The 144,179-nt window shown below is 37.6% G+C and overlaps 8 protein-coding genes across 17 annotated transcripts in view; 4 read left to right on the plus strand and 4 right to left on the minus strand.

Moving 5' to 3' along the window:
- The first annotated feature begins 205 nt into the window (after positions 1-205).
- sacs (sacsin molecular chaperone) lies at positions 206-27,671 on the plus strand. Of its 3 annotated transcripts, none has more exons than XM_084127514.1 (10): positions 206-395; positions 1,624-1,774; positions 7,708-7,798; positions 8,913-8,998; positions 9,878-9,989; positions 10,133-10,279; positions 10,821-12,303; positions 12,845-12,936; positions 14,007-14,033; positions 14,858-27,671. In XM_084127514.1, the coding sequence occupies exons 1-10, from the start codon at positions 373-375 to the stop codon at positions 26,410-26,412; spliced, it is 13,767 nt and encodes a 4,588-aa protein (XP_083983640.1). In that variant the 5' UTR covers positions 206-372; the 3' UTR covers positions 26,413-27,671. The 3 variants fall into 3 exon arrangements, with proteins under 3 accessions (XP_083983640.1, XP_083983641.1, XP_083983642.1); XM_084127516.1 differs by lacking the exon at positions 206-395 and adding an exon at positions 7,483-7,551 and having other exon boundaries at positions 1,741-1,774; XM_084127515.1 differs by lacking the exon at positions 14,007-14,033.
- Positions 27,672-27,902: 231 nt separating this feature from the next.
- sgcg (sarcoglycan, gamma) lies at positions 27,903-37,872 on the minus strand. 4 transcript variants are annotated; one of them, XR_014608119.1, is made up of 9 exons: positions 36,430-37,535; positions 34,047-34,241; positions 33,775-33,876; positions 33,433-33,520; positions 32,944-33,063; positions 31,973-32,045; positions 31,380-31,503; positions 29,629-30,634; positions 27,903-29,394 (listed from the first exon to the last, which is right to left on the minus strand). XR_014608119.1 is itself a non-coding variant. In XM_084127520.1 (9 exons), exons 2-9 carry the CDS (start codon positions 34,239-34,241, stop codon positions 29,330-29,332), a joined length of 876 nt encoding a protein of 291 aa, XP_083983646.1. In that variant the 5' UTR covers positions 36,430-37,872; the 3' UTR covers positions 27,903-29,329. The 4 variants fall into 4 exon arrangements, 3 of the variants coding, with proteins under 3 accessions (XP_083983646.1, XP_083983647.1, XP_083983645.1); XM_084127520.1 differs by having other exon boundaries at positions 27,903-29,388; positions 30,520-30,634; positions 36,430-37,872; XM_084127521.1 differs by having other exon boundaries at positions 27,903-29,405; positions 30,520-30,634; positions 36,430-37,863.
- Positions 37,873-41,009: 3,137 nt separating this feature from the next.
- On the plus strand, positions 41,010-43,663 carry trappc4 (trafficking protein particle complex subunit 4). Its single transcript, XM_084125719.1, has 5 exons — positions 41,010-41,207; positions 41,313-41,487; positions 41,833-41,936; positions 42,797-42,923; positions 43,052-43,663. Exons 1-5 carry the CDS (start codon positions 41,033-41,035, stop codon positions 43,128-43,130), a joined length of 660 nt encoding a protein of 219 aa, XP_083981845.1. The 5' UTR covers positions 41,010-41,032; the 3' UTR covers positions 43,131-43,663.
- On the minus strand, positions 43,587-57,966 carry slc37a4a (solute carrier family 37 member 4a). Of its 3 annotated transcripts, XM_084125718.1 has the most exons (10): positions 57,730-57,926; positions 55,575-55,665; positions 55,332-55,490; positions 52,892-53,124; positions 49,464-49,707; positions 48,913-49,071; positions 46,965-47,050; positions 46,547-46,660; positions 46,178-46,316; positions 43,587-45,395 (listed from the first exon to the last, which is right to left on the minus strand). In XM_084125718.1, exons 3-10 carry the CDS (start codon positions 55,477-55,479, stop codon positions 45,229-45,231), a joined length of 1,290 nt encoding a protein of 429 aa, XP_083981844.1. In that variant the 5' UTR covers positions 55,480-55,490; positions 55,575-55,665; positions 57,730-57,926; the 3' UTR covers positions 43,587-45,228. The 3 variants fall into 3 exon arrangements, with proteins under 3 accessions (XP_083981844.1, XP_083981843.1, XP_083981842.1); XM_084125717.1 differs by lacking the exon at positions 55,575-55,665 and having other exon boundaries at positions 57,734-57,966; XM_084125716.1 differs by lacking the exon at positions 55,575-55,665.
- A 1,590-nt stretch (positions 57,967-59,556) lies between these two features.
- On the plus strand, positions 59,557-62,162 carry LOC311090324 (potassium channel subfamily K member 13; the record flags this gene model as incomplete). The annotated part of the gene is made up of 3 exons (XM_084125586.1): positions 59,557-59,578; positions 59,699-59,914; positions 61,354-62,162. The coding sequence occupies 3 exons, from the start codon at positions 59,557-59,559 to the stop codon at positions 62,160-62,162; spliced, it is 1,047 nt and encodes a 348-aa protein (XP_083981712.1).
- Positions 62,163-66,902: 4,740 nt separating this feature from the next.
- Positions 66,903-82,621, plus strand: calm3a (calmodulin 3a (phosphorylase kinase, delta); the record flags this gene model as incomplete). Of its 3 annotated transcripts, none has more annotated exons than XM_084126692.1 (6): positions 66,903-67,112; positions 73,397-73,427; positions 76,449-76,592; positions 77,944-78,050; positions 79,841-79,976; positions 81,072-82,621. In XM_084126692.1, 6 exons carry the CDS (start codon positions 67,110-67,112, stop codon positions 81,098-81,100), a joined length of 450 nt encoding a protein of 149 aa, XP_083982818.1. In that variant the 3' UTR covers positions 81,101-82,621. The 3 variants fall into 3 exon arrangements, with proteins under 3 accessions (XP_083982818.1, XP_083982819.1, XP_083982817.1); XM_084126693.1 differs by having other exon boundaries at positions 66,949-67,112; positions 73,397-73,969; positions 75,796-76,592; XM_084126691.1 differs by lacking the exon at positions 66,903-67,112 and having other exon boundaries at positions 73,391-73,427.
- A 10,641-nt stretch (positions 82,622-93,262) lies between these two features.
- ptgir (prostaglandin I2 receptor) lies at positions 93,263-129,954 on the minus strand. Its single transcript, XM_084125431.1, has 3 exons — positions 129,573-129,954; positions 127,453-128,379; positions 93,263-95,085 (listed from the first exon to the last, which is right to left on the minus strand). Exons 2-3 carry the CDS (start codon positions 128,275-128,277, stop codon positions 94,807-94,809), a joined length of 1,104 nt encoding a protein of 367 aa, XP_083981557.1. The 5' UTR covers positions 128,278-128,379; positions 129,573-129,954; the 3' UTR covers positions 93,263-94,806.
- A 7,894-nt stretch (positions 129,955-137,848) lies between these two features.
- Positions 137,849-144,179, minus strand: part of LOC311091140 (amino acid transporter heavy chain SLC3A2) — a 13,274-nt gene continuing 6,943 nt past the window's right edge. Inside the window, exons 7-9 of the mRNA XM_084126926.1 lie at positions 141,485-141,680; positions 139,065-139,172; positions 137,849-138,937 (exon numbers count right to left, since the gene is read on the minus strand). Of these exons, the coding sequence (XP_083983052.1) occupies positions 138,563-138,937; positions 139,065-139,172; positions 141,485-141,680 (679 nt within the window). The 3' untranslated portion in view covers positions 137,849-138,562. The remainder of the gene's footprint in view (positions 138,938-139,064; positions 139,173-141,484; positions 141,681-144,179) is intronic.

The following is a 144,179-nucleotide window of genomic DNA, read 5'->3' on the forward strand; positions in this document are numbered from 1 at the left end:
AAATTAATAAAAAATTACTGGTAAAAAAACACATTTGGATTGATATTTTTATGTGAGGATCGATCCTTTTCGATACCACGTCAGTATCGAAGTATCAATACTTCAGGATCGATCCGCACATCACTACCTCTCAGGACGAGGAGGAGGAGGAGAAGGCGGGTCCAAGCGCAAAACACGGCCAAACTGAGCTTATAACGCACAGGATGGGATGATTCTTTGAGACTGAGACCAAAAGGGTCGGAGTAAATCAATGAATTCCCAATGCGGAGGATTTTCTCCAGAAGATAACAGTACAGCATTAGCGTAATGCTCCATGCGGAGTGATCGATGAATGTCTGCGCACGCGAATAACGGCAGTTTGGCTGAAAAGCAATGGCAACCATTCACGACCCGTGGTAAGTTAAGAATAATTAGTTTAGTGTCCGGTTTGTTGTTGTTTATGACTTGAATGAGACCGTTAACTATTCAAAACTACACTATATCACAATCTATTGTTATTAATAACAAATTCAACACGATAATTAACCCCTACATATGTTATTCCTATCTACATTAAATTGGTAGCATGTGAATTGTCACTAGATAGTGTGCATTGTACATTATGCCCCACCCTAGCACACAAATACATGATACAGTCATTGGCCCACTGGGACTTACAATGGTTGTCTGACAACAGGTCAAGATCTAAAACTAGATACAGTAACGTTATGTCACTCACTTGTGTTCTTGTACTTTAGGAAAATGTCATAATCTGTCAGCTGGGCAAAATACAAATCCCTTCAAGTTCTGCCTGTTAGAAGTGCATCTGGATACAGCTCAAACTTGATAGCCCCTAATAGGTGTAATTTGATTTTTAACTGCAGAGGTGACGTGGCAGGATCCAGGCATTTCTATTAGGGTTTGTTGTTGTGCATGAAAGTATCATCAGTCTAGGCCATAAAAAAAGTTCCCAGGAAGACAAAGCCTTGCTTCTCCTTTGGAAGAACAAAAATAAAGAGATCTTTGTAACTGTGTGTTGTTTGTCAGACCCACTTTGTCTTAAGACAGAAACTCTTGACCCCACATTGAGAATTTGGAAAGACAAAAAATATAGAAAATGTATTTTTTTCTTTAGTATTATTATCATGATGCCCAGATGGATCTCTATGGATGTCCAGTTCGAATTTCATTTTAAAAATCAAGGATCATTCAAATATTTGCTTTGTAACATTTACTTTATACTTCTAATGAGATTTTTATTATTTTAATATAATTTATAGTTATTTACTGTATAAGATAAAAAATACAGTCATAGTCACAATGTACATGAACTATGTATAATAACATGATATATAAATGATTTATACTTGAAATAGTTTTTTCCCCACATTGCAATAATGACAAAATTGTTATTTGTTATTTTATTTATTTTTTCCCATTATTTTAATGAGAATTTGGGGGAAATGCACTTTATTTTTATAAAGACAACACCACAATGCACCATAAAAATAACATTTATTTTCTTAACAAAAAAACAAACAAAAAAACTTTGATTTTGAGGTGAAATATGACCTGAACATGAAAGGTTTTGTGAGATTCAAGACTGAATAGTTATGAGTTACAATATTTCCTTTATGATTTTAGGTTGCCATCGGTGATAGTCTGTCATGACTATCTAGGCAAGAGGGTCTTCCAGGTTCCCCCGTCTACAGTGATCAGGTACATCAAGACCCTGATCTATCAAGAAACAGACTATCCTGTGTCTCAGCAGCAGCTGTTTCACAATGGAAAACTGGTGAGTTGGAAACTTTTGTAAAATTATTATCTCATGTGATCACAATCAACCCCACGAAATACGCAGGTTTATAATTCACCCAAAGAAACTGATTTAGAGACGGGCCAGAGGCCAGATTGTTTAAATGTGCTCCATTGTGCTGTAATCTGTGTGCAGCCCAGGGTAAGAGCTCATGATAGTTTCCAGTGTTTTGCATTGTATACACAGCCAAATCCACAGCGATGTTTGTGCCTTTCCACTGCACGGATCACAATACAACTGCACATATAAGTAAAATCTATTTGGATTTACTTTTATGTTGTGGTTTCTACTTTTGCATTCAGGAACAGGAACTGTGGAAGATGCCTTATGTCCGAGATGTCTTATGATGGAGGAGGAGGGAGAGGTGGATTTTAATATCAGCCGATAAACTTTATTAATAAACAAAACATAGGAGAATAGTCCAAAATACAGGAATTGTAGGAGTACAAAACGTAACAACTTTGGCTTAAACTCAAAGAAAATACAGGACAATGGACAGAACTAAACTCAGGGATTAAGGGCATGTTTACACGTCAACAATGTACTAAAAACGGAAAAAAAATTTCCTTTGCTTTTTTTGCGTACAGATGACAACATTGTCAAAATGATCCCTGTTCACACGGATACGTGAAAATGACTAAAAATGCTGTATTGTGCAGCCAGACCAGTAGTTGGCGCCTATAGACTGAACACGTAATCTACGTATGTGTATGACGTCACCGTTTTCACAAATTCACATTTTTGTCGTTTACATGGAGAAATGAATGGTAATAGTTTTCAAAAACTTGCACAACTTGCAAACGTTACCCCCAAAACGGTGTTGTTGTGTAAATGAACATGCATAAAAAGTTTTACGTTTTTAGTTGAGAACTGTTGTGTAAACGGCTCCTTAATACACAAGATAATGACAGACTTAACCAGAACCAGTTGTGCAACATAATTAGTAACCATGACAACCAATGAATAGTGGGAACATGGGGGACACAGGAAACAGCAGCAGAACACAGGAAAACAAGGTGATACAAACTAAAAGCCAATAAAACAGAACATAAACCTGCAATACAGTATCAAAGTATCTGTATCAAAGTCACATGAGGTTTTCTGATGTAGATCTTGGTATGTATTCAGTAAATTAATCTAAAAATGTTTTTATGGATATTTTTGAAATATTCTTTCAAATCTTGTTATCTATGAAATCCCAAAGTTCCCATAAAACATGTGTTTGTGAACCCAGCTATGACTTAGTGTAAGTGGTGCAACTATTTAGTGAAATTGCCCCTTGGATTCCAAATATTTAGTCAAATATTAATCAGAAAATATGGTGAAAATCACATAAGATGAAATGTATTCTCTGGTAAATGGAATCAGAAGCTTTATGCACAAGCCAAAGTTTTTCTTTTACTTTTCCTATGACCAGGTCAGGCCTCAGAGCCTTTTCTCTTAGCTCGAAGCGGGAAGCGTCCCTGAATGATGGGAGCAGGTGGGAGATTATTCATCTACTCTAAGTATGTCAGACTCAGAAAATAGCCTGGAGAAAGCCAGCTCTCAGAACTCAGCTAACATTCACACTACCCCAGAGGACCGGACCGGACCATACAGCCTGGTCCACATTTATTTAGTGAAAATATTCCTGTGCCAGTGTTATGGGTTAGTTGAGATGTATCTACCTATAGTCTGATTTTGTGTGATCATAAACTGTGATCGCTAATCTTGGCATCAGTCCAGCGTCTCTAATAAGTTTGGGAATTTTTAGCTTTTGGTCATTCTTCCTGGATGTGCCATGACAAGTTGGTTTCTTCCAAATGTCCTAAAGAATTAAAAAAAATTCCCCACAAATCATCCTAGGAAGATGAACTGCATGAAAATATGATGCATTTGATTTTATTAATTGCTCTTATAGTTGGTTAAGGGGTTAATTGCCCATTATGTTTTCACAAAGTATCTTTAAGACAGCATGTCATTGAGTGTGTGTTTACAACAGAAATCTGATCATTTCTTTACATGAGATTTTGATTATATAACATTCACACAATTAATGACCTCTACTCCCTGTCTGAATTCATTGACTGACAGAACTTTACAATACTACAATATTGCTTATCAGGGGCTGTTTACACGACACCACTTTCAATTAAAAACAGAGAACTTTTTATGCATGCATAATACAGCGTTTCAGTCGTTTTCACGGCTCTGTGTGAACAGGGATCTTTTTGACAATTAATGTTGTTGGAAAAACTTTTCCGTGTTTAGTACATCATTGTCGTGTAAATGTACCCTCAATGTTTTAACATTCACAAAACATCAGTGAATGGCTTTTAAATAGTATATCAATTATATGTGACTGAAATGGTCAACATAAACATATTAAGCCTGTGCTTAGCAAGCTCGCCAGTTAGCCCTGCACACAACATGCAGAAAAGAAATAGACATTGTGGCCACGAATTAAGAATTAAATCCCATGACTTAATAATTTGTGGCTGCGTTTTATTAATTCGATCCCTCATTTAGTTGAATCGTTGACCACAATTTGTTTCCCTTTTTTTTTTTTTTTTTTTTAATCAAATTAGCACAATGTGGCCACGATTTACGTAAAATGAGGGAACAAATTAACAATATGGGGGAACAAATTCTTAGTTAATGGCATTAACAATGCATTTTTTTTCCTGCATGTAATGTGCGGGGCTCTGTACTAAAAAACCTTTTGATTGATTTAAAGGGATAGTTCACCGAAAAATGATAATTCTGTCAGTAATTACTCACCCTCATGTTGTTCCAACCCCGTAAGACTTTCGTTCATCTTCGGAACACAAATTAAGATATTTTTGATGAAATCTGAGAGCTGTCTCACTCCGTCATAGGCTGCTTGGTAATCAATATGCCATCCCAGAAAGTTAGTAAAGACATCGTTAAAATAGTCCAAGTCACTACAGTGGCTCAACCTTAAGTTTATCAAGCGACGAGAATACTTTTTGCGCGCAAAAAAAACAAAAATAACGACTTTATTCCACTATTCATTTTAAATTGGTACATTGGCACAGAAAAAAATGAATAGTGGAAATAAGTCGTTATTTTTGTTTGTTTTTGCGCACAAAAAGTATTCTCGTCGCTTGATAAACTTAAGGTTGAGCCACTGTAGTCACTTGGACTATTTTAACGATGTCTTTACTAGGGATGTCCCGATCAGGTTTTTTTGCCCTCGAGTCCGAGTCCGAGTCATTTGATTTTAAGTATCTGCCGATACCGAGTCCCGATCCGATACTTCTATAATGCAAAAAAAAAAAAAAAAGAATAAAGAAGAGCGAAAAAAACAGATCCAGGATGTTCCTTATTTTTTATTTAATTCACCTTATTTTAACATTCAACAACTCTGTTAACAAACAGAGCACTTCTGTGAGGTAGCTTGAACAATCAAGTAATAAATAAATTCTTCACTTTTGGACTTTAGTGCAACAGTAAATATTAAAAAAAGTCTAATATATAAACAAATAGCACCTCAACTTAAAATATCCGGTAGGCATGTAAACAAATAAAAAATAAAAGTGCCACAGTGTTTGCAAAGCCAGTAATGTGCTTTTAGGAACTGCACTCCTAACTCTTACGCCGGTTTCACACTGCACTGTTAGCAGAGCGTGCAGCGCGTATTTTTTTCGCCGCCCATGTTAACAGATTAAACCAGGCTTTAGAGCATTCACACCGCACGCAGAGGCGGCGCGGCAGTGCGTAGAGCAGAGCAGGAGTGCCGTGATCGTTTCGGCGCCGAGTCTATTTTTGCTGCGCCGCTTTTGCTGAATTAAAGTGACAATACATTGATCATGGCCAAAATACACCGCAGTTTTATCCAAAAAGTGCATTGATGATATCTATTGTGTTTTAAACAGTCAATCAAATGACCAACAGCAATTTAAAAAGAAAACAAATGTCCAAAAACAAACTTGTTGCCAGAACAATAAAAACAAAGATGAACCAAAAGTTATATAAATGAAATTATTAATAAAATAAGCTTCTTGACAAGTCTTTTCTCTTAAATGTATTTGAAAACGAAAAAAAGCAATGCCAACTTATCCATTATAGACTCTGTCTGACAAACGCTGCCAGTATGAAAGCAAAACGCGCGTGTCCTGCTCCTGCTCACCATATGCACTGCTCCTGCGCTGCTTACACTCTAATAACGCGTGCAGTGTGAAACCGCCGTAACTCTGTGTCACCGCATAATAGAGGTGTTAAAAAATAATGAGAATATAAATACATATATATCCGAGTCCTGATCGGGAGGTAACGTCCGATTCCGATCGAGTCTGAAAACACGCGATCGGGCCCGATTTCCGATCACGTGATCGGATCGGGACATCCCTAGTCTTTACTAACTTTTCTGGGATGGCATATCGATTACCAAGCAGCCTATGACGGAGTGATCAGCTCTCAGATTTCATCAAAAATATCTTAATTTGTGTTCCGAAGATGAACGAAAGTCGTACGGGGTTGGAACAACATGAGGGTGAGTAATTACTGACAGAATTTTCATTTTTCGGTGAACTATCCCTTTAACAAAATCAGTCTTTTGTTTAATTAATGTGATTCTGGTTACAATCTAATTTAAAGTGTCTTTATTACAGTGTAATTATACTTTTTTTTTGGTTTGGTTTAAAGATTAGTTGCATCATGTAATTATTGTTATACAGTAAGTACAATGTGTTGATTCTGGTTACAATCTATTTTAAAGTGTCTTTATTACAGTGTAATTATACTTTTTTTTTGGTTTGGTTTAAAGATTAGTTGCATCATTTAATTATTGTTATACAGTAAGTACAGAAGCTCAGGGCTCTGAATTTGCCGGGTAGTCTTTTCTTCTGGTCTCTGCATGCACCTGATCACTGTGTGTTAGCAGAAGTGCTGATCAGTGTGTGTTTGCAAAAGCTGATTCCACCATGATTAGCTGAAGACAGCATTCTCTGTCTGAACTGGCACGATCTCAGCCTTGAATAATCAATCTCTTAATAAACTAAAAACGGTGGTATATCTCAGAGAATTATGGGTAGGCTATGTGGACACCTCACTGCAGTTTACAGAGGTGCATTGCGGGCTAAGAGTTTGATAGATGGATGGTGAAAAGCTTGAGAAAGGAATAATCCATATCCTTTCTGATGTAATTGTTGCTCCTGGCTTCATGCTTCTGCACAGCTCTTCACCTCAGAGAGCTGAAATGTTGCTCAAAAAAAGTTCATTTAATCTAGTTCATATGTGCCTATATCACTTATTTCTTTGCCTATATCACCTATTGCTTATTAGCACGCTTAGAGATTAAGGGGCCCTTTTATATGACACCATTTTTAACTAAAAACATGTTTCTTTTTATGCGTTTTAGCCGGTTATTTACTCGATAACAGGGTTTTGGGGGTCAGAAAATGCTAACTTTTGAAACCAGGTTTCAAAGTGCAAGTTTTTGACATGGATCCTTGTAAACGGGGATTGGTTTAACAACGTTGTCTGAATGTAAAAAACGCGAAAGAAAATCTTTTCAGTTTTTAGGACATCGTTGTCCTGTTAATGTACCCTAAGACAAACCACTAACCATATTAAACTAATGTGCATAACTCACATGAATGATGCCTCAAATATTGCGGATTGTTTAGGAAAGTTGTTCTTTTAATACTCAAGAGTGGTCGGACTTACAATGTTTTGCCTAACAGATAACAAAAGGACTTCCCGGTATTCCAGGAGGGGACCAGACCATAGAGACCAGATTATCATAGAGATCGGTGGGCTATTTTAGTTTGGGGCAGTAAGCAACTACCCAGAACACCCTAGCATTTGTGGAAGTGACTTTTGGATGCATCATTCCCATTTTCTTCATAAAATGCCCCAAGAATGATTAACTAGATTTTACATAAAATGTGTTTTTCCTTCTTGTATAGGTTCAGGATTTGGTTGAGATTAGAAGCTTGGTGCCACACGGGAGCCATGAAATAATCATGACGTTGCATGGACGAGGCCTGAGAGGAGGAGGTGAGACAGTTTAGGTGCAGGGACACTTTATTTATCAAGAATGTCTCCTGCTCCAGTTTTTTTGACATTCTCTCACACGAAAATCTGCAGGATGACATTTAAAAACACAATATGGACTAAAGCATTTGGAGACCCATTTTAGTTAATGAGTTTGGCTATTTCAGCTACAGCACCCATTGCTAGAAGAGACATAACATCAATCCTGTTCAGAAAGCCTGTGGCCAGTTGCATGCAAGAACTAGTCTGACCAACTAGTAGTTTATCAATGGGTAATCAGTCTTACTTTTCAGATTCAAATTAGACCAATCTACTTTTTATTTAACAGACATTATGAACAGTCTGAACAAAAATAATTATACAGTATAACTAATGTGTAATACTAGTCTAAGCAGTTTATGGAACAGGCCACAGGTCTATAAAGAAATTGTTTATTGGGTCTGGTGTGGAAGAACTTAACTGGTCTGCACAGCTGAGCCCCACTGAACACCTGAGCAAGATCCCATCACCCAACATTAGTGAACTCACTAATGCAGATCCCTACAGATGCTCCCCAACATTTAGAGGAAAGATTTTCAAGAAGAGTAGAAGTTGTTATTCACTAAAAATCTTGACATCTGCCCCAGTTCCCCCTGGCAGGCTCATTAGAGAAGCAGAGAGGTCTAATTTGTGAATGAATCATTAGTCAGATGTTTTCAACAAACCAGTCAATCTAGTTCACTAAAGTACAAATGATTTGTTCACAAATTGGAATTTATCTAGTCCTCAAGTTCAACTCACTGAGTGATCCAGTCAAAGCGGGTAACGGCTCATTGGATTAGAAGATTATCAGTGAATAATGACATAAATTTAGAAAGCTTGTAAACTTAAGTCCCCATTCATTGAACTGTAAAAAAGTTAATTATTCCAGATTTGTCCAGGTTTGGAACGATATAATAAATTATAGGATGAAGGATTATTGTTGAAATATTATTAGAGGGGTGAAATGTCCCTTTAACAAGCATTCATTGGAATGGTGTTCACGTATCCACATGACTTTGGCCGTGTAGTTTTATAGTCTTGCATTAGTGTGTGAAAGTTACTTATGCTGAATTTCTCATCATTTGCTCTTTTGCAGGGAGGTTTGGCCAGACTACACCACCGTTGGTTGATTTTTTGAAAGATATTTTGAGAAGATATCCAGAGGGTGGACAAATTCTGAAAGTAAGAATATATGAAATTTAAAAATGTATGTAAATGGTCACCGTAAATGATCAAGTTTTGGCATTTGTCATTATATCCAGCCTCAAAAGTTTCCTGCTCCTCTTATCATGGTTACTTTAGAAAGTACCCAGGAGAAATCAGGCTTTTGCATATTTTGCACCTTGATCATGGAATAATCTTCAGAACATGTTACAGCTTAATCATTTTGTTACCATGTGAGAGTTTAAAGCTCTGCTAAAAACTGTGCAACTGAAGAGTGTAACCTACAAAGCGGAGCCCTAGGGCAGGGGTCTCCAACACGTCGCTCGCGTGCTACCAATAGCTCGTGGCTTGATATGAGCTAGCTCGCCAGAGGCTGTTCACATATCGCGTCTTTTGCGCGCTCAAGTTTGTTCAAATGTAGGCGCGTGGCAAGCGCGCTCATAATTGAAGCGACGCGCTAATTTTTTTACCAGGCGCAACGAGATGAAAAAAATCTAAACTTTTCAGAATGCCGCAAACGCACCACAGGTCATGTGACAGGAACCAACCAATCACCCCTTTCCATAACAACATTGAAAGCTCAGTCAACATGAAGGATGGGGGTGCACCCAAACACTACTAATAAATATAAGCTAATGTGTAAATGTCAGTAATTTATCTTTTTTGACTCATTCTTTTTATAAAAAATTATTTAAAGGCTGAAATATGAGGTTTATCTTTGTATAAAACCTTTTTTGTCAAAACTTTATTTGAACTTTTACATGTTAGTAGATAACATGTTGCGAGAAACTCTTTTAAAATCTGGCCATCATTTTTAATGGTATTTTAATGTTTATGTAAACAAAAAGTGCATATAGAATTTATGTGAACAGCTGTATGATGTGTCTGTCTATACAGGAGCTGATTCAGAATGCAGAGGATGCTGGGGCCACTGAGGTCAAGTTCTTGTATGATGAGACGGAGTATGGAGTGGAATCACTGTGGTCACCTGATATGGCTCAGTATCAAGGTAATGCAAATATGCTGATCGATTGCAACGTCCCTTCACATGTTCAATATTATTTCTGACAATATGCAATAAACAGAATGAGTAGTTAAAACAGGTTAATAATCTTGAAATACAGTGTTACATTGATTTTTTTTCTTCTACAGGAGCATCATTGTATGTCTATAATGATGCTGTCTTCACCACTGAAGACTGGAATGGTATTCAGGAGATTGCACGGAGTAGAAAAAGAGAGGACCCTCTTAAAGTGGGAAGATTTGGTATTGGGTTTAACTCTGTCTACCACATAACAGGTGAGAAAATTATGTTATTATGATAGCTGATGCATAGCATCAACATTTATATTAATGTACAATAGAAAATGTATATTTTAGGTGCCTAATGACGTTTTTCATCTTTTATAATCACTTTCTTGCTCTCGCTTGATCTTTTTTTTTTTTGGTGTGGTGTGACACATGAATGTTTAAAAATACAAATGTTCCATGTAGTCTATCAATAAATATCAGTTCATGAAATCTGCATGCATAATAATCATAAATTAATTTGCAAAATGTGATTTGAAATCTTTTTAGATGTCATTTTATGGAAGTTTAATACTCCAAAGGTCAATTTAAAACCTAAATTAGGTCACCTAATTAAATTATTTTTTCTAATTTGTGATATGCAGTTCAGCAGGGTAAGCAAAAATCAAGGACCTAATGGAAAGTAGGGCCACCCTATATCCATAATTTTGTGTACCCATATATCTTTATATATGTGCATATGCTTATAAAGTTCATTATATAATTAAAACTTAATGTTTTACTATTCTACAAATGTTCCATCTTTTTGTAGATGTTCCTAGTATATTCAGTGGGGATCAAATTGCGATGCTGGACCCTCATCAGATGTTGTTCGGAGTCCATGAGTCTGGCCAGTGCTGGAATTTGAAGTCTGATATAAAGGAAATAACCGAGCTTAACGATCAGTTTGCCCCTTATTTTGGCTTGCTCGGTAGCTCAGAGAAAACCATTAGAGATGGCAACTTTCCAGGGACACTCTTTCGTTTTCCACTCCGAATGAAACCCTCACAATTAAGTAACAACATCTACAATAAAGAGAAGGTTCTGGAGCTCTTTGAATCCTTCAAAGTTGATGCAGACACCGTGCTGCTCTTTCTAAAGAGCGTGCAGAAGGTGTCTCTGCATGTACGAGAATCAGATGGAACAGAGCGGATGCTTTTCCAGGTCACAGCAAGCGATATCCAAGAAGATGATTTGGAGAGGCCCAACTCTCTGAAAACCCTGGGACAGGCTATAGATAGCTACAGTAATGGTGTCCTGAGCAGTTCGGTCACCTGCGCTACCTACCAACACTCCATTGAAGTGCGGGATGAAACTGCCAAAGAGACTCAGAAAACCACCTGGTTGGTGTGTAATGGTGTGGGAGGGCGAGGCATGTGCGGTGAACTGGATTCTCTTGCTGATGATCTGAAGTTCATCCCAACTATTGGTATTGCCTTGCCCCTCACCCTAATTGATGAGGACAAGGGGGCAACTTCTAGTTTCTCAGGACGTGCTTTCTGTTTCCTCCCACTGCCCCTTGGAGAAGAAAGTACGACAGGATTGCCAGTCCATGTTAGTGGTTTCTTCGGCCTCACGGACAACCGCAGGAGCATCAAATGGCGGGAGGTGGACCAGTGGAGGGACCCGGCAGCTCTTTGGAACGAGCTTCTCATAGTCACGGTCATCCCAAGGGCTTACTTCACACTCATAATGGAGACCTTCAGACGAATCCAAACAAAGAAGGACCAAGATTTTCCCCTTTCCCCGAGAGGTATTTACGGAGCCTGGCCTGATCCAAACAGAATTCGACCTCGCTGGAAACCTATTCTTGAACCCCTCTTCAATGACTTGCTTCAACAGCCGGTCATCTACTCGCTCAGTGAAAGCTGGATCCAGGTGGATGAAACGGTGTTCTCAGACCTGGACTCCAGCATGGACACCACAGAGACCGTCATCAAATACCTCCAGAGCTCAGGGATGATGCTGGCTCAGGTTCCAGCCTACATTGATGCAGTACTGACAATGTTTGTCTCCAAGCCAGGTAGCCTAAGGAGAGTGACCCCTTCTTTTGTGCGTCAGACTCTGAGAAAATGTCGCCATAGAGGGCCCTCCAACGAGAAGCTGCTCCTGCTAGAGTTTATCCTAAGCGATGCTTGCTACAATGACCTCATTGGACTGGAACTTCTGCCTTTGCAGGATGAGACATTTGCTGTGTTCTCATCTTCTGTGAATGACAAAGATGCTGTCTACATTGCCTCACAGGAGTATCCAAGGTATGGGGAAACATTTGTATTGACGTACTTGGAATTGGTAATGTTCATTTGTAGCATTATTTCATTGCTATCTAAATGCTATCACATCAAAACAGGATTCAGCAAAATTTGGAATTTGGAGTTGGAATTTAAATTGAGTTGGCCACACACCACAGAATGTAGAATTTAAATTTGAATGACAAATGGAATTCTCTGAATTCCAACTCAGACACAACAATACTCCAATAATTAATTTTCCCTAATCATGCCCATTTTCTTCTTTAATAATATAGTATTTTGATAGAATTTTTAATCAGATTTTAATTTTGCCATACAGCTTCAAAAACGTCAAATACGTTGTCTTACACAACAATAAATACTAAAACTTAAACTAAACATTTAAATGTAAAATATGAAATTAATTTAATTTCCTTAATTTCTCAAATTCACGAAAATTGATTCAATTCTGGATAACATTTATTTCTGAATCCTGACCAAAACTTGTAAATAAGAGTACATTATGTGATAAACATATTATTATGAGCTTGATTTTTCTTTGCAGGTCCCTTTATCCAGGACTGGAGGGAAGATTTGTTTTAGAAAGCATTGCCCCACATGTCATGACAAGCCTGAAAGAAGCAGCCAAAAGCAGAGGTAGACACCTGCTCATAATGCCACTCTCATACTCTTATCCAGGGTATATAGAGCATCTGCTCACAATTCCATTCTTCTGTTGTAAAATGTAATCTTGTTAATGCTTAGTTTGCTGCAGGGAGTAACATCTTTGGGCTTCATTGCTTGCTATTACGGGTGTCAGAATTTTGAGTTACATTTTTTCATGCTTAACCTAGTACATGCCGAAAAAAGATGAAACGCTGTCCATAAAATAAGCAGAACCTATGAGTTCTGCCCTTAGGCATCCTTTTTAGCTTGACTTAGTGTATTTAGTCATTTGACAATAGTGAAGAGTACATTTTTTCTTCTCTATTTTTAAGGATAAAAAATCTTTGTCTTTACATTTTTGTACGGCTTATGCTACAATTGGCCATAGGACATGTCGTTAACAAGGACATTAAAATGACTGTTGACGGGAAGCAGCTTTCTTCCTCTCTTTGCATGACATTACAAGATTAGGTAATTTACACAGGATGCATTCTTGCATTTGGTTGTGTCATGTCTCACATTTTTTTCAGCATCTCTGGCCTTGTGTTGCATTTTTAAAGGGATAGTTCACCCAAAAATTCTATGTTGTTTCACACACAGACCCAAGTTTCTTCTGCACATCATAAAAGGACACTCTTTGTTCATGCTGCTTTTTCGCCACACACTGATATATTCTGTGTTTAAGCCCATGTAGATGCATCCTGTAACAATATTAAAAATATTATTATATATATAATCATATATAGTAGGCTAATTAATATTACATAAACATTATTGTTGTGTATAATATTTGAAGGTGCTACTCCCTCAGATATATGTGTATTTTTTAACTAGGACTACCTTAAATAATTTGTATAAAGAGTGTCTGCCTCATTGTAGCCATACATATTACTTTACAATACAGAGGTGGTATCTTAAAAACGTATCTTATTTGATCAGTATCAGCAAAATGCATTGCGATGTATGCTTTTATAGAATATGTCATTATTTGCTTTATCATTTTTATTTTCTCTATTTTTTTTCCCTTCACATTTATCCTTATTTTTGCATTTTAATTCCAGTTCAACAATATCTTTGGGGTTGTTCTGGTAAGTGCACAATGTGTTGTCTAATGCCTGTAGAGCTGTAGTTGCCATGGCTTTTCTGGATACACTACTTATTCACTAACATCTGTGTATTTGAATAACCCATTAACCATATATCAAAACAAAACATACAGTACTAATGCATTTAATAATGTGAAATGCTTATATTATAAACTTTTAAAGTGTTAAAATGTTTTTGTTTTATAGATGCAGTTTGTTTTGAAATTTATAAAGAAATACAACTTAAATGCACCAATTCAATCAATCAATTACAAGTGGTAAACTGATAAATGTTCACAAGAACTAACATGACAACAGACATGCACATGCATGCGAACATCAAGAATTTTCCATTACTTGAAGCCCTTTTTCCATATATTTCTGCAACCTTAACAGCAAACAATTGAATATATCAACTTCTAATTAGAATATTTTAAAACTTTTTCTAGCATGTGAGCCATTGTAACGAGTTTTTCTGATTTGTATATTGATTGTAAATGTTTTTGAATATTTTGATTATTCCTAATTTCCTAATGTGTCTCAGTAGTGTTCTTTGAAGCTTTAAGTGTCTTATAGAATATATAGTTGCTAGAAAAAGTATTTGAAACCTTGGATTTACCTGCATTTCTGCATAAATTGTTAATAGAACAGAAGACAAACAGCCACAGTTGTTTAAGCAGACTGTGTTGATCTATTTATGTAATCAAACTTTATGAAAAATCTAGGTAAATCCAAGAATCCATAGTGTATTTTCTGAAGCTATATATACAGTCTGATATTTTGTCTAAAACCAAGTGCAGCTTACATCATGTTTTTTGTGCTTTCAGGGAGGCCTTGCACTCAGGTTCAAGTGCTAACCCCAGAGAGATCAGCACGGCTAATTAAAGAAGTCCTTACCACAGCATGGCCTTCTAGAGATTTTGCAGTTCAGTGGAACCTTGGTGATCAAGAGAAGAATCACCCCTCTGCATCTTGGCTCAGAATGATTTGGAAGCATCTGTACATTAACTTTTCAGATGACCTTAGTGTCTTTGAAGATTTGCCTTTGATTCCAAATGTGCCACTGACTGACACCTTGGATTCTCTAGAGCTACTGCGCTTGAAAATTCCATCACCCATTTTTCTTGTAAATGAGGAAGAGGGCCCTCCTTCGGAAGACTTACTTGAAGTCATGAAGAAGCTTGGCTGTGTTATCCTGAAGCAGCTTGATCCTTGCTTACAGCATCCACTCCTGAAAAATTACATTCACCAGTTATCACCAAGCACCCTACTGCAAATTATGGACAGATTTTCTTCATCCCAGAGATTAGCAAGCCAAGTTGCATCTCTCTCTGCAAAGCAGAAGATTGCATTGAGAGGTTTTTTAGCCAGTCTTACTGATGTCACAGAAAAAGAGAAACGCATAATCCAAGAGCTTCCCATCTTTGACAAAGTTGGACAGAAGTCCAAAACAGACCCTTCACCTTTTACCTTGTTGAAAGGAGCCAGAGTATTACATCATACCGCCAAGCATCCATTAGATGTGAAATTGTCCATAAATGTAGTTGACTGCAGTGATGAGGCAACCATCCGTCTAATACGGCTGTTGAACTTTGAGCAGGTGAAAAGCACTGAATGCCTGAAGGTGATAATTCAAGACATTGAGAAAGGATTCTACACAAAAGAGGAAGTCACAAAAATCATGCTCTGGGCTCTCACTCATTTGTCTTTTCTGAAGAATGAAAACAAGGCAGTAATTAGTTGGCTTTCTTCACTGAAGTTTATTTATACCTCTTCAGAAAAACCTCATTCACCAACAGACTTTTTTGATCCAGAGTTGGAGATTTTGCAGAACCTTTTCTTCATGGAAGAAAAGATAAGGTTTCCCCCAGATGAGTATACATCATCTCCTGATGTCCTTCATTCACTGAGGCAACTGGGGCTGAAAAATGAGGTTCAGCTGAGTGAAAAGGATGTGCTTCAGGTTGCCAGAAAAATTGAGGAGTTGCAAGGAAACAGCAAACCAGAATGGGATCCCATTTTAATGAAGGCAAAAACACTCCTTACTATCCTAAACAAACAGACAAAGTTGGTGAAGTCCTCTGAGGTTCAGACAAACCTGCAAAAATTGAAATGGGTACCTGTTTGTAAAGACAGACCTCTGAATTACCCAAAGTCACTTGCTTGGAGAGGTGATTCTTGCAGTATTTCCTCTCTTTCAGAAATGTGTGATATTTCTCATGCTGTGCTTGTTGGTTCTTCGGTTTCCCTGGTGGAACGTACCTCTGCGGGCATGAAAAAAGCCCTGAAGTTGTCATTAGAGCCTCAAGTAGAGCAAGTGCTCCAGCATTTGAAAGCAGTAAATGACTGGCACAGATCTCAAGCGTTTACCACTGAGGACTGGTATCAGTTTCAGCAGATCTTGTTTGAGATATATGAATTCATGCAAGCCCATTTGGAGGACGCAAGGGAAGCTGTCAAGTCTCTGCCTTTTGACTGGGTTTGGACAGGGAAGACCTTTGTTTCCCCTGGACACACAGTTTTAAAGCCCATATCAGATTTGGACCTCCAGCCTTACCTGTACTCACTACCAAAGACTATTGCAAAATTCAACAAGCTTTTTAAGTTCTGTGGCTCTATTGAAGAAGTTGTTCCCAGCCATGTGTTTGAAGTTATCAAAACGATCAGGCAAAGGAGTGAGCATGAGATGACAAAAGAAGAGAGCAAACGCAATGTCCTACTTCTAATAAATATTTTACGGTGGCTATACAGCAGTCAAATATCAGTAGATACTGACATGCATGTACCCATTCTTTACCACAAAGATCCAAGCAAACTGGTTATGAGACCTATCCACGAATGCACATACTGTGACATCAAAGTAGAGGATTTGAATGACTTACTAGATGACGTTTCAGAGCCCATCATCCTTGTCCATGATGACATTCCAATGAAAACTGCTGAATGGTTAAGAGTTCCATGTTTGAGCACAAGATTAATTAACCCAGAGAATCTTGGGTTTGAACAGTCAGGCCAAAGAGAGCCTCTAACTGTGAGAATAAAGAACATTCTAGAGGAGTATCCGTCAGTGGCAGATATCTTCAAAGAGCTTTTGCAGAATGCTGACGATGCAAATGCCACTGAATGTAGTTTCCTGATTGACATGCGAAAGAATCTTGAAATCCGAGAGAATCTGCTCGACCCTGGCATGATTGTTTGTCATGGCCCAGCTTTGTGGTCCTTCAACAATTCTGTTTTCTCTGATACAGACTTCCTTAATATAACCAGGCTGGGTGGGTCCATGAAAAGATGTGAAGCTGACAAAGTGGGCAAATTTGGCCTAGGGTTCAACTCTGTTTATCATGTGACTGACATACCCATTATCATGAGTAGAGAATTCATGATCATGTTTGATCCCAACATCAATCACATCAGCAAACACATTAGAGACAAGTCAAATCCAGGCATCAAAATCAACTGGAGCAAACAGCAGAAACGGCTACGGAAGTTTCCCAATCAGTTCAAATCTTTCATCAATGTATTTAACTGTCAGCTTCCACTGTCACTAGAGTGCCCTTACAAGTATGATGGGACGCTCTTCAGACTTCCTTTCAGAACTGAGCAGGAGGCATCTGTAAGTGAAATCAGCAGTATTTACTACAATACCACTGACATCTACTCTCTTGTAGATGAATTTAGTATCTGTGGTCACCGGCTCATTCTCTTCACACAGCATGTTGGAACAATGGTCTTGAAATATTTGAAATGTGAGGAGCCAAACCCTGCTGCTGCGCAGGATGTTGTCACGATAAACAAGAGTGTGTGGTCTTCCAAAGCAGCTTATGGTCCACTAAGTGTTCTGAAATCTGCTGCCAAAGTCATGAAAAAAGTTGCAGCCACCAGCAGAGTCCCAGCAGAGGTCCCCAAGTCTGGTTGCATCATCAGAATTGTTGTGGAGGAGTTCCACAATGTCTTCCGACGCATTGTTGACCTTCAGTCCCCACTGTTCAGAGGTTCTGAAGAGGATCCATCGTCCTACTTTGAGATGGCAGCTAAAGGCACACAAACTAAGAGACTTTCAGATGACATGCCACAAAAGGGAGTGGAAAATACAAACTGGCTTATCTGTTCATGCATGGATGTTACAGAAGCTCTGAAGTTCTCCTTGAGTGATAGTGGAAAACGCCTTGGTCTGGTTCCATGTGGAGGCGTAGCAGTGCTGCTCTCTGAAGAAGAGAATAGAAAATGGACTGTAAAGACAAGTGCAACACCAATTGGGGAAGTTTTCTGCTACTTACCCCTTAGAATCAAAACTGGCTTACCTGTGCACATAAATGGTTGCTTTGCTGTCACATCAAATCGCAAAGAGATCTGGAAAACAGATACAAAAGGACAATGGAACTCCATTTTTATGAGACATGTGATTGTCCAAGCGTACTTGGCTGCACTTAATATGCTGAGGTCAATGTCAGAAAATGGGGAATTATTGGACTACAGCTATTATGCTGCCTGGCCTGACCCTGGAGTTGTCCATGATGATTTCAGTCTGATTTGTCAAGGGGTTTATCAAGAAATAGCAAAAGGTGTTGGTGATGACTGTGCAAAAGTCTTTTCTGATGGGAAAACCTGGGTGTCAATCAAGGATGTCCGGTTTTTGGATGACACTTTGCTTTGCAGACCAGACATTGGGTCTTCTGCTTTCAAGATATTCTTAAAATACCTCAGAAAGTGTGGTGCCCAAGATCTCTGTGCTGTTGAGCTGCCAGACTGGGTCAAGGAAGGCTTTGATGATGCTGGCTGTAAAGGAAAATTGATGGAGAACACCCTTACAGAGACACAGTTTTTCTCAGAAGTGTTCTTCCCCCATATCCAAGACATAGATAAGGAACTACGCGACCCTCTGATGTATTATGTACTCAATGAAAAACATGAGGAGTTTGCATCCATACTGAGGGAAACCCCATGCATTCCATGTTCAGGACCATCACAGAAGCTTGTTTTGCCATCTCAACTCATACATCCAGAGGGCAGAGTAGCCAAACTGTACAACAGTGGAGATGGAAGGTTCCCTGAAGGAAGTTTAAGAGACTATACCAATCCAGTATGCTTGGTGAAGTTAGTGCAGCTGGGTATGGTCAAGGATGACCTTTCTTGGGAAGACTTGATTGAACGGGCTGAGTCTGTATTGGCTCTAAATGAAAATGACCACACGATTGCATGCCACAGGAGCAGTGTAATCCTTAGTCTCATTGATGAAAAACTAAAAATGAGAGATCCAGCAGCAAATCAGTATCTTGCCAAATTACAAAATATCAAGTTCCTTCCATTCTTGACAAAGCCAGCTGGATTTTCACTTCCATGGCATGGAAACAATTTCTCCCAATCTACCATGTTCTCGGCAAAAGAGCTTTTTACAACAGACCATCAGGACACTGTGTGTTTAATGAAGCCTATTCTGAATGAAAATTCTCCTTCCTTTAAAGGATGTGGTCCTATTTCACTGGCTGTGAAAGACTTTCTTGGATTGATAAAAAAGCCAATGGTTTCATTAGTCATCAGCCAGCTGAAAGAGCTCTCAAAATCCTTTGATGGTGTGACTCTGTATCAAGAGAACATAACCAATGCTTGCTACAAATATCTCTATGAAGAGTTGCTACAGTCAGGTTCTGCGAAAGAGGAAATCACGGAGGAGCTAAAAACATTCTCCTCAATTCTAGTCGAGAACACATACGTGGAACCATCAAAAGTAGCATTTCACTTAAACTTTGATGCTGCTCCATATCTTTATCAGCTTCCCAACAAGTACAGAAATAGTTGTCGGGAACTTTTTGAAAATGTTGGAGTTCACCCAAGCTTCACTGTTGAAACATTCTCAGCAGTTTTACAGCTGATAAAGAATGAATGTGGGAGAAAACCTCTTACTGAAGAAAACTTTCAGCTGTCTCGTAGAATAATTAGTGAGGGAATATGGAGCTTGATCCGAGACAAAAATCAAGAATTCTGCCTAAGCAACTATGGGGAGATTCTTCTTCCTGATGGCAATTTCACACTACAGCCATCAAAATCACTTTGTTATAATGACTGTCCTTGGATTAAAGTCAGGGACACAACTGTTAAATACTGCCATGGTGATATTCCAAGAGAGGTGGCAGTAAAGTTGGGGACCGTTCCAAAACGTCACAAAGCCTTAGAAAGATACGCCTCAAACATCTGCTTCACTACCCTTGGAAGTGAGTTTGGGCAGAAGGAAAAGCTTACCAGCAGAATAAAAAGTATCCTCAATGCTTATCCATCAGAAAAGGAGATGTTGAAAGAGCTCCTACAGAATGCAGATGATGCAAAAGCCACAGAAATATACTTTGTCTTTGATCCCAGGACCCACCCAACTGACAGAGTCTTTGATGACAAATGGGTTCCCATGCAAGGCCCATCACTCTGTGTGTACAACAATCAACCATTTACAGAGGATGATATTAGGGGGATCCAGAATCTTGGAAGGGGCACCAAAGAGGCAAACCCTGGAAAAACGGGGCAATATGGCATTGGATTTAACTCAGTTTATCACATTACTGACTGTCCGTCTTTTATCTCAAATAATGACATTCTCTGCATCTTCGATCCACATGCCCGTTTTGCACCTGGAGCAACATCTGTTAGTCCAGGAAGAATGTTTAGAGATTTGGATTCAGACTTCAGATCCCAGTTTTCTGATGTACTCAACTTATACCTTGGAAATCACTTCAAGTTGGAACGCAGCACAATGTTCAGATTTCCCATACGAAATGTCGAAATGGCCAAAATTTCAGAGATCAGCTCAGCACCTGCTTCAGACAGAATGGTTCAAAATTTCCTTGATAAAATACGAACAGATGGTGCAGAACTTCTCATGTTTTTGAATCACATGGAGAAAATTTCCATATGTGAAATTGAGAATGGGACTGGGGATTTAAAAACTATTTATTCTGTGACAGCGAAAATCTCAGATGGTGATCGACTAAAACGCAAACAATTTCACGCCTCAGTTCTGGACAGTGTCTCCAAGAAAAAACAGCTGGCTCAAATTCCAGTGCAACAGATTACCTACACAATGGACATAGAAGACACAGATGGTAATTCTACGACTTGGCTGATATGCAACAGATCTGGATTTTCTGATATGGAGAAGGTATCTAAGAGTGTAATTTCAGCTCACAAAAATGAGGACATAACACTCTTTCCACGTGGTGGTGTTGCAGCATGCACCAGCCACAACTACAAAAAAACACACAGAGCCTTCTGTTTTCTTCCTCTTTCTCTGGAGACTGGCCTGCCTTTCCATGTGAATGGCCATTTTGCTTTAGACTCTGCCAGAAGAAATCTGTGGAGGGATGACAATGGAGTTGGTGTGAGGAGCGACTGGAACAACAATCTAATGAAAGTGCTAATCGCGCCTGCATGTGTAGAACTGCTTATTCAGCTGAAACGTCGACTGTTTCCAGGCCCTGACCCCACTATGACAATATTTCAAGGAACTCCAATGCATGTTGTCAGGGATATTTTGAGAAAATTTTTGTCTATCTTTCCTGTAAACAGACTGGACATTCAACCAGATTGGTATTGTTTGGTAAAGGCAATCTACCTTTGCATTCATGTAGACTTGAAAAGACTACTCCCTGTTGTTAGAGCACCCCACGTTGATAACGCTGATATGCACTCTGCAGTATACATCTCCTGGGTGAACACATCCACCTCAACCAAAGGCCAAGCTTTCTTTGACAACTTACTTCAGGATGAGTTGCAGCATCTTAAAAACACAGAGTATAACATAACCACAAGAAAATCTGTGGCAGAAAATGTTTACAGAATGAAGGCCATGCTCCTGGATGTTGGCTTCAACTTAATCTACAGCTGTGATGAGACAGCCAGTCTGTACTTCTGCCTTGAAGATGCTGGGATTTCAGTCAACTATGTGACACCAGAGGATGTTCGCAGCTTCCTGCTGACATTCTCATCTCCAGACACATCTTGCCAAGTTGGAAAGCTACCATGTCGACTGCAACAGTCCAATTTCAAGCTGTTCCATGGTCTGAAACTGCTGGTTGACTACTGCTTCAAAGATGTGGAGGAAAATGACATAAACATAGAGGGGCTGCCACTACTGATGACAATGGACAACGTTCTGCAAGTGTTTGACTCCAGACATCCAAAGTTTCTGAGCAATCATCATGAGCTTATTGCATCAAGGAAGGAACTTTTCATGCACACACTGTACATAAGGTACAGTAACATCCTTCTAAAGGCAGGTGTGGCTAAGAGTTTTGACATAAGCAGTTTTGGAGATCTTCTGGGATCTGCACTTCCCCGAGAGTGCAGAACAAGGAGCTCAGTAAAATGGAAGGAGAACTTTCCTACAGAATCTTGGCTTAAAAGTGCATGGCACTTTATCAGTGAACAACTTGCAACCAAGGATGACCAGACAGAGATCAACCCTAAATTTGAGGCCATTCTGGACATCTTGAAGGATTGGGCACTTCTTCCAGGAATCAAATTTATGGTGTCAGGAAACAAATTGGTTGTGCCAGATCATGACGTTTTGTTACCCCTGAGCTTAATCTTTGCAGCCATCTTTCCAAATGGACAAAATGACAAAGTCTTTCATACCCTGATGAAGGGAGGATGCTTTCAATTGGCTGTGAATAAAATATGTGCCAAAGAGAGTCCTGTCTTGCCTCTGTTGGCCCAGCATACAGCAAATATAGACAATCCTTCCAGCATACTTCGAGCACTTGAGTACATGATCCAGATATCAGCGTTCAAAACAGCAAGTTTGACAGACAAAGACTTTGAAGCACTGTTGTTGTACTTCAACTGCAATTTGACTAATCTGACCCAGGATGATGTACAATGTCTGAAACTGTTGCCATGTTACAAATCTGTCAGTGGGCGGTACATCTGCATCGCAAACTTCGGAGCATGCTATGTTCTAACAAAGACTGTTCCCTCTGCCGACATTGAAAAGTGGGCACACAATACATCCTCAGCTTTTCTCACTGACAGTCCACAGCTGAAAGAACTCTACAGCTTTCTTGGGGTCACACCAATTGATGACCTTGAGGTATACCTGAATCATATCTTTCCAAAATTTGACATTTTATCACATGATGCCAAAATCCAACATGTAATCTATCTAAAGGAAAGGTTATTGGCAATGGAGGAGCCATCCAGCATCAAGGATCAACTCTTTGAAAAACTTGAAGCTCTGTCCTTCATTCATGACTCCACCAGTAGACTAAAACCTGCCAAAGCCTTCTTCGATCAAACAGTTAAAGTGTTTGAAGTAATGCTTTCACAAAAAGCCTTTATTCCCAATGATTTCTTCAGAAAAATTGAGCAGGTGTCAAAGCCAAAAAGTGGAACATCCTTTTTACCCTCATGGATAGCATTCCTTCGTAACATTGGCTTGAAATATGTAGTATCCCAACAGCAAGTTCTACAGTTTGCGAAAGAGATCAGCATCAAAGCTCATACAGAGAACTGGTCAAAGGAAAAAGTTCAGACCATTGTAGATGTACTCCTAACTCACATTTTCAATGAGAGAACAGATCTGTTTGATGGGGCATTCCTCAAAGAACTCTCTATGATACCATTCCTATGCCCAGAGCGTGCACCAGCCGAGCTTGTTCGTCTTCACGTTCAGTACCAAGAAATGAATGGCACCGTCCCTCTAATTCGCTTCAATGGATCACAAGTCAATCCAAAGTTCAAACAAACTGATATCATGCAGTTGTTGTGGACATCTTGTCCTATACTACCAGAAAGGGCCACCCCAGCAAGCATAAAAGACCAAGAAGGAAACACACTTACCAGCCAAGAGCAACTTGATCTTATTTTGACCATGTTAAATGTTAATGTGGACCCACCATTGGAAAAAGTCATTAGCAATTGCAAAAATATATGTAGCATTACAAACTTGGATGATGACTCAGTGAAAACACGAAGCAAGGTCTTGAGAAGCATTTATGAATTTCTGAATGCAGATAAACATGAATTCCGCTTTCAGTTACGAGGAGTAGCCTTTGTCATGGTTGAGGAGGGTTGGAAACTCCTTAAACCAGAAGAGGTTGTCATTAATTTGGACAATGAATCTGACTTCAAACCCTACTTGTACAAACTTCCCCTTGAGCTTGGTACATTTCACCAACTTTTCAAACTGTTGGGAACTGAGGACATTGTTTCAACAAAACAGTATGTTGAAGTTTTGTGTCGGATTTATAGAATTTCAGAAGGCAAGCAGCTTGACCCAAATGAAATGAGAACAGTGAAAAGAACTGTCTCAGGGCTATTCAAAAGTCTCCAGAATGACCCAGTACAGATTCGTAAAGACCTTGAGAATCTCAGAGATTTGACATTTTACCTTCCAAGTCATGATGGACGATTGGCCAAATCAAACACATTGGTCTTTGACGATGCACCACACTTCAAGAGCCGAATTCAGGGTAATGTTGGTGTTCAGATGCTAGTTGACATGAGCCAGTGTTACCTAGGCAAAGACCATGCCTTTCACACAAAGCTGATCATGTTGCTTCCGCAAAAACTGAGGCCCAGGCTTCTGAGTAGTGTCTTGGAGGAACAACTTGATGAAGACTCACCAAGAATGTGCCAATTTGGTGCCCTTTGCTCCCTGCAGGGACGGCTTCAATTGCTTCTGTCTTCAGAGCAGTTTATCACTGGATTAATTCGGATCATGAAACATGAGAATGAGAATGCATACATGGTGAATGAGGAGAAAGCAATACGGTTATGCAAAGCACTGTGTGAGGGCTTAAAGGTGTCTTGCTTTGAGAAACTACAGACTACATTGCGAGTGAAAGGCTGCAGCCCAATTCTCCACAGCCGTAGTGAAACTCTTGCCTTTCTTAAAAGATATGGAACAGCTGTTATCCACCTCTACATTCAGCATTCTGACAGCAAAGACATTAATTTTCTTCTTGCCTTGGCAATGACCCTCAAGTCAGCTACAGACAACCTGATTTCTGACACCTCCTATCTTATTGCTATGTTGGGTTGCAATGACATCTATAGAATAACAGAGAAGCTAGACAACCTTGGTGTCAAGTATGACACAACTGAACCCTCAAAGCTGGAGCTTCCACTACCTGGTACACCCATACCTGCTGAGATTCATCATTTACTGCTCATGGACCCCATGAATGTCTTTTATCCTGGAGAGTATGTTGGTTACCTGGTAGATTCAGAGGGAGGTGATATTTTAGGCACTTACCAGCCAACTTACACATACGCTATCATCGTTCAAGAAGTGGAACGAGAAGAGGAGGAAAGTCCAAGTGTCCTCGGCAAGTGCTTTCAAATTGACATTGGGTACAGTGAGTACAAAATTGTGAGCTCTCTTGATCTGTATAAATTTTCTAGACAGGATGATAGCACCAATATTCGAGATGGCACACCAACTCCAACAAGCCCCTCGGAGGGTCATTCCCCTCGTTCCAGAATGGTCCCACCAATATTTCCTGGAAAGGAAAATCACAGGGCTCCTCCAACAAAGGCGTCCCCCAAAAAGATAAAACTCAATGCATTACCAGAAATTCTAAAAGAAGTTACTTCAGTAATAGAACAAGCTTGGAAACTTTCTGAAACTGAACGCAAGAAGATTATCCGGCGCTTATACTTGAAGTGGCACCCTGACAAAAATGCAGAGAATCTTGACATCGCTACAGAAGTCTTCAAACACCTACAGAGTGAGATCAGCAGGATGGAGAAGCAAACACAAGCAGAGCAGACGACTGATAGAGGATCAAGGAGACCTTACTCTTCATCTTCCACACGATTCCAGTCAGAGAAATTCTCATTTCAACGATTTTACACATCATGGAACCAAGAAGCAACAAGCCATAAATCAGAAAAACACCATTTCCGAGGACAGTTTACTAGCTATTCAGGCACATCACACTCAAATCGCTTCTTTGTACCACCATCGTTCAAGTCTGTTGGTAACCCTGTGGAGGCACGGCGGTGGTTAAGGCAAGCAAGAGCCAACTTTTCTGCTGCAAGAAATGACCTTCATAAAAATGCCAATGAGTGGGTATGTTTCAAATGCTACCTGGCAACAAAGCTTGCATTAATTGCAGCAGATTATGCAGTCAGAGGAAAATCAGACAAAGATGTGAAGCCCACAGCACTTGCCCAGAAGGTAGAGGAATACAACTCCCAGCTGACAGGGTTGGCCAAGGATGTAAACATCCTGGAAGGTTATGGCGTGGACAGCCTGAGAACTCGCTACCCTGACCTATTGCCCTTCCCTCAGATTCCCAATGACAGGTATACTTCAGAAGTAGCAATGAGAGTAATGGAATGTACAGCTCGGATAATCATCAAACTTGAGACATTTGTCCAGCAAAAAATCTGAATGTCAGCATCAGACAATGCAAAACACTAACAGATAAATCAACAAAGCGGTGGTTGTGCAATATAGACCAGTAAATATTATAATAGTTATAACAGACTTTTTAAAAATAAAATGATATATCTAGCTGGCATTTTTATTTTAACAGTGCCACCTCTGATGCTGTGACCCATGCTTATTATCGCGTACATTTGCTCCATTTCTCTGAAAGGTTGCCTGAGCCTAAAAAAAGTGTACGCTATTTAACATGCAGCAGTGTACATAATGTTCAAAAGCATAGAAATACCTTTTATTATTTTAACTACATTTATTGATTATTGTTGTTCCTTTGTACATAATGAATACCGATGCTGCTTTTTTATCTTTTCTAGAAATGTATTTTCCTGCCATAGTCATTAAGTTGATGGTATTGTGATTTATTAGCATGAGTTGCACTGCACTTTTATGTAAATAGCACTTGAGTGATTGTAGGAATTTGAATGAATGGCACCTGAAAAGTTATCATGTGCAATCAAGCAATGACAGGTCAGTCAGCTCACGGTTCCTTTATGGGATCTTTATCAGTGCCAGTAATTCATATATTGTGCATACAACTTTTTCTCAGCTGGTAATTGACATTCAATATATGCATACATTTCAATCTAAGTGTGATATTGATATCAGTGCATAACCTAGACATCATAAGATACAATATGACTGTAGGTTCATAAGCGTTTACCGGTGGAATTGTCTTGTTGCAAGATTTATAGAATGCAAGAATGAAATTTATTCCATAATTTCACAATCACCTTTATCTCAACTCAACTGAACTAAACATATATGCATACATTGTTGGCTAGGGGAGCAACGGAACACTTTTTTATTTCCCATACGAGGATATTGGTGGGTTTAGTTTCAGCACATATTACTATTTAAAAAAAATAGACACACAAAGAGACACTCAAAATGACATTTTCTCTTGAAACTTGACATTTCAGTTAACTGCTGTGGCTGTACACATACATCATCCGTATTTCCTCAGAATCGTGTTGATTAAATATGTATTTTCTATTATTTACAATGGGAACCTCTTGTCCTCTACTGATGAGAATTTTTTGCATGAAGTTCTCTGAAATTTGTGTAAGAGGAACATACTGTAGTGTAGATGCTCATATGGTGCTCAATGTCAATGATGTTTTTCATCCATTTCCTTTGTTTAACTGTGAGAATGACTGAAATGAAACACTGGCTACTATGTTTTGACAAATACATTTTGTCATTTGTCTCAGTCTCATTATTTCATATTACATCTTTGTAAGTCTGAGACCCTCTAACAGTGGGAATATTGGTTTGTGCATATTTAACATGTTCAATAATCAAGTTATATTACTTGCTAATATCTCATAAATTATGCACGAATACTTATTTAAAAAACTCCTGCATTAAATAAATCTACTGTTCATATAAGTCATAGTATCAGGTAATAATGATCTATTTTCACAATACAACATATAGCTTTTTTATATATTTATTGGACATAAAACATTCTAAGTTTAATGATTTCTTTGGTTAGTTTGAATGAAATTACATTTCAAACATTGAAACATTTCATGTGGACAGCAAATTTACATGTTCATGCATGTTTGATAGTAAACCATAACAATTCAACAATCAGTATGGCAATAATTCACTTGAAATATGTAAATCTCAAAATTAAAGTTTACCTGTTTGAAAAAAATACATCAATCAAAGTATAATATACAACTGATGTATAAATCTGAAGATCCCCTGCCAATATATATATATATATACAAATTATCACTCTCACCATTTTCAAACAGTACATACACAAAACAGTTCTGGAAAAAAGAAACGCAAATCCCAATGTTTCAAGCTGCCATAGGGATTATTTAGCATTCTTTATAACTAAATAAACGGAGATGCCAAATTTGATATCAAACCATTGCATATAAAATTCAAAATCCAAGAGCACTTCATATCTTACAACAACACACACCAGAGAATTAAATTTGATAATATTACAATGCTTCATCGAAGTGGGATTTGGTGCTTCAATGCTTTGGGATTGTGGGTAGTGTAGTTCTTGAGTGGGAATTCTTGAAATCAAACTGACTACAGAAGCATACAGTATATTATCACCCTCAGAGGAGCTCAAGGCACAACCATATCAATGTTTTTATGTTATCAATTTACCTATTAACGAGTGCATCTTTAAACAATAACTAGCTGATATTCAACACACAGAATTTGGTTATTTATTGCACCTCAAAATTATATTGCATAGGATGTCAGCTGTTGACCAGCCCCTTTATTGCCCAGCCTAATTTTGAAAATTTTTACATAACAGAAAAAAAGACAATCATTTTGTTTCATTTACAGTATAAACTACAGCATATACCAACCCAATCTCATGAGAAAATGTAACTATTTTATGAGGTGGTGATTTTGCATGAATTCCTACAACGTGATTTGTACGGAACCATGTTTTATTTTATTTATTTTACGAAGGACCACCCTTAAGGCCTATTTATACTTCTGCGTCGAACTGCCGTACCCTGACGTGCACCTCTCCAAAAATGTAACAACGCGTCAATTCTACGCGGCCGCAAGCGCTGTGATTGGTGTGCCAGAACCCCTCCCTCGGGGTTTCACATGCTCCCTAGGTGCGCGTCAATGCGGACAACGACGCAGAAGTATAAATTAAAACCAACACGTTGCCTACAGCGTATAGGCTCCGGCGTAGGTCCGACGCAGAAGTATAATGAGGCCTTTAAACCTACCAGTCAGGGGGGCGAAAGCAGATCGTACGGAAACATACAAATGAGATCATATGGATTCATACGAATTAACCACCAAACGTAAAACAGTTATGAATTGCTATGAGAGTGTGTTGTTTATACTACACATTTCATTTTCCCTATCATGATGAAACCCCAACCAAACAGATAAACGTACCCTCTAGGCCAGGCTTGGGCAACTCTGGCCCTAGAGATCCACTGTCCTGCAGAGTTTTGCTCCAACCCTAATCAAACACAACTGAACTAGCTAATCAACGTCTTCAGGTCCTACTAGAAAGTTGTAAGCAAAGTGGATCTATAACTTTCTAGTAGGACTTGAATACCTCGATTAGCTTGTTCAGTTGTATTTGATTAGGGTTGGAGCAAAACTCTGCAGGACAGTGGATCTCTAGGGCCAGAGTTGCCCATTTCTGCTCCAGGCTAATATTCAGTAACAGTGGTTCCCAACCCTGTTCCTGAAGTGTCCTCAACACTGCACGCAAGTAAAGACTCAAGTTACATGCATCCTGTCACCATTTAAACTGCCCTGTCAGTCATCTTGTCACAGATAAAATCCTCCATATTCAATTTCCTACTGTATCAGTGAGAAATGTATTAGCATCTGATCTGCCAGTTGTGGGTCTTTCATGCGGAGAACTCTCCTCATGTTTGCATAACAATGCATTTAAAAAGATAATGACCAAACGTATCTTCAAAGTTCAGATGAAATATAATGTGGATAACACTGAATAAATATCTTTTTGTCAGGTTACATACTGAATATTAATCATTCAAACCCCATATCTAAACCTCTCTACTTAACAAATCCGCCATGTTTGTAGTTTTTTTACTTTTTATTTGTGTTTGTCTAACTGAATCCTCGTCCAACATGCAATGGGTTGTGGGAAATATTAGCCGTTAAGAGTTTGCACGGATCTGCACTTCGGATTCTAACCGGAAAAAGTAGACCATCCTTGGAATCCTCATTTCAACATACTACGATTTGCGACAAATTCATTCTAATTTCAAAAACTATTTAGGACGGATAGTATGCGCATTTGTACGCAGAATAAGACCTCAGATGTGTGTTTCAGATCAGAGCGACAAAAATGTGCAGTGTTGGTGGTAATCCAGGACTAGGGTTGGGAACAACTGTTCAGTAACATATAATACATTTTGTAACTAAATTTTACCTTGCTCAGAGACAAGTACCTGTACTTGTTTCTATGGGAGATTTGTTACTACTGTTTGTGTGACAGACAGAAGCTCATTCAGCAGTCCTGGTGCTCGCTGCAGGTCGAGGAGACGCCAGCTTTGGAGAGGAACAGCTTACCGCTGGGACAGACACACACCTCAAACATGTTGTACATTCCCTGAGAATCACCTGAAGTTCGGGCTTCTCCCACAGGTAATGTCGGCAGACGAACAGATTCAGCATCTAAGATCAGCTGAAACATACAGAAACCCCAACAATGAGGCATTCAATGAAATAAGGATGAACACTTTATATTCACTTTTGGTTTAAATACAATTCATTTAAAGGGTTCATGACATGAGAAATCAAATTAGCCTTGATCTTTTGACATATCCTGGAAGTTTCATTGTTACTAATATTGTAGATACAGAAACACTATTATACACTAAATATTACAATATTTTACCTGTGGTGAACTCATTTGTGAGTACAATTATTTATTCTATATTTAAATTTCACCCTTTAAATTTTTTTACAGATACTGTTTGTGTATAAAATTTACATTTGTGTCCTATCTCAAGCTGTCAGCTCAAGCTTTTGTCAAATCTGTCATGTGTCCACAACATCGAATCTAGCCCCGTTTGAAAAGTTTGAGGGTTACATTTTAAAATTAAAATAATACTGCTATCATTAACAACCATTTAAAAAGAAAATAAGGAAGAATAAACAAGAGACTTTTGCTAAAGTCTACTGTTTATCCTAAGAAGAAGACACAAGTAGTCTCACGTGTTCAAACTAGACATGTTAATGTGCCAGACTGTGCTCAGATTTGCTAAAACACCAATGTTGCTAAATAACAACAATAAAAAGTCCTCGAATTCTTTCAAAACCAAATTATATGAGTTATGCTAGATCAGGGAATGGTGAGTAGCTCCATCCATGAAAAATCTATCAAAAGTCTTCAGGATTCCTTGAAAATCACAGACAGGTGTGCTTACCAGTCCTGCAGTTGAGTGTAGCTGAATGTCAAAATGTGCCGTCACGTCAACATTTCCAGCCAAGGCTTTGACGTGAACGCCTTTTGGGGCATCCATGCTGAGAGAGCGCGTTGGAGACTCCAGTCTTAAATGACAGGGGAATGCATTGAGTAGTTACTGTGCTGAACAATACATCGTTTGAACACAAGATGGCCACAAAATACTCTCAAATTCATACATGGAAATCGGAAGGAAACTGCATTGTATTTAGGCCTGTTTGAGAAAGTTATTTTTGGAGAAGAAAAACAAAAATAAGCTTTTGTTGACAACCAGATGCCTTCGTGACTCAGGTCTTAGACATCAAAGATCACAGCTGGTTAATGCCCTGTTGGAAACTTCTATAAAAGTTATTTAGGGAATATACTCAGTACCATTACTTTTAATGGGCTGACATTTTTAAGCAATAATGTTTTTTAGGGGGCGGGGAGGAAAAGTAAGCTAGTTAGTTTTAGTTTATAAGTAAATAAGTTTAACAACCAAAATCCTTTATTTTTACAGTAATGGCAATCAGTATGGGAAGAGATGATGTTATGAATTATGTAGTGTATGCTTACTTTAGCTCTTTGTTGAGGACTGCTTTGACCAGAGGAGTCTTAACAGAATGCTCAAAGAAAGCACCTTCTGGACCTGTCCAAACACAAGAACACTTACAATCATACAAAGAAAGTGTAAAAATCATTCAGTATCAGATGTGACATTTCATTAGAGCGAATAATCACATCATTGTAATTATTTAACAGAATACAGATTATGACATTGGACAAATACTGGTGTAATGAAAACATGTCCAGGTCATTATTTCAGCCTAAAATCTAAAGAGAAATTATCTCTCTCTCTCTCTCTCTCTCTCTCTCTCTCTCATATATATTGTATCATTACTTTTATTTTCAATACAATTCAATACAATTATTTAAGAGCATTTAAGATGTGGAACAAATACTACATTCATGCGTAAGCAATGTACAATTTAAATAATAACAAGTAATTTTTTTCACATCACAGTAATGAGACTTGACTTGGAAATTTGCAAAATTTTGCATTAAAAATTTTCAATAATAGAAAATAACATAAAGGTCCAAAAACAGCGTTCATTCTTAAAGTAAAATATAATTTCTTCTTTTGACTCTGGGGTGAAATATGATTTATAGAATGGTCTTGGCAAGATTCATGAAATTCACCTAAGCATAACAAAAATCAAAATCGCTTTAGGCTAGTTTGGATGAAGTATTAATATTTAATCTAGTGTGTAAACCCACGGTGAATCATGAAATAGCAGATATGTGTTGTTAAAGCCAGAGCTGTTGTTTGCGAAATCTCAGTTTTAACCACTGTGTTAAAGCGACTGTTTCATATGTTAAATACTAACTTGGCTCTTCATACATTTTAATGAATATTTGCAGTAACACAATAAAGTGCAACAGTACTTTTTTAACCATTATAACAATACTATTAATACACACACAGCAGATAATCTGTTTTTTTTCTTTTTTTATTGTACATTATATATGTCTAGTTTTAGGCTCACCTGTTACACGGAGCTTTCCTTTTCCCACAACAGCTCCATTTCCATCTGCATAAAATAATTTTTCATCATGGTTTGAACTGATGTTGAAGTGTTGGCCGAAACCCTCAGCCTGACTGGGACCTGCGAACAGAATAAAGGAGAGAATGTAGACAAACATCACACTTTTTACCAAAAGACATACATTTAGTTTCATTAAATGTCAAGTTTCACTCTGAAATATGTCACATTATGAAAGTAAAACGGGTTGTGAATGCTATTTTGTGTTGCGGCTGTGCTATTAGACATGAGGCATGTTCTGTGCGACCCACTTCATTAAGCAAAATCCCGGTAAATATACATTATGCATCTACCCAGACAGCAACATAGTGTTGGCCCAGATCTGGCCCACATCAGGACCGTGTGGAATCAACGTGTACCGGATATGGGCCAACACTATGTTGCTGTCTGGGTATAATATATAACCAATAATACATTTTGTATGTATCATACCTATGGACACACTTCCTGTTACGTCACCATTGGCATTGCGGGCATTGAGCGTCACATTCTCAGAGGAGTGCACCAGAAGAGCTGAATCCTGTTATGAAGAGAGGAAAGAGCAAAATGGGTGACTAAATCTATCTATCTATCTATCTATCTATCTATCTATCTATCTATCTATCTATCTATCTATCTATCTATCTATCTATCTATCTATCTATCTATCTATCTATCCATCCATCCATCTATCTATCCATCCATCCATCCATCCATCCATCCATCCATCCGTCTGTCTGTTTATTTATCTGTCTGTCTGTCGGTCTGTCTATCTATCTTTCTATTTACTCTTACTTCTCTGGAGTCGATTTCCTCGGCATAAAGAGGGAACAGAAAGTCTGATTCTCCCTCCAGTCTCAGCCCATCTGCATTGACTTGCAGGTATCCCATGCCTTCCTGAAACAGTCAATAACACAGAGAGCTCTCAACATTCGTGTGACTTCATGCAACATCACAACTGAAAATGCTCATCTAAATATGTAGGAATCCAAATATGGATTCATATTATTTTTATTAAAAATCAATCAAAAGTGTGATCTAAAGAGCTTTGAGTAAAGTCATCTTACTGTATTGAACCACATAACTCGCAGGATCCAAATCGTAAGGGCAAAGTTCACCACCAGGATGATCAGGAGAAGCAGAACAAACAGATAGAGGCAGCGTTTCCTCCAGCCGTAGATGCCGATCATGTAGATGTACTCCGAGACTGAAGCCAGGGTCCCAGAGTCATCTGTGGTGGTGAGGTACTGCTCACGCACCATCTGACAATCAACATCAGTGCTTAACTCATTAGTCAAGAATCATTCTGATTGAATAATACGTCATGCAACTCTATCAAAATGTAAAACTACAATTCATGAAAGTACGCGTGAAATTTTTACAACCTGAACTAACATACTTTGTTATTAAAAAGTCTTATTAAGAAACTTAGGTTACACTTTATTTTAAGGTGTCATTGTTACAGTGTGATTATATATTTAAGTACTGAGTAATACTACATGTCCTTACTATAGGGTTAGGGTAGGATTAGGATTTGGTTGAGGGTTAGTTGCATGTAATTATGCATAATTTACTGTTATTGCTATGGTAAGTACATGTAACATATGTAACAAGGACACGGTGAAATAAAGTGTTACCGAAACTTAGTAACCTTGACACGACGCCATGATTTTTGTTCTGTATGTAGTTCACATCATATGACTTTGGTAAACAAAAGTTTTTCAAATATTAATAAGCATTGAGGCAGTTTTGTTACAAAACTCTTTCATTCTCTTAATACCAGGTGTAAATGAGGCCTTTGAGTGCGCTAAGTATGCTTGAAAAGACTTTTGATATACTAAGAAAGTATACACTCATAATACTTATGAAAGGGGAAAAAAATGCAATCTTCAACATGGTAAAATAAGTGCGCCTTCTAAATAAAAGAAAACTTTCAGCATAAATACTCCACGTTACTCTAATATGCTGATTTGCTGCAAGAAACGTATTATTACTATCAATGTTAAAAACAGTTGTGCTGATTAATGTTTTTGTGGAAACTGTGATATTATATCAGATATAAAATATAAATATTTTGTAACATTATAAATGTCTTTACTGCTATTCTTATTCTTAAAACCACATTGGCAAATGTTTAACATACTTGTAACCAGCATAGCATCAGCCTCACATTTATTTGATAAAATGTAAATCTCGTTATTATATATGCTGTTTTCTGTCAAAACAGTGATCTTTGAGATTTTGTCTGAAGGAAGTGTAGCACAGCATTTACTTTGAATCAAATGCTACTGTCAGATGAAGGAAAAACTGACACAGCCTTCATGTCTCCCCATGGCAATTCATCCAAACATTCCTTGGGTTTGGACTTGCATGATCCAATTTCTTTCTACTCCCATTTAAAACATAATTACCAGCCAGAAATTAAACATTTATATGATATCAGTGGCTGCAGAGGATCATTAAAGTCCTACAAGAAAGTAAACATCTTGACTCCACAAGTTGCTCACAGACAGCCTCTCTCTTTCTCTCTCGGTCTCTCCCTCAGGACTTTTTTCCATTAACCCACCCTACCGATGCTCTTTCACTGTTTCCAGCCTCATCTAAGCTGCCAAGAGAAGAAATTACAGCAGAACACTGCCTTTCCAAACCACCGGAGTCTGACTTTGTTTTAAACAGAGATTCCAAGATCCTCGTGGTGTCAAAGCCGGACCTGATCAAATATCGAGCGAACCCAAGAAGATTGAGCTGGCGTGATATTGCGCTGTTTCTGTGGAGTTGTGCTGGAGGATAAACAGTTATAAGGTGGGAAAACCAGTTCTCTGAGGAGCCCAGATAAGAGCTTGTGGAGAGAGGCTGTGGGCAAACATAACAAGCTGTGTGAAGTTCTCCCCACTCAGTCTAATCTTGCAGTCTGCATAACTCCAGCGCGCCGTAATGCCTCGGCCCTCTAAAAATAGGTCCCAGGACTGTGCTCTCATTTTAAAGGGGAAAAACAGCCAAAGTGTTGGAAATAATGATCAGAGCGCAAACATTATGACTGAGAATCTATTTTTTCAACCTCTGAATATTTCTTAATTTCATAGGCTGATGTTATGATTTTGACAACATGAAAAAACTGATAAAAATACAATGCTGTGCAAAAGTAAGTGCACCCCATTAAAAAGTTGTTAAACATGAGTGGCCATTTTGATACATACATGGATAACATTAATGAATAAAGATTGTATAATTTAACACAACAATGGTCATTGTTTAGACAAAATACTGTTATATTGTGATCATAAACAGCTTTAATTTGCCTTTCATTCATTCCTTTAACAATTCCACATATTCTGGCCATTCAAACATTATTAGTAATGAGAAACAAGAAATATGTTTTAAAAGATCAAGTCATGAGTCAAACTTGACTGAAAAAAAAGAAAAAAGAGTTGAACTTAAAGTGTGACTTACCCTTGCTGTTTTAGTGTGATCGGACACACTCCTCTGCAGGCTCAAATCTGCGTGTGTTGCGCAGCAGTGCTGGAGTCCTCCGATCCGTCTGTCTGTCAAACCCTCAACAGCTGCCTTCCATAAATCTGATCCTGGATCAGTCTCAGTGCGGACACCCTCCCCAAACCTCCCTTCAGGATCTCACATATCCTTCAGAGGTCTCTACACCTCGCGTTAAGCACATGCAAGACTTTACTGAACACTTGATAATGGATTCATTAGCGAGACTCAAACACCAGTAGCTGGTTATGTTGTTTCTCAGGGAGAGAGGGAGGGAGGAAGCGTAGAGCGTGCGGGAAGAAGGAAAAAATTACTGTCAAGAGAGCATTTTCTGCACTTGTTTGACTTTTCTGCATGTGAGTCACTTTGTAAGCACGAGCTCTGGAGAGGAAACTAAAGTTAGCGGCTTCGCTCATTGAGGATCAGCTTGTCTGTTGGTCTTGCTCTATAAAGGAGTATTAATAGATGCGTCTCTCTGCCAGCTGCAGCTTCAGGCTTGTTATGCACTGAGTTTTATGTTGTATCTCTAACATAGTTTGCAAAGATTAAGAGTCAGAATGGTCCTTATGAAAACTGGTATAAAACAAACCCCAAAATTAGTTAATCCAGAGATGGAAATAGGAGCTCCACGCTGTTATAACAGGGTCCCACCACCGCAGGTCCTTAAAAATTAAATTCAGTTGTATCAAAATTGAGGTCTTAAAAAGCCTTAAATGGTAGAAAGAAAAGAACATTTGAAGAGGTCTTAAATTTGAGGACAGATAAACAGGAATTGCGATATGGCTTAAAGTTTTTGGGCTTTTAGTATGAATATGTTAGCCTTACTGTTATCTATAAGCTATTGAGCTCCAAAACAATGACCGAATTCGCATTTAATAGATATAAGCATTCAAAACTTACAGTCTCTCTCACTTCCACCAATATGGATCAATGATTTTGATGACATCACTCTGCACTTCAGCCTCTCATTCGATTTTCTGTCCAATCAAATGCTCTCTAGAATCTTAGGCGTCACGCCCCCTGCATTATAAATAGACACTGGAACTGCAGCTAAAACCGTTCACTCTTCACACATTTACGAATTTCTACATGGCATATATGAATGGCATATAGTGCACTATATAGGGGATAGGGAACGATTCATGTAAAATATGCTTTCCACTGGGGAGAATGAAGTCTGGTTTCATGAACCGCCGCTGCATGCACAGTCTGCTCAGATAACAGATAGCGATTAGGAGGAAACTGCGGCTTTACCGAGCTTTGATATAAACTAAACGCTATTGCCTATTTAAAAAAAGGGAAGGAGCTCTGCGATATGTCCCACCCTGTCTTCCTGTTTCAGCGGAAATTACGTCAACACATTGAATCACGCTGCACATTTCAAGGCACTTCAGTGGGCTGTTAATGTGATTATTAAACCTCAAACGGTGAAGATTTAATTGTGAGCGACTGCATGTTTGAAAGTAAAAACGTGGAGCTGTTGCACGTTCTACAGGCTCGCGGTATCAGAGCACAATCAATGAACACCGCAGATTTCTGCCAAGTGATTGCTTTGATCTACTGTTGATGAATTACGACAATGCTTATGGTACTGTTTATATCATATGCAAACTCATCGCATTTCTAAAAAGTGCAGCTATAGGCCTACAAGAGTTACCAGGGTAACTGCTATAGCCTATTTCTGCTATTCCATAAGCTCCACCTACTGGCAGAGAGTGAAATTGCATTTTTTTAAAAAAATAATAATCTAAATATTTTGAAAGAATGCTCATTAATAGCATTCTTAATCAATCTAAATGCTGATTTGCTGCTCAAAAATATTTATTATTATTATCAATGTTGAAAACGGTTGTACTGCTGCATTTTTGTGGAAACCAAACATTTTGTGAAAATGCTACTTTTTTCAGGACGATGAATATAAAAAAGAACAGCATTTATTTGAAATAGAAAACTTTTGTTACATTCTAAAAGTTTTTTTATTGTCAATTTTGATCAATTTAATGCATCTACGCTAAATAAAAGTATTAAGCATCCTGAATGGATAAAATAAAAGCATCTTAAAAGGACGCTGATGGGCAGAATGAGAAACTGTAGCGCTGTCAAAGCTTATGCTGGATCGTGCACATCCTGTGGCTCTTTCTGTATTCAGGGTGGAGGCAGAAGAAGGCAAACAGCTGACCACATCCATCAATAACTGACCCCTGACTTCCCTCAGCCAGCAAAGACAATGACGGGTTTCATCTCGCTTTTATTTACCATTCAAAGCTGTCTGTAGCAAACAGAATGTATAATAAAGACCTGACTAAGCCCAGTGTTGGAAATGCTCTGTAGAAGGGAAATATCTGTATAGACTAAAGGGAAAATACTGTTTCTCGTAAATGTGTAAACAAGTAGAAAATTAGCAGAGAGCAAATGAAAATATAAGACAGAAAAAAATTAGTATCCACATAATTCCACACCTGAACATCTAAAGCTCAAGCTAAACTCTTTTTGAGTTGAAAGTATACCAAGAGCACAGCCCTGACATTTTAAAGTGTGAAAACAAATGTCTATGTTCAATAAGACACTGACAACAGCTTATATCCTCATATTGCAAGCTTCACTGTGCATAAAATGTGCAAATTGTAACATAATTAGACCTTAAACCAAATTGTATTCTATAAAATAGGATGAATTCAGGTTATTTAGGACACTTTTTACCATCATCTCAATGGCAAAAAGTGTCACAATCGACCTGAATTTACCCTAAGTGTAGTACCTAACCTGATATGGGTCATTAAAAGCAGGGAAGGCAGTTATCAGAGAGGCTAGCAATAGCGAGCTAGCTTTGAAAGCATAAGATCCCACCCTCCCTTCAGAGTGTCTTCAAAACCAGGCCTCTTTCCAAACACATGAACGCGTACAGCAGGGAGAAAACAAAAACATCACGAGAGACTGCGGTAAACTACCTCATATCTCAAAGCACATAACATTACAATAATAATGAACATAAACAACTTAAAGAGCACTGACCTGTATCACCTGCAGATTCATTTCGCCGTTGATAGTGTTGCCATTGAAACGCATAAATTTGAGTCACGAACCGCTCCGAGTATAACGTCATCGGTTTCCATCTCTTACAAATTACAGTAGTTATGGTGTGAACGCAGCATAAGCTTGTTGTTTTGGTTCAGGAGGAAGAACTGTAAAAGGTGGCTGCTGTTTCAGTTGCGGTGCTCGGTAACTGACGTCTGTCTAACTCTGTATATCATGAAACACGCTTATGACGTATAAAGTCTGCAAGAGCAGAGCAGGTGCGCCAGAGATATGGAAAAACATATGTTGACAGGCAGGTAGGACATTCGGACCGAATGCAATGATTGGACGAACATTTTATGATCCTACAGATTTTCAATCAGGCAGCAACATGAAAAAAAAATGTTTCTGTAACAAATCACATACCGTGCCTTTAATGGCAATGGAGATTAGTCTGATATAAAGCATTTTATTAATAATCTTGTTAAAAGTTAAAATATATATTATTATTTTAAATGATAAGTAATAAGTAAACTAATGTAAAATGTAATTGTCACAGGTTCTTCTGGGTTTGTATTTGCAGTAGGCCTACCTGAAAAGTAACTTACCTGTTCGTTAAGTTTTTTTCATAATTTGCTCTTTTATCTCTGCTCAGAGAACACGATTCAGGGCATGAAGAACAGGAGGTCATCGGATGAGTGTCTTGTCGTCTTTCTTCGTGTAGACATGGTCTTTTGCTTTATAAACAAGACCATTCAAAATCTTTATATAGCCTTCTGAACTTACATTGAATGTTCAGCATTACTATAGCTAAGTATTATATAACTATTCATAACTGAGATTATTTACATATTTCACTTAGATAGTTAAGTTATCTGTTAGGAATGTTCTGATAGTTCGTCACTATTCCCACGAAAGTTTACATTGCCTCCAGAGGGCGCGTGGGAGCTCAGAAACACGAATCTCAATTCAAACTGCATGTATATTGTGTTAAGTCTTTAACATGTGAACATTAAAACGTTAAAAAAAAATAACGAATTAAAGATTGGCCACTGAATCGAAATTTAAATGGGCACAAAATATATATTTTAAATTAAATCTTTATTATGACTCATCAGAAACCACCGTGATTAGTCCATCCTGAAAGCGCGGAGGAAAGTAACGGGTACCATGTGACAGCGCTTTCTCCTTAATCTTCTTCACTAGCGGTTTGGATAATAATTTACACCGTAATAAGAATGATACTGGAATTTAATGATAAATGAAATACGTTAAAATAAGATAATTATTACAGGAAAGATGCTGGAAATAAAATATAAGCCTTGGCCAATCAGTGCGCTCGGTGGGCAGGGTTTTATGGGAAATGTAGTTTCCAAAATCAAACTATAAACACATTAATTAAACCCTTTACAAAAAATACTGCACGATAATACTATTGTTATATTTAAAATAAAATGTATGTATGCGGTCTTGCATTGTCTGCCTGTTTACTCTTTTTTAAATGTTTCACGCCACAAAGTCACATGACTGCCCCATTGACAGGAAGAAAATGGCGATCTTCAGTGTATATGTTGTCAATAAGGCTGGTGGACTCATCTACCAATACGATAATTATGTACCTCGAACTGAAGTGGAAAAAACGTTCAGCTTTCCTCTTGATTTAGTTTTAAAGATTCACGATGAGAAGGTAGTTGTGTCATTCGGACAGCGGGACGGGATCAGAGGTGCGTGTTTATGTGTCTGCAAACCATCCCATGTATTAATACACATTTGTAGGTCAGTTCACCTTCTTTTCTTGTGAATTATATGAATTGTTTTCTTTTGTGCAGTCGGTCACGCGCTTCTTTCCATTAACGGAGTGGATGTGAATGGCAAGTACACGGCTGAAGGGAAGGAGATACAGGAATATCTGAAAGATCCTGCTAACTATCCAGTGTCCATCAAATTCGGCCGACAGAGACTCTCGTCCAATGAGAAACTCATGCTGGCCTCAATGTTTCACTCGTGAGTAGATTTCCTTAAATAGAGATTTCACTTTTATTGTATGTTGTTTCAAACCTGTATGACTTACTTTCTTCATTGAAACACAAAAGGCATCCGCATAATATCAGAGATATTTTTATTGTTCTTATTATTGTTAAGAACAGCATTTATTTTAAAATAGAAGTGCTTTGCAACGTTATAATTTTTAAAAGAAACTGACTGACTTTTAATTTGTGAACAGTAGTACGATATATAGATAAAACATAATCAGAAGCATAGCAACCATAAACTTTTCATCAAAATGCTGTTATGTATATTGAAACTGACTTGTTTTTATTAGATGTGTCTTTTCCTGTCTTTTCTAAGGCTGTTTGCCATTGGATCACAGTTGTCGCCTGAAGTTGGCAGCTCTGGTATTGAAATGCTGGAGACGGATATGTTTAAACTGCACTGCTTTCAAACACTCACAGGTCTATTTTCTCTCTTGTTGAAATGACAAAATTATATGAAAGGTGCAGTAAGCGATTTCTGAGAAACACTGTTGATATTTGAAATCAACCCAAACAAACACACCCCTCCCTTCATTGCTCCGCCCCCAAAATTCAAGAACACGCAATGCAAGAGTGGATGTCTCTTTATCATAGCTGAAGCGAAGCAAAATAATGCTTCGCGAAAATGATGAACGAATGACAAGGAAGGACAAAAAAATGAACATACAGCACACAAGAGTACAAGCAAGAGTTGGTTGTTAGTCGTCAGCAGCTCCAGACAAATGACCCTCAAAACTGTCCTGTAACTACAGCTAACATTACAACAACAGCATATCTTGTTTCTGTGAAACCGCAAAACCAATGTTACTCACGTATGGAGCACAAACAACACAACCTCTGCATCCGTTTTCAGGCCTTCCCGCTTCAGTCTCTCCAGCGCTGGAAAGCTTTTCTAATATTAACGCGTGTCCTAAAGCTCTTGTCTGATCATAATTCTTCTTTTGCCAATGATATTCCTCTGAGCTTTTCTCTTTTGTAATGTCTCTCAGCCATCTCTCTTATAACAGGCTTTCTTTAAATCTCCCTCTCTCTCTCCTCCCCATCATGAGTGGACACGCCCCTTACTGCTGATTGGCTCACTCTCTCTCCTCCCCATCATGAGTGGACACGCCCCTTACTGCTGATTGGCTGCAAGTGTGTTGTGCTGCTCGGTCCGATCCAGTTTCAACAGCGTTTCTCAGAAATCGCTTACTGCACCTTTAAGTCATAGAATGGTGTGTTAATTTGGTGCCAAACAAAACCAGTGAGACTGACAGAACTTTTTGTTTGTATTTTTGCAGGTATAAAGTTCATTGTATTGGCAGACCCTCGGCAGTCTGGCATCGATGCCCTCCTAAGAAAGATTTATGAAATCTACTCAGACTTTGCGCTGAAGAATCCTTTCTACTCTTTAGAGATGCCTATCAGGTGTTTTTTTTTATTATTACAAACATTATAGATTTTATGAGCTTTGCATGCAGTTCAATTTGATGCTAGTATTTGATGCAACAAGGGTTGTGTATAACAAAAAAATAATAATGTATGATTTCTTTCAGATGTGAGCTTTTTGACCAAAACCTAAAGATGGCTCTGGAAATAGCAGAGAAAGCTGGGACATTTGGACCCGGATCCTGAACTGGACTTGCATTGAGCGTGTTCATCCACCTGACAGGATCTCCAGAAGTTCTGCAGTCAAACCTGTCCAGAGAAATGAATGCGTTGCTGGCATAAGGATTTCCACCCTTTCCAGGCTTTTTTCTCAAGCTTAAATGATTTAACTCAGTTTAAGACCACTGTAACTGGCTCTTTTTTGAAATTAAGTCCCACATTTACAGTGAGACATAACCTTTGTAAATAATGTACATGTTTACAGTTTAAGTTTGTAATGTGATCTTGCGCAGAACTTCTAAACAAGATGGAGGGACTCAACATGCTCAATACGTTTCATAGTTTTTTTTTTTATTGGTGTCTGTCCAAATGAAATTAAATTTACTTGTAATTTGCGTTCTGTCAACAGAATATAAAAAAAGTCTACTGTATCTCGGATCCTTTCAGTCCAAAAGTTTAAAAGAAGGTCAAACAATAATATCATGAATATGTAAATCTTTTATTTATATAAACTCATTTCATTGTGCTTTCATTGTGCATTAAACAGTCACATGATACAACTTATGGTTAGGTCACGAATTTCATCACACACATTACATGATTGTGTAATACTACAGATACAGAGGTAGGACCAGTTAAAGCTCTGAAACGGATGAAAAGTACAAGAAATAAATGTTATTCTAACTGATTTAATGGCAGTCATTTAAAACCACTAAAGAAATGGCTTAAACATGCCTTATTAAACAATTCATTATTGAGTTCTGGAATGCAAGTAAAATGAACAATGTAAAATACTGTTATCCGTTTTTAAAAATGAACAGAATAAATAACAATAGCCGCGTTTCCACTGTCGGGCCAGTGCGAGCCAGGGCTTTAAACGGGCCGTGCCGGGCTAATAGCACCGGGCCTGCGTTTCCACTGTCGGGCCAGAAGCTCCACAGCGCTTCATTATAAAACACGCCCGTAACATGCCTCTCTGGAACAACGTCACACTAACCCATCATTTCACCAACAAATGTAAGTTTTATCAGAAAACTAATCAGAAATCACTGGAAACAGCGTTGAAAACAAACATGATAAAAGCGGCCGTTTGCTGCCATTTTTGTTGTTTACTTGAATATTTAAAACCCAAGCATCGATGTTTTACCTCAGGTTTACAATAAAACGTGATACATTGATCATAATGAATTAATTTATGTCAAAACTGCACATTAGTCACTCAGAAATAAATTACCGTTAGGTCTATTTCACAAAAGAAAGAGGACACACTTACTTCTTCAGTCGCGTCTGTTTCTGTTTATTTGGTTACAGGACATAATACATCACATTTAGAGAGAATGATAATTTCTACAAATATATGGCACCAAAAATACGACCTGAGGAGCTTTAGCACTCTCTCGACTCCCATACAGATATTTTCAGTCAGAGAAACAGAGGAAGCTCCCGAAAAAAAAAGTTGCTTTATTTTATGATAGTCCGGTATAAAGAGACGAGACGTAGGCTACTGACAGATAAAATAAAAACATGATAGCCTTTATGATTGGTCTGATTTCTTCAAGCGTTCACTGTTTTTTTTACTATGCGTATCTTCAAGCGTTTACTATGTTTACTATGGTAATGTTAGCGCGCATAGTCTTTTGCATCACAAACAGAAGACATTCAAACATGAACGCGAGTTAAATTATTTTAAAAGTCTTTAATGCTGACAGAATCATCCGGCGCTGCCGTCTCCAGACTCAGGTAAACTCCGCCTCTGTTCGTAACCACTCCTCTAACCCGAGCTGGCCCGCTTTGGCCCAAGGTATTCGACAGGCCAGAAATCCTGGCCGTTGGCCCTGAGGAAGCCCCGATCAAGCCCCGGAAGTGACAGTGGAAACGCGACTGGCCCTGGCCCGACAGTGGAAACGCGGCTAATGTGCTTCTGAAAGTGACACAACATGGTATCCTATTTTGTACATTGGTAAAAAATATAATGTAATATCTTGGGAATAGATATTCACATTGAATTCATCCATTTTTCATAAACACAAAAGGTAAATCCTAGACATTTTCAGCAATTTTGCATTGTGCCCTTTATACCGTATCTTAAAAACAAGTGAAAAGACATTTAGCCTAAATACTCTGTTTAGTCATCTTTCTTGGGTACGCTTCCCATCTTTGTGCGTATATTTCGGAGCAGGAAGTATCCGACTGTGGTGACGGCACAGGCTACTTCTGCTACCCAGAATGCTGTGTTCCAGCCGTAGTGTTTAGCAATGGTGCCAAATGGCAACCCTGACAGGAAACCGCCAACTGCGGGTAAAACAAACACAAGCACATTAGTATTCTTTGAAATAGGCAACTGGCTATGTAAATGTAACCACTTTTGGAACGCTAATTTGGGTTGGGAATCGGATACTAATTCGATTCATCTTATTGATTCCTCTAACATGACTTTAAACCATTCAAGCGCAAGAAGACCCGCACACTGTTTTCTGTGCTGCACACATTCAAAGCGTGCTCACAGAAAGCCGCCTCTTATACTGACTCTTCGGGGTTTTTTGCACTTGAACGGACAAATACACACAAAGTTAAGTCAAAATATCCTCGTAAACACAGCGTCTTAAGTCTATGTAAACAACTGGAAAAAAAACACACATGTGTAACAGTATATTGGATCCATGCAGCTCTTAAAGTGACAGCAGCCTAAAATTGTGCGATTGCTGATTTGTTTATTTGTTTACTTGTCTTTAATAATGCTTGACATTTATATTTGTTAGGCGAGTTGTTTTTGCTATGGTAATTTTAAACCATAGGCAAAAGTTCCTTATACAGCAGCTACACTGAAATGGTTTGTTTTTTTTGGAATCGAAATTAGGAATCATAATCAATAAGCAGAATCGGAATTGTTAAAATTCAAACGATACCCAATCCTAATGCTAATAGAATACATACTCTAGAAAACGCAGAATAAAAGTCCTAACACTGATGTTATTACTGCTTATTGTATTCTTTAAGTAGCTGACAGATAAAAACATACTTTTTTACGCAGCAAAAGCAAAAGGACTATGAAATAAAATGGAGAAAATGGTCACCGTTTGCCATCAGGGCAGCAATGGCATGAGAGGTTCCACAGTAGTTCGATGGAGCGCTTTCATTCGCAAGAACTCCAAACAAGGCAATCGGTCCATAAGAGGAAAAGCCAAAAGCAGCACCCAACAAAAGAACCCAGACCTGTGTATAAAATTATAATGAAACCAGTACCAGAAACCAGTTTGGGCAGGTTTGTCATTTTTTATTTGTTTGTTTGTCACAACATAATTTGCTAATTGCTAGTCATTGGAAGGTGGTACTAGGAGGAGGGACATTCTCTACTAGAAGCATTTGATTGGACAAAAATATGTGTAGTACAGGATGAGTCATCAATATTATCTGTCAGATTTGTGTAAAGATACTGAACTTACATTTGAGCTGTGTGCTGTGACAGTAGTGCGGAAGAGGTACATGGAGACACACATCCCCGCCATCATGGAGAGCAAGAGCCCATGGCGAGGGTTTCCATACAGACGCAATCCATGCTGCAAATGCAAGAGAGAGAAAAATCCACCACTTTAGATACACTACTGTTCAAAAGTTTGAGGTCAGTAAGAATTTAGTACTTTTATTCAGCAAGGACACATTAAATTGATCAATAGTGACAGTAAATACTTTTACAATGTTACAAAAGATTTTATTTTCAAATAAATGCTGTTCTTTTGAACTCTATTCATCAAAAAATCATGGGAAAAAATATATATATTGTGGTCATACTTTATGGCTCATTGTTTGTCATGCATGGTATTTGGATTTCATTTAAATAGATATTGGTAGAATATTGGTCACCTTTGAAACGGCCCTGTCTGACAGGAATCCTGCGGCTAAGCTACCCAGCAGTCCTCCCATCTCCAGGGCACTCATAAAGGAACTGCCTGTGAAAATCAGCAGCAATACACATTTTTGTCCATAACCCAAAAGTCTCATCACACACTTAGCAGGCTATTTCTTAAAGAGGACATGTCAAGAGAAATATAAAATAAAATTGTATTATGAAAGTATCTATCAAAACATACTTTAACTTTTAGAACTGAAAATGTCTTCATAGTACAAAAAGCTGCACCTATCTTGGAAGCTTGTTTTGGCAACAGAATAAAAAAATTAAAAAGGTTTATATCTCACAATTCTGACTTTTTTTAACCTCATAAATCTGTTTACATCTCACAATTCTGACTTTTTTAACCTCATAAATCTGTTTACATCTCACAATTCTGACTTTTTTCCTCAAAAATCTGTTTATATCTCACAATTCAAATTTGTTCCCTCATAAATCTGTTTACATCTCACAATTCTGACTTTTTTCCTCAAAAATCTGTTTACATCTCACAATTCAAACGTTTTTCCTCATAATTCTGAGTTTACATCTTGCAATTCTGACTTTTTTCCCCTCATAAATCTGTTTACATCTCACAATTCAAATGTTTTTTCCTCATAATTCTGAGTTCATATCTCACAATTCTGACATTTTTTCTTTCATAAATCTGTTTACATCTCACAATTCAAACATTTTTCCTCATAATTCGGAGTTTACATCTCGTAATTCAAACTTTTTCCTCATAGTTCTGAGTTTACATCTCGTAATTCTAACTTTCTCCTCATAATTCTGAGTTTACATCTCGTAATTCAAAAGTTTTTCCTCATAATTCTGAGTTTACATCTCGTAATTCTAACTTTCTCCTCATAATTCTGAGTTTACATCTCGTAATTCAAAAGTTTTTCCTCATAATTCTGAGTTTACATCTCGTAATTCTAACTTTCTCCTCATAATTCTGAGTTCATATCTCACAATTCTGACATTTTTTCTTTCATAAATCTGTTTACATCTCACAATTCAAACATTTTTCCTCATAATTCAGAGTTTACATCTCGTAATTCAAACTTTCTCCTCATAATTCTGAGTTTACATCTCGTAATTCTAACTTTCTCCTCATAATTCTGAGTTTACATCTCGTAATTCAAAAGTTTTTCCTCATAATTCTGAGTTTACATCTCGTAATTCTAACTTTCTCCTCATAATTCTGAGTTTACATCTCGTAATTCAAAAGTTTTTCCTCATAATTCTGAGTTTACATCTCGTAATTCAAACTTTTTCCTCATAATTCTGAGTTTACATCTCGTAATTCTGACTTTTTCCTCATAATTCTGAGTTTACATCTCATAATTCTGACTTTTTCCCTCATAAATCTGTTTACATCTTGCAATTCAAACGTTTTTCCTCATAATTCTGAGTTTATATCTCGCAATTCTGACTTTTTTTCTTTCATAAATCTGTTTACATCTCACAATTCAAAGGTTTTTCCTCATAATTCTGAGTTTACATCTCGTAATTCTGACTTTTTCCTCATAATTCTGAGTTTACATCTCACAATTGAGACTTTTTCTCTCATAAATCTGTTTGCATCTAGCAATTCTGACTTTCTCGGAATTCAAAGTGTACTTCTTGCAAATCTGCTTTTTTTTTTTTTTTTTTTTTTACCACAAAATAAAAAAATAAAAAAGGTAATTGCGACTTTTTCATCTCACAATTATGTTAAGTTTTTTCTTGCAATTTTCTTATAGAATTGTGAGTTTACATCTTGCAATTGTGCGATATAAACTCAGAATTGCATGATAAAAAGTCTCAATTACCTTTATTAGTTTTTTATTCCATTGAGGAAACAAGCTACCACACCTTTAAGACCCTCATCAGGTCACATTTGAAGCCTAAAAACCAAATACTTTGGACCACACACAGTACCCATTAGTGCTGACTGGCCCTTGTCCTGGATGAGGAAAAGTTGTCCCCAGTCAGTGTAAGCAGTCTTCACCCCAAACACCACCAGATAGCCCAACGATAACACCCACAGATAGGGAGAAAAGATGAACTCTTTGAAGGTGCTTTCATTTTTGCTGGAACCTGAAATCAAAGGTAGAGACCAGATGGATCAAATCTACAACTGTCATTGAAGGAGAGACAGAAAAGTCCATTGGTTCAACGTAAGTGACCTTCGACAGAAAAAACATGAATTAACACACAGACACAGTAAAACACCCCTTTGTACTCTGTTTTGGTCCAATAGTTCATTCGTCAAAGAACTAGTGAGTGAAACCTTTGATCTAATGCAGACTTCCACAACGTCATAGAACAGCAATGACCTATATAAGCAAAACCAGTCAGAGCAAAGACAACTGAGTATGGGGAATTAATACAACATGAAGCAGCATTCCCATCTCGTTTTAATTCCTTAATGTAACCTATTTCCTACTGATATAAAATGCACATGCATGAGGATTGTGAAGTCTTCATACCTCCTTTGCCTTTCTTTGCACCAGCTTCAATATTAGGCAGGCCGACTTCACTGGGCTCATTTCGGATAATGAGCAGGCAGAAGAAGGACATGACCACACAGGTCAGGCCGGAGATGGACAGCGTGGACCTCCAGCTGTAGCTTTGGGCCATCAGTGTGGCAATTATGGGCCCCAGACCCCCAGCCAAATTCATACTACAGGACAGCACTGCCCACCAGGTCCCAAACTGAGATGGCTCAAACCACTATTGAAACAAATCAATTCAATTTTATATGTAGTACTGAATCTGAAATACATAGGTATTATATAAACTACACTGTGACAATAAACTAAACTACAAAAGTGACAATATGTGAAATTTATAATATTACAAAAAATTCTGTTTCGGTAATACTTTACCATAAGTTTTCATTTGTTAAAGGGATAGTTACGGGGTTTTTTTTCAATTTGCTGTTAATTTACTTTAGGCCATCCATGATGTAGGTGTCATTATGCGACTGCCATGAACACGCTCAGGACTGTTTGCAGAGGCTGTGGATTACAGCCAGGTAACAACATTATAAATGTATCTGGTCCTACTCGACCCGCTCAGAGCGGGATCAGAACCAGGGTCTCCGCAGTGGGAGGCAGAGTGCTAACAAGGACGCTAAAGACCGCAGCCTCTAGTGCCGGTCGCTAGCGCACCTCTTGAGACCAGGGGAGTGAGGTTTACACACACAGCTCTTACTGGCCTATGTTACACTCACCCCCCCTTAACTTTACTCCCATCCGGGTCACGGAACCAAATATAACCGACCCTACCCAACCCGAGCGGGATTCGAACCAGGGTCTCCAGCGTGTGAGGTGGGCACGCTAACAAGGATGCTAAAGACCGCAGCTGACAGCATCAGTCGCTAGTGCGCTTCTTGAGGCCATGGGAGTGAGGTTTAAATAAATTTAAACCGTTAAATAAATAATGTTCAGTTTCTTGCAAAAACTGATCGTTTCGCTCTATGAGACCTCAATGTATCGCCAGGAGTCACGGGTATTCATTTTGTTTTGCCTGTATGTGTTTTTTTACTTTCTGAGTTATTGCATTATATGAATCACCAAGGACCACGGTTTCAGCTAAAAATCTTCTTTACTGTTTTACTGAAGAAAAAAAGACACCTTCATCTTGGGTGTTTGGGTGAACTATCCCTTTAACATTAGTTAACATGAACTAACAATAAAAAATACTTCTAAAGCATGAATCAATCTTAAATGTTAATTTCAACATTTACTAATACATTAAAATCAAAAGTTTTAGCTGTTAATATTATTTAATGGACCTGAGCTAACAATGAACAGTTTTTGCAATTTTTTTGCGAATTAACCTCATTGTAATGAGTTACCTCTATTTCAAATAAATCCTGCTCTTTTGAACACTCTATCTTTCATCAAAGAAGTCTAAAAACAAATTATCACTCTTTCAAAAAAATATGAAGCAGTACAACGTTTTCAGCATTGATAATAATAAGAAGAAATGTTTCTTGAGCAGCAAATCAGCATATTAGAATGATTTTTGAATGATCATGTGACACTGAATGATGTTGAAAATGAACAGCTTTGCCATCACAGAAATAAAGCATATTATAATATATTTGACAATATTACTTTTTTTACTGTTTTATCAATTAAATGCAGCCTTGATGAGAAAAAGAGACTTCATTCAAAAGCAAAACTTTTTTGTTCTCCAAAGAACCTTTCAGCTAACAGTTAATGGCTCGTTTCCACTGAGCAGTACAGTACGGTACGGTACAGTACGGTACGGTTCGGGTCTGTTAACCATGATCTGGCTAGCGTTTCCACTGCCAACAGTACCCTTACTTGATAGGCGTGGTGTTTCGATCGACGTAATTTTCGCGCGAAGAAGAACATAGTAAACTACAATGGATGACATACAGCAGATCTTGTTCTTGCTCCTCGACATGTTTGTCACAAGAAGACAAGCGCCGACATTAGGCTTTTCTCAATATTAAGTACGCAAAGTTTGTACTTGCCATGTGCGACTCACTCCTACATGCACATGGTACAGCGCGTTCTTAAAAGCGTCACTCAGCTCGCTCTGCTACTCCGGTTATCTCTGTTACTCTGTATGTACAAATTTAAGCAACAATAAAACGAAATATGTTATAAAACACTACTCTGCCTCTTTTCGTTTTCATTTAAATAAATTAAACATTATAGGGACACAAATGTGGTTCATGCGCAACGCATATTGATTATTCACTGCACGTTATACGTTATTCTATTTATAACAAAACGATTTAAAACACAACCCTAACGTTACCTCTTTTCGTTTAAATAATAAAAAAAATTACACATTACAGGCAATATATGCATTTGTACAAATGTTGCAATAAACATCAGTGATAATCTTGTAATAAGAAAATGACAAGAAACCATATTTCTTTTTGTAAAATTTCAGTTTTATAAATAATAGCCAATATAAAAGTTTAAGTAAAAGGTACAAGAAGCTATACAATAAGAAATAAAGCAAACAATTCAGTCAAATGTCCAAATGCTGCGCTAGTCTAACATTACAACAGTAAAGTTAAATACAAATAGCCTATAATATGAAACTAAACTTAGCCCTCAGTCAAAACGATTGACAGGGAATGAATTATATATTCACGAGACCAAAGATCGCCCGTTAGGTCTGCACAAGACGAATTATATCTCATGTTTAACCACTACCGTCGGAGTCATCGGCGAACGTCAGAAGAACTAACTTAGCCGAGGAAAGGCTCATCCAGCCGGGAAACATGAGCGCCGAGCGCCCGCTGATCGCATGGATCTCACAACCGGGGAAAAACAAATCATCTTTATAAATAAACCACAGATTAGAGCTTTAAACAACTACATTCTCGCCTGAAAAACTCTTAAAATTACATTTCGTGACACAGTAACAGTATATTATATTAAACTGTATATAAAAAAATGGCGCTTCTTATGTTGTCATTCCCCTCGTAGCACGCGCAAGTGACGATTCTCTGTCAACCAATCAACGTCCTGCAGTGAGTCTAGCTCCACCTTTTAGTACCGTACCACTGTGCTAGGTACCCCAACGGAAGGGTACCCAAAAAGTGGTACGGTACGGTTCGGCTTTTTGGTACCATTCTCAACTTTTGGCAGTGGAAACGCAAATAAAAGGGTACCGACCCGTACCGTACCGTACCGTACCGCTCGGTGGAAACGCGCCATAAAAGAACCATTTTTTTTCTTAGTGTGAAGAACATTTTAATAATCTGAAGAACCTTTTTCCTCTATAAAGAACTTTTTATGCAATGGAAAGGTTCCATGGATGTTAAAGGATCTGCATGGAACCATCGATGCCAATAAAGAACCTGTGAATGTGTATATCTATGTACAATGCACGTCCATAGACTACAGGAATGGACCCATACCTTGCGTAGTACTTTTGCACATGGTGGCCATCCCAGACCTTGACCCAGTCCATTCAGAAACCACAGGCCTGAGAACACCACCACCGAGGAGGACTGAGAAAAAACCACGTTGATGCCGCCAACCAGAAACAGCCCAATAGAGAAAAGCCATCGCGCGCTCATCTGATCGGACAGCACACCGCTAATGAACTTGCTAATGGCGTAGGCCAGCGACTGACTGCTAGTGATAAGACCTGCAGTGCACAAATAAATAAACATTGATTAGACTTCAGAAGAAAGTGATTACAATTCAGAATCACTCAAAAACATATGGGTTTGCAAAGATTGGACAAAAGAGAAATTCTTTATGTGTTATCACTCTTCATTGGCTTATGATAAGAGCAATTCAATCACTGTGCTGATAAAGTAGATCCGGGGCAACACACCAAATGCAGACTCACTCAATTTAATATTGTTGTATGTGGTCGATCTCATGACATGTTAAATTTATTTGCTGTTCAGAAAATAACACTGTGGTTCAGCTCAATCAGCCCATATGTATGAAATGAATGATAATGGAATATGGCATAACAGGCCAAATTTGTGTGTAAATGTTGCTACTTTTATTATATTTTGTTTATATAATCATGACTGACATTTAAAGAAAGAAAAAATTAAACTAAACATGCATTTCAGTTGCATATTCTAGACTGTTAGACATAATACATCTTTTTTTTAACAGGGTGCAACGTAGATATGTGGATCTGTGAATCTGTAATATATTAACTGATACTTTCTGATATTTAATTGATTTCTTTGATGAAATTTCAGTTAGGTAATGTTATGTAACAGGGTGGAATGTGTATGAGTGGGAATAAACAAGATATGTTGATAAAACACAAAAAAGATCACAACTAAAAAGCAGAATTGACATATGAGATGCTTTTTTCTATTTGAATTTCTCAAAATAAGATGTCACATCAGGGGAAGCAATGTCACGGTGTCTCGGTTAAATCTTTCACACCTGCATTTCATACACACTAACAGGGTGGAAATTAATATTTGAGATATGTAGAAAACATAATGAACACTAGCATAACATTTTTTGGGTTTGGTAAGATTTTTACATGTTTTCTGCTCACCAAGGCTGCATTTATACAGTAAAACATTAATATTGTGAAGTATTATTACGATTTAAAATAACTGTTTTCTATTTTAAAATGTAATGTATTCCTAGCCTGACTACGTCAGACTTCGTACTTCCGCTCAATTTCAGTTCGCTTCTGTACCTATGTTCTGTACTCAGTCTGAGACCGCGTCATAGCTTTCCGTTTTCCTCCGGCCTGAAAACAGCCGGCCAATCAACGAACAGAGGGCGGGCTGAGAGCCGTGACGTAGACGCTGATTGTACCGTGGATGCGTAGATTTACTTCACATAATCTGCAAAAGTCGTTCACAGCCATGTTCACTCTGGTATTTCGCTCGATGCGAAATTTCGTTTTCGTATTTCGTTTTGTTTTCGCATCATACATGTGTTTACAGTGGAAGTTAGATGCGGCTGAGCATGCGCATAACACACGCCATAACCAAACGTTATGTGATTGGCTTACGGGTAACCAATGATTTTAAGCTTCAGACTAGCGCCCCCAGGCGGTAAAGAAAACGTTTTTCTATTACGGAATTCCAGACTCTCTCTACGAAGCAAAGCGAAGTAGCAGAGTCTGGTATTACCAGGCTAATGTATTCCTATGATGCAAAGCTGAATTTTCAGCATCACTACTCCAGTCTTCAGTGTCAGATTCAGAATTTGCTGCTCAAGAAACATTTATTATTATTATCAATGTTGTTTTATTATTATCAACAGTTGTGCTGCTTTTTTTGGGGGGGGGGGGATTCTTTAATGAATATAAATTTCATAAGAACAGAATTTATTTAAAATATTTACTGTCACTTTTGATCAATTTAATGCATCTTTGCTGAATAAAAGTATAAAACAAACAAAAACAAAACAAAAACAAAAAACATTTGAAAGGTAAGGTACTGTTGAGGAAAATTAACAATTAATAAAAACAGAATTTATCTCGCATATCAATCAAGAGATTTTTTTATGCAATCTATAACATCTGCTTAATAATGTCATTTTATAGTATTGGTCTATGAGATGTTTTCTCTATTAGGAAATACATTATCAATGTCTGGTAGTGTACTGTTTATTCAAATATATTTATTATGTTCTGTTGATATTCCGCTAAATCTGAATAATAATCCTTTTGGGAGCTTTTTATTTTATTTCAAGATGATTTGCGCACTGAATATCACTGCCTTAGTGCCTTCTGTCCATTGTTTATCATACTCGTTTACTGCAATTCCATTTAATGCATTGTGTAATAGGTTATAAACATGAGTGGGCACATGACAGAGAGGTAAGACAAAGTACAAGCTACTAGTTGCACATGCTCACCCAGATCATCCTTATCCAGCGGGATCTCCTGCATTACAGAGGGCATCACGAAGGAAAATGTCTTCCGGTTAAAGTAATACAGCGTGTAGCCCACAAACATGGCCAGGAATATAGTAGCTCGGTAGTAGCCATATCCACTCTTCGCCATGGTTGGCACAACTTTAAAAATGATAAGGAAGGAAACGTAAGGGTCTTCTTCAGCTCGACACAGTTACCAGGAGCATCTGAGGGCTATGAACTCACAAGTGTGGTGAGGTCCGGGAAAGAGCTGTAATCAATGGCAGGGTTAATGGTCAACCTGGCAGAGATCTTTGGAGCGTTCTCCGGCAAACAACTGTGTCATGGGACAAACTATTACGTACTCTACTATACTAAAACGTTTCCTTTGCAGCAGGACTGCTATAGCCAATATTTCTTCTATTATTTCTGCTTTGTTGTTGTCTTAAACTTGTTGTGAAGAGGTTGTTTTTGAAGATCCCCTAATCTGAGGAGTTTAATGATTGACGCAGGGGTCTGTATGTGACAGTTTATAGGTTTGACTATTGGCGGCGTGTGTTGTGTAAGATTGCACTATGGTTGTGAATGCTCTTTAGGGGTCAAGCACCAAATGTGCACCACCAACAGCACAAAGTTGTCTAATTATAACTGTGTAGTCTAGAAATATGTTTTTCTCGCTGAATTAAATTTATTCCTTGCTTTGAATCGGAGTAGATTTTACAGCCTTTTAAACACTTCCCTGCTGAGAAAAAAAAAGGTAAAACCAGCCAAACCCAGACAGCAGCATAGTGTCGGCCCAGATCCAGCCCACGTCTGGTACATGCGCGTGTACCAGATGTGGGCCGGATCTGGTCCGAACTATGTTGCTGTCTGAGAAGTTGTGTGGTCCAAGCCTGGTCAAAGCTGGTTTAGCAGACTGGTTTTAGCCTCTTCTTTAGATGATCAGGAAGGTTTTAGCTTGTCAGGCTAATCTAGCTAAAACCAGGTCAAACCACTATAATAGGAGTGGTCACATTAGCAACATTTCGGTTAAATTTCGCAATATATGTACAGCGATGCACAGGTCACACAGAAGTCGCTTTCAAACGAAGCAGCTTTCTGTTGGTCAATGCAGCAAATTTGCATTATTGACTGCATTTTAAAAGCTTACGCCACACCATTCGCATCATAGGCCTACCGTGTGCATCACTCAGTTTTGCATGTAACGCGTTAAAGTCCCCATGAAATTAAAATTGAAGTTTTTGGGCTTTTAGTATGAATAGGTTAGCCTTACTGTTATCTATAAGCTATTGAGCTCCAAAACAATGACAAAATTCACATTTAGAAGATATAAGCATTCAAAAACTTGTCTTCTGCCAATAAGATCAATGATTTTAATGACATCATTATGCACTTCAGCCTCTCATTAGATTTTCTGTCCAATCAAATGCTCTCTAGAATCTAAAGCGTCCCGCCTCCTACATTATAAATAGAGGCTGAAACTAAAATCAGTTCACACATTTACAAATTTCTACTTGGTGAATGGCACTATATTTTGATATTTCAGCCGCATCCGGATTCGTATACTGTACAGTAGCAACTACATTTGGTTTGAAACTTGATTTGTGACTGTTGTCACTGTCATGTGACCTATATGGGATCAGTTGCGTCACTTCACTGCCTTTCACAACTCCTCTCCCGTGGGCTCACTAAGCACTATGTCACTGTGCAGGGAATGCAGGGAATTCAGATGCAGGGAATGTGAATGCACCAAAATTGCCTCTCCAACATTTTGAATTTTGACATTCAATGCTGTATTTTACCATATCAACACATAACACTGCTTAACACTGTCTGTCCGCATTTATAATAATGTAAAATATTATAGCCTACAAATTTTTCCTTGGTCTCTCATATAGCCTGTCCACCAAATTTGAATGAATGAAACCCTAGTTTTTTTTTGTTGTTGTTGTTGTTGTTATTTTGGAACTCCTCGAATAACACGATCTCAGTTTTTTTTTTTTTTTTTTTGCAATAGCGCCACGTATCGGTCAAACGTTATAAGCAATGTAAAATCATAGGGACTGTATGTTCAATCAAATGTAGCATAATATCCCATTTATGGCCACATTGCTGCTTGCAGAAATGCTTTGTGTTTAACATTATGCAGACCTGACTGTAATACAACATACGGGTATTTTTCGTCCTACTAATAGTTAAAAGTTGGGAAATGCTGCTGCTCAGTGCGCGTGAGCTGCTTTGACACTGCAGCTCGCAAACGTGGCAACACAACCAGTACAACAATCATCCATTAGCTAACCTGCAAGTTACAACAATGTCGTTTCTGTGAGTTAAGAGGTTAGTAGAAGGGTAATGTGGAAAAAAAATCTGATAACTGATAATCATGAAAATAATAACATGCCTACTTCCGTGAACAAGAGGTTGCCTTTCGGGTGTCTTTTTCCAGCAAGCAAACACTTTTCATTAACCCTTTATCCACGACCAAACCATGTCGATCCGACACACGGTCCTTAAATGTTCATGTTTTTTCTTATAGTCAGACATTAGTGGATCTCGTCTATATGCTGTAGGCTAAATGTAAATTCCTGAAATACTGGTGAAACTAGTAGCCTAATTCAGTCCATTGCTTCCACCTATCGGACGAGTTAGAGTAACAACTCAAATTAACTCTTATAAAATCACATTGTTCAAATGTTCTGCAGTGCTTTTATTACATGAATTGTGGATTTACACAAACTGGGCAAGGAGGGATAAATGCAAATATTGAAATTACAATTGCAGAATTATGCAGTTGTTTTTACAAGCTAAATATAGTGTCATTTAAAATTATACATTAAATGATCAGTGATAATATGAAATTATAAACAAAATATGATGTACACTACCAATATAATGGAGTAAAATAAATAAATACTTTTAACAGCAAGAATGTGTTCAATTAATCAAAAGTGACAGTAAAGACATTTATAATGTAACACAATATTTTGGTAACACTTCATTTTTATGGTCCACTTTAAAAATTCTACTAACTACAAGTAACTTTGCAACTAAATGTCAACTTACTCTCATAAGAGTATTAGTAGACTGTCTGCTTAATATCTGCTAACACTTGATGCTCCTCGACAGACATTCTCCTGACTATAAGTAACTTTGCAACTACATGTCAACTTATTCTACTAACCCAAACCCTAAACTAACAGTCTACTCTAATAAGAGTTAGTTGACATGTAGTTGCAAAGTTACTTTTAGAACTTTCCATTTATCAAAGAATTCAAAAAAATGAAAATTCCACAAAAATATTAAGCAGCACAACTGTTTACAACATTGATATAAGAAATGTTACATGAGGACTTGTCATAATCCCAGCCTGTGTTCCCTTTGTGTGAACTTTTATGTTATTTCCGGTTCTGCACCATGTTTTGTAGTCCTCTGTAGTTTTTCTTGTTGATTCGTTCTTTGATTGTTCCCAGGTGTGTCTCGTTAATACCCCTTGTATTAAACCCCAGTTTCTTGTGTTCCTTGTCCTTTTGGATGTTTATATGTTTGGTGCACTCATTCGGTTCCCTATGTTGGATTTGTTATTATGTTTATTTTATTATTAAGCTTACTGCGTTTGGATCCAACTCTCCTTTCTTTTTGATTTCACACTATGTAACAGCACTTAATCAACATATCAGAATAATTTCCGAAGGATCATGCGACACTGAAGACTGGAGTAGGCTAATGATGCTGAAAATTCAGCTTTTCCATCACAGAAATACAGTACATTTTAATATTTAAATTTAAAAAAAGTTATTTTAAATTTTAATAATATTTGACTGTTTTATACTTGTTGGCAGCTTAGTATTAAAGAGACAATCCCTCTGAATCCACCCAAACCTTGGCACAGTGATGAAGATTCATGTGTAACCTCTTGCAAAGTATGAGACCTCAAACCTCTTGCCCAGATCTGTATACATAGTCTACACTACCATGTGTGACAATAATAAAGGCAGGGCAATAAAGCACAATATATGAAGTACATAAGCGGAGAGATGGCAAGGATGATCATGTTTACCTTTGCTCTACTCAGCACAGCATTTTCTGCAGCAGCTTCTGAATCTGAATAAGAATCTGAGGTAATAAACATTACATTTGAATTGAATAGTTTGGATTGTTCTCTGGAGGTATAATGCAATTGAAGACCTGCTGGTTTTGTCATCTTTTTACATTTTATTTCTCGATATTAATGGTTCAGTCAGATCATTCTGGTAGGAGCAGGAAAGACTGTGGCTGCATTTGGTCTCATATCAACTTAGACTTCGTCCGAATATTCCTGTTATGGTTTGTGATTTTTTTCTACACCTTGTTTGGGGCTGCTGTCTTCTCAGCCCTCGAGAGACCTTCAGAACTGGAGGCACATTGCAAATGGAACAGACAGCTGGCTGAATTTGTTCAGGATCACCAGGTTCCTCTGGAGGACTTGCGTGAGCTCCTGGGACAATATGAAGGGGCCATTGCCGCTGGGATTCAAATGGAACCACGAACACCCCGGTGGGATTTCTCAGGAGCTTTTTACTTTGTGGCAACTGTAGTCAGCACTATTGGTATGTCTGCTCGAGTGAATCATGACTATATATATATATATATATTTATTTATTTATTTTTTGCTTTCTTTCTTAAAGGGTTAGTTCACCCAGAAATGAGAATTCTGTCATCATTTACTTCCCCTCATGTCTTATACCAAACCCGTATGAAATCTGAGCAATTTCTGTCCCTCGATAGACAGCTATGCAAGTGAAAATTTATTTGATGCTTCAAAAAGTTCATAAAGAGATTGTAAAACTAATCCATATGATTTGAGTGGTTTATTCCAAATTATCTGAAGAGACACGATATTGAATTTAGGCTTTTATTGACATATAAACACTGAATTTTCCATCATAGAATGTCCTGTTTGTTAGTTTGGATGATTCGGTTAAATAATTCATCCTTAAATCATTTCAGTGAACTACCAACCAGCCAACTAGCTACTTTCAAGTTGAGCAGAACACTTGAAAAACTGAAGTACGTTTAATCTTAATTTTAATGAGTTAAACCCGGACAAAGATCACTGACATACCAGCCCACTGCATGCCATGCTAATACTCTTTAATATTCACACTTGCTCAGACTGGAGACAAAACCAGGGGTGCTTTCACACAAAATGATCAGAACTGTCAACAAGTCTTGTATTAAAACACCCTTAGAGATGTAAAAAGCTTGTCACCCCAGCTTAACAAAGTGTTAATTGTGCATCCCCACTAGGCTTTGAGAGAGAGAAACAAATGGAAAACAGCCAAAGCAAATCTACTGTATAAAATTACATACATTAACTTTCCATGTCATCTAATTGAAATTCTAATTACTGGAATTATAAAACATAATAGTACAAGTTGTAATTAAAACATCTGTGTGAATTTGGTATTTAGCCACTAACATAATTATCTTTATTGACATAAAGTCTAACCTGAATAACCTTTTTACTCCACACATCTGTCCCTGTATTTGAAGAAGCTAATATTTCTCCCACTTTACAGACTCCATGTAGTAATTAGCTTTGGAAGAAACAGCATGTTCACACACTTCAAGGTGGAATGGCTGTTTACATGTGATAACCATCTTCAACAATCTAGTTTTATCAGCCTCTGAGCTTATCTTTCAGTGGTGAAATAGCAGGAAAGTCAATTTCCTGATTCAAATCCCCAGGGCTCAGATAATAATAGCTTTGTAATCATGGATTCACGTAAGCAAATCTTAAAATGTCCAATGTCCAATGTAAAGTGTTGTCTGTCAATGACGAAAATCTTGTTTTTGTTGTGGTAGAACTATAATTTCACTTTCTTGTAATTCCACTATGTCAAAATTAATTGTTTATAGGCTATCATTCTGCTTTTTAGATTGAATTCAGGAACAGCATATATCCATTCTACTCTTAGCATTTCTACTCATAGTATCTTTATATGGCAGAAATAAAAGTATGTATACACTTCTGTGTCCATATCAGGTTTTGGGATGGCAGCACCCGCTACCCTCAATGGAAAAATCTTTCTGATCTTCTATGGGCTGATAGGCTGCGCAACCACCATCCTATTCTTCAACCTCTTTCTGGAACGCATGATAACGCTGATTACATTCCTCACACGCAGATGTCGAAAGCAAAAACAAAGGACAAAGCTGAGTAAAAAACACATGGTCCCACATTTAAACACACAACCAGAAAATGGAGACGGTCAGGAGGACTGGAAACCTTCAGTTTACTATGTAACCCTCATTTTGGCAACAGTTACACTTCTGGTGAACTGCGGAGCATCTGCCCTGTACTCAACTATGGAGGATTGGAGCTACCCAGAGTCTATGTACTTCTGCTTTGTGGCTTTCAGCACCATGGGTTTCGGGGACATGGTGAGCGGACAGAAGGCCCATTATGAAGCACGATGGGTCTACCAGATAGCCAACTCTTTAATGATCATCCTTGGTGTGAGCTGCACTTACTCTCTTTTCAGCGTCACCGCCATCATCATCAAGCAGATGTTGAACTGGGTTTTGTCTAAGCTGTTCAGTCTGCATTGCTGTCGGTCTCAGGGCTGCTGCTCCGTCGCTTGTCTGAAAGTCAAAGAACCGGCTGATCAGCAGATCCAGAACACAAGCAACCATCCCGGCATCTGTCAAGTGGTCAAGGCCTCTCACCCTTCCAAGAGCAAGTGTAAGTGTGCCAGCACTGCAGTAGAAACTGTGTGCCAGAGCCTGGACACAGCGAACAGCTGCCCAACCGTTGAACACGAAATCAGAGATTCGGAAAAACTGCCAAAGTAAGATGCAGAGAAGGACGTTTTCAGTGCTGTCAGCAAGAACGGTCACCGTCAGGATATGAGAACACTGTCAAATCAGCAGCAGCAAGAGAAAATGCAAAAAAATACTGGTAATTAAAGTAAAAGGAATGGAGAAATACAGTAAAAACCTGTAAATGTTTTTTCATTACTATGTGAAAATGTGATTTTCATTTAACAGGGTAATGAATTTAATTGTACTTGTAAGTAATGTGTAAATTACCTTTAAATTTAGGGTAAACCTCTATATTTTATATTTTATATGTGTACTTTTACAGTAAAAATATGATTTCACGGTACATGAAAAGACATTCTGAACTAAATAAAATCTCCAAAATTGTGACGGGAATCGTCACATGATTAGTGATTAGTAAAATAGCAATACTTAGGGCACATTTACACGGCAACGATGTACTAAAACGAAGAAGTTTTTCCTTCGCGTTTTTTTGCGTACAGACGACAACGTTGTCTAATTAATCCCGGGTCACTCGGATCTGCGAAAACTATTAAAACCACTATATTCTGCTGCCAGACCAGTAGGTGGCGATGTCACTTTGTAAAGAAACACTGTGCACTTGTAGACCTTATGTAGCCCCGCCCCTTTTAAGTGCTGTTAGTTATGTTCTGTCTTCCGGTTTGTATTTCCACAGCATGAAGGTAAGATCTTACTTATTTATGAATTAACCACTCGTTTTAAAATCTTCCCAGTCTACATCAAACATTGCAATGCTCATGATAAGTAAATCCACTTCACGAGCTAATTACTCTTCGAAAGCGATGCCATAGAAATATACGAAGCTACCGCAAAAACAGAAATTCAAACACAAAATTCTAAAGATGGCTGCACGCTTGAACACGTAATATGCATCCTCGTGATGTCACCGTTTTCTCGAATTTGCAGTTTTGTAGTTTACACAGAGATTATAATGGTATCATTTTCAAAAACTTGCACTTTGAAACCCATTTTCAAAAGTTTGCGTTTTCATGCCGCCAAAATGCTGTTGTTGTGTAAATGAACGACCAAATTACATAAAAAGTTTTCTGTTTTTAGTTGAAAATGGTGTCTTGTAAACGGCCCCTAGAACTTTACAGTATAAGGTTCTGCTAGTTAACATTAGTTAACTACATGCATTTGTTAACATGAAATGACAATGAACTTGTAAAGCATTTATCTCAGTTAATGTTAATTTTAACATTTACTAATAGCTACATTATTAAAATAAAAAGTCAACATTGTTTAATGAACCTGAGTTAACATAAACTTATTTGTGGATTGAATATAATTATGTCCAGTTATTGGATTGCAATTGCAAATAATAAGATTGCATGTAATTTCAGTTCTGTCATGACAACTCTCTGAGTGTTCGACATGGTAATGGATATAACAATGTTGATATGTTTGGTCTAGGCAGAGTTGATCTGCTACACTGCTGCTTGTGTTGGTTATTTCTGCTGCTGCAGAGCAAATATGAGACTTGCTACTGCCAATACACACACCACGACACACTGCTGTGAGCAAGTAAGATGCTGCTGCTGTACAATATGGCATACATGAATTACCTGTAGCAGATCTATACAGGTGGAGCTGGGGAAGGTGGAGGGTTTCTGAAACTGCTGCAAACTGCTACAGTAAATGCTGACCAAGTATTTGAAGGTTGAGCAGCGAGCTCATTGGCTACTGATAAAGCAGGAACCAATCAGCTGTGCCCTACAGAGAATGATGTGATTGCAAGCAGATAGTGTTAAGGACTTATCAGACTGTGCCATCTAGTTTCATGGCAGAATTTTGTATTTTAGAAAAAGTAAATCGATTACAAGTTCACAACAAAACTCCCAGTGCTAAATTAACTCTGCCAGTGTTTATATAATTCGTGTGAATTAAAATGTCAAAATTATAATATAATAAATGAAATTATGACATTTTAAGTCATGATTATGAGATTAAATGAAAAATTATGAGAAAGTAGCCTATGTCATGATTTTAATGGCTATTTGTCATAATTATGGCTTTTTAAGTCATAACTTTTAGACTTTTCATCTCACTACAATTCTTCAACTACAATCAGATACAATGAAAATGTATCTGTCTGTGGGTGGCATTGCATTGGCGATTCATCCTCACACTCATAGCCTGTGACGTGTGGCAAGCCGTTTTTACTTTTATTCATTCTCAAGATATGAGTTATTGATATCAACAATTAAATTTTCACTAGTTAAAGGGCACCTATTATGCCCCTTTTCACAAGATGTAAAATAAGTCTCTGATGTCCTCAGAGTGTGTATGTGAAGTTTTAGCTCAAAACCCAACATATCATTTTTTACAGCATGTTTAAATTGTCACTTTTTGGGGCTCAGAAAAACATGCCATTTTAGTGTGTATCCCTTTAAATGCAAATGAGCTGATGCTGCGATGATAATGATAATATTAAAACAGAAACTCTCAGTAGCGGTGTTCATTTCGACCCGGAGTCGGACAATAATGCCTACAGAGCCAGAGAATATACGCTGTATGGAGGTATACAGGTATACAGGTATAGTTTAGTTTAATTACGGTTATAACACATTTGTCATCTGCTTTTATCCTCTATTAATACAAGCCTGCTGTAGCAGACCCTGTCCGAATGATGGCTGAACATATACTGATGAGTTCAATTAACTTAATTGTATATCACACAAAAGATGAAGTGTTAGTTTTACTCCAGAAGATCTCCGTAAGAGCTGAATAAACACTGTATAAGAAGTGCGCATTAAAGTCTTATTCATAAACTCTCAACTTGTTCTGAGACAGTGCTTATGATTTATGGGGATTTTAAAAAAAGCACTGGGTGGATTTTCATCATTATAGGGTGGTTGTGCACACACACTGCTAACACACCTTTATGTTCAAACACCATGTAAAAGTGAATTTTGCATAATAGGTGCCCTTTAAAATTAGTCTGGCTATCACCAGACCAAGCTCAATCTTTTAAGATTGAACATGAGTCTGGGGAGTCTGCTCTGTATTTTCTACTGCACAAGAGGCGTAATCAACGGGCATATGTTCAAATGACTTTGTAAGCAATTGGATAGTCCTTCAACCAATCAGACCAACGATCCGGGTGACGTACTTTGCAGCAAAACTCAGGGGGGCAGGGTTTCATAAAATATTGAAGCTTCCCCGGGCGCCGCCATTGATTAGCAGACCCCCACCTACTGTTAGCATTCCATTGACTCCCATTCATTTTGGCGTCACTTTGACAGCGAATAACTTTACATCTGCGGCATTTAAAGACTACATTTGTCCATTATTTATTTCTAAAGAAACACGAAAATGTATAAATGGCTCCATTACCTTGTATCTTACATTATGGCCCCGTAGATGCAGTTTTTGTAAAAATAGGCTAACGATTGCGTCATAACCATGCGACTCTCTGTCGCACAGTAGAGAGATTACCGTATGGACAGGAGGAGAAGCTTGAGGGCAATCGGGGGGACGTGGAGGCAAAATGACAAAGTAATTAATCAGAATACTTAGCAAAAGTTTCTCCTGCTCCTAGCTCATGGACACCTCCTACTCACACTCTCCGTCTCTGCAAGTTTCGGAAGGGAATGATTCAGATTTCTCTTGGCACAGCTACTAGAAGACAGACGGGTTGCTCACGTCACATCTACGTCGTCAAGCTCAGTTTGAGTCTGCGCAGTACGCTCAGCCATCAGGAAGTGAGTGCTTCTAATTGACTTCACTTGTCTCCGTTGAATCCAATGGGGTCACTGTGTCCAGTTTATATACTGTCTATGGCAAAACTCCCGGCAGGAAACGTGTCAACAAATGTGTCGGTTTGTAGCATTGATCAGCGGTTTGCAGAAGCAGCGATGGCATCAAGCGATTTTTGCAGGTTGTGCAAAAAAAAAAACATGAAAGTAAGTGGTATTTACACCCACTCCAGCGATTTGTTTGCTAAACTAAAGAAGCCATTGAGCATCGTCGATAGGTTAAAAGGAATTGGATTGGATTAAACCCGCCAATAGCGCGCCAGGTGGATAAGCCAGTTTGTGATTGGTCCCCGCAAATTTGTAAAGGAAGCAGAATAGAAGAATGTACAGGTTTCCAGCCTGAGCTGCAGGGCGAAATCAAATCGTTTCATTACATTTCCATTTGTTATTTCTGATTATTATGTGAAATTTATGCCTGATATCAATAATTAGCAGAGTAATTTCAGATATTTAAAATGGCTTTCTTACTAGTAACAATCACATTCATGATATCAGAAATTAACATTGTCACTAGTGAAAATCGAATTATTGATATCAAAAATTTACATTTTTACTAATAGCAATTTAATTATTGATATTAAGAACAGACATTTGCCGAAGTAACCACGTAATTATTGATATCAAAAAACTATGTTTTTTTGGTGTGTTTTTTTAATAGAATTGAATTTCTGATATGTGAAATTGGAATTTCAATTTGTAAGAAATCAATTCTTGATATCTGTAAGGTGATATGATCACCTTACCTTAGGCTGCCATTCAAATTCATTTGTTGATATCAAGAGTTAACATTTTTACCAGTGGAAAGTAATTCCTGATATCAAAAATTGCCATTGTTAGTAGTAGGCTAGAAATCTAATTCCTGATATCAAGAATTACCATTTTAACTAGTGAAAATGTAATGGTTGATATCACATTCATATCCTGGGAATGAAAAAAAAAAGAAGTCTAAACGGCTTGCCATAGTGATGTGTGCAGTAATAAGATGAGCTTACGCGGAGGGATACAGTGTGAATCAGGCCAGAGCGCAGCGGCAGCGCATTACTACACCTCTATCCCGCGGTGGGTCAGTCACTCGCTCACTCACAGGAACAGGTCCTGCGTTTATACGCCAACATATAAAACACAACCAGCTCTCTGCATTTGATTTTACACACATTTACCGGACGGACATTGCTTAACGATGGTGAGTTCAGCCCGACGTTTATGTCGGTTTTTTCCCTGCTAACGGTTTAGCCACTTTAGCATCCTGTCAGAGTTTGACAGCTAATTATGGTTTTACTAATAATTTCGCTTTGTCTTTACCAATATAAAATGTATTAAGAGTGTTTAAGCTTTACTGAATGTTTAGCTATACTTAAATGTTTTTTATTTTATTTAAACAAACTGCTAATTAGCCAGTTAGCGCTACCCAACAGATGCACATCAACATGTGTGATCTATATTATAAGAAAACCATATACCAATCAATATGATTTAGGCCAAAAGAGATTTTGCAAAGGGATAAATGAATAAATTAGTTCCGTTGCGTTTTAGCGCGTTCCCGCTGCTGCTCTCTCTCGCGCCAGCTGAAGTCTGTCAATCACATGCGCACCAGTTTCTGTATTAGGTTTCTTGCATATTCTTTAACACAAACTTGCTGTTTTTGTCACATTAGACTCTAGCTGTTGCGAATGCATAATGTGAAATGAAATGCACAGCATGCACGGTGTCTGTCCACAGCATTGACAGCTGTTTAGTGTATGTTAGATGCATTACTATTGCGAGTTTAGTATGTAAAGCATCATGCGTGTTGAATTCACGCAGTGCTTCTGCTCACCTCGGTGTGTGTGAACAGTGACTGGCTGCTAATTTTACATGGGCTGAGCTCATTGCCTTAACAGAAGGATAAGTGTGGGCGTGGTGGTGTAAAAATAACCATCAGCAAAAGCATATGCGCTCAAGTTCCTCATTTCTGGAAGAATCTGAATCATAGCTTAGCTTGTTTTGCCTCCATATATTTGCATTGCATGCACGTTCACTAAGTTTGCAAACGTCCTGCGGATACTAGGCTGTTTGGCTGTTGCATTTGCATGGGCCAAAGTTGCAACATGTAGGGTAGCTGTTGCACACTGGTTGGCCAAAAAAACTGCAGTTTAGCATCTTGCAGCCCCAAATGATCATAGCTGTGCAAGGCATAAATATGAATGGAGTGAACAGTGAGGTTGCATATTGCAGCAGGCTGAACTGCAGTGAAGGATCCTGGTTGTCCCCCTCCCCCTTTCCCCCTGCATTGAACCAAATCATAGCTGGTGCAGCAACACGCTGACACTAAATCTGCAGTGCAGACCAATGGCGTACTTAACTAATAAGTGAGCTAAGCATCCGCTTGGGGGCCCCAGGGAATCAGGGGGCCCAAACAAATATCCAGAAGCCTATAAATAATATATCATTATTTATATATATATATATATATATATATATATATATATATATATATATAAAAATTTGTACATTCAGGATGTCATCATTAAAGTTTTAACGTTAGTATTAGGCCTACATCTTCGCAAATTAGGACCATTCCATTGGTACTGCATATGCGTGGATTTCCCTGGGAATTTTTTTAATTGTAGCCACAGGTTGAAAAATTGTTGCCCATTGACATACAAATTTGCTGCTCTGACCCCGCCACAAAAATTCGGCAAATAAACTTGCCGATCTAACCCACCCCCTCACTGGAGAAAATCGCTTTGGGCTAGTTAGCATAAGGAGTTTTAAAGTCGTCATCTGATTTAATTCTACAGGATTTCCGGGAGAAGTGTGTGTGTGTGTGTCGCGTTCTTTAACGAAACGCCTGGAAACAAAGCCTTAAGGTGATGATACACAGGGCAACTTTTTGAGCAATGTTGCCGTCAACGGGTAACCAGATGAAACACAGGGCCCACGACCGATCTAAATTATCCAGATATAAATTTATTGCCCATTTTCAATGGGAAAGTGCCCAAGGAACAATCACTCGGCAAGATTGCCCAGCAACATTGCTCAAAAAGTTGCCCTGTGTATCATCACCTTCAATGACGCCAAATCCCCTAATGGAAGAAGAATGCCATTGTATAATTTACAGCTGTGACAATAACGCTTATCAGGATCAACTAAACATTGGATTTTTTAAAGTATGTGAAGTTTACGGCATATACTCTTTAAAATAGGTGGTCTTTGTCCAATGAAATCTGCTATGGAGTTCAGACCTTCTCCTCGTCAATCTGAAGGTCTGGCTACGCGAGACTAGCTCTGTGTCTGACAGGTGTTTTGGTTAGAAAGCAGGGTTGTCATTCATTAACACTGCCTGCGTGTTGTGTTTGTCCCACGGAAATCCTGTATAATTAAACCAATCAGATGACGACTTTGAAACTCTTAAAGAGTTTATAATTTTCTGTGCCTTCTGCATCAGAATAACTTTGCTAAATATAATATACAGTGCAGTTTTATTTTACATTTAATTACTTTATTCAATTTCTATACCTGAAAACTACTGTTAGATGGTCGCCGTGATTTTGCCAAGACATGTTCCTGGATCAACATTCCTGTAGAAAAACATAATCCTAACTCTATTCCACCACTAAACCTAACCCTACCTATAACCGTTACCTATCCCTAAAATCAAAGGAAAATGACAGGTGAGTAAGAATTGTGAAGAAGCACCTAAGCCTTGAAACTAACTGTAAACCCGCCCTTCAAATCTGATTGGTTGATTGGAATGTTGTTCCAGGATCAACAAGGATGTTGATTTAGGCACATATTCTACTCGGTGAAATCACAACATTCACTGCTGTTACTGTTAGACCTAACTGCAAATCCTGAAGAGTACTGATTATTTCATTTGTTCCTTTGTATTTATTAATGCTATGGCTATTATTTGTTCTTATTTTATTAATGCCTGTTTACTTATCTCTAATAATATTTGAGATTTATATTAGTTAGGCCAGTTGTTTTTGCTTTGGAATCAAAATTGGAATGTAGAATTGAGAAATGTCAGTGGTATCTAAAATTTGGTGTCATAACCTTTCATTTAGATATTTATTTACATATTTATTACTATTTTTTGTGGGGTGCCAGTGAAAATTTTGGCAGGGCAAGCAAAAATTTAAGCCACTGGCCCAATCGGGCCGGTAGAAAAAATATTTGGCATTAAGCATTGTGTTAATTGTTCATTTGTAGGGGTGTGACGAGACGCTTACTCCACGAGACGAGACGAGACACGAGATTGGGTTCACGAGAATGAGACAAGACGAGATTTTTACACAATTTTTAAGAAATCCTCGATGAAATATATGAATGGAAAATAGTCTTTTATTCAACTGAAAATCACAAAATGCAAAACAATTTAGGTGCATTTTGAAATCAACTTGTAATGAATGTTATTTTACTTCTATTTTAATGAATTCTATGCAGTAAAGGACATGCAAACACTGCAAAATGTTTTGCTATAAACTCTACCGTCTGGCTTCTCCCCTGTACGATTTCACATGAGAAATCTAACTCCTTTCCACAAATCGAACATAAAAAAATAAATAAAACAGTATAAATAAAATAAATATATAAATAACAGAAATAACACTTTAAATGCAAACAGTAAGTGTATCCATAATCAAAGTACTGCTCTCTCAAAACTACAAGTTCAAACAGAAACAATTTTTTTCTTCAAGCATGAAAAAGAGATAAATTAACTACACAGAACAGACTAAGATTATGGTCATGTTCTTTTTCAAGAATATAAGCATGTCGACGATTTCTGGCAGCAGTTGAGACCTTTGGGCAGGGCTGCACGATATGAGGAAAAGCTGCGATGTGCGATAACATTGTTTAATATTGCGATGTCGATATGACTTGTGATATGTGAATGTTAGCTATACTGTTCCCATGTCTTAGTGCTTTAATAGGTTCTTTGTGTGATAGGTCAAATGTTTATTACCTGCCTGGTTCAGATTACACGATTTTAGTGCGATTTTGGCACGATCCGTTTAGTGGAGATTCGTAAAGGACAGCGGGCGTCGGGACGCAAGATTCGATCGTTTCATTTCGTATAGCCTAGTGTGTCATAGTGGGCGACAACCTACGCGTCTGCGACGCTTCAGGACATCACGACAGAAAGACTAGCATGTTTAATTTTTTAACGGTCCTCCACGACGGGTTGAGTATGTGAGCGAGAGTGAGTGTGCGCGAGTGAGTGAGAGTGTGAGCAACAGTGTGCGTGTGTGTGTGTGCGCGCGAGTGAGCACGCGCGAGTGAGTGAGTGAGCGAGGGACGTGTGCGCGGAGTGTGTGTGTGCGGAGGAGTCGCCGAAATCCCAGATTTTCCACCACAGAAAATGGCCTCATATCAGCTGCAATGAAAACGCAGATGTCTCTCGTTATTGCCGTGGCTCTTGCACTTGACGGTGGAAGAGATGCAAAGGCATTTAGAGTTGTTTGCCCTTTTAATGTTTTCATCACAGGTGCAGCTAGTTTTAGTAGAGAGCTGTGGTGGTTCTGTGTGTGTTTTTGCATAGTGCTCGTGTTAGCCGCGGTGTACGGCATTGTTTTGTTACAATGTTTACATATTGTGTTCGTCTTGTCTGTCACTCTTTCGCCGTTTATTATTTCCGCAGGAAAACCAAAATGTTGCCACACAAATGATTTAAAAGTGGCAGGGGCATCTTCAATACTAATTTCTCCATCACGCTGACATCACAACAACTCACGAGACAAATTTTCACCTCGACGAGAAATCTCGTCGCGTTTTAATCTCGTCACACCCCTATTCATTTGTGAATTCGTTTTTCATTATTCTGTTTCACATTGAGAAAATACAACATTTACAGATTACATTACATTAAGATTTGGCATAGGTTTAATTTACAATTGTAGAAAAATGGTTGAGTGTTGTGAGAAAGAGGAGAGCAAAATAAGGGTTACAAAGGTAAAATAACTTGTGCGTAGTTGGTGTGTTGCCTGGAATTGCTTAGGGCCCCAAAATAAGTCCACCCCTTGTACACACACACACACGCTCTTGCTCATCAAATTGGAAAGCAACTCGGAGAGGACTCTTGTTGCATGACAAACATTTGTCCCATCATGCTCCACTTAATCCACAGTAATTGCTGCAGTCATTGAAATGCGGTAACAGGCCTGAGAAGCGTTGCGCAGAATATGTTAGCCGGCAGCAACAGAGACGGCAGCCCACCTGCATCCAAACTAGGCATTTAACCAATCGTGTAGCTGGTCCTGGAGGACATGTCCACCTGAGGTCTGAGACGGGCTGCATGTTTAACATGTCAACCTTTCTCGCTCGTTGTGAACTAACCTATGCCACTCCCTCACCACACAGCAACTTTTCTCTCATCATTTCATTATTTACTCACCCCACCCTAGTGTCGTTCCAATGCAGTATTCCCTTCGTTCCTTTTCGGACCGCAAAAGGAGAGATTTAAAAATCTCGCGCTCATTCATATAGTGGCAATGCCACCAGCATCAAGCTTTTAAAAAAGATGCAGAAGTATCACAGAATGATCCCATGCAAGACATTTCATATATTCCAAGTGTACTTGGGTGTATTCGATAGGGTTTGGTGAAAAACAAACCAAAATGTTATGTTATTTAATGAAAGACTCGCAGTTCACCCTCACTCGCCTAGAAAAAGCACACAATTTGTGAGAAATCAAGATTGATAAACACAGAAATTAAAACATGCTCATCATTGAAGAGGTGTGTTAAAGTCATTTTATTTTTTATTTTTTATAAATGCTTAATAGATCCAGGACATAACCCCTATGCCTATTTGAGAACTATAAAGCACCATTTCCACTAACAATTTGACAACGGCATGTTGAGCTTTGCATAGGAAGCTCATACTCATCGTGTTCAGAAAAGTCTAGTTCCTCTTCCCCTTTTACAGTACAAAATTTGATTAGAGCTTGTGTGCGCCTGTTATTGGGTTAACCATTTATATCAGCTGTTTTCTCATCTCACAAATGGTAAGCCAAATGTATTAAAGCTAAAGTCAATGCCTCATATGTGGATGAGTCAGACCCGTGTCCGCTGTATTCTCATAGATCATTTTACACCCTGTCCATTTTAAGCTCCAAGCTTTATGAATCACCCGTCTTTGAATACAAGCCAGCATGTTCCTCTGATGGCACGTCTCACAAAAGTCACAGCTGAATCACGGCGAGTGAAGCACGTGCACAGATGAATCCTCTCGTCTTTAATAATTGAATAATGAACTCCGTGTCAGAGAGAAGCGGAATCATTTTAAGTGTGTCGCATTCATGACCCCCTAAGTGGCACTGTCTAATTATAACTTCCGTGGATATTTTTAAAAGAGTATTTTTATGCACGTCCTTCATTATACTCATTTAGTCGGAGGTGTGTGTGCACTGCAAAACTGGAGCTTGTCTTGTAGTGATGTGATACTGAGCTGATTGACTTTCTCTTCCTCTCTTTTCTAATGCAGGCAGATCAGCTGACCGAGGAACAGATTGCTGGTGAGTGAACTCTGACAGTCATCTTCAAAATGGTCACTAAGGCCACTAATGCTGTCTTCATCAGTACGCACAAGATAGCAGAAGACAAGTCACGTGCCTATAGAAGCTTATATTGCAAAAGATTGTGCTGATAAATGGGATTATAAATATAACTCTGACCTGAAGAACATGTTAAGACGGTGTCCCACTAGCCTACTCCAAGCAACTTGATTAAGAATGGAAGAGGGTTGACAGACTAATTCACTGCCCTTGATTATTCTTGAGATTCATTTTCAAGTAATATCAGCTGAACAAACGTCCAGTGCTGATCAGGGAGCCGGGTCGCAAGATGGCTTAAAATGATTTTAAAAAAGACAAAGCAAATATTAAATAAGCTAAACGATATAAATTGGCTAAAAAGATATAAACTGACATTCTGTTTGTTATTTCAATTAATTCCCTTTGCAACGTAATTTTATTATTTCAAACCAGGGTTCCCACGGACTTGGAAAACCTGGATATGTGAGGGAATTTTAAAAGCACAATTTCTAGACCTGAAAAAAGTCATCAGGGATGTGATTTTTCCGGATTAATCCGGAATTCCGGATTTTCCGACCTGAAAATGTGACCTACGTGAATCATGCAGATCTGTAAAAAAAAAAAAAAAAAAAATGGGGGGGGGTAATCTCACAGCCGTCACCATGGTAACCCGGGACGGAACCACAATCGCCGCGAATCGCGGCCACACCGGGCGGCACGTCAACATGGTTACAGATGGCAGAGAGATGCAATCTTTCCCCGCCCAGCGAGTGCTTGAAGTGCGTCAGAAACAGAGCGCGCGCGCGATCAGTTGTTGGTAATTTGTTGTGTAGCGTGCGCGACGCCGCATCCATATAGACAGCATAGCTTTTTTTTTGAGGGCGCTTAACACACAGGCTCGTAGAAACGGGCCGGCAGCTCGCGCCAGTTCTAGACGCGGTGAAAGTTTCCTGATTGTGACGGATGGCCGAATTTACGTGACACATTATAAATGAGCATTATAGTCTGCGATAGATACAGTGCCAAAAAGAAGAGAAGAGGATAAAAGGGGATAAAGACAGAGGTAAAGTGATGTAGTGAATGAACAGTTTATCTAATTGCATAGGAGTAAGATACTATAATTTCATGGCAGTTATTTTTACCTTAAACTTATTGTTAGCAGTTGTTCTGAGTTCTCCAGACTGTGTGATTTTGTTACAATCATGTCAGTTTTAAGACGCATTTTTTATTATCACTTTTTTATTAATGTTTTACCCTACAGTTGTGCAGTTTTGGGGGGAATACAGTACAGGCCAAAAGTTTGGAAACATTACTATTTTTAATGTTTTTGAAAGAAGTTTCTTCTGCTCATCAAGCCTGCATTTATTTGATCAAAAATAGATTTTTTTTTTTTTTTTTTTAATATTGTGATATATTATTACAATTTAAAACAATTGGTTTTCAATTTATTATACTTTAAATTATAATTTATTTCTGTGAAGCAAAGCTGAATTTTCAGGATCATTACTCTCATCAGTCTTCAGCATGTGACATCCGGTCTATCACATGATCCTTTAGAAATCATTCTAATATTCTGATTTATTATGAGTGTTGGAAACAGTTCTGCTGCCTAATATATTTGATGAATAAAAGGTTAAAAAGAACTGCATTTATTCAAAATAAAAAAAATATTTTCTAATAATATAAATCTTCTTTACTATCACTTTTTTATCAATTTAACACATCCTTGCTGAATAAAAGTATTGATTTATTTCAAAAAAAGAAAGAAAAAAATTACTGAACCCAAATTACTGACCAGTAGTCTATATTGTTACAAAATATTTCTATATTTTTTTTTAATTCTTATTCTTTTTTATTTTTATTTTATTACTTTTTATTCATCAAAGTATCCTAAAAGTATCACAGGTTATTAAAAAATATTAAGCAGCAGAACTGTTTCCAACTTTGATAATGAATCATCATATTAGAATGATTTCTAAAGGACTGCAGTAATGATCCTGAAAATTCAGCTTTGCATCACAGAAATAAATGATAATTTAAAGTATAGGCTAATAAATGGAAAACCAATTATTTTAAATTGTAATAATATATCACAATATTGCATTTTTTTTGTTATGTTGTTATGTGTCATACTCATGACATAAGTTGGATATTGCACATTAAGCAGTTTAAGTTTGGTGTAAAATTTTTTAAAAATATATATTTTATTTTTTAAATTCAAATAAGTTGTTGTCATGTGTCATAAAAAGTTGGATGTTTTTATCGGTTTGATCGGCGGGGGCGGGGGGGGGGGGGGGGGGGCTCAGTATATTTTCCTGCTTTTTTGTCCTTAGCCAATCACATGCCTGAGTCATGGAAATGACTAAGATCTTAAGTCATGAGAATTTCTGTAATTAATATGTATAATTTTCATAAGTTATAAGTTGTCAAGCTCTGAAATATGTTGGGTATAAATTGCTGAGAAGTTGCTATTTGCGAGGAAAAAAATAAAAACGTCTCCCGAAACAACTGGGAAAATCATGTAAATTTACTAGTCATAAAAGAACATGCAGTTCTTGAAACTTCTGGAATAATTTTATTTAATCATTTTAGTATATTGGTTTGTGTAGTTTTTGTTAATAATAAAAAAGGTTAAAAACAGCAGAAGTACCAGAAATATCCTGTCCTTCGAAGCCACTGGTCTAGTGGGATGCTGACCTTACAGTGGTTGCACAGAATAGACTCTGCACTCCTCTAATGTTCATATGTTTAATAGTGTGTAATTTGCGGCTTTAAAGCTGTAACTGAGGATAAGTGGTAAATTATGTTCTGATTGACCCTTGACCATGCTACTTTCACTCTTTGCAGTATACTGTTGGTAGAATGCAAAATTTTCTTTATGCAAGGAGTGCCAAGATGACCTACTTGCCAAAGTGTGCAAAGAGGGTTAGACTTCAAAAATAAAGCTCCTTTGTCATTGCAGTGTACATGTACTGTACTTACCATGTATGTCATTCAAAACAGAGTTCAAGGAGGCGTTCTCACTCTTCGACAAAGATGGCGATGGCACCATTACCACCAAAGAGTTGGGCACAGTCATGCGCTCATTGGGTCAGAACCCCACTGAGGCTGAGCTCCAGGATATGATCAACGAGGTTGATGCTGATGGTAAGACCAGGAACACTTTTGTAACGTTCCACAGTCCCGCTGTTCTTTCTGTTTGATACGATAAGTGCCTTATGTTAGTCCATTAAAGTTATATGGCTTCTTATGTAGCAGATGCTTTTCATCGACATCAATTTACAATGCAATACCCTCCCAGATCAAGGGTGTCCAATCCTGCTCCTGGAGGGCCACGATCCTGCAGAGTTCAGCTCCAATCCTAATCAAACTCACCTGAACCTGCTAAACAAGGTCTTCTGGATTATTATTATTAGAAACTTCCAGGCCAGTGTGTTGGAGCTAAACTCTGCAGGATGTTGGACCTCCAGGAGCAGGATTGGACACCCCTGTCCTAGATCAAGCAGGTGTTAAGCCCCGTTCACACCGCCAGCGACTTAGTCGCTGCATGTTGCTAGACTCTACTGTGAGTCGCTTGTGGGCATTCGTAGTGCTGTCGCTCTAATGTTATTGGTAGACTGCATGTCTGACCATATCTATAGAAAATTCAATCACAAGTGATATATAAAACTAAGATATCATTCTAAAATAAAATAATTAAAAGTAATATTACACTGATGGAAAGTGTTATTAATATTACCACAGCAGTGTTCAGTGAATTAAATCATTAACTAGATTAACGATCGACCAATCAACAAATTAATCTCACTCATACTGTCATAAATTACCAAAACGTCATTTGAATTTGACAAATAATAAATTTTCTTGTCCCTACTATTTAACTTAATGCAGGGGAAACTGTAAAATGAACTGCAGTGCTAAACTGGCATCATAAAATTACAATACACAAACTATCAATGTATGAATCAAACTCACTGAGACTGTCGACAGGTCACTGTCGCTCGTGTCGCCGGAAGTCGCCAACCCTCCATTGAAATGAATGGGATCGTGTCACTTTGTCGCTGCGTGTCGCTGGCGGTGTGAAACGGGGCTTTAGCTGTTTTTCTCATGAGGGAAGAGTAGCATTGGCGAGGATGGCCCTGTGAGTACAAGGCTGCGTTTAATGTCACTTTCAGACATGCACACAAGTGCTTCCCTAAGTGCTTCCCCTTTGAGGAATTGCCGATGTTCCAAATCGATCGAGGTAGACTGTCATCGATTATGTCGTCTTGCCGTTCTAGCCCTAGTTTAGAAGTTGTCAGGCTTCTAGAACAAGCGCTTCTTTGGAAGATCTCGACATAAGCTTGCCAAAGTTTGCAAAGTTCATGGTATTGAAACTTTGAAAGATATTGAAGAGTATTGCCTGAAGCAGATGCACTGGTGCAAGGATATGAACATACACTTTTTTTTTTTTTTTTCTTGTGGTAAATGGCAACAACATGGTACTGTCTGTCCACAGGCAACGGAACTATAGACTTCCCAGAGTTCCTAACCATGATGGCGAGGAAAATGAAGGACACGGACAGTGAAGAGGAAATCCGAGAAGCTTTCAGAGTCTTTGACAAGGTGAGGAAATGTCACCTTTAACAGCAGCTGCCATGAAGTTGAAACCAAGATTAAGCACTGAACCGATTCATGAATCGTAATCATTAAGAATTTTAATGAATGTACAAGGTAGATACTTTTGAGTACTAGAACATGCCATTTGTTATGCAGCATCAGGCTTAAGCATACAAGGCTTTCTTAAAAACGCCAAGTCGACTAATCATCCAGGAAAACTGTAAGCTGCTGGCGTATGAAGTGTTACGTAAGGACTGTGCAGGTGTGTTTTCCAGACAGTGGGTTAGATTATTCACCATGTGGGCTCAGGCTGCTTCAGGCCGTTGGCATAAGAGCGTGCTTCAAACGGCTTCAGTTGCACTTGGGTTCTCTTGATTGCTTCACCTCTTGCTTTGATCGAAAATAAAGCCGGCTCAAGATCGTGATGTCTGTCAGCCATCGCGATGGACGATAGCATCATCTATCGGCCCAACCCTAATTTGAAAACGGCGTTTTCGCGTTGTAGTGTGGACCGTGAAAACGGAGGTTCTTGAAAACGATGATGCATGTTTAGTCATGTGACGCATATTGTGCCGATAGATGTTCATGTTTATACCGGTATTATGTGCTATTCACTTTCACACAGTTTGGGAAAATATGTTACTTTGCACATTCTTCATATCAGTCTTGCAAAGTTGAATGAAAATGTACTCGGATTTGCTGTTCTGCGACAAAATATGAGAGCAGTTGCGTTTTAGACCAAACATACGGTGACTGAGCGCGACCTGGACGCATCAGTGAATGGTGAGATATTTCGCTAAATAAAATGATCCTGCCAGAAGAATTGCGTGATAACTTTATTATGTCTTCTTCTGCATATCATCTCAGTGAGCTTTTATGAGGGTTTAGGAATGCGCAGTGAGGTGAATTTAGCGTTTTCCGACATTTTTGTGTGGACGAGAAACTTTTGGAAAACTCTTGAAAAAGCTAGTGTGGACAGAAAGCGTTTTGAAATGAAAATACAGTTTTCAAATGTATCTGGATTAATGTAGACGTAGCCTGAGACGCTGGTAACCTACGCGCATGTAAATAATTTAAGCGCATATATATGTGATCCTGGACCACAAAAAACAGTCACATGGGTCAATTTTTCGAAATTGAGATTTATACATCACCTGAAAGCTGAATAAATAAGATTTCCATTGATGTATGGTTTGTTAGGATAGGACAATATTTGGCCGAGATGCAACTATTTGAAAATCTGGAATCTGAGGGTGCAAAAAAAATCTAAACATTGAGAAAATCTCCTTTAAAGTTGTCCATTTATGTTCGCGATTGTGCTGCATTCACTCACAAAAATAAATGTTTTATATATTTACGGTAGGAAATTTACTAAATATCTTCATGGAACATGATCTTTACTTAATATCCTAATGATTTCTGGCATAAAAGAAAAATCAATAATTTTGACCCATACAATGTATTGTTGGCTATTGCTACAAATATACCCGTGCGACTTATGACTGGTTTTGTGATCCAGGGTCACATATATGCACTTTATATGCTAAAGTATGGTTTTTAAATGGTTTTAATATATCATGCAGCCTTAGAAAACATGTAATAATGCGGTTCATGGATTCTCGTCCGTGGAATGCACCACTTACGGTATTTTGCCGGTTACTCTACATGGGTAAGTTGCAACTGAGGGTTTTTTTAAATCGAGTACTCTAATTCAATTGAGGAATCGTGACGGCCCTAACTTATAGTACACCACAAAAGCACCTGATGTGTGATGAGGCATAATATTCTCTTCTCAGGATGGAAACGGCTACATCAGTGCAGCCGAGCTCCGTCACGTCATGACCAATCTGGGCGAGAAGTTGACAGACGAGGAAGTGGACGAGATGATCCGAGAGGCGGATATCGATGGAGACGGTCAAGTCAACTATGAAGGTGAGCAGCTGTGGCGCATGTTCCCATTCAATCAGGAACGTTTTATTGTGTAACCAGAATGACACTTACACAAACTTCATTTATTTAGATGGAGGTTGTTCACTGTTGTGTGAATTCATTTTTTAATTGGCTTTCCAGAGAAAGTGTTTTGTCTTTACACCTGCATTGAACGTTCAACACATAACCTCTAGAATGTGATGGTATGGTGTAATGTAATTCAGTAACAGTACATGGGTGATATCTCTAAAAATAGGAAGGACTTGTACCTGATAAAGTCTCGCATTCCTATTAATATTGCTATTTTGAATGCTTAACCTTAAATATTAAACTTCTAGTGCATTTTTACATTATATATGCACTATAATTTAAAGGTTTAGGGTCAGTTAATTTTTTTTTGAAAGAAATTAATAATTTTATTCAGCAAGAGACAAATCATTTCTAACAAGTTAAATGTCTTTAAAATTCATCAAAGAATCCTGAAAAATGTTTCAGGTATACACTAAAATATTAAGCAGCACATCTGCTTTTAACATTGATAATCATAAATGTTTTTGAGCAGCAAATCAGCATATTATGATTTCTGAAGGATCATGTGACACTGAAGACTGGAGTAATGATGCTGAAAATTCAGCTTTGCATCATAGGAATAAATAACATTTTAAAATATGTTCACATTTAAAACTGTTATTTTAAATTGTAATAATATTTCACAATATTAGTGTTTTTATTGTATTTTTGATCAAATAAATGCAGCCTTGGTGAGCAGAAGAGACTTCTTTCAAAAATATTTTTAAATATATTTATTTAAAAAGGTTTTTTTTTAATATATATATATATATATATATATATATATATATATATATATATATATATATATATATATATATATACTTTTATTTATTTTTTAATCGTGTATATATATTTTTTTAACCAAGTGATTACAGAAACTTGAAAATGAACTTTCAAATAAAAAAGCAACATAGAAAATGTTTGGCCAAAGGTTGCTAAAACCATTCTTTCATAATAGAAAGAAAAATCCAGTCAGTGTCAGGAATCATTAATTACTATTATCTGTCTTTCTGTCTCTTTTCACAGAGTTTGTCCAGATGATGACTGCAAAGTGAAGGATTGTCTTATCCTGTATCTCTCTTTCTCTCTTACATTGCTTGTCCTACTAAGATCACTCTGTCTTTAAAAAGAAAAAAAATCTAAAGTTTACTTCAGAGAGTATTAGAATGTCAAATTCTGTGATCTCTTACCAAAAAAAAAAAAAAAAAAAAACAATTTGTGAAATATACTAGCAGAATTGTCCCAGCAGAAGTGAATGGACCAAGCATAACTGCATGAGCCCTTTTGGAGCAAACGTCTCCAGACCTGACAAAAAATTTGAGGACAGAACGTCTCTTTTAGTCGCACACGAGTTGAAGTCCATGCCTAGAACGGCAGCGTTTAAAATGCAGAGAACATCTCCTTTCATGAGTGTTCTTTCATCGCTCCAAAATAGAGTAAATAAATAATATATATTAAAAAAAAACCTATAATAATGCTAAAACATTGTGGTAATTAGTCCAGGGTCACAGTGCTGCCTTCAATACAAACTGAGCGGAAACTTTTTGCGTGTGACCCCTGTGGTGAAGTCATGCTTTTGTGTATTGCCTTCTCCTTTTAAAGACTCGGAACGGAACGAAAACTGGATGTTTATGAAGACGTATACATATTGTAAAAACCCGACGTCATACTCATACTCTGCGGTTTAATGGCGCCGTACGACTCGAAGAGTGTCTTTATGGGCTGTAAGGAGTGTACTTGGTTGCCAGTGGTTATCGTCAGCTGGTTTAAACCTTTATTTTAATGTGGGTTTCGTCTCTGAAGACTTCAAACTTTGTGGGAGCGTGGAGATGTAAAGTATGTACAGCAGAATGTGACAGAATGACGCAAATAGCATAACTGTAAAAATATAGTTACATAGATAATCATTATGCTTTATAAATGTACCGTTCTGCAATATTAACGTCTGGTAAACTTTGCATTGCATATTGTTATTCTAGTTAGGTCTGTGACTTTTGTTTGATTCATGGTCTTGAAATGTGCCATATTACTCGTAAACCTCAACTTTCTTGCAAGAGATCTTGTAGTCAACTAAGTATGTTATCAATCTATGAATATACACACACATATCTATATATATTTGCACTTTGGTGTAGATTATACATTCAGCCACAGAAGAAGAACCCGCTGCTGCTGCTTTCTCCTACTCTCGTGGGTTTGTCACACCTCTTGTTGTCAAGTGCTCCAAATTTCATTTGCGCTCTGCTTGCGAGACGACGGATAAAGGTGAAACTGTCGAACGAGAGTTATTTTGAGGTGTGGACAGACGATTGAATTGTTAAGACTATGGTTACTATGAAGGGCTTGCTATTGGTCTCATGTTTTTTTTCTTGCCAAAACATATTACTCCTGTGGAAGAGCTTTACATAGCATATCTTACTCTATTCTGGACCGTCTTGAGAGTTTCATGTTGGCTGGGTTAGAAAATGAGCGACAGGACGGGGAATACTCAACATGTGAAATCTGTATGGATAATATGTGAAATATGTATCTGTGTTTTCCAATAAAAAAAATAAATGTATATGTTTATGCATACACTTCTGTGTTTGATGTTCTTGTCATTATGCAACTGCGACTTGATAGGTTTTGTCATTAGCTCCAAGCTAATCCGCTCACTCACCCGAGAGGTCTCAGTCAAATCTGACCTATATTTGGGTTTAACTCTAAGGATTGTGCTGGATGGAGCTGTAAATAATCTGGGGTTAAATAGAGACACATCTCCTTTTCCCGTTTGCATAAGATGTGCGACACCGAGTGACTTGCCTTTTTAATGATGTGCTGCGGCAGTGCTGCCATGTTCATCAGGGCATCTCTAAAGGACCTCATTTGCACTTTGGCTAATTTAAAATATTTAATTGTTAAATACATGAGTTTTAGACAGCTTGCTTCATGAAGTGTGGAACAAGTCTTGCATATCAAAAGCAGTTGAATCTTTATTTTTTTTTAATTTGGGGCCTTGTGCAATATTGGTGTGAATCACTAGATTAGTGGGATTTTTATTTGTATTTAATGAAATTATATTTATTTATTCAGAAGAAGAACCGAGATTCCCACAGCCATGGAAAACCTTGATAGTACTGAGGTAGCTTAATTGTAAAAGTGGGATTACTAGCCCTGAAAAAGTCACGTACTAAAGTAAAATCGTATAACTCAATCCATGGGTATTTTTATAACGAATAGCCTACTATTTAAGCCAAGCTATAAATAGAGTAGTATAGAGTAGATTTTGTGAGCAATATATATATTTATAAAAACCTTATCACAAACAACTGGAAAAGTCATGATGTAAATTCATTGGTTACAATGAGCGGGAACTCATAAATCTTCATAAAGCTACATTTTCTGGAATCCTCGAATTTGATCATGATTGTTTACATAATCATTTTGATTACGTTTTTAATTTTCAGAAACTATGAGTGTGTTGAATAGTGTTGTGGACAATCTTGGGAGTCTAAAAGTTTAGAACCACTGCACTAGATGTGATAGGGAGTGATATATTCAAGCTGGACAGAAGATGGCGCCGTTGTTTTTCCTATTCAATATTTAGCATTTCTCTCCGTGAACAAACATTTACTTGAGAATTTATAAGAGAAATCACATTGAACTAATCTGACAGAATGAAAAAGAAAACTCTTAAATATTCGGAATATGTGTTTCTTCCACCTTAACTCTTAATTTAACATTCAGAACAAGGGTAAAGAATGAAAGAAACCTATCAGATCTGCAATTTTCCTGCCTTTGTCCTCCTGATTGCTAAACTTAGTCACGACATCACTATAATGGCTTATACTTGGGGTTTAATGCTTGTTCAAATCTTTACCATAAGTATTAAACTTTAGGAGTGTGAAAAAAAATAGGCCAGTTAATTGTTACTCGGCCTTTTCACGTGCCGGATATGTTTAATCAGCCTAGATTCATTTACCTCAAGTATAACAGATATGTATAGGTCTATTTCCAGATACGACGCAGCACTGTGTAAGTATGGCATAATTGTTATCTTTAGATACACATTAAATGTATCCTGTATACAGTTGTGAAATCGCATGTGTCTAGCAGATAATACATACTTGAGCAACTTCAGCAAGAAAATTGCAGTTAATGAGAAATGCTAAGCTAGTTCACTATCATTCCGGGGCGTAATGGAAAAATAGCGATGACGACTGTGATGTTAATCTAAAGCACTCCCAATTTGACCTGTGGAAAAAGGTTTATGTGATCCACAGTGTTGAAGCTTACATGTATTTATTGATCCACTGGCAAATGGAGGAGAACATCGTCTGGTTTCTTTCTTTCTCCCTGTATCACACTGTGTGTGTAATATTGATTGTAAACTGAGGAGCGGTTTTGGTAGCCATATGATGCTCATATTTACACTAGTATTAGTACAGTGTCCAACCTCAACCCTTTTCTCACATTTATACTGCATAAGGCTGCTGTACTGTGGTATTGTTCTTATGGAAGCTTGTGTCTGCTACTGATTAAAACAATTAAAAAGGTAATTGGGATTTTGAGCCATTCCTCTTCCAGAACAGTGGCCAGTGACCCTTCATTTAAGCAAAATTGCATAGTTTACTTGCTTTAAAGTACTATACTTTAAGTATATTCAATCTTGTCACCTCCCCATGAATTTGTAATAGTGATCATTTCAAAATAGAAATATATCTTTATATTAAGAGGGGGTGTACTCGTTTATGTTGTGGACTGTAGTTACCTTGTCATTATCTCAAATGAACCATTTTCTAGCTTGTAATGGTGGTTGTTTGTAGTTTTTAAGAAATGTAGCCACTTAACACATATTGAGCATGGCTCATCCAGTCAGGATTTGGATTAGAAATCATTTGTTTTATTATAATATTAATGCTAACCTCACTGATGCTCCCATTCAACACTTCTCTTTTCAGAATACCTACATAAGGTAACAAAAACAATTACCAAGACATGTCATCTGACCTGGACCAATCGTTTACTATTGGAAAGAATTAGTTGACCTTTCATAGATTTCAAAAACTGCACAAATACGATTGTAAATACCAGCTGCTGTCATTGGTGTGGAAATGTTAACATAGTTTGATTCATGACTCTATAAAGGCCAAACATCTGCTGTGTGCCTGACGTGTCTCACTTCCAATCAAACAGGCCCTGTTATCATAAATCCCCAGTTGACGCTGGACTCATCTTTCTTCTGTGGAACAGCGAAAAAACAATGCGAAACACAATCAAAAGAAGACAAACAAGAAAGATGCAATTTCGAAAATAAAATCTGGTATGAAGAAAATGATTAAGAATATGAAACCGATTCTCAAGAACATTTGGCTCATTTTCATACATTTCAGCATCGGTATCAGTGGTTTTCACATCTTTATTCAGAAAAACAGTGCTACTTGTGCTGAAGAAATGAAATAAAAATAATACATGAACAATAAACTAAACTATATGAACAATAAACTAAACTATTATTACAATCTAAAGGCTTTGGCAATGTGGGAAATGTGGCCATTTAGGAGCTGGAAACATGACATTATAAATAAAGAATTCAGGTCAACAAGGAGTCAAAATGATCCTACTTGCTTAATGCAAATTCCTGGACTTTTGTTAATGATCCGCTTGAATTGTGCAATTTTCCCTTCCTCTTTATTCCCACACTAATATGACATGATTTTTTATACTTTGAAGGATGGTTGCAGTTGTATTCGCATTACACTCCTGGGCTGCAATTCCCAGAATCATCATGAACAGGGCCGTCACTAGCGAACAGTGGTGACGTTTCTAGGATTTCTACCGAGGGTGACCCACAACAACATGCTATGTACACTAATTCCGCCCCCACCATTATCTGAGATAAATTACAAACGAAATCCTGCTGACAACAAAATAAGTGGCGTGGAGAGTAAGGCGGGTGGCGTTAGCTTTTGACACAACCGACCCGACTTCGAATCCACCTTTTCCCAAACTTTCATATCAGATCAAGTGTTTGTGTAGTGCTCTGTGAAGTGAGCACTACACAAAGGTTTCTATTTACAGTGCGTTTTTGCAGCATTTAGCTTTGTATCCAATCACAGACATATCTGTTGAGTGTGTGCCAATCAGATGTTTCATTTAGTCAGAATCCACTCAAAACGGCAGAACTTTTGTTTAGCGTGAGTGCTTTACTGATTATAACAGGAGTTAGTTGCCTAGAGTTTTATAATTGTATAATTTTGTTATTGAGGTTGTAAGGGGTTACTAAGTGACCAACTGACCATAATGCCAAATGCAGTGTGATTTAATACAACAGCTTTCAAGCTAGCTGTAAATGTGAACACATCTTTCACAAAGATAATAATAAATCACTGATCCATAATAAAACTGCAATTATCACATGCTTTAATTAGTATTTCAGATAGCACACTTCCTATAATTTGTCTCTCATTAAGTGTAATCGGATATGTTTTCTGCTGCCGAGACTCACTTGGCTGAATCTTTCAGGTGCAAGGACAAGAACATAACTGCATTTAAAATGTGTAGCATTGTCAGGTTTGCCTGAAAGTTCAGTTCTTGATTACATAGGGTTGTATTTCTTAGCTTAATTTCCATTAACTAATTCATTGCTAGTTTATTATAAGCGCTTAATGACACCCGAGCTGCTTCTTCAAACTAATGAGCCTTAATGACAGGCCTGGTAGCCTGTCCATTCATTACTTCATTACAGAGAGGGACTGTAAAAGTCGTAATCTGTCTCACTTTATACACCCACTGAAGCATTGCAGAATCACAATAGCCTAGACTGCTAGCACAGAGCAAACATTGCACTCATAAACACACAATGCCAAAATGCCTTTGATGTTCAGTCCATCATTATATAAGGTGACTTATATCAGGTCACCGATGTTGGGTGACGTCACTTCTTGTTGACTTTCGAAGTATTGTCAAACAAAACGGAGGCTAGCTCGACCCTCCCTCCTCCCCACCCCTCCCCCTCCCTTCCTGAAACAATCATGAACCATTTAGAATAAACAAACTGGATTTCCCCACCTGTCCAGCAAAAACAGAGCCACCTGAATGTCGGATTGGAAGCCCTTCTGCCGGTGGAGTTCTCGCCACCTTTTGAACGCTTTTCCTTTGTAAATTCGGGACTTCGCGTTCCTTCTCCTTTTCCCTATTCTTTGTTATTTGTTCATCGGAACGCCGTCTCTTTGGTCGTGTGTCGGCCATCACTGGCGGAGCTAGGGGGTGGCCAGGGGTGGCCGCGGCCACCCTTGGTCTAAGCTTGGCCACCCCTCTCACAACTGCTGTTTCTGTCTCTTTTTTTTTATTGACAAAAATTTCGTTTTTTTAAAACGCTGAACCGTCTCTTTAAGACCACAAAAAACGTGAGACTTTTCAGACGCACACTCCAACTTCACCTCAGCGCAAGTCAAACGAGTGCGGGTACCCGATCACACTAAATGCGTCTCTATAGCACGCATTGTGTTTATCGTGCAATTTATACACCAAAATGAGTTTTTACGTGCATATTATACGCATGGGTAGGATTAGTCGTGTGTGGGGGGCGTGTGCATTACACGCAATAAAGTGCGTATCAAATGCACGCGAAAACTGCGTATCATATGCACGTAAAAACTCATTTTCGCGTATAAATTGCACGATAAACACAATGCGTGCAATAGAGACGCATTTTCATGAGATCAGGCTGAGTGCGGAAATGTGCAAGTGCCGAAAGAGCTTCAGCAGAACATCAGACAGTGATGTGCACATAGTAAATATAGAGTCAATCTTGGTTAGAGTCAATCAAAGACCCCAGATAGCAAAATACACTCGGGCCAGATCCGGTTAGATTCTCACCTGCCGGAGATTTACCCGTCGGCCCGCTTCCTTCTTCCGCACTCGTGCCGGATGCCTGTTTACTCACTGGCCGATTTCTTGTCCGAATCAATCGGCCCAGATGCGGCAGCCGTTAACTTGCCGACACTGCCGCAATCAACCCGGAATCGGGCCGTCACTAATGCGCACTGCACGCCGGAGCTGGCGCGATTCAATCGTGCCATGTTATTATGACTACCTTTATTGATGCTTCTTGAATAACCCATGTAATCAGTTTTGTATTGATATGAAAGAAAATGATAAAGTCAATCCAAAACGTATATGTATAATAACTTTTGAATAAAATGCAAACAAACTTAACATTTTTATATTTATCCCATAATTGTTGCAAATGATATAAACCAAGGCCAGAAAATATGAAGAACATATTTATTTATAAAATTGCACATCTCAAGAAACACTGTTGGTGCACACAAAATTGCACACTGCACAGGTGTAAAGAAACACATTAAAAGACTTAATTTGAACATGAGAAACATAACATTGCACAAGTTAAGAAATATCCTAAAACACTTATCCTAAAGTTTTTAAATAAACTTTAATAAAAAAAAATGTGCCTGTGTAAAAAGCACACAAGTATGAAGAAACATCTTAAAAGCCTTCTTGAAGCCTGCTCAAAGCACGTTGTTAGATTTAGCTCTTTCCTTCCTTCCTCCATCCCTATCAGGAGCAAGTTGTAGCAATCTTGTTATGCATTTTCCCACCTCTTTATCAGTGGACATCTTGGTATGGGCATTTGTCCTCACTGCATCTGTATATAGAAAACAATAGTCAAATAGATAGTTATACTTTGTCGTGCAACACAGTGTTGATAAAAATAAATAACATGATTGTTATCAAACAAGTGCAACCTACATATGATGGATTTTTTTCCCCTCTAACTACAGATCAGAAAAGATAATGTTACTTAAACCCTTAGAAGAAAAAAAAAACCCCAAAACATATTCAACAGATTCATATGAAAGTAGTCTTACACAACAGACAGTATAGCAGCCTCTATGTGCTGGAGTAGGGGAGACCGGGGACAGTTGCAACACTTTTTGCATTTCTCTCAGTTACTCGGAGACTATTTGGACTAGACCAACCAAATTTGTATATATTAAACTTGCATCTGTCTGCTAATTACCCATACCATTTAAAGATGATTATATATGACATATCGTTCACAGTATTTATTTGAATGGAAGAAGTCAGATGTTGCAACTGACCCCGACCCAGGGGACAGTTGCAACACAACCCAGGGACGGTTGCAACACGTTAAAAATACCTTAAATTTCTCTAATTAACTTTAGCTTTTTGTCTCAATGAGCATAGAATTTTGAAAATATTAACTGTTTTAGGCCTACTATAATATTATTGTATTATTTATTTAAATAATATTATTGTAGCCTATAATTTATTTATTTAGTCATATTTATCAAATAACAGTTATTGAGTTTTGTTTGTTTATGTGTAGAACATAGTCCTACATAGATTCAGTGTGCAGGTGTTACAGATGCTATTCAATCTCTCCATATTTCGTTGTCAAACAGGAAGAATTGAACAATTTGCAATGCAACAGTTTTATTAAACATGCAATTTATAACTTGTTGCAACCGTCCCCAACCCTATCAGCCATGACAGAACATCATATTCCTGCTAGACACACTGACTTTGACACATGTTAACCATGTCACTTAGAAGTCAACAAAACAATAATTCAAACTAAGTAGGTTTTGATTAATTCATACAAAATTTCAGGACAGTATGACAAAAATATATCTCATGAAAAAATTTACTTTCATACCTCCAAAACAAGTTTTGTTCAATAAATGCAGCAGCAGATGTTGAATATGCCTACTGTCTTTTTGGTGGGGGGAGGGTCTAACTGTGCATGTTCAGTATGAGTGTCATTACTCTAGCTTGTTTCTGATTGGAGAAAAATGACATGTTGCAACCATCCCCTGTTACAACTGTCCCCGGTCTCCCCCTATATATAAAATCAACTTACTGACATAAGTTCAACAAAAGCTTTCCCAGGATACACCACACAGCTTATTTAGTGGAAAACCCACCAAGAATTCCAAAATAGATTACCTTTTTAAAACACACAAAACAATAACAGAGTATACACAAAAATATAATACATACAAGACAAATTGTGTGAAAAATGCAACTGCTTGAACTTACCAACTTCTTAATTTGTTCTGGCTGATCCTTTATTTGATTTTCAAGCCTTTTGAGTAAGTCGAATAGTGCAGTCAACAACAAACGTAATTCTCTTTTTTTTCTGATGCTACTTTTATTTTAGAAGATGTGTGTGAAAGCTTGTGACACTTCTGTCAGATGCTGAGAAAAGCGCGTTGTCCTTATTCAGTTGGCTATCTTCGGTAAGATGAGATGTTGTCAGGCCAAATGTCAGTAAAACTAACTAACTTTCCTGTCATACGGCTGACAGCCGTTGTACTGTGCTTGCGGTACGCACATCACGCGCAAATGCGGCGTGCTGTAGCCGTAGTTCTGTCGTCAATTAACTCATGTAAGAATCAAAAAGGCGATTAAAGCTGTCAAAACTGCATGCATGTATTTGTTATATATGCGTCACATGTGTCTGGATTAAAATATTCTGCTATGTGAGATCACAATATAAGGCACAAAATTTTAATGTTCAAATAAATGTGAGCACTGTGCATTTGTACTAGACGATAGGCATTCATTTTGCGTTAATTTGTAAAGGACAAACAACAATGGATAATTTTTAAATCCATAAAATAACTAATTTTACATTCTGGCAACATTACATTATGAAAAACATAACATTTTACATTATGTGCTGTTGACTTCCGCCTTGTTCACATTCTTGCACATGGGGATTCAAAAGAGAACTTTTGTTTTCCTTTTTAATTTAGGTATGATAGAACTGTTGCAATTATTTATTTTGACAACTAGAAAGTTAAACTTTTTTTTGACAAACTCAGAATTGGTTGAAGAGTTCACTGATTATATAAAACTCATTGAAGGTTGAATAATCTTTGGACTACAGTATTATCTGCATGTTATCTCATCATGAAGATGCAACAATGTAGAACAAGCTATTGGAGATTTTGAGAACCAGAACCAAGCTAACAGAGCAAGTTGAACTTTAGCTATAGTGTGTGCCCTTTTATTACTATTTAATTCATTTTAATATGGTGGGTAATAATAAAAAAATATAAAGTTCACTCAGTATTCCATGATTCCTAATTCACTACTATCTCAATTACAATTAAGTACAAATGAACTTTATTCAGTTGTAGGCACTAAAACAGTCCAATACATTAGTCAAATTATTTTTATGATAAAATAATTAAGATTTCTGTGCCACCCCAGACTGGTTGCTGGCCCTTGCCTGGCCACCCCTATGAAAAAATCCTGGCTCCGCCACTGTCGGCCATATCAAAATTCTCAAGAATATACCATTTTAACGTTAGTCGTTGTTAGGACATCTCTCCTCTAGCTAACTTCCCTCTTCATGCTTCTCTCTCCTCCACTCCCCACACCCCCCTTCATGTGCACGCGCACTAACCCCCCAACCCCCACCCACAAATCATTCTTGTCGGTTATTGGCTGGAACACTGTTTGTTATGTTTCGTGGTCCAGGCTGGGCCAGTTTGTTTTTGTTGCCGTTTGTGGAGCCTGGGCTGTCTACAGAGACCGCGTTTTTTTACAGTGTGTTCAGGGGACAGGCAGCTAGCGGATAGTGAGGAGATGTTTGCTGGATGTGACAAAAAAAATTGTCCTAAAAACGCGTGACATCGCTTAGAGCACCTTTAATTTAAGCTTATCAGTAGGGTTTACGTTAAAGCCGGCATGATATCAAAAGTGACACTATTTTCTTCTCAATGCATGTTACTCATGTTATTGTGAACAATTATTCTGTGCATATACTTAATTAACAATTAATCTGTGTAATACAGTACGTAATTAATCACTATGGGATCATTTGGTCTTCCTGACTCACTTGACATCTTATAGATGTTGTCACATTAGCGAAATTTCATCAAAATGGTCCACTGTCACAGATCACTGTCTATTGTCAATAATGAAGCACTGGTCCCACAGAAGTCACTTTCTAACCAAACAGCTTTCAACACGGCGAATCTGTGTGACCAACTTAAGCCAGGTGTGGAAATCTTTTGCCCTCACACCTTATGGCGTTTGTGAAGCCATGCCACAGTTAAGCCAATTCTGGTATTCAACTCCCACTTTCCACGATGGATAAAAACGATGGATAAAATCAAGGACTAAAGTTTTTTTTTGTTCGATAAGCCATTCCACTTAAAATATGTCACAATATGGTAGTGTTGGTCATAACATCTGTTTCATGTCAACTTTATATTACCTTAAATATGTTCAAATGTATTGCACAAAGTAGTTTCAACTGGATGAAAGAACATGAATGGAAGTAGTTTGATCTGAACTTTATGATAACATTATGCTTTCTTCCTAAATCCATTTTTTCCTCATCTATTTAATTGTTTTAAATAAAAACCATACCTTCAATATCTCTGTAAAATTTTAGGCTAATAATGTAAGATCAGGTTTGTTTTGGATATTTCAGTATTTTTCAGTATTATTCTTGTGATATGAAACCAAAGAAGTGCTTGCATTGGAGGTTGCGTAACATTTCTTTATAAACCTCAAAAATGTGCTCCAATCTATGTTTTTATATAAAATGTTATAATGATTATCCCAATAACAGCCTGAAGAAACAGACAAAGACACATGTTTGTTTGGACAGGGTGTTGTGTTCTTTACTAAGTGTCCATTGTTTCTAGCTTGAGTCAACACTGCATGAACAAACCCAATGTGCACGAAGTAGTATCGACTGTACAACACTGTGCAAAGAAACATAAATACACAAAATATCACATCACGACAGAGCATCAGATTCACATCATGCATGCAGACACTGCATGCTTTTAAGCGAACATGGTAGGGACGTGAATTTACACAGACTATACAAAGAGTTTGCTTAGTTAATTGAGCTTCCTTATCCTCCGGAACATTATACAGACTATCAGAGGGTCATTCTCAGGAAAAATGTGATCCTTTGACAAGATATTGAATTTGTTCACATTATTTGTTAGGTTTAGTCTGTAATTAAGGTTTTTTTAAATGTCATGCTTTCACTACGTAATAATTTTGCTAAATTATTTGTATTTTCTTGTATTTGTATTACACTGCAATATATCCCTTTAAAAAAAACAAGTGATTAGAATAGTTCAACTGTTCCTAGATAAAAATATTACTCTTGGCATAAAGCATTGCAAATAATGTGGTGTTGTACATATTTGATATTTGCTAGGTAAGCTAAGGCTATTATTACACATTTTAACTCTGAAACATTGTCAGTGTAACAGGGCTGAAGCAAAATAATAATCATGGGTTATTATTTTTTTCCTCAGTGTAATATATGATTTATTTAAAGCCACAACAAAATTAAACATTGGGGGGCCAATTAAAGGGGATGGGGCCAATTTAAGGGGATAACCCCCCCCCCCCCCTCCCCTCCCTCCCTCCCTCCCTAAATTGGCCCCCCAATGTTTAATTTTCCGCAGTAACCTCTTGAAATGAACTATTTCCTGACAGTGACCCTGCAAAGCATATAATGAGACTGCTGTCTAGATATCAATATCAAGTCTTAGCTGCAGATAACTTCAAACACAGTCTATAAATGCTTCTTTACAATGACCAATATGTATGGTAAAAGCAAATGTATTTTAAAGACAGATATCCATGTTTTTGAATGAAACATTTAAGGTGATATTAGTGGCTTCAAGAGCGGGTATGAAAGTACACATGCATTGTTTAAAGATAGTTTGAACTTTCTACATCAGCTGAATTGTAAACATACTATATGGTCAAATGTATTTACACTACACAGAAGCCTTTCCTCTTACTCCTTGTACTAACCGGACGATGTGTTAAAGCGAAGAGATAAAATCTCTTCCATGTAAAATTTGATTTTACCCAACCCTGATCGCTTGGTTTCAGTTTTGGCAGCTGGGTAGCCCCGTACACAGTGCAATCTTATCGGTCCAAACATCTTTTCATTAAACATTGTTTCATTGTTCGTACTCACAACTGAAATTGATAACCTGTTGTGTTACCCTTCCTGGTTAGGGATCTGAAATTGTTTAAACTGTACATTTCTAAACCATGGGCTAATGAGCTCATCTGAATACAAATAAATTAATAATAATGAATAAAGTGTTTAATAACTTCTGTGGAAATAGCTTTATGGTTTTAGTTAACTGCTCTCCTCAGATTCTGAAAACAGACCAAACGAATGAAACTCTACAAACTGTACATGTCACTGTACAAAGCGCATTCATTTTAATGAAACAAGCTCTTTTTAGTTTATGATTGGTTTTCTGCTGCTAAACAACTTCCTGTAACATTCTAGTCACACTGTACATCTTTAACACTGCAATTTCCGTGTGTCGATTTTAAAAGCTTGAAAGGTTCAAATGTTCTATGGTTGGTGATAATTGGTAAAGGAAAGCATATAAGTGCCAGTCTGTTTTCTGCATGTGTGTGGTTTGTGGTAAGTGCCAGTTCCCCAAATGAATATTGGTTATTATTTGTGCCTTCTCATGCTGTTAATTTGTCAACATCTTTGTCACCCAAATTCTGTGGTCCACATGCACGGAAGAGCCTGTTTAGCGATGGCCATTAGTTCACATATAAAATATTTCCTCTCCATCACCATGAAGCGTCATACATTTTGACAGGTCTATTTGGTTATTGGTTCTAGTACCACTTGACACATTCAGTCAGACCTTCCAGGCTTCCAAGTCTCATGGTCATGATATATCTCATATACTGCACGCGGTGTCGTTCACTGAGGGAGGCTGCAGTAGATCTGGCTCTTGATGCTGGGGCTTTGCTTGACGTTTCCAGCCTCCAGGGGGAAGGTCAGAGAGCTTTGAGCTGTGGTCTTCACCGCATCTCTGGGGAAGCAGCAGTGCAAGAATTCCCGGATGTGGTTAAAGACCGCCTTACGGAAGATGATGAAGATCCAGGGATCCAAGATGGGGTTAAATGCAGAGAAGCGGAAAGCCATTAGATTCTGCTGATCATTCCCAACCGGACTAATAGCGTTCACAAAGCCACAGATCTGAGTAGAGGAGAGAGAGAGAGAGAGAGAGAGAGAGAGAGAGAGAGAGAGAGAGAGATTAGAACAGCGGGAGATAAACAAAACACTCGCAAGACCTCCAACAGTCACATATTTTACAGGAACATACAGTAATTGCATCCTTGCACCCAAACAGCTGAGAACACTTTAGCATTTAATTGAAACCCCAATTTCACAAATGGCAAAGATTAAATTGACAGATCAGATGAAAACAAATTGTGAATGTTGGACTTGTAAAATGAGTGCCGAGTCCAATTTTTAGATTTAATGAAGTGTCAAATCTGTAAGAAATCAAATAGCTTTTAAATGTGCCATAGAAATAAGCCTTGTCACAGGACAATTCATTACAATATACTGTACATATTGATTGATTTACAGTCACAATTCTCTAGGATTATAATTTGCCTATAGGTGAAAGGTGATAGGTGATGTGTGCATAATGGTGTTTGACACTTAAGTTTTAAAATTCAACAAATGAAGTTGTGTCAATTCGTCCAAAAAAAATAAATAAAGACTTTTGCATTTCATCTTCATAGCCGACAGACACACACTGACTGTACCATGTTATTTTTGTGTGGTCAATCGTCACCTGTCACCAGTCATTTCTTTCCGTTTCACATGGTATGTGATGTGGAGAAATGGAGTGTCCCTTATTTTCCCCTGCTGAAGGTGGTAAAAGTCTCAGACTATTGTAGTCTACAAATATTTTGTATTTTAAAAAAAACACACAATGACAGCACTCTGTGTATAATAATAATAACCATATGATTTCAGGGAGTGGATGCTGAAAACAAGACAAAGCAAAGATTATTTGCAGCATAGTTTCTGCAGTCAGGAACTGTCAAAAGGACATGATTTCAAGACAAAACAAGTTCTCACAGAAACCTCAAGGAGAAGCACAACATCCCTGAAGAATTTCCTTCTCTGAACGACTGTGTCATTATCAGTTCCACATTTCCAGCAATAAATATTTAACAGTTTTGTGATTAAGGCTGTGTTTTGCAAATACACGACTGCTGGCATATTTGTTTCGGTGTCGCAAGCGCTTGGAGCGTTTGAATCTCAATCTGACAATCAATCTGTAGATGAGAGGAAACACAGCAGATGCGGAGCGTCCCATTCCTCTGTTCTCAAGAGCTCAGTTTCCCACAATTTCACCAGATATGAATTTAATCGCTGCGTAGGATGTTAAAAAGTTAACTTTTGGCACAGAACTTGTTTTTTTTTACATCCGATGCTTATGAAAGTGATCCATTTCCTCAAATTTGACGTGTTTTTTCATATTTCGGATTCGGATCTCGTTCCTTAATAAAATTTACATCTATTTTCACATCCAACTTTTCTAATAAATACACCTTCGCTGCAAGCACAACATTCATGATGCTGGAAATAGAAAAGAGAGTTACTGTTAATTCAGATTACCCCAAACTAAATGTAAACCCCTCACATACACATTCATTATGAAAACTTGTTATCTTTATTTTTATTTTTTAAACATTAATTACACAATATTACACTGTTAACTGAAATATTAAATTACCCAATAAAATATTGGGTAACACTTTACAATAAGGTTTCACACTTTAGTTAACATGAACTAAAGGTGAACAATACTTCTATACAGCATTTATTAATCTTAGTTTGTTCATTTCAGCATTACTAATTATTATAATCAAAAGTTGTATTTATTAACATTAGTTAATGCACTGTGAACTAACATGAACAAACTACGAATTACTATTTTTATTAACAAAGATTAATAAATACTGTAACAAATATATTGCTCATTGTTAGTTCATGTTACTTTAACAAATGAGACCTTATTGTAATGTGTTACCAAATATTGTTTTTATTATTATTCTGAATCTAATTTTTTTCTTTCAAAATAATACAATTAATAAATTAATCACATTTATTCTATAATATTTCTCTATAACTCAATTACTTCAATCTGAAATTAACGATCAGTTGATTTATTGAAAATAAAAGTGCTTATTAGTCTAGTATTGATGCTTTATTCACTTTCTGTGTATAATTTATTCTGAATTTAAATCATATTGTTTTTTCATGCTGCAAACTGCAACTCTGCCGTAGGAGTTTATCACTGAATTACTTTTTGACTGTCTGACATCTCTTTCTGCCCCCTTATGATTGACAGGACATAATCGACTTATTACTATCAACAGGGACGAATTTATCTCATATTGTGACAAAGACAAAAGCTAATTTTTCTTTCTTGCCAAAGAAGAAAAGATTGATTTAAAGGGATAGTTCACTTTGAAATTAAATTTTGGTATGTTTTAGCTTACCTCAAGGGCATCCAAGATGTAGGTGGGCATTTCCGCGCAAAAATGTCACATCCATAACGCCAACTAAATACAATAGCATTGTGTTGGCGTTATGGATGTGACAGTTTTGCGTGGAATTGCCCAGGTGTCTTTTTTTCCGCAGTAGTTTCAATTTTGATATTTTTAGATCAAACCGTTCTTGTCTCTCAGTCAGATAATGCAGGTCTATGGTCACTGTCTCAAAGAGCATGCACAGAGTCCAAATTAAAACAATTCCCCATCGTCCAAATTAAACAATTCCCCATCGCAAGTACACATTGATGGCCTAAGACACGAAACGAGCGGTTTGTGTGAGAAAACGAACAGCATTTATATCGTTTTTACCTTTTGTACACAACCACGTCCAAGTGATCTGAAGGCGCGGGCGCTTCCTATTGTGTGACGTGTGCGCAGACTGGTGCATAGATATATACACACTAGATGTCGCGTCATTCCAATGAACTGCAGTAGCCAAGGCGGAATCTATTGTATATATCTATGCACCAGTCTGCGCACACGTCACACAATAGGAAGCGGCCGCGTAAAAACATACCAAAATTTAATTTCAAAGTGAACTATCCCTTTAAGATTGATTTAATTAATTTCCCATATGTGGCTTTGGTGCTGATGAAAAGAAAAAACAAGATTAGAGACACTAAAGAATCAGCCAATATTTGTGGTCCAAATGCTGCCTTCCTCTTAGTGAGACAACATCTTGCTTCAGGGCTTCATTATATCAGCCAGATCTCCTAAAGGTGCAAGTGTCTGTGAATGACTACTGGATGCATTTTGTCAGGACAAATTTGCACTTATGGGATAAGCGCTTCAGGCAACACCTGTGACTACTCATACATGCTTAATCCTGAGTTAAGACGTTTAATGACCCCAAGTTAAGGCCCCTTTTAACTCAGGGCTATGCAAAGCTTCACACTTATACATTTAAAAAGGGGATGACATTTAACTAGAAATGCACTATATACTATATATATATATATATATATATATATATATATATATATATAGTGCAATATAAAAATGTTCTAACAATATCAATATAAATCACCTTTTTTCAATTTAGCACATCCTTGCTGAATAAAAGTATTAATTTCTTTCTTTTTTTTTAAAGAAAAAAAAAAATTACTGACCCCAAACGTTTGATCGGTATTGTATATTGTTACAAAATATTTCTATTTTAAATAAATGCTGTTCTTTTTTAACCTTTTATTCATCAAAGAAACCTGAAAAAAGTATCACAGGTTATTAAAAAATATTAAGCAGCAAAACTGTTTCCAACACTGATAATAAATCAGCATATTAGAATGATTTCTGAAGGATCATAACACTGAAGACTGGAGTAATGATGCTGAATATTCAGCTTTGATCACCGGAATAAATTATATTTTAAAGTATATTCAAATTAAAACCATTATTTTAAATTGTAATATCCTCACAATATTATAGTTTTTTTTCTCTTTAATTTTGATCAAATAAATGCAGGCTTCTTTCAAAAACATTAAAAATAGTAATGTTTCCAAACTTTTGACCGACACTACATAAATCGTATATACATATGAAGAGTTCAGATGCAAAAGCCTCTAAGTGCCATCTGAAATTTTCTTCTAGAATGATCATTTTTATCAAGCTCGTATATTTAAGTACAATGCAAATTACCTATTAATTGTCATTTAAGTGAAATTACTTGACTTAAATATACAAGCTTTTTAAAAATGGTCATTCTAGAAGAAAATTTCAGATGGCACTTAGAGGCTTTTGCATCTGAACTCTTCATATGTATATATGATTTATGTAGTATCGGTCAAAAGTTTGGAGTATTTTAGTATCGGAGGTTGTTCCCCAAAATCTCGCAATACATGGCCCCGGTCATCCTCTCCTTAATACAGTGCAGTCGCCCTGTCCCATGTGCAGAAAAACACCCCCAGAGCATGATGCTACCACCCCCATGCTTCACAGTAGGGATGGTGTTCTTGGGATGGTACTCATCATTCTTCTTCCTCCAAACACGTTTAGTGGAATTATGACCAAAAAGTTCTATTTTGGTCTCATCTGACCACATGACTTTCTCCCATGACTCCTCTGGATCATCCAAATGGTCATGGGCAAACTTAAGACGGGCCTTTACATGTGCTGGTTTAAGCAGGGGAACCTTCCGTGCCATGCATGATTTCAAACCATGACGTCTTAGTGTATTACCAACAGTAACCTTGGAAACAGTGCTCCCAGCTCTTTTCAGGTCATTGACCAGCTCCTCCCGTGTAGTTCTGGGCTGATTTCTCACCTTTCTTAGGATCATTGAGACCCCACGAGGTGAGATCTTGCATGGAGCCCCAGTCCGAGGGAGATTGACAGTCATGTTTAGCTTCTTCCATTTTCTAATGATTGCTCCAACAGTGGACCTTTTTTCACCAAGCTGCTTGGCAATTTCCCCGTAGCCCTTTCCAGCCTTGTGGAGGTGTACAATTTTGTCTCTAGTGTCTTTGGACAGCTCTTTGGTCTTGGCCATGTTAGTAGTTGGATTCTTACTGATTGTATGGGGTGGACAGGTGTCTTTATGCAGCTAACGACCTCAAACAGGTGCATCTAATTTAGGATAATAAATGGAGTGGAGGTGGACATTTTAAAGGCAGACTAACAGGTCTTTGAGGGTCAGAATTCTAGCTGATAGACAGGTGTTCAAATACTTATTTGCAACTGTATCATACAAAGAAATAGTTAAAAAATCATATATTGTGATTTCTGGATTTTTTTTTTTAGATTATGTCTCTCACAGTGGACATGCACCTACGATGACAATTTCAGACCCCTCCATGATTTCCAAGTGGGAGAACTTGCAAAATAGCAGGGTGTTCAAATACTTATTTTCCTCACTGTATATATATATATATATATATATACAGTCAGGTCCATAAATATTGGGACATCAACACAATTCTAATCTTTTTTGCTCTATACACCACCACAATGGATTTGAAATGAAACGAACAAGATGTGCTTTAACTGCAGACTTTCAGCTTTAATTTGAGGGTATTTACATCCAAATCAGGTGAACGGTGTAGGAATTACAACAGTTTGTATATGTGCCACCCACTTTTTAAGGGACCAAAAGTAATGGGACAGATTCATAAATCAAACTTTTACTTTTTAATACTTGGTTGCAAATCCTTTGCAGTCAATTACAGCCTGAAGTCTGGAACGCATAGACATCACCAGTTGCTGGGTTTCATCCCTGGTGATGCTCTGCCAGGCCTCTACTGCAACTGTCTTCAGTTCCTGCTTGTTTTTGGGGCATTTTCCCTTCAGTTTTGTCTTCAGCAAGTGAAATGCATGCTCAGTCGGATTCAGGTCAGGTGATTGACTTGGCCATTGCATAACATTCCACTTCTTTACCTTAAAAAACTCTTTGGTTGCTTTTGCAGTATGCTTCGGGTCATTGTCCATCTGCACTGTGAAGCGCCGTCCAATGAGTTCTGAAGCATTTGGCTGAATATGAGCAGATAATATTGCCCGAAACAATTGAGAATTCATCCTGCGGCTTTTGTCAGCAGTCACATCATCAATAAATACAAGAGAACCAGTTCCATTGGCAGCCATACATGCCCACGCCATGACACTACCACCACCATACTTCACTGATGAGGTGGTATGCTTTGGATCATGAGCAGTTCCTTTCCTTCTCCATACTCTTCACTTCCCATCACTCTGGTACAAGTTGATCTTTGTCTCATCTGTCCATAGGATGTTGTTCCAGAACTGTGAAGGCTTTTTTAGATGTTGTTTGGCAAACTCTTATCTGGCCTTCCTGTTTTTGAGGCTCACCAGTGGTTTACATCTGGTGAACCCTCTGTATTCACTCTGGTGAAGTCTTCTCTTGATTTTTGACTTTGACACACATACACCTACCTCCTGGAGAGTGTTCTTGATCTGGCCAAATGTTGTGAAGAAAAGCATGTTGTGACCAAATGCTTCAGAACTCATTGGACGGCGCTTCACAGTGCAGATGGACAACGACCCGAAGCATACTGTGAAAGCAACCAAAGAGTTTTTTAAGGTAAAGAAGTGGAATGTTATGCAATGGCCAAGTCAATCACCTGACCTGAATCCGACTGAGCATGCATTTCACTTGCTGAAGACAAAACTGAAGGGAAAATGCCCCAAGAACAAGCAGGAACTGAAGACAGTTGCAGTAGAGGCCTGGTAGAGCATCACCAGGGATGAAACCCAGCAACTGGTGATGTCTATGCGTTCCAGACTTCAGGCTGTAATTGACTGCAAAGGATTTGCAACCAAGTATTAAAAAGTAAAAGTTTGATTTATGATTGTTAATCTGTCCCATTACTTTTGGTCCCTTAAAAAGTGGGTGGCACATATACAAACTGTTGTAATTCCTACACCGTTCACCTGATTTGGATGTAAATACCCTCAAATTAAAGCTGAAAGTCTGCAGTTAAAGCACATCTTGGTCGTTTCATTTTAAATCCATTGTGGTGGTGTATAGAGCCAAAAAGATTAGAATTGTGTCAATGTCCCAATATTTATGGACCTGACTGTATATGTATATATATATATATATATATATATATATATATATATATATATATATATATATATATATGTATGTATATATATTTATGTATATATATATATATATATATATATATATGTATATATATATATATATTTATTTATTATTGTGAATACTCTCTTATAAGTTAGTCTTAATCTTTAAACATTGTTATTGTTGTTAATAATTTAATAACATTGCAATATAATCTAATAATGTTTATAATTTTAAATGACTAATATTTTTTATTTAATTTATATTTATTTTATCTTTTTCCCCCCTCGGCCATAACATGAAAATAATCATCGTCTTGTATCCGTATCGGCCAGAATTTTTATATCAGTGCATCCCTACTTAAAATGACACTATACAATTTTGAGTGTGAAAAAACAGATCTGAGAACAAGACCTGCATAGTTTCTATTACTGGCGAGAACTGCTACTGTTCTGTATTTACAGGAAATCTTCATCACGTTCCACAGCTGCAGCGCTGTGATGATGCCATCGTTTATATTCCATCATCACAGACACGTTGAGACTCAACACTGAAGTACAAATTGTCCTGGATGCTGAAGGAGCCAAAAATCAACTGTAAAAAGCAATTTGTGCCGTGATAGATCAGCACATTGGCTGCTGTCTGGCCTTTCATCCACCGATTATGGTATAAAACAAACTGTCACTGATGTGTCAAACAAGTCACGGTAGGTTTTCACGTCTTTGAGCACATAAATTGCCACCCAGTACTGCCAGCTCTGGATGTCTCGTTGTCAAAACACCTCTGCAAACACACCCCATAGCATTCCCCTACATGTCCCTAAGACCTCATATGGTCCTCCAGCACTGTGGGCCACAAATCACGCAATGACTGATGTCTGAGAGAACACGCCAGTTGGACTGTGATGTTGACGTGTCCTTTGGATTACCCACCCAAACCTTTCAAACACAAAGCGACATTTGTGTTTGTGCGAATGTGAGCATGCTCTCCAAAGACGGGAGCGTGTAAAAATGCTAATTATATGTAATCAGTAATGGTTACTTTGTCCACAAGAAGGCTTGTGGATTGCCGAATGACAAAAGAAATGTTATCAGTATGATGGTGTAAAACTAAAACATTTTGTCTGTTACTACCCACTACTACTTAAACCAATGATGGAAATAAGCACAGTAAGAATAGCAAAATATGTGGGAGAGTATTGCTATAGTGTGACTATATTGTCAATACCTGAATCAAAACTAGTTAGCACATCATTTATAATTAAAATAGTTTAATAACAGTATTTGGTTACACTTGAAATAGTTACAAAATAGATGTATGATATGATAAAATCATATTGTACTCAGAATGTATGTAAAATGTTACCTGAGAAAGAGAGAGAGAGAGAGAGAGAGAGAGAGATGGAAGGCATAGAGCAAAAGCAAAGCCTCCAAAAAGAAAGAGAAGAAAAGAAAAGCCCAGAGAAAAGAAGAGCCAAAGAAAAAAGGCTTCTTTTATTCCTTCCTTGACCATGTGACTGAAACCCAATGTGAGACATTCAAACTGACCAATCATAAAATTACAAATTCCCCACCGTACTCATGGTGAGTCAATTAGCAGATCCCTGACATAGACACATCTTGCCCTACAGGCCTTGATTCTTTGATGGAAAGTAAAAAAAATACAAAATGTTGTCATGAAACTCTAGATGGCTGAGGCTCATAGGTCCTTAACTTAATTTGCTTGCAATCACATCATTCTCTATAGGGCACAGCTGATTGGTTCCTGCTGTATCAGTAGCCAATGAACTCGCTGCTCAACTTTCAAATACCAAATACTTGGTCAGCATTTACTGTAGCAGTTTGCAGCGCAGTTTCAGAAACCCTCCTCCTTCCCCAGCTCCACCTGTAGATCTGCTACAGGTAATTAATGTGCTATATTGTAGAGCAGAGCAGCACCTCTTACTTGCTCACAGCAGTGTGTCGTGTGTGTATTGGCAGTAGCAAGTCCCGTACTTGCTCTGCAGCAGCAGAAATAACCAACACAAGCAGCAGTGTAGCAGATCAACTCTGCCTAGACCAAACATATCAACAATGTCATATCCATTACCTTGCCAAACACTCTGTCAAGTTTTCATGACAGAACAGCATTTATTTGAAATAGAAATGTTTTGTATTGTAACATTATAATCTGCAATATAACTTGAGTAACTTGAGTGAGTAAATGATGACAGGATTTCCATATTTAGTTGAACTATTAATATAACACCCTGAGCACAAAGATCACTTACATGAGAGAATCAAATAAGAAGAAATAAATCCCTCTCTCAGACCCATGAGGTTAACAGCTGCATCGTTTTACTCCTCTACGGCGTTTTGTTACCATATTTATTTATTTATTTATCCGCTACTTGAGTTTCAGGTATTTGGTGTGCAAATGTAGAAAGGGCAGAATGTGGCGACATCAGATCTGTTTATCAGTGCGTAAAACAATGGTGAAGTGCACAGACTGTACTTATGGGAAATCACTTCCCATAAGCCGTGACCTTAAAAGAGTTGCAACTAGTAAAACTGTTTTTTGTAAGTACCACATTCATGTACTTAAATATATACTAAATGAATCATCTTTTTTCACTGAGACAAGCCACAAAAAACTCCCACAAGAGATTATTTCCTGTTTTATTTATGTATGACCTACTTTAAACATCTTTATGATCTTTTGAAGTTTGAAGTGCAAATGAGCTGTTCTGAAAGTGTGGGCATTGTTAGACATATCTTGAAGAATTAACTATGAAACTAATATTAGAAAAAGAGACTGGAAATGAACATGCATCTCTCTAACGAGAAAACCACACAGTGAATGATCTCCACAAAACAGATTTCCTGGAGCCAATAAACAAACCTCAACCATGAAAGTGGTTTTGGATAGCTATTACTCATTAGCATGTACCTGAACACACATTTACAGTTTGTTTCTTTATTCTTGAGTCTTGAGAGGACTTTAAATGAAGAACATTTCATGCAATGTAACTGAGTAGACACCAACTGCAAGAGTTCACACATCTTTAAAAGATGCCAGTGGTTTTGACAGGACAACAACTAGAAAGATAAGATCAAAAAACAGGTCATTATGGGAGCTCATTTTTACCACAGAGTAAAAAAAATAAATAAATAAAAAAGTTTAAAATACAGTCACACTGTGAGATATAAAGTTGTAGCTGTGAGATATAACCTCACAATTCTGAAAAAATGTATTCATAACTAAAGGAAATTAAGTCGCAATTACAAGAAATAAGTCACACGCAAGATATTGTCACTCTGCAATATTTAAAAAAACACTAAGACATATAGGCCCGGTTTCACAGACAGGGTTTAGACTAAGCCAGGATTAGGCCTTAGTTCAATTAGGATATTTCAGTAGCTTTTATAAACATGCCTTAGAAAAAAACATTACTGGTGTGCATCTTGAGGCAAAATAATAGCACTGATATATTTTAATATATATATGTTAGTGGAAGTTGCTTTCAGTTTCACATTTGGGGGTGCTGGGCATTTAAAAATATTCAGACTTTTTTTTAATGTACTTTTAATTAAATCATTTTATAATTATTGTTAATCCCAACAATATAGGTGATCCATTACAGTCTGTCCAGTGCAGTGACTGCACATGTTTTGCTTCAGTATTACTATTCTATTCGGGGAAAGCCTCAGACAAAATGAAACCGCGTGCGGCAGTGCCTGCCTGGTAAAAGCCAATATGACTTAAACCACATGTTTCTGTCTAAGTGTCAAAACCTTTACATACTGCCTAGAAGTGCACCATGTACACACACACACACACACAACTTCTCACCCACTGTGTGCATCTCACAGTTCCCTATATATAAGCAGGTCAGTAACATAACACATCAAGCTTTTCTGTCAGATAATTAGATTGTCTTTCACTATAAAAGGAATTAAATGAGTCGAAAGACGTTTACTGCAGAGTTGAGTGAGGTTTCAGGTATATACATCACAAATGAAGGTGGGTGAATGGACACGTACAAACCAAACTCAACAACTGCCATCGGCAAAACAGGAACTTGTATCCTCCCAGGCCTGTTTGACCACTTAAAACTAAAGAAAAAAATTGAAGAAAGAGATGGCCATTCATTTTATTGTGACTCCTTGCGCAATTTTTCTTCCTTCTCTTTTGTTTCTTCTCTTTTTTTCTACCAAGCCTTTCTTGGCACCATTACAAAAGTGGAATATATTTCTATTTTTGTGTGCTGTTTTGCTATTATTTTTGTGCATTGACTTCATTCACTAGCTGAACAGCCAATCAGAGTTCTCTCTCTCACCGACGGTCTACATGCTGAATCGGCCCAAAAAAACCTGACGGCGTCCGACTGGAGCCAACGGTGCAGAACACAACGAAAAAACTACATCGGCCTATGCTCAAAAATGGCCAGACGTTGCTCAACAAATATTTTCAACAAAAAAAAATTGGCGAATGGAAATCAGGAATGGAAAACCAGCACTTCTGAATTAGTGCTGCAAACAGATCAAACTGTATGTGCTCATTTGTAGATATCTTTATCTTCATCAATCAGTCTTCATGAGATCGGTGTGAAATATTAGAAAAAGAAACTGGAAATGAACATGCATCTCTCTAACGAGAAAACCACACAGTGAATGATCTCCACAAAACAGATTTCCTGGAGCCAATAAACAAACCTCAACCATGAAAGTGGTTTTGGATAGCTATTACTCATTAGCATGTACCTGAACACACATTTACAGTTTGTTTCTTTGTTCTTGAGTCTTGAGAGGACTTTAAATGAAGAACATTTCATGCAATGTAACTGAGTAGACACCAACTGCAAGAGTTCACACATCTTTAAAAGATGCCAGTGGTTTTGACAGGACAACAACTAGAAAGATAAGATAAAAAAACAGGTCATTATGGGAGCTCATTTTTACCACAGAGTAAAAAAAAAAAAAAAAAAAAAAAAGTTTAAAATACAGTCACACTGTGAGATATAAAGTTGTAGCTGTGAGATATAACCTCACAATTCTGAAAAAAAAAAATCATAACTACAGGAAATTAAGTCGCAATTACAAGAAATAAGTCCTATTGCAAGATATTGTCACTCTGCAATATTTAAAGAAACACTAAGACATATAGGCCCGGTTTCACAGACAGGGTTTAGATTAAGCCAGGATTAGGCCTTAGTTCAATTAGGATATTTCAGTAGCTTTTATAAACATGCCTTAGAAAAAAACATTACTGGTGTGCATCTTGAGGCAAAATAATAGCACTGATATATTTTAATATATATATATGTTAGTGGAAGTTGCTTTCAGTTAAAACGGCTCAAACGTGCATTTTAGTCTGGAACTAGCTTAAGTCTTGTCTGTGAAAGTCGCAATTGCAAGATGTAAAGGCACATTGTGAGATAAAAGCACATGATTGTGACATGGTTATGAGAAATAAAATTACAATTACAAGAAATAAAGTCACATTGCAAGATATATAGCCACATTGTAAATAGGGCTGTCGAATTAACGCGTTATTCGAATTAATTAGTTATGGAAAAATAACGAGTTAAAATAATTTAAAGCAAATCTGATGTGCGATTAATTTGCGATTAATTAAATCACATCACATCATGTAATTAATTACATTACTAATTGTAATTGCTTGACAGCCCTAATTGTAGGATATGAAAGTCACAAATTAAGACTGTGAGATAAAAGTCGATATTATGAGAAATAAAATCAAAATGACAAGAAATAGTCATATTGCTAGATATAGTCACACTGTGAGAAATAAAATCACATTGTGAGATATAAAGCCACATTGTAAGAAATGAAAGTCACAAATTAAGACGTAATTGTAAGATATAGTCGCAATTACCTTATTTTTCTCTTAAGCGGAAACAGGCTTCCGTAGTTTGTGACCTTCTGACATGTTTGAAGTAATGTAAAAATATAACAGCTTCTTATCCTGATGCAAAACAAATTGTACAGTATGCTATATGACTGTTATTATCTGTAATATCTGACAAATGTGGGCAAGAGTAGACGTTGATTTTCTGACACGCTACACATAAAGTTCAGGCAGGAAATTACTAAAGCAGTTTTACCTACATGATCCATTTCAGTAAAGGAAAGAATTACTTGCGCTGAGGTTTACTGCAACCTAAATTCTCAGCCGATACACACATGAGAGAAGTCAGCGTTTCTCACCACACAGGCTCAAACGTCTGCAGGAGAAACCTTACCCTGTGTGTGATAGCATCAAAACATATCAAGACAAGATGACTCGCCAGCTGCAAAAGTAACAAACTTGAGAAAAACAACACGATCATTATGCTGAACATGTTCTAAATTGAAACTGAATCTAACAGTCAAGAAAAAGTTCCAGAAAAAGGCCTCAATTTAAAGGTCCTCTAAGCGATCTCGGTTGGCGTAACCTCTTGTTGATGTTTGAATTATTATCAAACAAAACGGAGACTAGCTAGACCCTCCCTCCTCCTCATCCGCGCACTAACCCCCGAACCCCACCCCCACATCATTCTTGTCGGTTATTGGCTGGAACAGTTTGTTATGTTTCGTGCTGCGGGTCGCTCTGTTTGTTGCTCAGTTATATTGCTCACTATATATATATAAATAAATAAATAAATAAAGGTGACTTGACTTGACTCACATGTGTCTCTTCTAGACATTCAGAAGAGATCTCAACAATGTTTCAAGACTGTGCTCAGATTTGCTAAAATGTCTGGAATCAAAAGTGTCAAAAATCTCAATGTCTACTCAAACATTTCTTATTTAGGAGAAACGTGTTAAAGGTGCTGTATGTAATATTTTTTGACTGTACTAAAGCATAAAAATACCATAAAACATATGCAGATGTTAAAGGATAATTCCGGTATTTAGCACTTTGAGTCTCTTTTCTGGTTTGTTTTGGATTAACTAGAGTGGTGGACACAGAAATTTTGACGATGGGTCCTGTCTCGACTTTCTGACTCGTTTAGAATCGCCTTTGACCGCTTCAGAGTGGCTGGCTACGGGCATGCACGAACATGTCCTTAAAACAACCCTTAATGTTCGTTTTCAAAACTGTGCAACTCACCGAGTGGTTAGTGGTGTTCGTTGATGATCCAAAACAAATATATCGGCGCGATGTATGATTTCAATCCGTGTTATTTGCTATAGTGGAACTATTTTTTCAGATACCTCACAACCGCGTATAAACTTCCGCTAGATATTTGAGTCTGAAGCGCAGTAATATCAACGAGCAATGAGTCCTCCAACAGAAATCAATGGGATTTTACAAAATGCCAAATAAAACAGGACAGAAACTGTATTTCGTTACGCTACTTGTTTTGGAACATCAACGAACATCACTAACCACTCGGTGAGTTGCACAGTTTTGAAAACGAACATTAAGGGTTGTTTTAAGGACATGTTCGTGCATGCCCGTAGCCAGCCACTCTGAAGCAGTCAAAGGCGATTCTAAACGAGTCAGAAAGTCGAGACAGGACCCATCGTCAAAATTTCTGTGTCCACCACTCTAGCTCATCCAAAACAAACCAGAAAAGAGACTCAAAGTGCTAAATACCGGAATTATCCTTTAAGGAAACATGCTAAGTTCACATACTTGTTTCTCCAAAAAACAATGCTATACAGCCAGTTATTCTACTTTGAAATGTGCGTTCTGTGTCGGAATGTCTATTTTTGTTTTCGCCTGTGTGATTCGCCCACTGCCACTTCACCCAATAGTATTTCGACACCCGGGTTGCCATTTGGCGGGAAACACAGCGTATTGTATCCATGGAAGCCAGCGAACGAACTGGGTAAGAGATCGCAGATTCTACCCGACCTAAAAAACCTCAGCATCCATTTAAAATGCTCTATGACCAGAGATATATTAAAACAAAGATAAATCAACACATCAACTTACAGTGTAAGGCCTGTCGCTTTCCATTGTCAGTTGCGCTCGTTCATGTTGCGTGTCCTCAATCTGGCAACCAATGGCCCTCATTTATCATTCTTGCGTAGAAACGGGTGTATATGTTGGCGTAAGATTATGCTTACACTCCTCTCACCGCCTGATTTATGAAGCTGTGCGTACCTTTGAAATCCAGGTGTACGCAATACCTGCCCTTGATAAATGCCGCGGCTGAAAATGATCGTCATTAGAATAACACGCCCCTATATATTCAAGTCTCCGCTTCCCCCACGCCCTCATTTTACGCCATGGACACACAGAAGACGGCAAAGAAGAGAAACTTCTCCGACGTGGAGATCGAGACCATCACCAGGGAAGTGGAAAGAAACAAAATTGTTTTATTTGGGAGTTTAAAGAGTGGGATTAAAGGCGCCCACAAAAACAAAATATGAGAATTGGTGTACGGTGGAATTCCAGTTTAAATAGCTGTTTGGATGAGCAAATGACCTATCACAATGCATTATTTTACAGCACGTGTTTTGAAACAATTAGCATTTAATTTCGTATCACGTCACATGTATTGGGGTGTACAATAGTGATGATGATGATGTGATGTGGGGTACCATTCATTCACATTAATAATTGCATGACAATTTGTAATATTCTTCTTCTTATTATTATTATGATTTTTATTATTAATGACGCTTATTGTTATTTAGAAGAAGAATGTTGTTATTATTATTATTTGTATTATTATTATTATTATTATTTAAAAGAATTAGAATGTCATTTTTATTATTTTGTCCGTCTGAATTATTTTTTGGTCATTGAAAGCCTTTCATTACTGAACCCAGTCCGTGCGCACCTGCCGGGCCTAAAGGCCCTTTCACACCGGATGCGTAACGAAAAAGCGAAACGAAAAAGCAAATAGTTCGTGTGCGAATAGTTCGCGTCAAAACCATTCACATCAGCCGCGACGCGAATTTGCGACGTTTGTGACGTTCAGAGAGCTTCAACATTCCAAAACTTTCGCGCCGACAGCTGAGAAAACATGGACACTTCATCATCATCATCCAGTGAAGACGAGCTTTTCATTTTCTTTAAAAGACAGAAAAGAAGGTTTTGGGTGCACCCAATCTTAAAGAACAGAGAGTCTGTAGGGGAGTATGCTTATGTGCACAGTTTTTTTGCGTCTTCAACTAAACACAGTGCGTTTTGTAATGTCACTACACGTTACATGTAACACACGAAGTAAGTAAGTTAAAATCATTCGACTAGAAACTGTAGAGATCACACAAAAAATGTATAGTATACTAAAAGCAGCCCTAAATAGTCTCACTACATTTTGTTACATGTTCAAAGTAAACACGGTCTCTGTCTCTATCTTTGACGATAATAGTGTTAGCTTTCTATCCCAAATGTAGTTTAGCCTGCTAGCCTACACAGCACAGGACTATACAACGACTAAAACTATCACACAACATACTCACAGTCGTGATAACAGAGTTGGTTGGCAATACTACGCCACCCATTGTCTTTCAAATCGTTGTCCCTGTAGTATGTGATTGGCTGAAGCCTTTTCTGTCGCCGCAAAAGTTTTAAAAAATCGACATCGAAGCGGAAAAAATAAAAGTAGTTTTTTCGCCGCAGCACATTCGCATTCGGTGTGGAAGCACTCATTACACAAACAGCTGATCAAAAAATAAAACCATCGCGCGAATTATTCGTGCGTCAAAATCGCGTCCAGTGTGAAAGGGCCTTAACCCTGAAACGTCAGGTAAAGCGCACAGGCTCGCAACTGAAGGAATACATATGCCTACAAATCAAATGCTTTGGTAACGTCACACAAATTAAACATTGAAGTCCATGTTGAACAAAAATAAACACTGAAGTTTATAATTACTATGTTGTTGTTTTTTTACAGTGGGTCATAATATATCATATCTTTTAGTTTTGTGGTGTTAGGAATTGTTTTTCTGCGCATTTCCGCACTAACTCAAAACATGCGTACATGTACACCACCTCCTGAGCTGGCGTAAAATTTGAGCGTGCCGTACGTCAACGTCCATATTGATAAATCTCAAAGTCACCGTGGTTTTGGGTGTACGCCAGGTGTACGCTGGAAATTTGGTGTACGCACTTTTGATAAATGAGGGCCAATGTGAGCATCAAGTTTGAAGAGGAGGGGAAATCAATTTTCTCCAACATTTGAATTTGGACTACAGTACCCATTTCAACCACTATCTGTAAATTTTACATACTGCACCTTTAAACAAAGCTGACGTACATCAATGATTCCTTTTTCCAAGTCAAAAAGTTGAATTCACTACAAACCCTGAAAGCATGGGAATATTCATTCATTCATGGGACTGACCTCTCTGGAGCACTTAACATGGTATTCTGTTGTCTCATCAAAAACATATTTGAAAAATCCGCAACAACTGAAAAAAAAGTCCCAAAGGTTGTAGGTGAAATAGTGTATTTTGGAAAATTCTGAATTCCCAAGTATCTTTCGTCACTTACAAGGAAACAAAGGCAGTACTATCTTATAATATGCTTTGACAATGAAGAGGAAAGATGCTTTGACATCTTTCCTCTCAGATGTACAGTAAATACAAGCTTTTCAAAGTTCCACAGAAAGAATACCACAGGCCCCAAATGTCTAGGGATGCACTGAAGCGCACTGTGCTCTTTATACATTATACAGATTTTTTTTTTTATCAGTGAAGTCGTTTTACATACTGACCACATGCCAAAATAAATCAAAAACCATTATTTTATATACCCTCAACATCTCAAAAAAGAAAAGGTTCCCATAAGAAATGAAAATAACAACATCTCTCAACTGTTTCTCCTTGATAGCAATGCACTTGTGTCTAGAGAAGAGATCTTAACAGATATGTTTTTCAACAAAGTTGGAAATTTACCTAGGAATATTGCATAAAACATTTGCAAATAAAGCACGGTTTCCATCCCATGTGTTCAAGAGAACAAGCATTCCAGAATGGCCAAAGCAATGCAATTGGTTCACTGGTTAGTCTAGTTATCCAATCACATCCTCTGTTGAGGCAAAGTCACATGAGTGTTTTTGTTGCGTATGAAGGGATTTATTCGGTAAACGTGTTTCCATCGTTGAATATGTGCATGTTATTCACCTCAATTGAGCGCATGCGTTTTTTAATGCGCATTTTCAGAAATTATGTGCATCTTGGTGTTTCCATTCAGCTTTATTTATGTGATAACCCAAAATTTGCATTAAAAAAAAAAATCAAACAAAGAGATTTCAATATAAATATTTCTCATCAAACATGTGCTTCTAAGACCAAATAAACTAAGATATACTGCATCACACACACAAACCTTTAATGCTTTTCTAAACATTCAGACAAGCCAACATTCAAAGTTTGTTTAAATGATCTTTCCTTTTTATTTATTGTTATTATTGTTCCTGAAGTATGAAGGTCTTAAATGGTGAACACTGAAGACGGTTTAGGACAGCAAAAAACATCAGATCAAAGCCACAGTTACAGGATTTATGTGTGTTTGTTGCTGTTGACCTGAAACAAGCTGTCAATTCCATGTTCCATGCGTTCTTGTGTTCTGAAATGTGTCAGAGTGTGATTTATGATGCAATGCAAGAATGCTTTGAGTTCCCAGTGTTGCCACAGGGGGGGCTATAGTGGATATTGGCATTTTAATTTATGGTAAATTTCTAAGGTCACATTCTCTGCGAGGCATTTATAATAATGGTCAAAACAGATGGAAGCTCTGCCAACAGAAACTGTTTTTTGAAAGACATGCTGCAATGCAAAGTGAAACCATGTGTGAGGGAGTTGAAAGATTGAAAGATATACGTTTTATAAGAAAAATGTACTTTAATTTTAAAGTTACAAATAAGTTTAAAGAACATTTGCGCACAAAAGTGCACATATAAACATTTAAATGAATATATTAGGACTTATAAAAGTATTGGTATAAAATAGTAAAAACTTCAAATCTCGTTGCCAAAGGGAATTCCCCAAATGTTTTCAGGTCAGGTGATGCAACATGAAAAACAAAGGTTATCTTCAAATGTTGCTACAGATGTTATCACCTAAGGTTATCACATGAAAAGGAAATATCCAGCTGTTCAAAAAGTTTACATTCTCGTTCAATATTATTTCTCATGTCTATTTTTGTTTCTACAAAGAACTGAGGCTGTCATTCTGAGAAAAAAAAAGAAGAAAGAAAATAACATCCTGATAAAGATCAGGGAGTATTGAGTATTTTGAGCTTTGGGTAATATTTCAGTCAGAGATCAATGTGGGGCTGAACATCACAAACCTTTAAAATATATCATTAAAATAGGTCTCCATTGTTTATGTTTTAAACCATAAAAGATCATTCATGGAAACAGGAAAAGCTAAATAAATGTTTGAAACTCCCAGGAGGCAAAAAATAATTTAACTGTATAAACAGTCAATGCCCTTGTAGCTTCATAAGATATTTTCATGATCTTACAGGGTCAAGCACACCACACAAAGAGTACTAAACAAAAAATGTTCACATTGATTTTAAAAATAAATGAATTAATCCTCCTTACAGAATCCAAGACAAATATCAAACATTTGAGATTCATCAAAATTCATGAACAACATGTCAGACAGCAAGCACACATTACTCTTTTTTGTTGTGGTTTGTAACAACAGCTGGTGCAGTTCAACAAAAGACCACACGTTATTGAAAAGTCTGTTGTTTAGATATACAAGGCTGCTGGCTATAGACTCTGGTTTTTAATTAATTACAATGACAGTCAGCTCACGATCTTTGTTCAAGACAAGGCCCACAGATCTGCTTTTCCCTAGGTGTTTCTCAATGTCAAGGATACTTCCTTGGCAGGACTGGTCCTTCCAAGTCACTTCCTTCAGAGGCTAGGCGAGGCTCCTCTTTAGCATTCGGAGAACACGTAAATGGAACAGGCTAGCAAGTGCACGTCATTGCATCATTACGTCAGTGAAAATGAAAAACAGAGCGTTGCTATGGACGCAGTTCTGTTCACTCAGGCAATATAATCGTTTTTAAATCAATAAACTCTATTATTTGACTGTCAAGTGTGTTTAAACAGTGCGGGTCAATTTGACCCATAACATAATGGATGTAATCATTTTTTAAAACAAATGTTTGGTAACGTAAATATACTTACATTTGAAAGCATATTGCCCCGTTAACGCTCCAACTCCGTTAACGTCCAACATTTTGAATTTTTTTAACAAGATAGCAAAGCTGCGCGCATAGGATTGTGGGTGATTTGAGAGCGCGAAGAGCGCGAAGGCTACACATATGCATCCTTTCCTGTATATGGAATATTTTTCGAACGAAGGACTCAGTCCTTGGTTGAAATTCCAAGGATCCTCGACATTGGAACAGTCCTTCGATGGATGTCGATGACGTAGCATCCTCGAAATTCTGGCTTCCGAGGATCCTTCCTTGACATTGAGAAACGCCTCCTGTGTACTGGGAAACTCGTTCACAGAAATGCACTTTGAACTCTGAGAACTTCAGAGAATCTACCCTGCGTCAGTTACGTCACTTCACTGCCATTCATAAATCCTCTCCTGTGGCCTCATGGGATAGTAAAGTGTCCATCGAATGCACACTTCAGAGTAGGTCATCCGGGTACTTTTTGCCTACTCTATTATGAGTGCTGTGAATTCGGACACACTTTGTTTGTCACATACTGTTATGCCTACCTTATACTAAGGAAGTATGCGATTTCTGATCCAGCCATTGACTTTACATTTTCACACTCCTAAACATGATGCTGAACAAAACGAACTGTGATTGGATGCTTCTGGACAGTCCTTGGCCAATGAAAGCAGCTATAGTGTCCAGGTCTTCTACCATCAGTCTGAAGATCTGGCTACGATAATCTAGGGTTAGTAGAATAAGTTGACATGTAGTTGCAAAGTTAATTATAGTCAGGAGAATGTCTGTTGGGGACCATAAAAATAAAGTGTTAGCAGATATTAAAGGGGTGGTATAATGCCCTTTTTACAAGATGTAAAATAAGTCTTTGATGTCCCCAGAGTGTGTATGTGAAGTTTTTATATAACATGTTAAAGTTGTCACTTTTTGAGGGTGAGCAATAACACACCGTTTTTGTGTCTGTCCCTTTAAATGTAAATGAGCTGCAGCTCCCAGCACAGAGGGCGTGTCCTTTTACCTCACACAGACATGCACTGAAAAAATCTTTTAGCCTTTTATGTTCAAACCAGAGTCAGACAAAGATGGAGAGACTCAAGAAGAAGTGACAACATGTAGAATGCAACAGGACAATTCTGAATGGTTAGTTGATGAATTTATGTAGCTTATGTGAAGTTATCTTCTAGTTACTGATTAGCATATTCTGTCTTGATAATCTATAAATTGCGTTCCCGGGGGCGGGGTTTATGTAAATTTTAGGATTAGTGACGTCACTAACCCGGGAGGAATGTTGTGTAGTCCCAGCCGTTTGTTGTAGTCCTTAAAAAGCAATTTATTTAAAAGAAAATATCTCCCTTTGCTTTGGACTTTGCAGCAGACGCGGCCTTACCTATGTTTCACCCGTTTCAATTGAAACAGGCCCCGCCCTCCAAGGGGGGCCCCAACAGACCAGCAAAATCCCATTCATTTTCTCCGTAGGATATTGATTTTCAGCCATAATGTCTAAACCATCCAAGGTAGATTGACCACGAGCTACGAGGTTGTGAAACGAAAGTTTCTGCTCCTATAAAAGCCACAAGGTATGAAATCTAAGCAAAACACTGACGTCTCTGATTGGTCAAACTCACGAACGGCTTAGCAATCTGAAGTATAATATCGGTAGTTTATGTGTTTATACCTTTGCCTTTTTTGCTGTTAGGTTAAAATGTTATTTTGAGCAGGAAAAGAATTTTAAGAGGAAATGAAATGTACATATGCCAGTGGTGCTGAAAAACGAAAGATATTGGACAACAAAAGATTATTGGATTTAAAGGTATTAATACCTAAGTAAAATAGATAAATAGCCAAAGCTATAACATTTATGTAACATGTGGGTGGCACTGCCAATAAAGCACCTAAAAGCTGTCACAAAGAACCGGCAAAAGTAATGATTATGAATATGTAAGATATAGCAAGGAGACCTTTTAATTGTTTATTAATAAACAAGTGTTTTCGGTGTCGGCTACAAAGATGAAGTTGACGATGACTTGCGACCTTCGCAGTAGTGAACGCACCAGAGAGAAATGCACATTTCATACGGACTACATAGTTTTGTTTCGTTTTGAATTGTTCTGTTTAAAAGTAGAGATTTCAAGCTTTCTGTAGACAATAGATATATTTCTCAGGTCTGTGAGGCAAGTATGCTGAGTTTCGGTTCATTTATGAGACGAGCTCCAGTTCACGCGCCGGCGCCTCCGTGTCGTGATTATCTATTGTCTGCTTTATAAATCCAGGTAATTGGTTGATGAAACATTGATTAAAATTAACATACAATTAATACAAAACGAAATTCACTTTAAAGAAAGGCTTTGTGCTTTCTGTTTGAGGTCTCAGTGAAAGTTTTAAAGCAGTCTTTTAGTGCTGCTTTCAGAGCGCTCACGTCCGTAACCGAGAACTGTCACGCCCATAACATTGTTTTTTCCTCATAAATGTGAACACGAAAAATAAAATAAATATATTATGTCCTGTGGAGAGCCAACCCTTCTTCATCCGGTGGGTAGTATTACTTTTGGTTTGTGCAGTGTAATTCACAGAATTACTAAAAAATATTTTGCCACCTAAAAGTTAAAGATTTTTTAATCTTTATTCACGTCCGTAACGCATGTGTATTTCCCTCATATTAAATATAAAATGCATGTGTAGACTTATATTTTTCTAATGTCTGGACTCCTTTATTAAGGTAATATGGATATATAAACAGAAGTTTCAATATATTGGTATTAAATGCATTTTCTGAGAATTTATATTTCAAGTTTTGACTGCAAATGTCACGTCCAAAATGCTCGAATTGCCCAATTTTAAATAATTTATTTAAACTAGTTTTGTGGTGTAGGTCTACGTATCTTGTAATGTTAACTTCAAATAATACTAATAGTAATTTGAAGATGTGGTAGCATTAGATCTGGACGGGAAGGATAACTCTGGGGGTTGGAAGGGGTGTGTCGCGATTCTGCTTTCTCACACCGCGACACAGGTTCGTGGATCTGAGTATCGCGATTTCGGTTTTATATCGCGTATCGTTTACAGCCCTACCAAACATTGTTAGTGGAACAAGAACATGATGATGAAGTTATTACCGCTGAGACAGGTTAGGCGCTGTATAATTGTATATAGCTTTAATCAAATAAGGTTGGATTATTTCTATGTTGAGCTGCCTGTTCATGAAGCTGAAAGTGCACGTAATAAAATAATATGATGCAAACCAACAGGAATCCTTGCTTTTTCTGCTCTATTATGTTTATGTTTTATGTGGGTAGGGCCCCATATTAGTTATTGAAACAGGCCCCCAGATGCTTAAGGCCACCGCTGCTTTGCAGATGTTGTTTATGCTCAAACAGCAACATTACACACTAACTAAAGTTAGAAAAGTGAAATCATAATCAACCACCCCTTTAAGCAGACAGTCTACTAATACTCTAATGACTGCTAGTTGTAGTTTCATAGTTACTTATAGTCAGGAGAATTTCTGTTGGGGATCATCAAAATTAAGTGTTGGCAGATATTAATCGCAGTCTTATAATACTCTGACAGTAATAGTAATTTTTTTGACAGAAAATGTAATTTGTTTATATTGCTCACTTCAGACTCGCAGGTCTCTGGAGTTTTGAAGAAGTTTAGCTCAACAAACACAATGTACCTAATCAAAATATAAATGTACACAGACTCAAGTGACCTGGAGTTGGTCATTTGTTTGGTTGGCTCTGGGTTTGGCAATGATTTTATGAATCCTTTGAGATTCATTAACAAAAGCCACAACATCACAAGCCACTATTTGAAAAATCCCATTCAATCAGAATACAATGCAATAATGTTCACTTTGTGATTCTTTCAGCTTGGTAGGACAGGATACATCTGTATACAGACAATATGTCCTTCAGCATGAGAAGTTGATAAAATAAAAATTTGGAACTGACATCTGTCGTACTGTGAGGAGACTTTTCATCAAATAAATGCACAAAAAAAAAGAGAAAAAGACTTGATTAGTTTTTGTTTTATTTACTTACAGGACGTTCCAACCACTCACAAAGTTCAGGAACACAGCAGGTGAGCTGCTTTTGTTTGAGTTCAAAAAAAGCCAACATTGAAAAATAGTTTTGTGTCTTTCAGTCCCACTTCCCCTCTTCCCAGCATGCAATGGGGAATGAATAATTATGGTTGCAGTGTTAGGATATTTGACAGTTTCCTCTCGGACATGTACAGTATATTTCTAATAGGAAACATGGGATACAGTTCTACGTACACCTCACTTTTTATATTGTATGATCTGAATATCATCTTGTTTCTTAATTATGCAAGACTATATAGTTTATCGCTAGTGAAAAAGACCAGAAGGAGCCAGATGAGTTCATGGAAACTAATACCTGGGGCATTTTAATGATCGATTATTAAGAAAATGGCTGGTTTGAAGGCCTGAAGAGATAAACAGGAAAGCCTAGACCAATTCAGTCATGCAGCATGATTAATTTCTCAATGGCTATCTGCATATTTTGGCTTGTGTACATGCAATGAAAACCAAAATCTCTCCATCAGTAAGCTTCCTGTGGAAAATGGGCACTACTAAATAACACTTTATGTTGAAGGGGGCTGCTTACAAAGTAATCCAAGTTGGTTTGGCTATTAAATCTAGACCTTTTCCCAAAGGAGATGTGATCATTTTCTTTGGGTCACTTTTCCCACAAAGGTTTCGATCAATTTCGTTTCGGTTTGTATAATACTGTATATCACTGAGCCTGCGTTCAAGACCTGGTTGAATATCTTTGATAACGTGGGTTTCATATGACCTTCTTTGGTGTGCTTGAGCACGCTGATATTATTTGATTTAGATTTCTCAATTAGTTTAAAAAGGTCACTGCAGCAAGTCTCAGGTATCATTGTGTTTTTCACTGACTCCAGGCCAGCATCTCTGGAGACTCGGTAATGAATTTAAACTAATCTCACTATTGATCTCAGTATTGATCAGTGCTTTCATGATGGCCATTACTTTCCTTTAGCTCAGATAATCAAGAGACAAAGAGTTCAAAAATGGTAAGTTCAGTAATTAACTAAAGTGGGACATCCAGTGATTAATTAAATCACTTTAAATTATATATATATATATATATATATATACACACCTCTTAATATTCAGTTAAAACTCAGTGGTATATGTTCTCGTCATTTTTACACTCACCATAGGGTTTTAGGCAACAACGCCTAAACCCTTTAAAAATATTGGGAATACACAAGTAATATTTTGTTAAGGTCAACATGACATTTTGATGTCATGCCGACCTTAAACGAGTATTCCTGGTTCAATACAAGTTCAGCTCAATCGACAGCACTGGAGGCATAATGTTGACTAATCACAAAAAAAATGATTTCCACTTGTCCCTATTTTCTTTAAAACAGGGCTACAGTAGCTGTTTCCATCCACATATTTTTATGCAAATTTTGGGGTATCGCATAAAAAAACTCTGGATGGAAACGCCAAAATGTGCATAAAAAGAAATTGCTCAACTGAGGCACGATGGAGACACTTTTACTGGATAAATTCCTCGATGTGCAACAAAACAACTCACATGACTCAACAGAGGATGTAGACTAACAACAGAGGATAACTAGACTAACCAGTAGTGCTCGGACGTTTGACCAAAAATCTGTATCACGTTTTTTTTCTAGATTCTGGTGGTTTCACGGTATATCACGGTTTTTTATCACTGGACCTTTATTATGTCTTATTTTACTGTCAGGAGTACAGGGAATATAAAAAAACTTTGTAGGACAAATACAAATTCATTTTAAATTTTTTTAATCAAATCAGTTAAATCAGCTAACAATTTAGGCTAATTTCATTTTAATTTAATTATTACTTTAATAATCAGAAACAATTGTAGCATTTACTTAGTGAAAAAAGTGTACTATTTAGTGTAAACTATTTACAATAGTTTAAATAAAGAGCTTGACAAAGTATGAGACAAAAGAAAAATCAAGGTACTTGTGAACAGAATATTTGTATCAAGATGTAATTTTGAAGAATACGTGAGTCTAGCTATGATATTATCCTTAGCTAATAGAACCATTTTCCAAAATAAATAAATAAATAAATAAATAATAATACAATAAAATAAATGTAAAAGTAAGTTTTAATGTTTAAACTTTCCACACCAGTTTCCAAAAATGTATATAAACTCATGTATAAACGGACGGACATTGTTAGTGGATAAATTAAACTACTGAGGGTGTGAAGAGTGTGTTTTCAGAGAGTTTAAAAGTGCACAGGGCCAAAAGATCCTATAGTAGAAGAAACAGCCAGTGTGCCTGTAATATAAGAGCCTTAACAATAACCTAGTCATGGCACGCTGTCTTTGATCACTCTGTCATCTGAATTTAATTTATTGTACGACTGCTGTCAGACGTAAGTGTTTGCTCAATAGACATTAACCTTGAATTGCATTTGCTGGCCATATTTCAACACTATTAATTCAGTGTAACTGTAATCTGTCACCTGTTTATAAGGTTTATAACACGTGTTTTTTCCCCAAACCTTTATCGTTTACATCTATTGCAGAGACAGTCATCAGTCTTATTGCATGTCTCAGTCTTATTGTGTGTAGAGTAGAAATGTCACACAGTTAAACAGACGGACTGTGTTTGCTTGAGTTCTCTGTTTGACCTTCATCCAATAAGTTTTAAACCCCCCTGGCAGAGGCCTGAAACTGGCTGAAATAAGTGTACATTTTATTATTAAAATGTTATTTTAATTTCCCTTCCTTTTATGAGAAAATAATCTGCTTTGATTGTATTAAATATAAGGCCATGTGCTTAATCTGTCTTTGTGTGTCTGCAAACCATATATGGTTAGGACTGTTTTTGGGTATGACACAAGTTGGCTTGTCAATAAACTTACATGTTTGATGTAAGCCAGAAAAATAAGGCAATTCAGGGGTTTTTTCTTCTTTGAAATAACATGAACCAGCAATACTAGAAACAAGTATTAAAGAGATCATTCACCCAAAAATGAAAATGTACTCGCCCTCAAGTTGTATCCAAACCTGTATGAATTTCATTTTTCTGCTGAACACAAAAGAAGATAATTTGAAGAATGTCAGTAACCAAACATGTTACTGCCTCATGTATTAGCCTATTTTTTTATACTATGGAAGTCAATGGGTCCTGAGTCTGTGTGGTTACTGACACTCTTCAAAATATCTTCTTTTGTTCACCAGAAGAAAGAAACTCATACAGGTTTGGAACAACTTGAGGGTGAGTAAATGATGACAGAATTTATATTTTTGGTGGAACTATCCCTTTAAGAAAGTAAATCAAATAAATTTTGATGTCATGTTGACCTTAAAGGAATATTCCTGGTTCAATGCCAGCTCAATCGACAGCACTTGAGGCATAATGTTGATCGCCACAAAAATTCACTTCCACTGATCCCTCTTCTGGGTTACTGTGACGCACTTATAATGACCACTAGATATGTTTCTAGCACAAAAAAAATAAAAAAATAAAAACCTTTTTCGGAATAAAGCACAGTCACTATCCCATGTCCTTACGAGAACAAAATTGTAATTTCCTGGGAAACTGGCAAAAAGTATCAATAATAAAAAATGGAAGTTGCTGCAATATTAACGGGAAAGCCACTGTGGCTCTTTTTTTCTACATGATAAATTACTTGCGTCTCAAAGTGCGCAGATGTAATGCATTTACAAACACTGTCATGTTATCTTGCGAACATGTTTGGGAACATAATTATGTGAGACACTTCTAGGAGGTCATTATACCAAATCATTTTTGACGACATACTATGGCTAAGGTATTTTAGAATGACTAAGCCAATATTTGAGATGCTGTACAATGAGTTTGGTCTGCTGATTAGTAGCGCTGGATGGTAAACCGGTATTTTTCAAATACAGCCATATAGGTGCATAGCTAAAACAGCTGCTGTATCTATATTCAATGACCATGAAGAGCGCTTTGTAGAGTCTATTGAGAGCGGACCTCTATTAACTGCATAGTAGCCTACCCTTCTTTTACACTAATGGTAACAAATTTATAACACAATAAATACTCACAAAACGAACTTTTTTTAGTACTGCAAATACCATGTAGGCCTATAGCCATTTGATTTCCGCGATGCAGAAAACTCGGATGGAATCACGGAATCCAGTCACAAATGGAACTTACTGTATAAAGCGGAATGTCACAGAATTTGGCAATTTTTGGATGAATAAATCAAAAGTAGGGCTGTACAACGAATCAGATATCGATACGGACTAGTGTCTGTGAATATTAAAGCTCAAAAAGACTGCTATTGAAATCTGACGTCTGCTGTGTAATAATAATAATTATTATTATAATAATAATAATAATACTGCTTATTAAAACAAAACACACACATACTCAAAGGTCTTCATTACAACCCGGCAAAATAAAAAGTTCGGTCTACCTTGAAATTATTGCATTACCATACTTTTAGAATTTTGCAATAATCTATATTTGAAATATTTTCACATTTCTAGAAAAAAACAATTAAATCTTTACATAAAAGACAGTAAAAAATAAATGATAAAGGCATGTTCAAAATTATCAAGAGTGAAAAAAGTTGAAATCTTTTTGTTTACATACAATCAACCCCTGAAATATAGCCGAAGTGTCTATCTGCAGCTGAGAAACACCTACATATGCAGTTTTACACATTCTGAGAAAAAAACAAGAACCAGGTCTTTTCCAATATTGTGACATAGTTCCTTCCTCCTTTACCTCCTTCTGCATACATACAGCCTCTCTAAAAGTCTGTACCCTGTGCCTGTTCTGAATGGAGACGTGCCTTACCGTTTAATGTTACAAAGGTCAAATATGACATTTGGGTGGGTGCAAATGCATGATTCTGAGTCTGTGTGTATGGAAAGAATATCACAATGGTTTGGTTATGTAAACTATTTGCTTTGGTTAAAGTATCTAGTGTTTATTTCCAGGCGACAAACAGAGCATCTCATGAGACAAAGGGAATACCATTAGTGTCATCTTTCAGTATATTGCAGACTGCATGGTGAAATGTACAAAACGGCTGAGAGGTCATGGTAAAAAAGGGGAGGAAAAAAAAGCAAGAGCGAGAGACCAGATAGAAATATCCAGAGAGCTTGATGCATTAGTGTGATTAATTATCAAAACACAATAAAAACACATTTAATCATATAACCTACCCTAACCCAAAATCTTCCAATGATTGATAGCCTTAGTTATAACTTTTGTTACTAACAAAACCTTTTTCAAAACTTTAACCAAAGTTTGAGCAATATCGTAATTTGTTTTAAGTCAAGTCAAGTCAAGTCAAGTCATCTTCATTTATATAGCGCTTTTAACAATGTAGATTGTTTCAAAGCAGCTTTACAGAGATAAACGTATAATTTAAGGTAACAGAGATTGTTTTGGCTTTATAGCGGTTCTTTAATAAAGTTATTTTCCAGCTAAAGTTAGTTTTGACTGATTCGCTTCCGTCGCAACGATCATTTGTTATTAAATTAGGGGCCGCTAAGACGACACCATTCTCTCTACACAGACTTTAAACGCGAACCTGTGAGAAACGCTGATGGCGTTCACATGCGCATTAAGAATTGGTTCTATAGTTATGTGCGTTTGAATATATGTGCGCAGGTTTGTAATTCCCTACAAACCAAGCCTAAACAAAGTGCTGGGCCTGTATTCATAAAGAATCTTAATGCAAAGAGTAGCTCCTAGTGACAAAATTCTAAGAAAATTCTTAGAAATGTGGGCGTTTACTCTTAAGAAAAAATCCTAGTAAAGAAAAAAGTAATTCAGGAAGCATCTTAACCCTTAAAAGAGGTTTTAAGGTTAAAATTGTTAGGAGCACGGACGAGGACTTTTAAGAGGCTTAAAAGTTTCTTTAGCAGAGGAGAAAATGGCAGAAAGACGAAGAGGGAGAAGAAATGTGCTGCAGACAGTGGATGACAGTGAATTAATAAGACGCTATAGATTAGATCGTGCAGGGATCATGTTTGTGACAGATCTTATTAGAGACACGCTAATATCTCCAGCACAGCGCAGAAATGCCATAGCGCCTGAAATGAAAGTAATCACTACATTACGATATTTGGCAACTGGGAAAATTCCATGTTTGATACATTAAAACCAACATTCAAACCACCACTTAAATAGACATGCCAACAATCAGTGTAATTGGAATGAGTGGAACAATTTTTATCATTCTAAGCAATCAAAATACCTTATAGGAAATTAACAGCATGGAAAATAAAAAAAGGATTTATATACACATATAGGCCTATAATGTGTGTGTGTGTGTGTGTGTGTGACTCTGAGAGAACGGTCAAATAGGAAAAATTACGCATGTAATTTCAAAGTGAAGGCTTAGAATAGACCCTATACTTAAAATCACTTTTTTTTTCCTTCTTGGACAACCAACCAATCACAGTCTTCAAAAGATTGTGTCATACATAGCAACGGGGTCAACCCCGCCTCCTTACTAAGATAAAAGTTTTTGTCTTTTCCTTACTCAGAGTTGCTCTCAGATCAGCCCCGAATCGCTTTTAAGCTAAGACTCCTACGTAAAAGTTTTTAAGATAAATTAAGAGTTTTCTGAGAGGATTCTTAGAATCTTTATGAATACGGGCCCTGATCTTCGAACTGAACTGATCTACTTAGAAACCAAATTGAACTATTTTAAATGGGTAGAGGAAAAACAGGGCTCATCTATCCAGTCTTCCAGGGTTGTCAAGTTTGTAACGTGCTTCTAAATTAAAAGCTAACACAGACAAAGTGGTAAAATAACACATCAACTGGCATTTGGAATTACAATGCAAAAATAATAGCCTTTGTTATGCAATACATCATGCCCCAGTTCTCCCACAGCACATACACGCCCAGTGAACTCAAAGAACTACAACTAAACCTCACCTACAACCACTGAATGGGTTGAAGAAGGTAAATATGTGCTGCTTTTCACCAAGGCTGGCTGATTTGTAAAATGCAGACTTCATGTTTAGTCAATCAAGTAAATAAACCCGCAAGTATGTGTTAGCAGGAGGCAATTTAAAGGCAAAAGATTTTGTTTTGAACTGATCTTAGACTAAACAACTGTGAATAATTTGCCACCAAATTGTAAAGACAACCTCCATGCCCTTTTAAAGCAGAATCATTTGTTTTAAGAGCAATTACAGTTCAAGCAAAGCAATTTCCAGTACATCACATCTGTTTAAAAGGAAGACAAGAGTTGGGAAAGAGCCCCTGCTGAAAAATCCAGCATAAACCAGCAGGAACTGCATGTTGGTCCAGGCTGGGTTATGCTGTTTACAGCTGTTTTTTGCTGGATTTTTCATCAGGGGAAACAAAGAAACCAGACATCGTTTTTAATGAGTGTCTGATTTTCAGCGCCACACATGACATAGACTGTGGGTGATGCAACAAAGTTGAGCAAAGCTCAATTTTATGTAGGCTACATTTTATGCAAATGAGCAGCAACATGGTAACAGTTGTTTATAGATATTGGGTTATTCTACATCAAATGGGTTAACAAGTGCTTATTCTACCTCGCAATCTGTCAACATAAATGAGTATGCACCTCTGTTTTGTAGTGAAGGGCGCTCATGTTTCATGAAGCTTTAAGACATTTACAAATCTTGTTTTTAATCATTGATTTGGACTTTGTTTCAAAACCACCAAGTCACATGATTTCAGCAAACAAGGCTTTAAACTGGTTCGAACACTGGTTTTGAACTATTTCAAAAATTCCTGGTTCTGGAGGGCCACCGTCCTGGAGAATTTAGTTCCACCCCTAATCAAACACACCTGCCTGTAATTTTCAAGCAATCCTGAAGACTTTTGGTTTGAAATTTCAGGTGTGTTTGATTAGGGATGGAGCTCCCAGTGGACCGCCAGGAGCGAAGTTGATATCCCTGATTAAAAGTTTTTAAAAGCTCTGTTTCTCCCATGTTTTGTTTTGTTTCACCATTCTATTGTTTGACATCAGGAAAAAATGAATAAGCAAGCCCAAAATGTTCTTCTGTAGTTTTTGACATGCTTTATGGCACAAAACCACCATCTACTTTTCTGGCATGCCTATATGAGAGCGGTAAAGCCTCACAGGACAGAGAGGTTTCCTAAAACGCTGACCACAAACTCTTGTCTGGATAATTATACAAAAGATCAGCGCTCTTGGAAAGCACTTGACCACAGGAGCAGAACTAACTGTTGTAAAATCTCAACAACATCCTCATCTTAAGTAAACAGGCTGGAAAACACTGCACTAGAACACTTCAGAGTGACATAAAACAATAGAAAATGTATGCTACTCACAGTCAGTGGCAATGAGCAAATGACGAAGATGAAGGTCATGCAGGCCAGCAGCAGTAAATGGTCCATTTCCTCCTCTCCCTGTCCAAACCAGGTGCTCAGCCTCCTCTTGCGCCCAGTCGACACCACCGATCCCCGACGTGTCAGCTGGCTCCGGTGCATGCGGCAGAGGCTGACGATGACCGAGCCGTTGCACAAGAACACTATAGCGATGAGCAGTGCCATGAGCACGGCGTAGGACAGCGAGAAGGTCAGTGTTCTCCTCTCCTCATCCTCGCTCTCTCCTTCTGCCTCCATCTTGATGAAACACCACGTGCCTGGGCAATACTGCTTGTGCCGCCCGTATCCAAAGAAAGGCAGCAAGCAGAATACGAAGGTAAAGAGATAGATGAGGAAGAGGACGATCTTAGCGAAGCTGCGGCGTACATGTTTGGAGTAGAAATACGGGTGACTGATGGCGAGGCACCGCTCCACCGCCATAGCACAGAGTATGAGCATAGAGGCCAGGCCGAAGAACGTCATGGCGAAGGCGAACAGTCCGCACAGCCACCGATCTCCAGTCAGACCCACCAGAGATTTGCTCTGGGAATAGCAAATGAAAACTGGTGGACTGAGCAAACACGTTCCCAGCAGATCTGTCAGAGCCAAGCCTGTCACGAGAATGCAGAAAACTGAGGACTTGGTTCGACGCTCTTTCTGGTGGACACCCAGGATAGCCAGAGCCATGAGGTTGCCAACCACCCCGGCGATGAACATCACGGTGCTCATCACCGGATTCCCGTTCACATCGATTCTGGTGATGTTCTCGCATGACTTGTTTGAAAGCATGTTCAGACGGACCTGCCCTTAAACCCCGGGCCCAGACACAGGGATCGGGCAATGCCAATTTTGTCTATCGTGAAAGACTTGCAGTTCCTTCTCTTGGAGGATCTGTTAAAAATAGAAAGTATTTCATCAGAATCAATACGTCTCATGCTAGATCCCACCCATAGTTGCTTAACTACCCCATGAAATGGGCTGATGAGCAGTTTTCAAATTCCCGTTGGAACAGGACATTGTGGCAGGATAACGTAAGTCTAATGGTTTGTTGTTTTTAAATAGCCAGTAGGCTTTTGTTTATATCACACAACCATTAATCATAATTATCTGTTTGCTATAAATTGTTTGTGGTAAGTGGATATACACAGAGTGGTTTTCACATTTTAGAGTGTGTGTGATATTAGACAAAAATTTGCATATTCAAATATATTTTCATATGACTTAATAAACCCCAGCACATAAAAACTTCCTGTTGGAACAGGACATTGTGGCAGGATACTGTATGTCTAATGGTTTGTTGTTTTCAAATAGCCAGTAGGCTTTTGTTTATATCACACTACCATGAATCATAGTTATCAGATTGCTATCAATTGTTAGTGGTAAGTGGATTTACACAGAGTGGTTTCACATTTTAGAGTGTTATTAGACAAAAATGTGCATATTCAAATATATTTTCATATGACTGAATAAACCTCAGCACATTTTTGATAGAAAAATGCAAGTTATTTTAACAAACATCTCAGGCAGAACTAACTGCACAATTTTAGAAGGCCTATTGTATGCAGTGATTATCTACATTATGTTTTTGTTGTAAAGTATGGAGAGGTGCAAATGTCTACGGAAATAAAGTGGATTTTAAAGATTTTTTTTTTATTTAAACCAAATTATATGGATTTAGTACTATTACTATTGATATTAAACACCTTCTCAAAGACGGTATTTGTTTCAACAGAAGCATAAGATGCTGTTTTCTCAAATCATGCTGGAGAACATGATCATCAGGTTTTGTGCAAACATGTCAAGTTGAAGAAAGAGGGACAAACCAAATACTAATAGATTCTGAAATCATGTCAATTTTTCAATGCAACTTTTCACTCAAACTGCTCTGCTTTTTCACATGTGATTTCACTCAGACTTTTGAAGCCCGTATGCCATCAAATGAGTGCATTTGTATGATTTTCATTTATTAAGCGTTAGTCGTGTTTTATGTAACACAGCTCATAACAGATGTTCCTTTGCTGGACAACTGTTTCTCACTAGTCACGGCAAAAAAGCATAAATTTGAATCATCAGTCAGTACGCACCTGTCCGCGGAGTGTCCATCACTGCTGCGCGCGGCCATTCCTTCCAGCCACATCACTCACTGAACAACATATATGTATTTCTGACTCTCCAAACATAATATTTCAAAGCGACGTCGATATGATATATCTTCGAGCTTTCGTTTCTTCAATCGTTTGTTCTCTTTTAATTCATAAACTGTTGTTAGTTTAGTTAGTCTATCCAGTTCTGGCCAACCACTGAATTTAACGCGCAAACTAACTTCAGACTAGTTAATTACGCCTGAAACCAAACAAAACAGTAAAAAAGCGTTGACTTTCTTCATTCCTCACGCTCGTTGTTGTGAAGGTGGACTAGTAAGAGTAAGACTTCTTATACGACTTCCCTCCTGCGGTTGAAAAAGTCGCCGTGAGAAAAAATAGGAGGAGCATCAGACAGCTTTCACTGCTTCTCACTTTTTCAGCGTGAGTGGTCTGGGTGACACGAACGTTGTTGACTGACTTACAGAACAAACGCATAGATGTGTAATAAAGTGTATTTACTAAAAAAATAGTCAAATATTTAAGTCTGAGTTTAAAATGTAGGCTATATAAGGATGACTTATCCTTATAACATAATATGCGATCAAGATATGCGCATCGAAAATGTTATTTGGAAAAATAAATTGAAACATTTGACAATTTAGTTATTTCAGCACAAAATTGAAGATCATGAAAACATGTTCATTATAATTAAGAGTTAAGTATACAGAATAAATAAAATAGTTCATTTTTATAATATAGCCTACCTTCAAAATCACTTTAAATAATAATTTTAAAAATAAAAATGAGATGAGATGCTAATCTATCTATCTATCTATCTATCTATCTATCTATCTATCTATCTATCTATTGATGTTATTGTAGGTTTTTCAGATTAGCATACTGGTTATAGGCTACAATGGTTTTATAATAAGGCTAGAAAATAAAAAGCTCTTTGTGGTAATTTTGTTTGGCTGTGATATCAGGCTGTGAAACCCTTATGGTTTGAATGGAACTGTTATTTTTAAGAAAGTAGAAGGGGAAAGAATCATATTGTTTTCCTCAACTTTCCAAGATTTGCTTGTAAACTGCTTCAGTGGGCCTGTGGTACGTAGGCTAGCTCTGTTATACAAAAGGATATCCACTGAAATAGCCGGCCTGATTGTGGTCTGAAATAAAATGAAGTAGCCTACATCAATCACATGCTTTCCATTTTTGGCTGCATGATCTACTATATGCAGCATGCAGACTGTATTATCATCCATTAATGCAACTGAAAACCACTCTCCAAGTGTGAAATGTGATCATATTTCGGTGCTTCTGTTGTGGCTTAGCAGTGTGTGTGTGTGTGTGTGTGTGTGTGTCTTTTCTCAATTGCTTTCAATATATCATGATTTGTTTTTGTTTTTTGTTTTTGTTTTTTAACCTTAGTTCATAGGTTTTCCATTTTTATTGTTCTTTACTTTGCTTTACTGTTTTATGTGTTTTCTATCTTATTGTTTGTTTCAAGTGTGAGTGTGCTTAATTGTATTAAATGTAATCACAGAAATTAATTACAGCTGTAATAGTATATACTGTAATACACCTAATATTAAGTGGGGCCATAAATAAATCTGCTTAAATCTTGTTTTTCTTGTTACCTATTAAGAATAGCCTAAATTAAAAAATGAAAATAATGAGGACTTTTCCACAGTTTACAACATCTGTTCCACACAGCTGTTAAGATCAAGCATGTGTCTAACAGACTGAGTCACTTTCAGGTGCTGATTCACACTGGTTTTGCTGCATGTATCTCTCTTTTGTCTGTTTAAACCCGACAGACATGTGGCTGGAATTTCGTGTTGTCATACTCACAAAACACTGCAGTTCAGATGACTGTTGCTGCCAGACTGCTCTTAGCAAAGCATATGCACATTTGGAGTGGTTATGATTGATCTCTGGGGAATTTGCAGTGAGTAGGCCTACTCAGTATATTAATCAAACACATTTTATTGGGAAAGCATTAACAGTTTTCAGGTGGAAAAAGAATGATGATTAATCCAGACAGACTACATCATTGTCTTCTTTTTTTCTTTCCTTTTTTTTAAAGGTGCATTCAGAATCCATTTAGCTCACCTTACCAGAACATGCTTCACAAACTAAAACACTGTGAGCATTTTAAAGGGGTGGTATAATGCCCTTTTCACAAGATGTAAAAGAAGTCTTTGATGTCCCCAGAGTGTGTATGTGAAGTTTTAGCTCAAAAAACCCCACAGATATTTTTATATAGCATGTTAAAGTTGTCTCTTTTTGAGGGTGAGCAAAAATGCGCCGTTTTTGTGTGTGTCCCTTTAAATGCAAATGAGCTGCTGCTCCCGGCACAGAGGGCGGAGCTTTAACAGCTTGTTCTTAGCAGCTTCGATTACCTCACACAGACATGCACTGAACATTTAAAAAACCTTTAGCCTTTTATGTTCAAACCAGAGTCAGACAAAGATGGAGAGACTAAAAAAGAAGTGACAACATGTAGACAACATTTCTGAATGGTAAGTTGATGAAGTTATGTAGCTTATGTTATGTGTAGTTGTCTTCAAGTCAACAAGTCATCTATAAATCGTGTTCAGGGGGCGGGGTTTATGTACATTTTAGGGTTTGTGATGTCACTAACCCGGGAGGAATGTCGTAGTCCCAGCCGTTTGTTGTAGTCCTTAAAAAGCAATTTCTTTAAAAGCAAATATCTCCCTTTTCTTTGAACTTTGAGCGTTGTAACTTTGCAGATGTTGTTTATGCTCAAACAGCAACATTACACACTAACTAAAGTTAGAAAAGTGAAATCATAATCAACCACCCCTTTAAATAAACAGAAGAGCAGCAGTCAGCACTCCGAAAGCTCTGATAGGATCCTGGGTAACATTAAATATTACAGTAAATAACCCATTCATTCTTATGTAGCCAAAAACTGTTGCGCAATAAATCGGTTTAAGAGAATGCATTTTAACATAATGTTTTTTAAAAACATATTTCAACTCTAAGGAAATGCCTGAGGAAAAAATACAGTAAATGCGTTATGAGTCACTGAATCATTCATTCAACCAAAATTTGAATACAGATCCTTTTAAAAACAAAACACCACTATGTGTTGCTCGGAAACATACATACCAGTTTATTACGCAGTGATTTATTATTTTCATTGGTGGAGCAAAAACAGATAAAATTACAGCTTCTGAATATTTTGTGAACTTGCAGGCATGGTTCACGGCTGGTTATTACAGACCAATATCTGTGCACTACACAATTTTAGCTCTGACTCAGTCTCGCCGTCAGTTAATGTATCGTTGACAAAAGCCAGAAATCAGAGGCAAACATTGCTTGTTTGTGTGCGTGACTGAAAATGAGAGTTGTGTAGTGTGGAAAAGAACAGCAATCAGTTGACGTTGAAAAACTAGTGTGTGGGCACTTTCCGTCAGACAGGAATGACATTTCAGGTAGCAAAGCATATTTTATTTATTTATTTAATGCATATGTTATTTTTTGCTATCACGATTTTTGTCACCTCTTCTCTCAAAGGATTGAATAAGAGTCTGACTGCACGTCACTGTAAAATGAAAGGTAAATTTTTTTGAGGTGACAGTTCCTTGGCTCTATATATCTCATTTCACAATAATCCAAACAATCTCTTTCTAAAGTTTCATTTCTTTAAACAGTATTGGAATGTTTGGACTAAATTGTGCATAAAAGATTCCATTTTCTCTCATTCTTTTTATTGGAATGTTTAACTTTGAAATAAAACCTTGCTTCCCTCAACGGCTCCTCATCCTTGAGCCGACTTTCTGCTTAAGGACTGACAAACCAGATTCCAGTTTGCTTGGTAACCATACCAGAACAAAACAGCTAAGAACAGAATATCTTAACCTTGCAATTAACCTTAATGCACAAGAATATGGCTTGATCTTAGGACTTTTATCTCAGCAGTCCTAAAAATCTAGGATTAAGCTGTCAGTCTCTTCATGGCTTCACCTTAAAGCCTCTATGGAAATGTCTTTCTGTGGGCAGAATAGTAAGCTCAAAATTGATTCGGCAAAGCGGATATGAATGAGAAAATCTCAGAGGGGAAAATGTATGACACTGTATTAGTAACACACTGAAGGCAAAAATCACCCACTAAGAGTGTCATACGAACTCTTGGTTATGTTCAGACAGGCCTCATCTGCTTCTGGGTTTCGTTTATGAGGTGCAGATTAATGGAAGATTTCTTCAGCATGCAAATATTTACTTTATATATTTATATATTATATTTTCTTTGGTACTGAGTATTACATTTGCTGAGACAAATGGGTTTTTTTTTTCCCCTAACAAACAGATTTGCAATATCTTGTCATCTGAATAAAAAAAATTAAAATGCTACTGTAATTAAAATTCCACTGTGAACAATGATTTATTGCTCTGCTTTGGCTGAAATGAACTTTCCTGAACATGTGCATTATCTCATTCACTAAGCTGTTAACTCTCTTCAAATCAGTAATTGAAAACAGTTTTAGTATGTGGATCATAGATCAGTCTCATTGTTTGGGAACATGTAGAGAGCCAACAATAATCATCACTGTCAATGACACGACAATCCAGATTGCTCATTTTCTCATTCTTTTGTATGTGTCCAACTTTAGCGGAAAGAATATAACAGGCATGAAAGTGTAAGTCATTACTCTTCATTACCAATAGCTTGTCATGCTGTTTGGCTCCGTCTCGAAAGCTTAATGTGTTTAGATGAAAAACCTAGAAACAAAATGTTTAGATGAAAATGTTAAACTTTGTCCATAGTCCAATGTCCATAGCTATTTATTTATTTTAGCAAAAAATGGGCAGTTATAGCTGTTTAAAGGGGACCTATTATGTCTTTTTTATAGTCTTGATTTTGTTTTGGAGGTCGGCTAGAATAGGTTTATATCCTTAATTATTTGAAAAATAGTATTTGTTTACATTGTTGCAGCAGCACCATTGTTCCAACCACATAAGTTTGTGACACTGCGAATATTCGTTGGAACTATGGTTTCTGGAATTTTGGTTTCAGAATTTCTATTTTGGTGATGATGGTGACTTGCAAGCATAGTTTGCTAACGATGAAACCGTAGACAGTAAACTGGACACAGCGACCCCATAGGTTTCAACGGAGAAAAGTGAAGCAAATTAGAAGCTCTCACTTCCTGATGGCTGAGCGTACTGCGCAGACTCAAACTGAGCTTGACGACGTAGATGTGACGTGAGCAACCCGTCTGTCTTCTGGTAGCTGTGCCAAGAGAAATCTGAATCATTCCCTTCCGAATCTTGCAGAGACAGAGAGTGTGAGTAGGAGATGTCCATGAGCTAGGAGCAGGAGAAACTGTATGACTCTCTATGGGCTTCTCCCTTGACTTTATGCCTCCACGTCCCCCCGATTGACTGCGAGCTTCTCCTCCTGTCTATACGGTAATTTCCAGAGAGTCGCGTGGTTATGACGCAATCGTTAGCCTATTTTTACGAAAACTGCTTCTACGGGGCCATAACGTAAGATACAAGGTAATGGAGCCTTTTATACATTGTCGTGTTTCTTTAGAAATAAACAATGGACAAATGGAGTCTTTAAACACCTCAGATGTAAAGTTATTCGCTGTCAAAGTGACGCCAAAATGAATGGGAGTCAATAGAATGCTAACAGCAGGTGATGGCTTGTTAGCCAATGGCGGCCCCCGGGGGTGGTACAGAATTCGAGAGCTCGATTACCCCCCTGGATGAAACGCACCCCTGTTTAGTTTCAGTCTCTATGAAGCCCCTCCTTCTGAAAAGCACACTGTGCTCTGATTGGTCAGCTGCACCAGAGTGTTGTGATTGGTCAACCGCTTCGAGCATGTTTCAAAAAATGCTACTCCCCTTACCATGAGTTTCACTAATGCAACTCAACCAGGCCTCGCCCCTTTTTTTGTGTAGGCTATATGCCTTTGACAGGAATTATTTAAATGAGGAATATTGTGACGTTTTCATTCCTAGAAGAAAACTAAAAACTACAAAGGAGGCGTTTCAGGGAGTTCAGAAACAGTGTTACTGATATAGAGAATAACTGCTTTTGGAGTGACTTTGTGTTTTGGAACTTTGTAGACATTTTTCATGCTTAAACTGCAACATCACACAATAAAGGACCCCTTTGAATATTAGAAAAGAAGACGAAACGTAGCATTTATAACATTTTAAAAAGGTTTCTGATTTTTCACACAGTTTGTGTAAGTACAATGCAAAAATGTTACATATATTTAATAGGGCCTATTGTAATAATGAGAGGATTGACTTGTCAAAGTTTCATATCTGATATTTTACAAGAATGTTTTACATAGGAATATTCTTCCAATCATTTGGCAAGCATCTGATGTCCTCTTTAATATTCACTCATAGCTTGCATGTATCTTCTCACAGAAATTAAGAGAAACAAATAAAATAAAATAAACACCGATCATCTGGGTCACAGGAGGATAACACTAAAAGATCAAATATGTTTCAGCATATTTGAAACATTGCAAACAAATTGCCATTTGAAAGAATAATAAGGAAGCGCATTAGTTTAGGGATGGGTCAGTAAAATCTGAGAATCTGGAAACATTTCGAAAACAAAGAAATGTGTCATTTCAAAGGAATATTGATTTACAAGGAAAATCTGGATTGATGTTTGGTCTGGATCGACAGAGTGCAGGATTAATTGCAAACGGATCTCACTGAGCACTTAATACACAACATGTCAGAGCGTGTGTCTTCAGTGACTGTTTGTAAAGCTGAGCAACTACATTCACATTATGGGTTCCCAAACTTTTTCTGCCTTGTCCCCCCCTTTCTTTTTTGAGAAAAATGTTTTCACCCCCTAAATACATGCACCCACATAAAGACACTCAGACTGACCTTGCTCGCAAAATTCTATAGGATTTATTTGAAACGTTGTATAATCAATACAGTACTACAACTTCAGCTGGCTTTTCTTTGTGTTCATCATGTAAGTCTCCAAGTGGCAAAGTTGTACTTGTGAACGCGACAAAGCTAACATTGCAAATCCATTTGTCCTTTGTGTCAAAAATGCTTGAGCGCTTTGAGTATGTCATAAGAAAGGGGGACAGTTTGCTGTAGGGAATTTGTCGCGTTGTGTCTCATTGTGCCGTGCTTCATCCAGTGTAGACAGCATCACTGATGCCAATTACGGAGTGTCTTTTACATTAAGTGCAAATAGCCCACCTTGTTGGCATTTACACTAACTGATGACATGTTGGGCCAGACAAAACTATGGAAGACACTGACTTGTGCAGAAAGTTTTGACGCAAACCGACCCGAGTTCGAATCCGCCCTTTGCCGAACTCGCTCTGCTCCCTTCTTCCATCACATATCAGTTTGGAAAGGCACTTATTTTCAATAAAAAATAAGAAAATATTTAGAAAAGTGTAAATAAAGTGTCTAATGTGTGTTTAATAATTTAACGATTAGGGTTAGGTGTAAAGAGGGCTTTGTTGTCCCAATAAGGTGGCATTCATTTAATAATTTTAATAACTATAATAATTTACACTGTTATTATTGCATACCGTTTAATGTACAACAACACTTAGGTGCAAATAGTATCTGACACTTTTTATAAATATCATCTAACTACTATTTACACTTATTGCAAAGAAAACACTGCTATTTTCACTTAGTGCCGCTGCTTTCATTTGCTTTTGTCGCTAGCTGGTGTAGACACATTGTTTGGTAGTTGTGACATTTGAAGTAGATTCATCGTCTGCTTTATGTTTATTTGACACTGGTAGTCCTTTCACAAACTTGTTCATGCTTAGTGCAGAACCATGCATCATTCATTAATATGTTTACATGGCACCCTGCAATACACAATTCTGATTCTTCAATTGTGCCATCGCTCAAGGGGGTACTGTGAATCAACATTAGGTGATAAATTTGTCGAATTAATACTTTGTGTTCAATTTTTTACTTGTTTGGTAAGATGCTGCATAAAATTTTTATTATAAAATAATTTCACACTGGGGTCTTGTATCACCCTGAAGAGGTTTCTTTTTCATTACAATAAGATGAATGTACACCGTTTCTTAGTCTTGAAATCTGTCTGTAATCATCTGCTGATGACTGTTTCACAGAGGAATTGCTTCCTGCCACAACATTTGATTTATGAACATTTGATTTGATTATTTCCGAGCATGAACCATCTTTCAAGGGGACAGTTACTGAGAAACCCCAAATAAAAGAAATATGCAAGACAACAACTGTATTTTTTTTTTATTTTTTTTATGCAACCAATTTTAATCTCATATTACCAATGTTACCGTAAAAATGAACATAGTTGGCTATTTGCACATAAATAATACGTGAGGTCATGAAAACACATCTAGAGTTACAAAATGTCTAGGGACGGACCTGTTGATCGAATAAAGATGTTGATGTAAGAGCAACGGAGAACCAGGGGCCAGAATTTTATTTTGATTTTAGATAATAAAGTATTTAGATAATGATGCTCTCCTACAAATCAAATGTTTCTTGTTTTTCACCGACATGCCTCGTATGTAAACATTTTCAAACAATAAATATTGAAGAGGTTTATGGCTATTTCACTCTTTGTTTAGTTTTACTTTTTATTGAAAGTAAAAAAAAAAAAAAAAATCAAAGGCATTTTAGAAAGTAGCAAAAATTAGGTAAGATGGTAAGACGTTTCCCATTTCATACTGTATAAAAATAAACAAATCTGTTTTTAATAAGAATCCACCCCTAGGAGATAAAAGTGACCATTATTTGGGGAAAAAACAACCTAATTTAAATTTTCATTGGTTTCTCTTTATTAGATTATTTGCAACCAAACAAAGTGCACTCCAGTCCCACTGCAAATATTTATTAATTTAAAAACAATTCATTTAGTTTTAGTAAATACTTGCTTTCAGTTACAACTGACCAATATTTAACATATTTAGATCTTAGTTGCAATAATAAGCTAACACAAGCCTTTTGTCTTAGGAAGATTTGTCAGATTCAAACAGTTTTATGACAATGGCCTCATGTGGCTGCATTTCTATTGACCGTAGAGACACGGGGCCGAATCGGTCGAGACCTGTGCTGATAACAAACACCCCACCTTCAGGTAGGCTGGGAGCCCAGTCTGGGTCCAGAGTGTGAGGTTCAGATCCCAAATTAAACAAGACGAGGAAGTGAACGCAGCCCCATGAGCGCAGGAAAGCTAAAGGAGGCGTGACTGTAGAATTGAGGCCAGAGGATGACATGCTTTCATTGAAGGGAAGGAAGGTGAATCTGCCAAAGTGGAGAGCCTCTTCACGAGCACGCGACTGAATCAGAGCCTGGAAGAGGGCTAGCGGTTGATTCAGCTGTTCCTGTATTTTTGAACAGATTAATAGAAATGTCACGTCACAAAAAATGACCCATAACAATCAAACAGATTCAAAAATTTCAAACTGTGACCACAGCAATGGTATATTGAGGATGGTTTTGTCATCTCACCTGAATCGGATTGACCTCATCTCCATATTTGATGACGGGTGTCCCAGGTAAAGTCATGATCAGGACTAGAATGGCTCTCTGTAGCTCCCACGGGACTCGTCCACCCACCTGTGAATGGTGCAAACACTTGTGACAATGCATACAGAGCATACAGGATTCTCAGAAACTTCAATTCAACCCAGACTGCCTTATTTGACTTTCAATGTCAAAATGAGCTTTCAATAAAACTTGGCTGCCTATGAAATAGAAAGGCGATTTTTTTGTTTTTAAATCGGTGCTACTTGATTAGAGAAAACAGAGGGAAAAAAGGCTATCGTCTTCCCTTTTGCCAAATATGTAGAAAAACTTCCCATAATGCACTGGGCATGTTGCTGTTCAAGGCCAGTCACACCAGTCTGCTATGAATACGCTTGACCAGAGTCAAATACTGCTTTGCTTTAGTAGGAAATGCTACTTATCAAACTTTAGTTACAATTAGGGGTGTAACGATACCCTCATGTCACGATTCGATACATATCACAATACTGAACTCACGATACGATATTATTGCGATACTCCAAGACATACAGTTTGGTAAAAGGTTAACAAAAAATGTACTGTTGATTAAAATGCTAATTTGGTATTACATTGGGGGTGTAAAAAATAGGCTTTGACTTGGTGCTGATAACCCAATGCACAGGACAATGGTGACACAAAAATAAAAATATTAATGATTCTGAAGCTGAAAACTGAATTATTTTAGACAAATATGCTTGCACACATATATTTAAAATAATGCAGGCCACTAAAACTCTGTAAACTTGATTTTTTTCTCACACAGTATTTTTTTTTTTTTTGGGTGGACTATTCAAAATACAGATTGTCAGTATATTGTGAAACGATATATTGTTACACCCCTAGTTACAAAAGTGACTTGTATTGATTCCGGGTGCAAGAATTGAAAGAGTAAACTTTTAGCGGGAATGAATTACTTTCCATAACTTTTTCCATGGCTTCTCCTCTTGTTTGTAATTACTGGATGAGCATATCAAGTAAAACTGATTTTTTGAATGTCCATGACATTTTCAGACCTGGAAATCACAACTGAAATCTCGCCTGGTATTTCCAAGTTTTCCATCACTGTGAAACCTTGGGTTTAATGTTTTTTTTTTACTTTGTTAATTACCATGTTAATACAACATTTCTCTCTGTGTGAAAATATTATCATAGTTCACTAAACCATAAATCAAACTCGAGTGGCTGCCAACAACAGTTGTTTTTTCTGTAGTTAATTAATGCTGCTGATGTCATGTTTTGCCTTGGTGGGATTTACTGTAATGAAAGTGTTCCAGTTTGATGAGTCACAAAAAAAAAAAAAAAATCATGTGATCATGTTTTTGTCAGATTTCATATATTCCTATATTTCGATTCCTGTATGTCACCCACCTCACAGTTTTATTTCCTAATAAAGTGTGTCTATTGTTTATTTGAACATTCTCTTGAAGTCATTTCCAAATCACTGCTAAACAAATAGCTAAAATCAGCCAAGCTGGTATTGAGCCGGTTCAGGCCCAAAACCCAAACGTACAAAAACATCTAAAAACAGCAAACATGAGTAAACATTGTTTCCTGAATAAAAACTTAGCTCCCTGCTTAACCACAGTGCAACACTGGAAAAATTAACTAGCAAGTCACGACTGTTTACCATAATAAAAAATAAAAGTAATTTTTTTTAAAGGGCCAGCAATCCGGCGTATGTTTTGGGAATCATTAAAGTCGGAAAGAAACAGAAGTTAGGATAGTCTTTTCTGACATCCTAACGTTATATATATATCCGAGTTAAAACGGCTTCTTGAACAAGAAAAAAATATAGCATGGGACTTGATTTTGTCCATGGGGAATTGATTGGATGGTTGTGGTTTGCTATTGGTCAATCTCATGTGAGTGACAGGTTGTCCCACCCTCATGCCGGTAGACACATCATTAAAGAGATGTCCCTGAAGGGAGGGGAAATTATTTTGATTAAAGATTATGAGGCACATTAATTAAAATAATAATAATAATAATAATAATAATAATAATGATGTGCACGGATAAATACTTTAAATAAAATAAATAAAAAATTAAAATTTCCATTTTGATTTCATGGTGACGTCAAAAGAATCATTGTGCAAGATCCAGTCCCCTGCATAATCTAATCGTCCTTCAACACCAGATGATTCCATGAAGTAACTTGCGCTGGGTATGATAGCTTACCAGACTAGCATGCTAACTATAGAGTAATATGATGGGATGTTAGCTTACTAGTCAGACAGGTTTGCTTGCTAACTCAAAGTCAAAACACTAAAGAGAGAAATGTTTACTTTGATCATATTGTAAGTCGTTTGTGGATTTTGCCATTGATAAACTGTTAAAGTCAGTTCAGTGTAATGTCCACTCACGGTCCAGCTCGGCCAGTCTTCCTGTGGCGTCTGCAGACTGGCCTCCATGGCCTCAGCCACCTCAGCAGCAGACAACGGGTGGTGTGATGGGGGGATCACTGACTTAGTAACCAGCTCCACCAGTGAACCATTAACAGTGATGTTGGACACTTTTGGCGCTGGAAGAGTGTTGCTTGTTTGTCTCACCATCAATATTCTACAAGAATGAGATAACAAGACCTGATTTATGTCACCATGACTTAGCAAATTAATAAACTTGTTAACGGTCACTGTCCCAGTACTGGGACACTTGGCACACTGACACATTGCCTTTTTCCCCCATATCACATATTTTAGTAATCATCATAAATTAGATGCAATTCAAAAGCTTAAAAATTCATCCTGTGAAAACCCTTTGAAATTGGACATTGCTTTACCATAAAAATGCTTCTCCCCTAGTGGGCAGTGTCATGTTTCATATTTTACAGTACCAAATTTACAGCTCTATTTTATAATCAAATCTTTTTGTAATATTGACAAAACACATATCATTGGAAAAGGATTCAAGGTTCCGTATTTGGTTGCCGTTTTGTGATAGAAGTGATATTGTGACATAAATTTATTAATTTGTGACTGGAGAGCACATAAAAAAAAATTAATGGAATGTGTCACCCATATATTTTTGGTATATTTTGGTATATACAGTGAGGAAAATAAGTATTTGAACACCCTGCTATTTTATAAGTTCTCCCACTTAGAAATCATGGAGGGGTCTGAAATTGTCATCGTAGGTGCATGTCCACTGTGAGAGACATAATCTAAAAAAAAAAATCCAGAAATCACAATGTATGATTTTTTAACTATTTATTTGTATGATACAGCTGCAAATAAGTATTTGAACACCTGAGAAAATCAATGTTAATATTTGGTACAGTAGCCTTTGTTTGCAATTACAGAGGTCAAACGTTTCCTGTAGTTTTTCACCAGGTTTGCACACACTGCAGGAGGGATTTTGGCCCACTCCTCCACACAGATCTTCTCTAGATCAGTCAGGTTTCTGGGCTGTCGCTGAGAAACACGGAGTTTGAGCTCCCTCCAAAGATTCTCTATTGGGTTTAGGTCTGGAGACTGGCTAGGCCACGCCAGAACCTTGATATGCTTCTTACAGAGCCACTCCTTGGTTATCCTGGCTGTGTGCTTCGGGTCATTGTCATGTTGGAAGACCCAGCCTCGACCCATCTTCAATGCTCTAACTGAGGGAAGGAGGTTGTTCCCCAAAATCTCGCAATACATGGCCCCAGTCATCCTCTCCTTAATACAGTGCAGTCGCCCTGTCCCATGTGCAGAAAAACACCCCCAAAGCATGATGCTACCACCCCCATGCTTCACAGTAGGGATGGTGTTCTTGGGATGGTACTCATCATTCTTCTTCCTCCAAACACGTTTAGTGGAATTATGACCAAAAAGTTCTATTTTGGTCTCATCTGACCACATGATTTTCTCCCATGACTCCTCTGGATCATCCAAATGGTCATTGGCAAACTTAAGACGGGCCTTGACATGTGCTGGTTTAAGCAGGGGAACCTTCCGTGCCATGCATGATTTCAAACCATGACGTCTTAGTGTATTACCAACAGTAACCTTGGAAACGGTGGTCCCAGCTCTTTTCAGGTCATTGACCAGCTCCTCCCGTGTAGTTCTGGGCTGATTTCTCACCTTTCTTAGGATCATTGAGACCCCACGAGGTGAGATCTTGCATGGAGCCCCAGTCCGAGGGAGATTGACAGTCATGTTTAGCTTCTTCCATTTTCTAATGATTGCTCCAACAGTGGACCTTTTTTCACCAAGCTGCTTGGCAATTTCCCCGTAGCCCTTTCCAGCCTTGTGGAGGTGTACAATTTTGTCTCTAGTGTCTTTGGACAGCTCTTTGGTCTTGGCCATGTTAGTAGTTGGATTCTTACTGATTGTATGGGGTGGACAGGTGTCTTTATGCAGCTAACGACCTCAAACAGGTGCATCTAATTTAGGATAATAAATGGAGTGGAGGTGGACATTTTAAAGGCAGACTAACAGGTCTTTGAGGGTCAGAATTCTAGCTGATAGACAGGTGTTCAAATACTTATTTGCAGCTGTATCATACAAATAAATAGTTAAAAAATCATATATTGTGATTTCTGGATTTTTTTTTTAGATTATGTCTCTCACAGTGGACATGCACCTACGATGACAATTTCAGACCCCTCCATGATTTCCAAGTGGGAGAACTTGCAAAATAGCAGGGTGTTCAAATACTTATTTTCCTCACTGTATTTAGGTAAATATCTAAATTTAAGGTATTAAGCTACCTTCATTTTGTGATATCAACTTCAAATTTGGAACTCAACTTGGTTTGACATTTGGCTTTGATTTTATAGCAGTTTTAGACTGCAAATTATTTTGTAAAATATATATTTTATATAAAATAAGATGTTCAGTACAGTACAAACTTTAACTTTCCAAAGTTCATTTCATTTTCCATGTCTATGTTCAAGGCGGGGGGAAGGGAGAGTGGCAGTTAACAGGTTAATAGACATTTGTCAAGTTCAATGCACAGGCTCACATTGAAAATAGAGTTAGGCCCTGTCCCAAATGGCCCACTTTATATGCATAAAGGCTTTTATATGCTTTCGGTCTTGTGGACTTACAATGGTAGGGTGTCCCTTTTGTCATTTTATGT

The sequence above is a fragment of the Abramis brama genome (assembly GCF_963993115.1).
Source record: "Abramis brama genome assembly, chromosome: 10".
NCBI lineage: Eukaryota > Metazoa > Chordata > Actinopteri > Cypriniformes > Leuciscidae > Abramis > Abramis brama.

Coding starts and splice junctions, on each gene's coding strand:
- sgcg (XM_084127519.1), bottom strand. CDS start 34,241: ATGGTGCGTGAGCAGTACCTCACCACCACAGATGACTCTGGGACCCTG. Junction 33,877..34,046: donor GAGTTATGTGGTTCAATACA/GTAAGATGACTT, acceptor TGACTGTTTCAG/GAAGGCATGGGATACCTGCA. Junction 33,521..33,774: donor AGGAAATCGACTCCAGAGAA/GTAAGAGTAAAT, acceptor TCTTCATAACAG/GATTCAGCTCTTCTGGTGCA.
- trappc4 (XM_084125719.1), top strand. CDS start 41,033: ATGGCGATCTTCAGTGTATATGTTGTCAATAAGGCTGGTGGACTCATC. Junction 41,488..41,832: donor CTGGCCTCAATGTTTCACTC/GTGAGTAGATTT, acceptor GTCTTTTCTAAG/GCTGTTTGCCATTGGATCAC. Junction 41,937..42,796: donor CTGCTTTCAAACACTCACAG/GTCTATTTTCTC, acceptor GTATTTTTGCAG/GTATAAAGTTCATTGTATTG.
- slc37a4a (XM_084125717.1), bottom strand. CDS start 55,479: ATGGCGAAGAGTGGATATGGCTACTACCGAGCTACTATATTCCTGGCC. Junction 47,051..48,912: donor GGGCCAGTCAGCACTAATGG/GTACTGTGTGTG, acceptor TGATTTTCACAG/GCAGTTCCTTTATGAGTGCC. Junction 45,396..46,177: donor TGCTGCCCTGATGGCAAACG/GTGACCATTTTC, acceptor TTTTACCCGCAG/TTGGCGGTTTCCTGTCAGGG.
- sacs (XM_084127514.1), top strand. CDS start 373: ATGGCAACCATTCACGACCCGTG. Junction 396..1,623: donor GCAACCATTCACGACCCGTG/GTAAGTTAAGAA, acceptor TTATGATTTTAG/GTTGCCATCGGTGATAGTCT. Junction 9,990..10,132: donor TGATATGGCTCAGTATCAAG/GTAATGCAAATA, acceptor TTTCTTCTACAG/GAGCATCATTGTATGTCTAT.
- ptgir (XM_084125431.1), bottom strand. CDS start 128,277: ATGCTTTCAAACAAGTCATGCGAGAACATCACCAGAATCGATGTGAAC. Junction 95,086..127,452: donor TTTGCTCATTGCCACTGACT/GTGAGTAGCATA, acceptor TCCTCTACTCAG/ATCTGTGGCTTTGTGAACGC.